This window comes from Genypterus blacodes, unplaced genomic scaffold (assembly GCF_046128005.1).
Source record: "Genypterus blacodes isolate CSIRO-AG114 ecotype Tasmania unplaced genomic scaffold, CSIRO-AGI_Gbla_v1 ptg000215l_1, whole genome shotgun sequence".
In the NCBI taxonomy this organism is placed as follows: Eukaryota; Metazoa; Chordata; class Actinopteri; order Ophidiiformes; family Ophidiidae; genus Genypterus; species Genypterus blacodes.
The window spans coordinates 1,380,001-1,511,666 of record NW_027467014.1 but is presented as its reverse complement, the minus strand read 5'-3'; the positions used below and the strand labels follow the sequence as shown (position 1 = coordinate 1,511,666).

Genomic DNA, 131,666 nt, shown 5'->3' with positions numbered 1-131,666 from the left:
GATGTGGATTCAGAAAGAGCGGCGTCATTTTCTAATATAGAGTCCAACCAGTGGCTTTATTAACAGCTAACAAATCCTTTATTAGTGCGTCATAGATCAGTGAGAGACGTTAATAAGACCTCCTCGGTTGCCAGGTTGTGAAAAACCCCTCTTAAAAGGCTCGCCAGTCTCTAAATTTATTACAAGCCACAAGGTTTGCGGTTCTAAATGTTAGTAACTCGGTCGTAAATGTCAGCGGGAGGTCGAAGTGTCGGGCGGAGGGATTTCCTGATGAATTCAGGAGCTGAAAGGACGAAGCAAGTTACAGTGGAGGAGGATTTACGCACAGCCGCAGGGGTTTTTCACAACCTGGCAACCCAGACGTCGTTCTTATGAATGGATTGATACTCATTTGTGATCGTTAATGAAATATTCATTAACATTGGTAAAGCCATTAGTTACAGCTTGTGAAGCCCACATAATGTACGCTTCAAAATCCGTACGCTTACATTAAGAGGGCTAATTATCGTCACCAAGGAGACGCAGGTCATTTGATTTATGGAATTAATTTCACTGAATGTGACAACTGATTGATGGAATTTGACAGATTGGTGCAACTTGGATGAAGAAACTGTTTAAGATTTTGACGCAGATTCAACTTAAACATCAACAAATAAGACACAAAATATTCAACAACTAAGTATATTTTCAACAAACATGGGCAATGAATTTGTCTGGATAATCTTTGCTGTGTAAGTTGTCGTCTTGTCACTGTTAAATATGGACAGAGACAGGATAAAGACTGACACAATGTCTCCTCAGTCCCAGTCGTCGGTGCTGAACAGCTCTGTGGTCCAGACCGAAGCGCCCAGCGTGGTCCTGGAGGGGCTCAGACCCGGGACAGGGTACGTGGTCCAGGTCAGGGCCCGCACGGTGGCTGGGTACGGAGCCTACAGCAAGGACATGCTCTTCCAGACGCTCACCGATGGTAAGAGTGCGGGCGGGAGGAGGTTTTGTTTGTGTTTGCAGTGGAGAGAGAGAGAGAGAATGAGAGAGCGAGAGTGAGAATCTGGCAGAGAGGTAATTAAAATCTGCCCTACTTTGAGTGTGTGTGTGTGTTTGTGTGTGTGTTGGAGAGAGAGAGGCTCAATTGTGTGTGTGTGTATGGAAGGAATCTATGAAAAACTGATCTGATTTCATGTTGTAACGCTGTATATTGGAATGTGTGTGTGTGTTTCTCCAGATGAGTACAAGTCCGAGCTTGGACAGCAGCTCTCCCTGATTGCAGGCTCCTTAGTGGCTGGAGTGTGTATTGTTTCACTGGTAGCTATCGCCATCATCTGTTCCAGGTAACACACACACAGACCGTCACACAACCACACAATCATATACAGTACATACAAACCCATACGGTCGACGTGCTCATCATCCTACCAAAGTGTCTAGGGGCAAGGCATCTCTGCTCATTTGTTGCGACTGAGCAGATATTTGGTCGTCATGTTGCAGTGTGTGATGCGTTTGTGTAAAGTTCAGCTGAGGCAGTAAAACAGTGTTGAGCTCATTTCATTGGTTTCATCTTCAAAGCGTGAAACATGAATTGACAGCCTCGACTCGCCAAATGCTCATGAACCCTGAAAAGAGATTTTCACTTTCAGGAAACACGTTTACGCCCCTGAATCCAGATGAAGGACAGAGAAACAATTAACGTTTTTATCTTTGCGGCATATTGACATTTGGTGTGAAATGTGTCTGCCTGCCTCTGGATGTGTGTGTGTGTGTAGGAGAAGACAGCTGAAGGAGAGTGTGTACGGAGACAAGCTGCAGCAGTACAACACAGGCGGAGGTACGACTGCTGACACATGATGTCATCTTTACTTTCATCCAATTTATCCTTCATTTGCATTTTAAAATACGAAGCTGTGAACAAACAAACAAGGTCTTATTTGCTTTTTACTGAGTGAGCGTGAAGGATTCAATCACATTCAAGTTTGTAGATTTTTATAATTTTTTATACTCAAAGAGAATCACAAACTCTCTCTCTCTCTCTCTCTCTCTCTCTCTCTCTGTCAGAGGTCACCCTGAGGCCCGACATGTTCAGCGGTCCCACCCCCACCGTGACGTTTCCAAGCCTGTCCGACGGTCACAGTTCACCCGGGGTCAAGATCTACATCGACCCCTTCACCTACGAGGACCCCAACGAGGCCGTCAGGGAGTTCGCCAAGGAAATCGACCCCTCGTGTGTCAAAATAGAGGAGGTCATTGGATCAGGTATGAATCCCGGGCTGATATCTCATCCTACTGCTTCTGTCTCTTTGAAATGTTTGTGTACATTAATTATATTGAAGAGTTTGGATGGAGAGCACAGATTTAAGTTACTTTTCATTGCTGTCATGTCTGGAAATCCTTTAAACATTATATCCAAGTGGAATATTGGAAAAGCGGAGCCTCAGTTGCTTTAATGAGTTCCACCAATACTCTACAATACAAGTAAAGGAAACCAGAGGAAACATATATTTTTATTTCGTTATTGTTGCTTTACTTTTCCTTTTGAAGTCATGATAGTGTTTTTATTTACTTATCCACTTTCCCTGGAGTACATTGAGGCTGACGTCTTCCTGCTCCTCTTGGCTGTGGGGTGTTTAGCACATGGAGGAAGTTGGAATTTTGAAATGGAGTCAGCAGAGGATCCACTGAAAGTCTGTGTGGTCAGATGTTTGCATTGCAGTTCAGTTAGAAGAATTGATTGATAAGTTTTGAGCCAATCTATGTGATTGTGGTAGTGTGTGTGTGTGTGTGTGGTTTCCACCCTGATGTGTGGCTTTGGTCTAAAGCACCAACCTGACTCATGAATTCCCCCCCTCCCTCTACCCACAGATGTTCACCTCTTCCCATCAAGAGGCTTTGAGCTAGAACCAGTTTGGCCTCAGATGATGATGATGTCACATCACACATTAATGAACACATGGGATGGAATTAAAATATTTTCAGCATCATTCATCTGCACTCATACAGCGAGGCGTCTGTGTAGTGGAGCCGATATGGCAAAAGGTCTCAGCTACAGTGTGTGTGTGTGTGTGTGTGTGTGTGTGTGTGTGTGTGTGTGTGTGTGTGTGTGTGTGTGTGTGTGTGTGTGTGTGTGTCTGTGTGTGTGTGTGAGGCATGTGGATTCCTATGACAGAATGAGGGAATGGATTCACAGATCACTGGCTTCAGATTTTTAAGGGTTACGTCTTGCAAATACGGGCGTACAGATCATTAAACAGAGTGGGCAGTTTAAGAATCTGTATGTACAGTTTATAATATAAACCTAGCTTCAGACTGGGACTGAAACTATATGCAATTTTTAAAATACGCATTAGGATACTTGAACTACCTCATAAAGCCACAACTGCGTCTCAAAAGTCCTTATGTATTAGTTACAATGCTGCTGCAGCTCTTTCTTCAATCTCACACACACATAGTTTTTCACACAGTTGGGTTTTAAATCATTATATTAAAGTTTCATATATATGATCAAATAATTTCCACTGTGGATTTTACTTCCTTTTCCATAGTGGAATTAATAATAGAGTGCCTTGGTGTGTTTTATGTGATGAAGCCACCATGTTGTCTTGGTGAAACATGTTGCACATCGTAATGATTCCCAGGTTTTAATGCCTTCTACCCACAAACCCACAGGAGTGTTTAATGCTATTTCACATTTAATGCAACTCAACCTGATAACCGGGAGATTTTCAAGGTGCATATATTTTTTGCCCACAGCCAATCAAAACCAAGCAGATAAGGAGCTGTGGGTGATAAAGGGTCACGAGCCAGATTCACACCCTCACTACCGCTGAACGTGCGTGTGTGTGTGTGTGCTTTGGGCTTCGGTCTGTTGAGCCACTCTGAGCGGCTTTCCGTAATCCCTCCCGTTTCTGCCTTTATTTCTCAGAGGAGTAGGTTTCTCACCTCGATGAGAGGTGACAGAGGGATGAAACGGATGGATAGGGGGAGGAAAATAGGAACGGAGGGAGATATGGCCAGATCCTGAGCTCTTGGAATAATGGGATCGAACAAGCTGAGCGACAGATTCCAGAAAGGAGATAAATGACCGAAAACACCTCGAGGAGCCATTAAAAAATATGGTGATGGTCAACCCTCTTCTCCTTCTCTCTCTGTCCAGATCTCCACAACTCTGTTCTTCCATTTTTGCCGCTTTAACAGGAAAAGAGAGAGAGACATATAACCCAATGTCACCTCTCTCCCTGGAGTCTCTCACCTCTCTTTCTTCTCCCCTCCCCTTCATCTCTCCATCCTCTCAGCTTTATCTCGTTTTCAAATCTCAAGCTAACCAAAGTCCCCCTCTCCTCCTGCTCCACTCCTCCTTTCCATCCTCCCTTATCCGCGTCTCCTCCTGGTTTTCTGAGCGGTGACAGAAGATAGTTTTTAATGAACAAGGCGATGTGGAGCAGAGATCACAGCGAGACAGGACGACGCAGCCTGTCACCCAACTCCCTTCACTCATCCATTATTCAGCCCAGAGTTTTTCATCTTTTGGGGCGAGAGGACTTTTATTTGGAAGATTCAATTCTCTTGTTCGCCCCCAGCAACAAGTGAGAAGATGCCCAGGTTCTGTTGGCTGAATAGATTCAAGACATCGAAGTCAAAACCATTTTTTGACCTTTTAACAGCAGAATCTCAACCCACCAGAATTCATTTCTCCAGAACAGTTTTTAGTCAGTGTGAGGGATACAGGATCATTATTTACCCAACATAATGGCAAATTATATGGAAACGAGACCCATAAAGAATTGTTTTAGAACTAGAAATGGATTTTTTTGAAGAAAATCAGCTGTGACTGCAATTGCTGAAAGATTTTGACGAATGCTGAAGAAAGGAAACCCTGAGGCCAGAAAATGAATGGTTTTTGAACCTGAATATATGAAGAAGTTACAAGCAGTTTGAGTGACAGTTAAAGCTCAAATCATCTGAAGCTGCTGGTTGTTTATAAACAACAGGAGCAGCCATTTAAGCAGAGACACAAAGCTGAGTTAGTCTGAAGGCAGAAGATTCCTGAAAACCACATATGGAGCAACTGGCTCTCACGCAAAATCTGTAACTGCTATCTGGAAACAGGTTGGACCATTAGAACCAGGAGAACGTCCTGAATGTAGGGGTGTATTCATGGTCCAAAAAGTCCAGAAAATGAAGGTGACATTCACACACTCCAGGCTGTGTGTTACTAGAAATGCTCAGAGCTTCACTTTGCTTTGGAGCAGAATTCCCCTCTAAATTGATTTTACTGTGCGCATATCTGCAGATAGAAAAGAGCTTCAGCCCGCAAAGAAAAATGAGAACTCCAGCAGAGATTGAACCTATGAACTCTCTGAGTTAGTCTCTTTATCCATAAGGGCGCCGACTGCCGTTCTGTAAACCGCGAGCTGACAGTTGAGCTGTAGCAGGAAAATAACAGAGCAGTAATGACTTTGTCCTTTTTATCTTGTTTGCTGGCGCTGCTACACAACCTTTCCTCTTCCCCAGGAGACGCTACTGAGGCAATTGCAAAAAAACGTAGTTGCAAGCATACCTTTGAGCAAGGCCCAAGAGCAGCCTGTGGGGGGGTGGGCAGATCCCAGGGGTGAAGGCGTGTTAAAGTGTTTATTTAACACTCCCTGCCCTTCGTTCAACTGCCTGGCATATCTGCTTTAAATAACAATCTGTGTTTGTAGTTTACTCAATGAGGAACCTTATGATACCGGCTCACACACACACACTAGTCTGCCTGAGGGGCTTTCGTCTCCTGCTGCAAGTGACGGCCTCCAACGTTGGCACCTCGGTGTCCTGAAACAATCCAGCGCAGCTCTTCGTCCAATCAACCAATCAGGCAGCGGTCCGTCCAAATTATCAAGAAACTAGGTGTGTGAGCGGTGTTTTTGTTGTCCTCAGGTGAGTTCGGGGAGGTGTACAGGGGCCGTCTGAAGCCCATTGGGAAGAAGGAGCTACACGTGGCCATCAAGACCCTGAAGGTGGGCTACTCTGAGAGGCAGAGGAGGGACTTCCTGTCCGAGGCGTCCATCATGGGCCAGTTTGACCAGCCTAACATCATCCGGCTGGAGGGTGTGGTCACCAAGAGCCGGCCGACCATGATCATCACGGAGTTCATGGAGAACGGAGCGCTGGATTCATTCCTCAGGGTAAATGAAGATCAACTTTTTACAGAGTTCACACCTCTATACAGTACATCAACTCTCCAATAGAAGAAGATGGAGCAGGTGATGATTGAGTTTTTAAGAGAAATGGCAGAAAGTCAAACCCCTCCTCTCCTTTTCCCATCTTTCCCAGCTTTCTGTCTGTCTTTCTGACTGTCTGTCTGTCTGCCCGTCTGTCTCTGTCTCTCTGTGTGTCTCTTTGATCCTGCCCTCCTTTCCAGCAGCTCTAAAAACAGAAGGAGAAACTCTTTGATGTTCAGTTCTCACAGCATGACCCCTTTTGACTCAGAAATCATCCGCTGACTCACACACACACACACACACACACTCTCTCACACACACAGAGCGATCGATCTTGCCGGTGTTGTTGTCCTAGCGTGACCATCTTGCAGGCACAGGACCCCGAGGATCAATGTGTGTGTGTGCGAGTGTGTTTGTGTGTACCCAGAAGAAGGTTTGCCTGCAGAGGATTAAGCTAGAGGAGCATCAAAGGCGCGGTTAGATGCACAAAGCGAATTACAAGACACACACACGCGCACACACACACACATGCACGCACACACACGCGCACGCACATGCACGCACACACACGCACGCACACACACACACACCTGAGACAATTTAAAAGCATTGACAATACAGGAGAAAGCTGAAGGTTTGGGGTTTTATTAACAGGTGTGGTATCATACTGAGCTGAAGATGTGATGTCGCTGCTCATTTCAGATTAGCAGTTGAATAGATAGATACTTCTGCTCGTGCTCAATGATGACACACACAACTAAAGTCTATGTGACACGTCCGCTAAAACGCTTAACTGCCGCAGGTCGTAGGGACCACCGGAGAGAGCCGTGCTTCATCTCTGTCGGTGTCTGGGTCTTCCTCTGGGTCTTCCACTGTTCACCGTTGTCATGGTGAAGGCTCATTTGAGCTGTTCCAGTTTCTAAAGTCTCGGTTCAGTGGCAGAAAATACCTGACTTTTTGTCACTCGGTGGGCATGAAAGAGATTTATTTTGCCCTTTGAACGTTGTCTCTTTTGTTGTAGCGAGTTATCATGTTTCTATAGCATAAGGCACCGACACACTGCTGTGGGTCGAAACACAGCCGGTAGTTTTGTGTTTGTTGTCTGCGTGTCCCAGCGGAGGACGTGTCTCATTTACGTCCCTCTGCCTCCGTACAGATATAGATCCATGCATTCAGGGGCGGCTGTGGATGACCTAGGAGGGAATCTGATGTCATGCTGGGCACTGGGCTAGATTTCACTTTCAAGTTTGAAACTTATCCGATTTACGGCTTTAAAAGATAAGTTATGTTCTGGGATTTCCTGTCATTCTTCTTTATTATTTTTTTAGATTTAAGTGACAAAAATGGCAACTTTGCACCTGTTTTAAAAATAACAGAACCTTGTAGAAGACTGATGTTGCATCACAACGGGAAACATATTGTTGATAATCCCACATCGTCATACATCAAAGGGAGACCGTCTGCCGTCCCGTCCCGTCCCTGGCAGTGCAGCGTGTCCTCGGCTTAAACACGTTTTACTTTAAGCCATGGTGATGAGGAATCTTTCCGCTCACTAAACGCGGGTCGGTGAAGTGAAGCAGCCTGGTGAAGGAAAATCAAACTAACTCTGTCATGCCTCACTGTTTATTGCAGCAGAATGACGGCCAGTTCCCTGTAATCCAGCTGGTTGGCATGCTGAGGGGCATCGCTTCCGGAATGAGGTACACACACACACACACACACACACACACACACACACACACACACACACACACACACACACGTAATGCTTTTTTAATCTTTCAAGCAATGGTATGTTAAAATTGATTTACGTGCATCAGTACCGATCCCCTCTTTCAAAAAATGGAACATGATCCTCTATCAGCAGGTTGAGATACGCTGCATCCACATACACACTGAACATGCAAACACACACAAACACACACACACAGACTAACACAATACTGCAAGGCATTTATCTGAGTTATTTGCACCTAAGGTTGTGAGTTTGACAGCTTGAAAAACACATACATACATTCATACAGTATAGTACACACACTTAGACGCATACACATACACACACACTAGATCCCATCTGTTTCATTACAGCAAGCTGGCAAAGATACCACACATACACTGACACACACACACACACACACACACACACACACACACTAAATCCCATTTCCTTTTTATAGCAAGTAGACAGCCCATAGATAACACACACACTCACACAGACTCGCACAATAAACGCTGTTGATGTTAGGTACCTGGCAGAGATGAGTTATGTCCACCGCGACCTGGCAGCTCGGAACATTCTGGTCAACAGCAACTTGGTGTGCAAGGTGTCTGACTTCGGCTTATCACGTTATCTGGAGGATGATACCTCTGACCCCACCTACACCAGCTCACTGGTGAGGACACACACACACACACACACACACACACTCTCTCACACCTCTGTGTCACGTCGGGACGAAGGGACACGATGTATAAAATGAAGTGCCGTTTTTTGTGTGTGTCCGCAGAGGACTGTAATGACCGCCGCATTACTATTCAGCCCTCACCTTTATGTTTATGAAGTCTTATGGCAGATATATGGACGCTTATAGCCCCTGGTGCTGTGAGAGTAGGAAAGGATATCAGGTACAAAGCAATAAATCTCTCTCTCTCTCTCTCTCTCTCTCTCTCTCTCTCTCTCTCTCTCTCTCTCGCCCTTTCGCTCGCTCGCCCTCTCGCTCAGGGGGGCAAGATCCCGGTCCGGTGGACGGCTCCGGAGGCCATCGCCTACAGGAAGTTTACGTCCGCCTCCGACGTGTGGAGCTACGGCATCGTCACATGGGAGGTGATGGCATACGGAGAGAGGCCTTACTGGGACATGAGCAACCAGGACGTACGTCAACCTTGGGATTACTTACAAATGTGTGTGTGTGTCTGAGAGAGCGAGAGAGTGTCTGTGTGTCTTGCAGGTGCCTGTGTGTGTGTGTGTGTGTGCTTGTTTGTTTCCTCTCACAGCAGGTTTCTGCATGTGGAGGAAAAGATGGAAATTGTAAACACAAATCAAAGCGTTGTGGAAATGTTTGCACGTCTTTGTTTACAAAAAAAACGGTTTTCCACTTGACTTTCTCCCACAGATCTTTAAGAATAGTGTATCGTCTTGACAACATTAGTCCGATTACCATTACAGTATTATTGATCAGCTGATTGATTTCCACTTTGTCTCTCTTTGTTCTGTTATAGCTTTAGAGAGCTGTGAGATCACATTTAACCCTGCTTGGCCAAACACTGGCGTTCTATTCTTGCTAGAAGTAACTTAAATTCCACGTCTCAGCCTGTTTGGGCTCAGTGTTCAATATCTGTGTTTCAACCCAATGGGGACTCGCACACACACACACAAAAAGAAGAACCAAACAGATTGGATTGCATTTTTATTTTTAGTTTTCTATTCCGAGAAGAAATGTAATACACAGATTATGGTTAGTTTTGGCACTAAAACCTGCTTCAAAGCTCTCGCGCTCTAAATCCCCAATTCTGCCTTTCAGAAAGTGTGTGTATATATAAGAACTTTGACACCAAGCAGCCGAGGAATTTTCCCAAAGCGTGTGTGAGATCAGAAATACATTTATTTACCGAGTTAGTGCTGATGCTCCACTCTGGTCCAACACGCTGCTCACTGGCCTCAGACGTGTTTATACGTTTAGAAATTAGCTCAGTCAATGTTTGAGGGGATGAGACGCTGCCTGAGACTTCACCAACACGGAGGATTTATCATGTGGGGGGTTCTGATCTCACACACACACACACACATACACGCACACACATACACACAGTCACTAATAAAAACATCACGTTCCTCCAGTGCAGCCAGAGAATAGTTGGATAAGTAGAAACTATATCTGCTCCATCCCCCCTCCCCTCCCCTTTATTTCACACATTCTTCCTCCCCCCTTCCCTCCCCCCTCCGTCTCTCTCCCCTGCTTTTCCTGTCTCTCACCCCCTCCCTCCCCTCCCCTCCCTCCCCCATGGCAGCCGAGCCAGCCTATGCAGCAGGTAACGACAGAGAGAGCAAGTATAATGATCGAGACAGTTTTATAATGGCACACACAGCGTATAATGATGAAGAAAGTGTGTGTGTATGTGCGTGTGCGTGTGTGTGTTACTATTACTACTATAGCTAACGAGGGTCTGCTGGGGCATTAACTATGCATGAACCTCACACCCCCAACTCACACATTCTGTACAGCACAGACACAGCAAAACCACACACATACATACACACACAGGCAGACATGCTTAAAGGCGCACACGTCAAGTTCACACACACTTACACACACACATTTTCAAAGGACGTGGCATAGTGAAATTGTCAGCAGAGCCACTACAGGTGGTGTGTTCGACATGAATTAATCATGAAAGAGACCTGTGATGTTTCACTACACTGGCTGCTGTTTTGATTGGCAGAGGCGCTAAAAGAGAATTTATGCAGCACAAAGCCTAAGAAGTGTGTCGGGGTCACACAGAGTTCAGGCCAGCAGACGGATCCTGCCGCCGCGTTTACCGCTCACTGAGATAGGGCAGGAAAACTTTACATTCAAGAGAAGTGTGGATGATAATGTGGAGGGCATCGGGTTCATACCTCCGCCAAGGCCCAGAGGTCCAACAGGGACGACTGGAGCTTTGCAGGTCACATCAGGCTGATCTGTGTGATTGTTGCTCTGTAAACTGTTTATTTAATGTAGGCTTTGTCTTCATACTTCATTCTACCATGTCCAGGTCCAGATTATAACTGTTGCTGTTGTTATAGTGCCACCATCAGGTCAACTGTTAAAAAATGGATTCTTCCCTGGATTATGTCCAACCTGCCCACCCAGTTTCATGAAAATCAGTTTGTAACATTCTTTGTAATCCTGATGACTAATAGACAAACACAGGTAAAAACTTGACCTCCTTGATGGAGGTAAAGGTAACAGGGTGATGTGTGCATTAAACACTATAGTGATGAAATGAATGGATCCTTGTTTGTGGCTTAGCAGGCAGAGAGACAGGGATATTATCCAATGCTTTCTTTGATTATTTGGTGAGGCTGCTGGTTCTTCTTTCAGTCACAGGGGTATTAAATTCTACGATGTACGAGATAATTACATTCTCTAGTCAAAATGTGCTGACATATTTAGCTCAGCCGTCTCTGCTACACCTCGTCAGAAAGTTTTCAAAGACACCTTGAACTATCTTTATCATCCTCCATGCCTGCGCCCGTAATGGAATCAAAGGAGCCCGAGACGAGTCAAACTGCAGGAAGTACCTGCCTCGACATCAAGAGACGGCGGCGCTGAAGACTATAATTGCGCATTGTCTGGGGATGAAAAGCTCAAATTAAAGTCAAATCCTCAAACCCAATCAGACTTTTTTTGTAGTGTGAAAAATAGACGAATTTATGGAGATTTTAATGTGAAATATGCCCAAATTATCAACTCAAATTTCAAAGTGACCTGAAGACTCAACAACACGAGTGCCAAAATCTAATTCTGGTCTTCTGAACACAACAAAAGGCATGGAGCCAGAGCCCCACGTTCCCTCTCTTCTTCTCTGCATCTCACAGAAAGTTTGCTCGCTCAGCACTTTTTACTCCTCGGGGATACTGAAGCATCCTAAATGAAAGATACATCACAGATTTTTTCACTGTTTGTTCCACTCTCCATTTGTCTTCGGCGCTCTCATTCTCCTTCTCCTCTCTCTCCCTCCCTCCCCCCCTCAGGTGATAAATGCCATCGAGCAGGACTTCCGACTGCCGTCTCCCATGGACTGTCCAGTAGTGCTGCACCAGCTCATGCTGGACTGTTGGCAGAAAGACAGGAATGCCCGGCCAAAGTTCCCAGATATTGTCAGCATGTTGGACAAAATGATCCGCAATCCCGCCTCGCTCAAAGCCGGCACAAACAACGTGGCTGCTGGGTGAGGGGAGACGCATGAATCCAACTCATTTGCCCTTTCTGCAGTGACACACTCCTGTTCTCTAACTCCTCCTCTCCTCCCTCAGTCCTTCCCATCATCCCTTGCTGGACCGTGGAGCTCCAGACCTGAGCCGGATGAGCTCGGTGGAGGACTGGCTGGCTGCGCTGAACATGACCCAGTACCGAGACGCCTTCATCGGCTCAGGCTTCACCTCGCTGCCGCTCGTCACACAAATCACTGCAGAGTAGGTTCTGATCGTTTAACCATCTGCCTGCTGCTCCTTGCCCACCTGCACTTCACGCAGCTCGCTGCAGAGAAAGGCGTGGTAGCTGGTTGGCTCAGGGCTCGCCCATATGTTCACCTGTCTGTCTTTCTGAACCGTCTCCATGTCTCACCGAGTCCCCTGCCTCCAGTCCTCATGATTAAAGGTTGTGTGTTCCTGTCACATACGTCGGGGGGTCATCGATGAAACACAGCTGATCCTTATGTAACCAGAGGAAACTGTCAAGGAATTCAAACGACATTATTTGTTCACCACAAAAAAGTCGATAGAATGGAATTTGACGAAAAAAATTATATCTTAGCCCTTGCAGTTGATTAATCAGTGTATTTAAAGGGCACATTTTTGCGAATTGATCTAATTCATGTCCTTTCAGTTCTTCTGTCACCATTCTGTGATTGTTCCTGCAACATCTCACTATCGCCACCGTCTGATAACATGGAAATTGTGCCTCAGAGAAGATTTTCACGACCCAAATCCCAAATATCTCTTTCCCATGTACTGAAAAGTGATTTTACAATATTGTCAATGTTCAAAATTGCATCTTGTACCCAGCTGCAGCATTTTGTCCTGATTCCTGTTTTCTCCTGTCATTTTTCTCAGAGACCTCCAGAGGATCGGAGTTTCTCTCGCCGGACACCAGAAAAAAATCCTGACCAGTGTCAAGTCAATGCGGCACCACATGGACGACCAGTCTCCTACCGAATCCGTGTAATCGCAGTGAGGAAGAGGAGGGGTAACATGAAACACCCTGGCTGTCCACTTTCATCTTCTCTGTTCCATTTTTTTTTCCAACCCTGATTCACAATTTTCGTTGCTGTGAGAAATCTCAACGACCGTGCATATTGTAAAAAAAAAAAAAAGAAAAAGAAAAAAAGAGTAACTCACCCAGGGCAGCGGCCATGTTCCTCACCGTGTTTCCTCCTGGATCAACTTCCTTCCTTCCTTCCTTCATTTCGCAAAATGAAATTTGCTGACGACTCCTTGGAAGGATTCTGGATTCTAATTTTATTTGGGACGTAAATAAGAGATGCTGTAGGAAAAGAAAGACGTAGCTGTAGTGTGTGTTCTGTGAGAGACAGCTTTGTGGGGGGGGGCAGGAAGGGGGGCACGCTGTCTGTCACTCTGCAATCAGAAAGCCCCACGCCCACTCAAAACCTGCCTGCAACTCCTCAGCTTTGCCCCGGAGTTGAACTTCCACAGACTGATTTTCTTACCCGCTTTGGATCCGTCTGACAGGAAAAATCGGAAGTCTTAATTTATGCGAAAAAAAGGAGGGCGCAGACTGGATCAAACGCTTGAGAACGTCTTCAAAGCAGCGTTCGGGAGTCGAGACCCCCAAAGTCGGCCTGGTTTTTGGCAGGATGTTATTGGTCAGAAAAATCGCTTCCCTTTGAATCCAGACGAAATGTTCTCAGCCAACAGACGAACGGGACTTTTTGAATCTTCATATTGAAGAGCTTGTACATAGTTGGGATATAGGATGTTTGTTTCCTATTTGCTCATTTGCTTTCACTGTTGCGAACAGCATTCTGCAGTTAATTGTCACTGGAGTATTTGTGAGCGCTGCGTGTTCTCTGTGATTATCTTCCTCATTACTGGAACAAACTTTCAAGTGCCGTGGACTGCGAATAGAAAAAAAAAACACATTTTAATATTTCTTCTTCTTTATTTATTTATTTTTTACTTCTCACGCAGCCATGAAAAGATAAACTCTTCCACACAGAGAGCTTGGCCTACTTACATACTCAGAGGGAAGTCATGATGTGTTCCAAGCTGCACAATTCCCCTTAAAGTCAATTAAACGCGAGGCGACAAAGTCTGTCTAACAAATAATACAAATGAAGAATACTACGCAATAGCAATATGATAGGATTAGACTACCTGGTTGAACATATATGGACTCACCTAATACTGATTATACGTAGGTCTTAAGATGTTAAAGATACAACATACATTGGTAAGTGTATTTAGAGGATAATGTGCTTTCAGAGTAGTTAGAGCAGTTTGGAGGCTCTTCCATGTTTAATCTCCACAACATGAGGTCCTGAAGGTAGCGGTTTGCTATAAATGAAGACGGACCACAGAGCACAGGTTCTTAACCTCAACCGGTGCTCTTTGGGCAAGGCATCGAAAAACATGAAACTGAAATCCACATGCCACCTTTTACTACTGTAATGTCCGTGTGTGAGTGAATGGAAGCAAATCACAAACTTGTTATGTAGTGTCGGCGTGGTAACTGCATAGCTGATATACGCCAAAGTATGGAAGAAAAGAAAACTTAAAAAAAAAAAAAAACAATCTTTTAAAGCAGTTGTTGGTATTGAGTCTTAACTGACACCTTTTCTGTCTCTACAAGAAAGCAGAATTCCCGTCCAAAGCTGCGCTCATGCTCCGGCACACAAGCAAACCCCAAATCAAGTGTGTGGCGAGTGTGTGGCTGTGGCTCAAGTGAAACAAATTAAATTTCTGTGACGCCATCGTCAAAATGACACGGCTGCCGTCCAGGTGATAATCATCACGCCGCGCCTCGCCCGGCTTTGTATCTCTCCTGTTTCATTAGCAGCAGCCACATGGACCTGTCAGGGGTTTCATTTCCTGATTGACATCACTGATTAACACAGTGAACATATGAAACCAGGGCTGCTTATCAGCGCTCTCATCTGTGGCGCCGCAACCTTTTCAGCGTACGTTTACCACAATGACGCGCAGATTGATTACCTCCAGCTGTTGTGGACAAGACGGTAAAACGCAAAATGCTGGGGGTCAAGAGATTAAACGGCTGCATTGTTGGCCTTGTTCTGAGTTGGCGTCCCCGCGTCAGAGTGAGACGTCGGCCAGGCCTGTCTGCGCTCACCGCCTGAGGAAGGATCTCATCTCAGCGCTGAGTAGAGTAAAGCACAGGCCAAACACAGCCTGGGATCTCTCGTCCTCATACGAGTACAAGTATTACATTGATTGTCGTGCTTCTAATCCACGCTCGCAATAACAAAAGTGACAGTGTTTGGTTGTTTTACGGCGTTTTTACTGCTGCATGACTCTACAGAATTCCGTGTTTGTGTTCGTCTGGCGCCGCCGCTCTCCAAAGGTCTGCGACTATTTCAAACCTCCTATACGTTTTATACATTTTTCACTTTTTTGCCAAAAGTCTGCTCTGCCGGCGTGAACCGAATGGCTTTAGTTGCCTGGCAACGATAGCTTATTGAACATTTTATCAGGAAGTATTGCGATCAACTGGGAGCGTGTCACTGGTTCAGAGGCATAATTTGTTGTAGATAGTTGCCTCTGGAGAAAGTGTTTCCACGTTCGCTCGGGGGTTTAATAAGCACGGAGACAACTGGTGCGCCTCATATTGCATGCTACCTACAAAACGACACACAAGGAGGAAATAAGCGGAGCTATCAGCACAGGCAGGCGTCTGAATACATAATGTAACATCTGTAACTAACTGTGATGTGTTTCACCTCCGCCCGTCTCTCCTGAGGTATTAGCGAAGCTTTCAGAGGCGTCCAGCACCTCATGTGTCACTGTGTGTGTGTGTGTGTGTGTGTGTGTGTGTGTGTGTGTGTGTGTGTGTGTGTGTGTGTGTGTGTGTGTGTGTGTGTGTGTGTGTGTGTGTGTGTGTGTGTGTGTGAAAGGTCAACGAAGGCACAGATGTATATGAAAACAATCTACACAACGTCTTGTGTTTATATGACGATGTGACATCTTGGTTCGAGCACAAATGTACACCGTAGAGTGGATATCTCAGGAACACGGCAGATGCCAGCGTGGGCGCATGTTGTCCACGTTAAAGCATCCAAACGGGATCTTATATCAGTAAATCCTGCACTATGTAAAGAGATCAACCCCCGAGATGAAGTGCTTTAAGTGTTTGAGGAGGAAACTGTTTCTGATTTCCCCAAACAAAAAGGAATCCAACCCTGCAAAAGAAACCTCATGTTATATTAATGAAATTATAAGGTTGTTTGGCAGTTTTATGAGTCTTAAATAAGAGAAAAAACATTAAGTTTAGACAATGACCAATAGCTGCACAGGCAGTCGGGATGCAGCTTATAGTTGAAGTAGAATCCAGTTACTCACGGTGCAGTTTGGATATCAAAACGTCACTTTTCCTGTTTTTGTGTAAATTTGTTTTACACATCAAATCTACCTTAAGATTAAACCGCAGCGGTTGAAGTTGAAGTTGCTTGTCATTATATAAAATACTTACTAAACGTAAACAATGTTTAAAGACAAATAGGACCTCCCGTGTTTGATATCCTGTTAGGTTTCTGCGTTAGATGGGCTCCATGTACACTCTGCATTAAAATTGTGTTATGAAGCCAGAAACGGAAAACATGTACAGTCAGTCTGAATGAAAACTGTGTAAATGCAACCTGTGCCGGGACACAATCCATCACCCTACCTCATCTCTCATCAACGTTGGATTTAGAATTGGGAAGAATCTGGAATCTCGGCTCAGACGTCGGCGTCCAAGTAAGACCGACATCCAGTGCAGAGATGGGATTCCAGAGTGAAGTGTAAATGGGGCCATGATGTGTTGTTATGATGAAGATCTGAGTTTTGTTTTTATTGAACCCTGTTTACCCTTTTTGCAACATTACCCAGAGTGCTTTACAGCCCGCAGGAGGATATGTTATCAGTCACACATTAGCACATAGGAACATAAAGTGTGTAAGGAGCTGAGTAGTTTCTCAGTGTTCGGGGAATTTTTTTGATTTACGATCTGGGCCGCATCCTTTTGTGAAAAGCGCACATTGTGTGCTGCTGCAATGCATTGTGGTCTGCTGGGATTCACACCAAAAAGGAGCCACTGGCATCTTTTTGCCTCTGCGATGAACAATGTTGGTGCACAGGCGCCACTGCAGTGTGTTTGAGATCGCTGAAAAAAAACTCAATTATGCTCCGTTGTATCTATTGAGTCACAATATTCTGGCCAATTATCCACAGGAGGAATGAAAAATATGTCTTTCATTTGTATTTTGTCAGAAGGCTGTTATTGTCCTGACACTCCTGTTGCTGTGGAGTCATGGAGACAGAATGTGAGACCTGAGGAGAAGAGAGAAGTGAAAGGGAGGATAGCAGGGACAGAAAGAGGAGGCTCAGTCTCTCTCTCTCTCTTTATCTCGCTTTCTCGCTCTCTCTTCCTCTGTCTCTGTCTCTCTCTCTAATTTGACTCACACACAGGAGGTCAGACAGTCCAGACAAACTATTCTCTCAAACGTTTTCACTCCCATCACTGTTTTCCTGTGTGACCTTTAGAGAGTTCTCAGTGCTCAGTGTCCAGTTATTACCACAGTTTAATTAAATTGACATGAAATCCAACAAACAGGCTGAACTCCACATGAACTACAGGTTGTTCCCTCTAATTTTAATTTATTTCCTTTAGTATTGCTTGTCGGGTCTCATGGTTTGTGTGATTTAAGGTTTTCCTTGGAAAAAAAGAACAAACTCATCTTCCTGTGTTCACCCACAGAGCTGTCGTAGGTGTTACCGCTCATGTATCCAGAGCATCACACTGTATTATAAGACTGTAACATAGTGTGTGTGTGTGTATGTGCACTACTGTGCATCTCGTGTGTGTGTGTAATATTATGTGCGTGTGCTGTTCAGTGTACAGTAAACTGTTTGTACATCGTGTGTATGTGTGTGTGTGTGTGTGTGCGTGAGTTTGTAGCTGTTACTTTCTGACTCTTACATTTCCAATGCACTGTTTGTCAATAAAGAGGACAAATCAATCAACCTGACAACTTTGGGGATCAATGATCTTATACAAATATCCAGCACCTGTTTTTCTTCATCTTTCAGTATCACATCATCTCAGCGTTTGTGTGTGTGTGTGTGTGTGTGTGTGTGTGTGTGTGTGTGTGTGTGTGTGTGTGTGTGTGTGTGTGTGTGTGTGTGTGTGTGTGTGTGTGTGTGTGTGTGTGTGTGTGTGTGTGTGTGTGTGTGGGGGTGTATTACTGTGGGCAACACTGAGCCAATCTTTCACCCGTTACACACTCTTAGTAATTCCCTTCGTTAATTTTGGGAGACAAGTGTATTCTCCAAAGAAATAAGAAAGATCCTAATGCTCCATAATTACTTTGACTGTTATGCCAGCAGACAGAAATGAGTCTGTTTCAGTTTAACTCCTCGTTGATAAATGACAAAAGTTTCTGATGAGGAGAATCATCACCACCATGAATCTGAATCATTCAAAAACCTCCATAGTGTCCAAAACATTTAACGGAGCTGATTTGAGAGAGGAAAAACAAGCAAAAATCCAGACGGCAGAGTGAATAGAATCAAATGTAAGGATGATTTCACCAAGAAGAAGAAGCTAAGTTACCTTGGAGTGCAGAGTTATTTAGGATACAGAGAACTGAGGAGGCCCATCGATCTACAGGAGCAGATTAACAGCGAAGGAAAGACTGGAAATTGCTAATGGGAGCCATGAATACACGTTAGGAGCCTAATTGACATAAAGCCGTTAACTGCAGCTAAGTGACAAAGAATGAAAAGTGATTAGGGTGACGTACGACTGCTGCTGGAGTCATTATAACACGTTCTCTCTTTGTTGTTATGCAACTCTGAATTCTAGAAAAATAAAATAAAATAAAGCACTTCACTATACCAGTTCCTGCATAGGGTGCTGATTGATAAATTCTGAGCCTAGCATAGAAAGATCTCACTATAGAGAGCTCTTTCTTTAAATTGTCCATCACAGCTCCTATGACATCATCTTCTGTGACAAATCAGGGTCTAGTTAAAGCCTTTTTTTGTGTTTGGAAAGATACAACACAGCGTCAGGTACATATACAGTCTATTCAGTGGCTCTGAGTCATAATCCTTCACGGGGGCATGATTTCTAGCCACGGCCCGGCTTTGGACGCTGAACACAGCCTTCTGATGAGGTCGTCGGAGCGGTGCAGCCATTGGAAGATGAGATTACAAAGCAAATGTTGGGTACAATACGTCAGTATGTCGTCTATTACTCAGCCGAGAGCATCTTGCCACGTCCTCGTCCCACAATGCACTGCCGGATCTTGCCGGACTTCGGAGAGAGTAATTGTTGTCCTTGTATGAAACCAAACAGAGAGGAATGCGGTGTGGGCAGGGGTCCCAGAGGAGAGAACAGAGAGGAACCAATCGTGGCAGATGGAGCAGTGGGCACCAGTGTTTCAATTCAGCTCTGAGACTGTGCAGAGATATGAGATTCAGGCTGCAATATAGATTGAACTTCAGGGGAACGTGGGCGTACAGACCTCCAACCAATCTACAAACTTCAACCCCTAGCAAACACGAAGTCCAAACTTCAACATTTGTGTGTCTGCTGTGGCCAAATTCTGTCTCCTCCCATCTCTCTGCTGTTCCAGTTCAGAGGAACAGGCCAGAAGACCAAAGATGAGCTCATATCTTATAAATGACAGCGAGCACGCAGCCTGAGAAATCCTCCCTGACTTCAAGGGTTAATGGCTTTACAGACCCAAATCCCGGTCAGGCGCGTTGGCCCGGTGCCGGAAAATTGGAGCGTAAAAGGCATGACTTCATCATGAAAAGGGAGGGAGAGAGAGAGAGAGAGAGAGCGGAGGAAGGATGAAAACCTAAGCCGAGACCAACGGGGGATTCCATATGTGTTTGTTTGTGTGTGTGTGTGTGTGTGTGTGTGCGTGTTTGTGTGTGTGTGTGTGTGAGGCACAGAATGAGTCATCTTCACACCACCTCACCACTATAATCCTGCTTTTCCTCGCCCTCTGCCACCTCTCCTGGATAAATAATTGACTCCCTCTTTTCCTCCTGGTCTGAGGCATTTTGCTCTGTGGACTTTCTTGGAAAACCTGATGAAACTCTCCCTCCCTCCCTCCCCCTCCCTCCTTCCTTCCCTCTCTCTCTCTTTCTCTCTCTCCTCTCCGTCCGCAGGAAGTGATGAATAGCGAGTGCTTTTTTAAAGGAATGAACGGTTATCTATTATTGAGCAGAAGTCAGCAGCGGCGTTCTCTATCTACTAAGCTGCTGAAATATATATGATGCAGTGGTGCCGGGGGGGGGGGGGGGGGGGGGGGGGGGGAGTTGGAGAGTTGCACCGACGTGAGCTCGCTCTCCTCTTGCACCCATCTGAGCATCAGATCAGCGGCTAAAAGTGTGTTTGTTTGGCTGCTGAGCTTGCACCTTTTTTTCTCTCTCTCTCTCGTTCTCTCGTTCTGCTACCTTCAGAGCGATAACATCAGGAATGAATGAAGAACATCAACACTTTGCCTGTCCTGACTTTGTCCCCGGTCTGTTTCATAGGTATAAGCTTTCACGTACAGTATCTGACTACGTTTACATTTACACGCGATCAATACCTATTACTTTGTCTTATTCAGATGGTGGCTGTGTCTCTCAGGGGGACACTTCTGTGAGCTTCTGTGTCCAATCTTCGACCAGAAGTTAAATGAATAAAGGATACATTTTTGTGAGAGACTTTTATTGAAAGAACTTGCTAAGGCTCTTGATTCTTGTGCCTTGAAGCTGCAACACCTCACCTGTCCACTAGATGTCTACCCTTGAGTCTGACACTTGACCGACACACCTGCTTCTCATTCCTGCCTGTGATTTTGTCTCTGGCCCCTTTAACCCTTCTGGGATTATATTCCCTGTGCCCTGCCTGCTATCGTGTTTCACATCATAATCTTCCCTTTCACTGCTTGTTTGCCTGGATTATTTTGTGTGTGAGTCTGCGTTCAGGTTTCTCATAATGACATTCAGGCTTCCTTAATCTCCTGCTTGGCGTGTGGAAGCAAGATTCTGGAGTTTCCCAAAGAGAGAGAGGAGCATTTTATGGCAGGAAACTCCAATCTAACCTTGATCCCCAGCTTGACCTCCCTGATGTCTGCAGCCTGTGATCCTCTACCTCACTGCATGAAACACCATCAGACTTCTCTACCAACAGGTCTGTATCTCTCTATCTATGTGTGTATGTAGGAAGGCTTCATTTAAAGATTTAATCATCAAGCCCCATTTACTGCAAATCACAACCTGGGTGACATTTCTGAGCTGGTGTCCAGATTTGATGATGTCCTGCTTTGAGGACAGGCCTCAGATCTGCATGTGAGCCTGATCCTGTCCAGGCGGATCGGATGGCAGCGTTCCAATGACAATGACGACGCGTTCTGTGCTCATTTCCCAACTGGACCCAGCTTTGTTATCTGACTAATGGACAGGACATCGGTTAATGGAAAGTGTAAAAGAGGCTCAACGATTCCTTTCTATACTGTCAATGTAAAGCCACACATTCCTGACTGTGTGAAGCTCCAGCGTACACACACACACACACACACACACACACACACACACACACTTGCTGAGGTCAAGGAAATTCCACGGATGGCAAACAAACAGCGCTGTAAATTGTTTGAGTGGCACTCGGCAGCTCTGACCCCAGCAGGGAGCAGAGACCTTGTGTCAAGATTGCAGCATTCCTGCCTTTTTTTGTCCCATGAGCAGCGAACACAACACCCTTAAATCAATCCTGACCTCTGTCACATGAAACAGGCTTAATCAGTGCAGCGATTTGACTCGGACAGCAGACCCACAACTTAAGGGTTTCGAAAGGCAGAGATTCCAGCGTTTTTATATTTAAAGAGGAATTTCAGGGATATTGTGTTGTGTTTTCACCAGATGATTTAATTTCTAAAACATCTTGGCCAAACTTTACTCAAATACCCAGCTCTCTCAACTGAAGCTCAGCTGAATTAAGTTGTCCCTTAAATAGATCCAGAGGCCAGGTAATCAACTTGGTCATCATCTTCAGAGCAACTGTGTGATACTAAAGTGTAAAAACACTGTAAATTAGGTCTGGTAGCGTTAGGGGGGGGGGGCTCTGGAACACCTGGCTATGGAGATGCACGTTCATGGGTATGTATTTGTAATTGGCTCATTAAAATCCAAGTTGCGAGTCGGTGGTCAGAGGTCACAATTTCACCTTCTCATCACCCTGTCCTTCCCTCTCGCACTGCATTTTCATGCCTCTCTCTTCCTCTCTCCTCCTCTCTCCTCCTCTCTCTTCCTCTCCCTTTTACCTTCCTTCCTCCCCTCCTCTGTTTCCTGCCATCCCATTGTTCTTCTCTCTCTTCCCCCCCCCCCGAAGCCTCTGAAGTCTATATTTAGCCGACGCTCCTTCTCCAGGCGTCGGAGGCTCCTCGGTCTCTCACGGTGTTTGCAGGAAGCCTCTCAGTCTAATCGTCTTTTTTTACGCAGACTGTTTTTCATAGTACCAAGGACAAAGTCTGTTTGATACTGAGACTGAGGCTGAGACTGAGCTTGCCTTTACGCCGTCCGTCTGTCTTGACTTGCCTTGATTTGTAATGAATTCATGGTGTTATTTAAGTGTTCCTGTGTGAGTGATGTGTTCCTGGGGGGATACTGGCTTTTTCGGTGCGATCACACCAGTTTGAATCATTTGGGTGTCATCACATATAAGCAACAACAACAGAAGGGGGAGGGGGCGGGGGGGAGCGAAGATGACAGAAGGCACACACACACACACACACACACACATACCCACATGCTGCAGTTCAGAACAGCACCTACATGTTGATTTGACCAAACGAAAGAAATGATAGAGGGGGGACGAACAGAGAAAGAGACTTGATTTTGTATCACCATGGCAACGCGGGGGGGGGGGGGGGGGGCGGCTTTCAATCTCTTTTTAAATCATCTTTGAATAGTTGGCAACAATCTGCCAGCCAGGAGGGCAAAACGAAGACACGGACAAGAACCAGGACTTCTACAGTAATTGTGGCCTCCTCTCTTCTTCCTCTTCCTCTTCCTCCTGCTCCTCCCTCGTGTCTTCTTCCTCTTTTGTCAGCGTATAGATTTTCCTCTCCCGCTATCCCTTGTCTCCTCTGCACAACAATGTTGTTTCAGAATAGCAATCAGCTCCCCTCGTTTGGCCTCCGTCTGCTCTCACGGTGCAGAATCCTTCTGTTCTCTGAGTCAGTCTGCCCCCCTCCACACACACACATACACACACCGCAGGCCAAACGTCAGAGTTAAGTTGAGATACGATCACTGGAAAGTACACGGAAGTCACAAAAAGAGTTTTCAAAAATAACGTATATATACAGTGTAGACCAATAGATGAAATAGGTTAAATTTCTTGGTTGCATTCCATTTCATCTTCTCCTCCACTGCCTCATTTTAATCTCTCTCTCTCCCTCTCTCTCTCCCTCTCTCTCTTTCACTCTCTCTGACTCTCTCTTCCTTTCTCTATTTCTCTCTCTCTCTCTCTCCCTCTGCCTCTCTCTCTCTCTCCCTCTGCCTCTCTCTCTCTCTCTCTCTCCCTCTGCCTCTCTCTCTCTCTCTCTCTCTTCCGCTCACGCTTCGCTCTTCAGTAAACAAATGTCACCAAAGTGATCTTGTTGCGCGACATGATTTGTGCTTGTGGCCATGGAAGTGAAGTAGCCTCGGCTTTTCACTGATATGAGCAATATTGTGAGCTCCCACAGGGGAGATGGGGGGGCAACGTTTTGTGAAACATCAGGAACGCCTCACATATACTAAAGCCCCAATATAAACACTAATACGATCAGCGTACGATTAGGGAGGAAATATTAAAGCGAGACGAGGCATTCTGTATATTTCCCTCCGTTTCGGGGTTATTGCACCATATTGGAGGTCACCTGAGGTCACCTGAGGGCTGAGCTCAGTGTGACTCACGAGCTCAGCTGGTCGCTCTACGTTATCGTCTTCTGCTCTTAATTGCTAATTGATTACCTCGTTGACAGCTCGGGCTCACGTGTGGTTAGTGAGTCACCCGGTGGTCTGAAAATGAGTCATTATCTCTTCCTCGCCCCTCCACCTCCACCTCTCTCTCCTCTTCATCCTCTTCTTCACCGCCGAGCAAACTTTCTCCGCTCCAGCTGTGTCCTGGCAGCACACACAGCCGCTTCACCGTCCCTGGGCCTCGTTAATATTTCACATGTTGGAGCCCAGAGCAGACGCCTGGTGGCTTTCTCTCTCTCTCTCTCTCTCTCTCTCTCTCTCTCCATCCCTCCCAGAAGGAAAGTCTTCTCCTCGTTTAACCTCCTAAGCACCCAATCTCCATACTAACCAGCCCAGGCCAAGTGTTCGACTGGGAACTCTTGATTGTGGCGGCGTGGCCCTCCTGTTCTTCCTCAGTCTCGCGCAGTCGTAGGTCTCTGAGGCGACAGGGACGATGGAGCTGTCATGGTGAAGACAGATGGCTCTGCTATGACTCTGACCCCAATTAGACGGGGTCAAACATGCACAGGGTTCCCAAAAAAAAGCTCCTGTCTGAATGAGGAATTCTGCTCCGAAACTAATAAAGGGTGGAACACATTAAAGTCCACACATGAGGACATATTGGAGAGAGAGCGCCGCCTCAGATTCATTCGATGTCCATCTGCTCTGTGATTCTGCCTTCATCTCTGTTCAGAAAGGTGATGATGTCGCATATTGATTACAGTGTGAATTATATACGCATTTGTTTGCATGTAGGCTTGGTGTGTGTGTGGGTGAGGATGAGGCAGGAGAGCGGGAGAACATGTATCTCCAAATATGGTCCTCATGTTGTCCTCATGATGGTCAAACCTGGACATGTTTGTTGTCTCTGGATTAAGCTCCAGATTCTTGGTATCATATTAATTCAAACTGTTTGTGATTTCTCATATTCAGACACTGTCATGGAATTTGGTGTGTTATAAAAGTACTTGTTTGGTGAAGTGTTGTTGCATCCTGTAGGAGCTGTGATTAAGGTTTTGATTGTCCTCCAGCTGCAGCAGCGACACAACCAGTGCAGCTAAGTGAACATTTGGTGTCTCACAGCTGAACACAATGATGCTGAATCATCATGTTATCTGTCAGGTGGACCAGAACCACTCAGCCACTCACTTCTTCCTCTTCTCTCTTCTCCTGGCTCGTCTTGTCTTCTTTATAACACACCATCACCAGCTTCTCCTCAGCCCAAACCAAACCCTGAACCTTTCCTTATCTTCTCAGGTTGTCACTTCTTTGATGGTCTGATGTTCTTGTTTGCTGGTCTGCTGTATCAAGTTGTTTCTTCTTCACTTCTATCTATCCTCTCCTGTGACATAGTATTTTGGTTGATTCTCGCCTAATACATAATACATCTGTGGCTTTTGCTTAAACACAGTAAATGTAATCTGGGCTGCAGTATATATCAGCATATACTTCTTTAATTAAGCATTCTAAGGTCTCCAATGGATGAAACAGCAGTAAAGTTCCATAATTAGATCATATTATACCTCAATGAGTTTAATATTTGTTCCTTGCTGTGCTCCAGCGGAGTCTAATGAACCCTGCAGGGACTCAGCAGCCTCCAGGGTGAGCTGAGGGTCAAAGGTCAATCTATAAGCAACGGCCCAGCTGATTATGATAATCATCTCGCTCCTCTTTTGGCTGAAGGAAGCTCGTGAACGTTTGGCAGCGTCGTTTCCTTTGGAGGCTCTGCAGTGAGGTTTTAAATATATCGCATGACGTGACGCGCTTGTTTAATTAACTTTGCCAAAAGGTATAAAAAGCAACGCAGCACTACCGAGCAAAATCTATTAATATTTGATGGTGTCCATTCATTAATGATTAGCTGCTTTCACAGACTGAAATATTGATACAGATTTATGTTATTTTCTAAATGACCTTTTTATTGTATCAACTGAATCACACACACACACACACACACACACACACACACACACACACACGCACTGAAAAAAGCAGAGCCTATTTTTAACCAAACTCTTTCTTAAATTAATCTACCCAGGCTGCAAACGAACACACACACACACACTCGCATTTACGACAGTAGGAAAATAATCAGCCATCGCCAGAAATACGGGCAAACATTTACATACACACACACGCACACACACACGTGCATGGATTTGCGTAGGATTTATGGCAGTCATTTAGTGTGAGGTTTACAGTGGCAGCCGGAGAGCCGAGGAGGGAACGTGCGGCTGCTGAGGAATCGTCTGTCAGTCTGTCTGCCCAGGGTGGAATCTCTCAGCCCAGAGTGTGACGGGAAGAATGAAATATAGGTGGAGTGTGAAATATTCGAGCGCAGAAATATGCAGCTCTGTCTCTCCTCATTATCACTCTCTCTCTCTCTCTCTCTCTCTCTCTCTCTCTCTCTCTCTCTCTCTCTCTTTCTACTCTCTATCTCTCTCTCTGTCGTCTCTCTCTCTCTCTCTCTGTCGTCTCTCTCTCTCTCTCTCTCTCTCTCTCTCTCTGTCGTCTCTCTCTCTCTCTCTCTGTCGTCTCTCTCTCTCTCTCTCTCTCTCTCTCCCCCTCTATTTATCCCCGCCTCTTCTCCTCTCTTTTGTCTCACTTTGTGCCACCTTCTCTGCTCTCTTCATCTCTCTGCCAACCCCACCTACCTACCTATCTCCCTCTATCTCTCTCTGTCGCTCTCTCTCTCTCTCTCTCTCTCTCTCTCTCTCTCTCTCTCTCTCTCTCTCTCTCTCTTCCTGCAGAGACTTACTTAATATTGCATTGGTCACAGCTTTGACAAAGTAGGAGGAGAAGGTTAAGGACTGAGAGGAGAGAGAGAGAGAGAGAGAGATACAGAGATTCACTGCTGTGCCACATAAAGTAAAGCGCTAAAGAAAAGCTCCACCTGGGATAAATAAACACGTTGTTTCTTAACCGGTAAAGCCTCTCCATCATCACAGCTCAGCTCATGATGTCGTTATTATTACAAACTGACAACCACCTCAATGCTCCAAGAGGTTCTCAATCTCTGCTCCTCCACTACCACACTCCAATCACATCCCACAGCTCATTCAAGGAGAATTTGTGTCTCCCAGGTATTGATTTATCTTATCAAGTGTGTGTGTGTGTGTGTGTGTGTGTGTGTGTGTGTGTGTGTGTGTGTGTGTGTGTGTGTGTGTGTGTGTGTGTGTGTGTGTGTGTGTGTTGAACCAGGCTTGTATTGGGGCCATTGATGCTCTGTTGGGTCAAATTCGTCTATAAAGTAAGTAATATGAGTAAATCTGGCATTTACAAAGTACTGGCCAAAACATGTGGAATCTGATCAGGCCTTTGGTCCAGTGCAACGTTCTGGCCACTCATCTTGATGTTGCTGACAGTCGGAGCCGCTCGGTTGCTTGCATTTGTCCGCACTTTCTTTGCTTTTCTCAGCTCACTGTAACGTTTGCTGCTGTAATTGATCACGTCAGCTCGCTCCTCTCGGCCTGAATCTCATCCCAGTCACATCTGCAGCCCTGCCGCTCTGACACACAGCCGCTTCATTCAAACCGCTTCTCCTCAACCAGATGAAAGATTGAATTTGTGCCTATTGACTCGACCCGTATCGCTCGATGAGATCCTCAATTGGAGGAATTTTTTTAAAGAGAAATAAGTTTTTCCTCCACAAAACACAAGAAGTGTGGAAGAACTGTGGAAACTTTTTTTTTTTGGTGCACACACCCACACACACACACAAATAATGCATGCCACCTTCGCACCCACAACCCATCGACACGTGCACACGCGCACACACACACTGAATACTCCCACTTACGCACCAAAACAGACAGAATAATAAAAATATCTCTGCAGTCATGCTGAGATAAGAGCTCACAAGTGGAAAATAATGACATCTATTGGGAGTCGGGCATCCCTCTGTGCAATACACACAGATGTACACACGTGGATGCACATCGGCACATAAAACTTGATAAATACACTAATTTCCCTGTGCGGAGTTATGCATATTTGATTGAACCAGTTCTATCAATCATTGCCATTCGTTTTCATCTCCAGCTCTCATTTTCCAGGTTTAGATGATCGCTGCTGTGTAACCGTTGCCACCATGTGCGGTGTGTGTGTGTGTGTGTGTGTGTGTGTGTGTGTGTGTGTGTGTGTGTGTGTGTGTGTGTGTGTGTGTGTGTGTGTGTGTGTGTGTGTGTGTGGTGTGTGCGTGCGGAGCCTGGCAGCCCTGATGGCAGAATGGATACAGAGCTGAGGAGGCCGTTTGTTGTGCTGTGCTGCCAGGCCTCTTGATCTTTGTGCTCTGGAGCCAATCACAGACTTCATTCATCTGCCTGGACCCTGCAGTCCTCCAATTATGACATTGACCACATCTATTATAAATGTATTTCCTTAAATTTATCATCAGATTTGTGTTAAATGTATTATTTATTATATCTAGTTGGGTGAAATGGGTGTGGCCTATATGCCTGAATGGAGACCGACCTATGAAATCCATGAAAAATGATGTAATTCCATGAGTTACGGTTCAAACGTTGTCGGCAGAGGCTGTAGGTTAAGGTTATAGTTATAAAAGAGGGTCATCACAGCGCCACCATCAGGCAGATTGCTGACAAAACTTCCGGGTTCTTCCCTCACCTCCAACTTGCCCACCAAGATTCATCCAAGCCTACATTACTTTTTGCAATACCCTGCTAACACACAAACATGGATGTCAACATAACCTAAGTAAAATGTAAAACCTCCATTACTGAAATCTTACTGCAGCTTCCATATACAGCCAAAGATTACGATATTAATAAATTCTAGAATTTCTAAATTGTTGGGCCCTGCTGTCGTTATGTGACCAAGACTTCTCTCCCTCTGCTGCTGCCTCCAAGACACCCGGTGAAATAATCCCAACTGCAACCTGAAGATAAGGATACGGCGTGCTGGGGGGGGGATAATCTGCTGATACAGCCCGGTGCAGCGGTGGGGTGTAACCGTACAGCCGGCGTGTTGGTGGTCTTTTAACAGCCCCATTACTTTACATTTTGACTGTGGGACGTTCTGGATGATTGCACCTGAGGGTGTCGCAGGCGAAGCTCAGCCCAGCCAGAATGAATCCAAGATTACCAAGCATAAACAGATTAAAACAGTGGTTTTGTGTTCAGCTCTTTATTCCAGCTGATCAGAGAGCAAAAAAAAAGAAAAAGCTTCTGGGGTGTTTGGTTTGAATTAAAGCCTGGATAAACACAGAGGCTCACAATGGCACATGAATGGCAGAATGTTGGCTTCTGTGTTCTATGTGTCTGTAGTCATCCTACTAAAGCTGAGATCAAACCCACACCCAGGCAAGAGGCAAAGAGATCAACCTACAGTCAATCAACTCAATAGACTAGTCTTATATGTCTTCTTCTTCTTATAGTTATATATATTTTCTTATTTTTCCTTTGATGGCGGTCGTGCCTCCTTTAGCTCCCACGATGATGCAGCCTCACATGCATCATTTCACAGACTCTCTTCTCTTGTCTTCTGATCACGGCAGAGTGTGAAAGCTGTGAATGGTTGTAATCATCTCCTTTTCTATTTCGCCCAATGTGAAATAAAATCATCAAATCACAGAGCAGCATGAGGATCTGATTGGCTGTTGATGGTCCATTGATATTCCTTCTCTTGGCTCCATTTGTCATCCACGTGCCGACCGAAGTTTTACTCGGCAGAACACAAAATAAGTAGGGGGATGCTGAGGGACTTGTTGATCAAGCTGCTCGCTCTGCGTGTGTGTGTGTTTGTGTGTGTGTGTGTGTGTGTCCCTCAGGGTGGGCAAATGATGAATAACACAACGTGGTTTAAAATAATTAAATTGAACACCATCTGTTGAAAGACACACTGGGAAAAAGGGGGGGAGGTGCAGCAATACACACACACAGACACACACACGCACACACACACACACATACACAAATGTGAGTGTGCATGTTTATATACATACATGTTTGTTTCATTGTGATCATCCTATAGCATCCGATCTGTCTGACGTCATGTACATGCAGTCAGAATGAACACGGTACAAACATGCATACAATCCACTTTGTGTTCATGTGTGGAAACAAATCAGATCTTTGTGGAACAGCTGCAAAATGCCAAAGATATAAACACTAATCACGATTTCACACAGTACAGTATGTCACTTAAACAAGATGTAAAGAGGTAATCGAACAATCAGATATGGGCAGAAGAATTTAAATGAAATAAAAATGAATAAAGCAAGCAGAAATCTCTCTCTCTCTCTCTCTCTCTCTCTCTCTCTCTCTCTCTCTCTGTCTCTCTCTCTCTCTCTCTCTCTCTCTCTCTCTCTCTCTCTCTCTCTCTCTCTCTCTTACTGTATCTGAATACCTCTTTGTCGTTCTCTTTATCGTCGCTAATGAGACCATCAGTCATCTTTTACAGCACCAGCGAGTGTTTTTAAGCCCTGCTATCGAGCCATTATGACGGCTGTTTTGGGTGTGTTTGTGTGTGTCGGGGCTCAGCCTGAGCTCTGAGTCAGCACAGAGTGGAACTGAATGTTAAAATGACTAAACGCTAAATGCCAGAGCGGTAATGAGAAACTGTCTGAGGTTGTCAGACGCTGTCTGGCCGAAACGTTCTACTTAGATTAGGACACCTGTCGTCTGTAAAAAGGCCAAGTTAGTAAGAAGTGACACGCGGCTGTTTGTCTGTTTACTCTCTGACAGGTACATGCAGCTCACTAAGTATTTTAATATGTTCAGGAAGAAGTTTGCAGAAATTACAGAGGGTAGTTAGATTTGAAATCTTCCACCTCTTCTTCTTTTTCCGTGCTGATAGTATTGTTTAATCTAAGCTGCAGATTGTTTTGTTGTCATATTTCTTCCGTTCCTCTGTGAGTATTTTAGTTTATTACTCTAAGAGGCATTTCGATATTTTCAATCACTGCTTTTAAATTGCATAATAAATTACACTGGCAGCTGTAACCCCACACACACACACACACACACACACACACACACACACACACACACACACACACACACACACACACTGTTGGTGATTGAGTCCAATCTGTGTAGTGGAACGCACAGTGTCTGTTATTATCTGCAAACCAAAAATGAACTCCAACTCTCCGTTATTATTCTCTCTTTATTCGCTCTGTGAATCAGTCAGTTATCTCAGAACAAAAGGCCCGGCGACGCCCATAAAGACCTAATGATGACTCCCAACACACACACAGACTCATGTCCCTTGATCAAATCCCAGCGTGTGAACCGTTTCATCAAACTACCTCACACATGTTCCTTCACCTTCCTTCAACATCTGATGCTGGTAGTCTTTTGATCACGCCGCTCACTTCCTGACCTCCTCCCTCGCCGGCACCACACTCAGGCCGGCCTTGGAGCTGGCGTTCTGTGTTTTGCTGCTTCTCCGTACCTAAAACTCCCAGAAATAATTAGCAGGCAGGGGAACATTCTCCCTGCTTACAGCTCTGCCTCTGTCTCACAAACAGCCCAGCAAAATTTAAAACCTGCCACACGTCCTGTGTGTCTGTGCTGTAATTGGAGCACAAACTCCTGCAGCGTCGGCGTCCTTATCAGTCCAGCCTCTGCCTCCTAACTTGGCTTCATTAATAGAGGACGCTGACTGGTTCTGTGTCTGTGTCTGTGTCTGTGTCTGTGTGTGTGTGTGTGTGTGTGTGTGTGTGTGTGTGTGTGTGTGTGTGTGTGTTACTGTCCATTTGAATCTTGCACCATAGTCGTCAGAAAGTAGAAAGTGAGTAATTACATTCAGGAAGGTAGAGCGGTCATTTGTCAGATATTCTAAATGCTGTTATCCTGAATTTGCGTCATTTTGATTAAACAGGAAATTGGGCTGCACATAGGCAACTCTTTATTATGCTTAATTCAAAAGTGCCGTCACCAGAAACTGGATTTTGCGGGCACTCTCTTTCGCCCCCCAGAGGACATGAGAGGTATGTATAATGCACAATCTCCAGTCGTGTGCTTTGTTTTGACCCCCTCCTGTTTTACCGCACACTCCCGCAAACCTTTTTGTTCCATAATTGATCATTGATTAGATCAGATGGAGATAGACTCCCTCGCTTTCTTCGCACTGTAAAATCCTCTGAGATCCATTTGCGATAAAAGGTTACCGTACATGAATATATTATGTTGAACTTGAACTCGTTACGTTCCGGCTCGTCCCACTGTATGGCCTTTTATAGTATTCGGTTTGATGGAATTCTGTACTCCTATGTTATTCCGTTTGATATCAACTCTTTTGCTAATCACGGCGCTTCAAGAGGAAGTTGGAGCGCAGCGACGCTTCATCGTACTCTTCTCGTCTTGCTCTCATCTCAAATTTGGGACTTCCTCAGCAGATGATGACACAAAGCTCTACATGAGGGTTTAACTCAGTCGCCAGTTGACTTCCCACGCCCACAGGCGGCTCGGAAACCCATAGAAGTGACTGAGTTCATCATCAAGACTCCTGGCTCTCCCTCGCCCCCCCCCCGTGGCGGCGCCGGGCTCTTCATCAAAGTCGGGGGAAATACTTTGATTTAGCGTCGAACACACAGTCTGTAATTACGGTCTCGGCGGCAGAGGAGGAGGCCGTCTGATTGCAGCCGCTGTTTGTTTCTGTTGTTCAGCTCTCACCACCAAGTGGAGTGGACTCCAGCTGACTCTGCTCAGCATTCAAATTATCTGCCGGTCAATTAGTCAATGGATACGTGTTTCTCCCCCCGGATGGCCTGAATCCGGAATTGCATTCTGCTACAGCGGCACCAGAGTCCAAAAGTCACGGAGAGAGGAAACTTTTCTGCATTTTTTGCATACAATTTGGTTTTAGTTTTCATCAGAGAGGGGTTATTTTTGGAGGATGTATTCATTACAAGTATGAGCATTGTACACACACACACACACACACCCACACACACACACACCCTCACTCCCCAACCACTGTAGAAAAGACTCATTTAGATCAAAGACTTTCTTCTTTTAATTACTCTGTCACTGCGGCCCAAACCCACTCTCAATTGCTTTCACACACACGCACGCACACAGGCACACGCAGGGACACGCACGCACACACACGAACGCGCACACACACACACACACGCGTGCACACATGCACGCACACACACACACACACACACACACACACACACACACAGACCCCGCTCGCATGCACACACTCACTCGTAACCAAAGCAGAAAACTAATTACACCGTGGTTCTATTTAAAGTGGGACTGCTGTGCTCTGAGTGTGTTTTCTCTAAACCCTCTTTACGTATTAGCCTGAAGTGGCTTTAAAATGGCCCCAGATTATTGTAAGAAAACTAGTTTTTAGATAATCTGAGAGTAAAGATTAATATTTGTTTTCTAGATCACATTTTTTTATAAGTGGGGGCGACATGGATGGTTTGCATGGTCCTGGGTTCAAATACTTTCCCTGTGGGGTTTGTAAGATTCATCAAACAGTTTAGGTTTATGTTTAGGTGAATGGTAAACTCTACATTGCCTGTGTGTGTGTGTGTGTGTGCGTGTGTGTGTGTGTGTGTGTGTGTGTGTGTGTGTGTGTGTGTGTGTGTGTGTGTGTGTGTGTGTGTGTTCGTAATTCTTTGACAGACTGTGTCTCCCCTCCTGCGTCTCACACAAGCTCAAATCCCTCCGTCCGTCCTCGACACCGGTGCAGGATAAGCAGGTACAGAGGCTGGATGGATGGATTTATGCTTCCTGCTGTGACAGAGGAAATCACTCTGTTTAGCTGTGAAGTCGTCAAAGTTTTCAGAGATGCTGCAAAAAAAAAAACCTCAGGAAAACACACACACCTGCTGTGAAACGTGCGCCCGCATGGAACAGACCGGATTACTGGTTCATCTCTGTGCATTCCGCTGTGGCTTTTCCTCTCTGGTGATTTTCTTTCCAGCGTGCTTACGGGCGTGCGTGTGCCAATCCAAACTTTTCATATGAAATACTATTCTGCTGTACCGCCAGGAGAGGAAATGGCACCCGAGCGGAGTCAAGACGTTCCTCCTGACAAACAGGTGGGCTTCACTCTTTATCCTCATCAAAGCCTCTGCAACCTGAAAATGTGTGAATCTGATTACAGCAAAACAAAAACACCAAAACAACAACGTGTGCTCGTCTCATTACATCGGCCGTGTGTGTGTGCAGGCGTGTGTGTGTGTGGCATGTAGATGGCACACCTGCTACTTCAAAGCTAGAGCCTCATGTGAGAGCGTTGGGACTGGCTAGGCGCCGACCTCACATTTGGAGGTCCCTGCACGGTTCACACACACGTAAACACATAATAGCCGGAGCTCATTGCGATGCTGTTAAATCAGGCATCAATCAGAACGCTGCGTTGCCTCACCTGGACACCACTTTGATGGTTCAACCTCAACATTGTGCTTCACACAAATAAGCATTTCTATTCAAAAGTTCATTATTTATTTATATTCCTCTTTATTTATTTAAGTACCAACATTATGTCCCCAGGATCATTTGAGTGAAATGTGTGAAATGTCACGGGAGTAGAGACGCAACGTGACGCTTATCTATTATTGATTATTATTATTTATTTAAAGAGAAGAAATGACTTCAGTGGCAAAAATAACAAAGATCCGTATTGAAATGATTTTTATATAACAACTACAGAAGCATTTCCTGTTGAAAATGCGCTGTGATTGCCAATGCTGAAAGGTTTAGCTGAAGAAGTGCTTGAAAGATTGAGAACGGTTGCTGAACCGGAAAGTATGAAGAAATTTCAAGGAGCTTGAGTGACAGCTTGAGCTCAAACCATTTGAAGCTGCTGTTTGTTTATACGAACAGGTGCTGCCAATTAAGCAGAGCTGAGTCAGTCTGAAGGAGGGAGAAGCCTGAAAACCACGTTGAACAACTGGCTCTCCAGTTAAAAAGGTGAATTCTACCTGAAAATGGGTTAGACAATGAGAAGAACATACGGATATATTATGGTCCAAAATGGCCATGGAAATGTTTGAATGGTGTCTGTATGCTGAAGTGTGCAGAACTAGTCTAGTGACAAAAAAAACTGAAGAAGAGGATGGAAGAAGAGGTATTTGTGTATGAATGATGAAGAAACCTTAGTCGTTTTGTTTTTGCACTGATTCTTCCTCTGCTTTGCTTTTATTTACTTCCTGTAACAGAGCAGGTCCAGCGGCGTCAGCAGATTCCGGCTCAGTCCACCCACTGGGAAGTGATGCGTATGTGCGTGTGTGTGTGTGTGTGGCGGGAGGTTAATTAGGATAACAGGGGTCTTGTTTGCCTGATGGACCGTCCGTGCCTCTGCGTGCCTCCTGTCCAGACACAGCTCTGCCACAGTCACGTATTTCCATTCTTTAATACCACAAACCACTTCCTATTTCAGGGATGATAAAGCTGCAGAGCTCGTTTCTTTCAGACGCGGCTGAAATGTGTGTGTGTGAGTGTGTGGCATGCTTTTTTTACTTATCCATTAATGCTTAATATCATTGGCAGAGGGCACAGCTCTCCATTTCCTCTCTCACAGCATTTAAGTGTTGAAACATATACGATTAAAGTGTTGGAACGAGTACATCATCACGCCGCCCGCGCTACACACACACTTCCTGCCACACACAACCACTTCAGACATATTATATCAGATGTGCGCACGCATCTTAAAATGGATTTTGTGTGTCGCTCTGAAACGCAAAGTGCAACCATTACACTTAGATGTAAATGCATTCTATATTTGGGACAGGTGTGTGTGTGTGTGTGTGTGTGTGTGTGTGTGTGTGTGTATGTGTGTGTGTGTGTGAGCTGAATATTTACAGCAGCTTCATTTTGGCTAAGACAACAGGGTTGTCTTGTCTGTAGTTCCCGTCGTGCATTATAACACCGTCAAGCTGAGGGTCCTCAAGTGACAAGAATCAGACAGGAAGAAAGCTGCAGAGAGAGGGATGACATGTAACACACACACACACAGCCACAAACAACATGGATGTATACACACTTTCCTGGTTTTAGTCATTCTTTGGCTGGCATTTCCTGGGGTTTCTCTCCCTGCATGAGCTTTTCACGCCTCCACTCCCTCCGGCTGTGAGCAACACAGATCTGATAGAGAGAGAGAGAGAGAGAGAGAGAGAGAGAGAGAGAGAGAGGGAGACGCAATCAGGCAGATAGTTGGTCAGGGGCAGTCATGCACAGAGCAGCAGTCAGACACAGAGACAGACCCTGATGGGAGCAGCCAGGATCTGAATTGTTATTTTGTTTTCGACTCAAATGTTCCAAAAATATGTAACCTGAGAGCGTCAGTCGTTACGGTCGGAGCGCAAAAGTTTGTTGTGTTTGTTTGCTGTCACTTCCCCTCATTTGAGATGACTTTATGTATATTTATTTTACGCAGAGACCTGAACCGCAAATCGGAGCGTAACGTCGGCCACCTGCCTCCAAAAACACAGACAGGGAACCACGAGCCATCTGAAGTTCTGCTTTGAAACAACAGACTAGAATGTGTTCTTCAAAACTGATGCTAAAACTGTCAAAGTGTAGCACAATAATGAGCTCATAGTGTCAAATCACCTGAAAGTTTGTCTTGATGACACAAAGGCAGCGTTCATTAGCGCCAATGTTGAAGTTCCAGAGCTGAGAACTAAAAGGCAGATGGCTAAATTAGGTCTTAAAGATAAAACATCAGTTCTGCAGAGGGAGGAGCTTCATACGGTCACATCTGTCGCCGAATGTCGCCGCACTGTGTAGCATTAGCGCCGGCATTCTAGTTATCTGCCATGACTCACCATCTTCCCCTCTGGCTACACCAAACTCTTTAAGCATAGCAACAAGCAGACCGAAACTGTGCCCAGGCTAAGTTTACACAGCATGTGTGTGTGTGTGTGTGTGTGTGTGTGTGTGTGTGTGTGTGTGTGTGTGTGTAATGTGCCGGGGCATCAACACACCTGGCCGCATTACCATATTCACCAGGGTCGTTGGAGCGTTCTGCCCACATTAGCTGCCCCGTGATACAGCCTGGCAGCTACCTTACAACTTGCTAACTAGCTGCCAGGCTGCCGGCAGACAGAGCCAAACGACATGAGCGATGGGTTAGCACAACTTTTGACCAATACTTCGTGTTATTTTAATTAATGTTTGTTCATACTTGATGATGTGGTACTTAGACGTTTTGGTTTGCTCAGAGCCAAAGAGAATTACATGTAAAAGCCTTTTGGACCGAGTGTAGTTGAAGAAAACGAGGGAACTCCACACACACAGGTTATATAAGCTCCAAAAAAGGGATTTTGGGTGAAGGCTCTTTAGCAAAACAACAACCTGCCAAAGAGAGGTGAAAGTATTTCAGGGAGCTCTTTTCCTGTACTGCAGTACACCCACACACTTTTACTACTTTTACATGCTGCTGCCCAATTCTTTTGGTTTATGCTGCAATTAATGCAGAAAACTGCAAGTAAGATGTATACTTGAATGGAGTTAAGAGGATTCTGAGGTTCAGAAGGAGCTGGAGGAGAGTGTTCCGGGCAGCTTACTCTATACTGCAGTTTGGTTTTTAAATCAGTGTTTGGTGTATCGACTAGTTTAGAAGGATTGAGAATGTGGCAGAATATTAACCGGCAATGGCACGGTGCTGATCTACAGGGCAGCAGAACACGATGGAAACAACTACACGCGGGTTCCTGATGGACATTAAAGAAAGTGAAATGCTAAGTGATTCTCCGAGTCTGTACCGGGGCTGAAGTGGAGAGGAGGAAAGATTGAAAGATCGCTCTCCAGAGAGGGAAAGTGTGGGATAATTGAAATGGCGCTCTGCCAAGGACATCCCGAGACCACAGTGTGTGTAGACGATGATGTGTGTGGACAGCGATGCGAGGGGGACGAGCACAGGGACCTGTTGATGGGACAGACTTTGTAAGGTGCTTAACAAACCCGAAAAACACAGAGCGGAGGATTGAGTCAAAGTGGATACAAAATGTGAGGAGAAGAGAAATAAAAGCAGTAAAAAAAAGTTAAATCCAATCATAAATATTGCCAAGTGAATTTAAATAGATTAATAAAACATCTCATTCAAAAAAAAATTTGAAAACGGTTAGTCATCACAAACCTAAATAGGGATGTGAGCCCACGTGCACACACCTACACGCACACACACGCACTCCGAGACACCCACAACCTCCCTGAGCGCGCCGGGTTCTCCCTCCAGGGTGAGTTAGTGGTGCTTTTAAGTGCCGACATCAAAGGGGCCCGTGCGGGCGTGTAAATAGGCTTCAGGCTGAGAAAGTTTCAGTCATCACGAGTTTGATACCCAGCTGAGTCACACGAGGTCACACATCGACTCTGTGACTTCTCCCTCAACCTCCCTACACACACACACATAAACACACACAGACACATTCAGGAAATACTACATGGATAGACACACAGACTGGCAACCACACAAATTCCACACACACACTTCAAATATAAATACCAAGCAGGGGTAATGTCATTTTCTAAACAGCCTCAATATTATTGCAGATTAAATTTGGATATTTTTAGCCTGGCCGTTATTGAAGTCCAGCTGGGTTCAGGGTAGCAGGTGACCGGTTGTGATAAATGTTGGACTCGAGCAAAGAGGTAAAATGAGCAGCGAGAGACATGTGGTGAGAGCGCAGGAGTCTGAAACGCCCCACACACCCACACACACCCACAGACACACACACACACACACACACACACACACACACACACACACACACACACACACACACACACACACACACACACTCACACCCTCACACACACGCTACTTCAATCACGTTCAGTGATTGAGCCGCTCTCTCACACTGTGCGTCATCATCCAGCTCTGCGGCTCCTCTGTAATGTGCTGTGACAGGCCGCGTTCCCCCCCCCCGAAAACGTTCCTGTCTGGGACTCTAGAGACGCGTGACTCACGGCACCAGCGGCCTCATTTAACGGCTTTGCGCCTTATCTGTGTCCAGCACGGTGTTATTGAGTGATGAGCCCGTGTTTTGGATTTTGCAAAGTTGTGATATCGGAAAACGAAAGTTGGGATTTTGAGCAAAGCACAGACAAGGAGCAGGTGTCTGAGTTAATTCTCTGTTTGGCAAATTTCCTTACCAAAACTCTCCACCAGCTGCAAACTTAATCAGTTATCACATTAAAAACCAGTTTAAGGGGATTAGCTTAACTACTTTTTTGAGTAGCTTTACACTTGGTATTGTTGCACAAGTAGTTTAGTTATAAACAGTGTAATCCAAGTCAACAGTCGTTCAATCAAACAATTGTTAGCCTACGTGGAACATGACGAAAGCGTAAATATGTGTGTTTTTCTTAATTCAGAGGAAGAGCGTGCTGCAGTTCAGATTGCGTCGATGTATTTTAACAATCAAGGTCTCGTTGTTCCCACTTATACAAAGAAACGAGTCAGCTTGGTGAAGTGAGTCAGCGAGGGAGCACAGAAATCAAGCTTCGACTGATACGCAGCGAGTTTATGCTTTAAATGTTGAGCGACTGTTTGAAGGGCTTCACTTACTGGCGGAACATGCTGCCAATAAAACATACACACACACACACATGCTGATGTTTTTGTTCTGGTATCCAGCGCAGCAGGAGATAATAATGAAATTCACCCATCATCGATTTTGAATTTCACTTGAAAGATTTGATTCCTTGCTGCAGCCAATCTTCATGGTTGAGTCTGATTGGTGTTTTGCCTATAATTCATGTTTATATTGTCATATTTTCCCTCATTTTCACGTGATATATAGAGGTAGAAACGTTTTTCGAGCTTCAGCAGCCCTGAAAGCGTCCTTAGTCATGATTGGTCCTTTTCCTTGACACATCTTAGATGATTGCATATACCTGGTTATAAGAGACGGAAACTGAACTGAAGCATGTTCTCACTCATTGTGCAGGTTTCAAAACCTTTTAGGTGAACATAGAAAGGTGGAATTTTGCATAGTGTGAAGAAAAAGCAGTGATTCATAACCTGGACCCTACAGTAGGGTTAGAAGAACAACAAAGGCGAAGCAGTTCGAGATAAGAATCTGTGTGTGTGGGTGTGTGTGTGTGTGTGTGTGTGTGTGTGTGTGTGTGTGTGTGTGTGGTTATGTGCGAACAGATAAAACAGATAAATATGCCCTTCTTTCTCTGGACAGAAGTTCGATTTGCGGGTAATAAAACACACGGCACAGCTCGTCTTACAGCTAATGCTCCAGTGTGTGTGTGTGTGTGTGTGTGTGTGTCGCTTCCCTTTGTTTTCTGAGCAAAAGCTGAGCGGCGTGACAGGCAAACTCACAATCCAAACGCTGGGCTATTTTCTGCAAGTCAAATGACAGGGATTTGTGATCACTGCAGCACCGAATGCCAATCAGCTGTGAAAGCTTTGCTGAGACCAGCTCAGGGTGGAGCTTTGTCCTCGGGCCTGACCAATTACACACACATTTAATGGGTTTAGAATCAATGTCCATATTTTTGGGCCGAGGAGAGTGAAGGAAACAGGGCAGGAAAAGTTTGAAACCAATTAAATGAGGGAATTATTATCCTTCCTCCTCCTCCTCTCCCTCTCTTTCTCTCCCTCCTCCTCCCTTTCTCTCTCTCTCTCTCTCTCTCTCTCTCTCTCTCTCTCTCTCTCTCTCTCTCTCTCTCTCTCTCTCCCTCCCTTCCCCTGCCCTCCTCCTTGCAGACTGACTTATACCCCAGGAGGAGGGAATCTTAGCAGCAACTCTAGTGGAACAGAAATGCAGGAAATATAAACACCCTAAATGCAAACATAGTGTGAGTAAGACAGAGAAATACACATGGAAATAATCTAGACTATATGACGAACAAACTGCAAGAAGGAGGTGAGGAGGAGGAGGAGGAGGAGGAGGGAGAGAGGGAAATTGGCCTTGCTCCTCTTGAAAGTGCAGAGCTGTGAGGAAACTGATTCTTTTCCTCCCCACTGGGAAGCAATATCTGCCAGTATTTCCCTCAGAAATATGTTCCTGGCAAAGTGGAGCGCTGGCTGTGTGTGTGTGTGTGTGTGTGTGTGTGTGTGTGTGTGTGTGTGTGTGTGTGTGTGTGTGTGTGTGTGTGTGTGTGTGAAGCAGTGTTTAGAAGCGCTCCACAGTTTCTTGAAGGAAGAACAACAGAAATGAACTTATCTGGAATAGAATATAGATCATGTCTAAGTAAAACCTCACGCGGTGCAAATCAGTGTGTGGACCTCGTTCTCTACTCAACTGAATCCTCTCCTCTCCTCTCCTCTCCTCTCCTCTCCTCTCCTCTCCTCTCCTCTCCTCCTCTCTTCTCTTCTCTTCTCCTCCTCCCTTCTCCTCTCCTCTACAAAGTGAACAGCAGGATCCCCGCTCCTCCATGTGGCCCGGGCATGGCTGCAGCGTGGCGTCTCTCAGTAACAAGCAGACGGGCAGATTAACAGTGCTCACATCAGAGGAGGTTTGTCTCACTTGGGTCTGGCGTGGTGCGTGTAGCTCCAGTCCTCCTAGCAGCCTCGCTGTTCTTATCTCTCCCCCACAGACTCTTTCTGCTTTCTGCCGCAACACAACTGGCTGCCGGTAACACTGGTGCACACACGCACGGCTCTGCACGGTCAAATGCACACGCAGGCAAGTACATACACACACACACACACACGCACATCACACCAAGGGAGCTCTTTTTTTCTGATATTAGCTGAATTTGTTCTGCTGAATGCTTCGCTCCTCCACTTTCTGTTGGCATTCCTGGGAGCAAATCCTGGTTCAATAACTATTTGCAATGGATTAAATGATTATTTTGGGAACAGATCAGCACAAAAAAAGATCCCACTACACCTGAATGCAGCATTAAATGTTTGAATAGGCCAGGTGTACTCAGGTGCTTTCAACCAAAACACTACTAAATTGAGCAAAAAGCACTTAGAGGAAACATTTATACACACTCGACTCAGCTCAGAGTCTCAGCATGACTGAGTGATCAAATGATCAAAACATCCAAAAGTGTGTTTATTTGGAAAAGTAGCAGTTTAATGTTAAATTCTTGGCTCCCTAGGTGTCAAGACACATCACAGCATGTATGTCAATCCATATTGTACAATCTATGACATACTGTATATAAAGTGTGTATTTCTATTATTTTGTCAATGTTTTACCAGATAAACAGCTGGATGTTGTGGAGTGAAAGTGAAGCACATACTGATATGGAGTTATATAATTAAAGTCTCATTATCATTCTAATTTTAATTTACAATTTATGTAATTATTATCTTTATTGGTTGCTTAATTATTGTACAGAATGTAACAAATAATGAAATTAAAAGCCTAAAGTGATTCATTAAAACCTAAATGTGATTGATAAGAAATAAATGGAATCATACTGAGAAGCTGTAAACAGGAAATGTTTGGCAATTTTACTCGATAAACAACGTGAATATTATTAATCGTTAATTGATCAATGCATCATTCCAGCAGGGAAATGTAATAACCGATCATAGCATGAAGAAACGCATTCAGCCTGTGGGGCTTCTGGGTAAATTAAGGACAGTAAACACAGATATCAGTATTACAATGTTCCATCCCAACAACATGGAAATGTAATTCAGAAAGTAATTAACTGGATTCTAGTGAATAATTAACCCAGCTCTGCATGAAGGAGCATCAGACAGATGCCACATCTTCACCAGGTCCCCGGGTCCTCCTCCTCCTCCCCCCAAGGCAGTTCACCCACTCACTGGACAAGACGCACAGTGACACCTAGTGGTGAGACTGTCTCACTACAGGCTGAGGAGTGACCTAAAATGTTCTCCCGTGGCTTTGTTTCTAATCTAAAGTGGGTCCTGCTGCATTCTTCATGTGCGCCCACCAGATAACAGATAAGCCATAATGACTCTGTGAGATCCCCCTGTGGTAAGAAGAAGCTACTGCAGCCAAGTTGCAACCGCTTCACTCACATGTACAGTGTGGGATTACACAAGCTCTGTCCCCCTCTCTCTCTCTGCTGCACTGATACCAATAGGTCTATCTCATTACACACACACACACACACACACACACACACACACACACACGCACACACTGTTTCGATTTCCCTCACTCACCCTCTCTCTCTCACACACACACACACACACATGCACACACACTCCTTACCTTTGATCAGAATTAAAACTGCCTCATCTCATTGGTGCATGCATCTAGTAATATGTGTCAATGTCTTTCACTGGTGCAATGTTCCCCACAGGAACGTCATTCACAAAAGTCACTACGCCCCGCCCTCGGCACCAAATAAACTTTGTCCTTGGCTTCATTTCAACAGCTCTGTCTTGTTTTGATTCCAAAAGTCACTGCATGGGCTAAATGCAAACAGAAGGGAACAAACTTCACCTTTTTTAAGCCAGCGACATCTCGGCTTGTGTCTAAACGTCTGCCACCATGGGCGAATCCACGTGGACGCTGCTGCAGCTCTTATCCCTGTTGTCCATTAAGACGCTGTGTGTGAACGCTGAGGGATTGACTCTGGGGCCCATCGAGCTCGCCCCCATCCCCTGCAATGACAAGGCGGTGGAGAAGCTCTCTCGCCTGGCTGTCACCTACATCAACGAGGACAGAACTGATGGCTACAAGTTTGCCCTGAACCGCATTGCCAATGTCCACCTGCACGCTCAGGTCAGTGGAGAAACAAATGCTTGCAAAGGCAAAGCTGCCTGAGGTTGTAATGCTGTGTATCAGCGGGTGATTTGTTCTTGTTTAACAAGAGAGGTGGGGTGGAAAGGGTATTTTCCCCTTCTGTGCTCAGTGAAATCCCAAATCACCAGGGTGAGAGAGTGAGGCATCGGTTGATGGATCTAACCAGCCGTGACCAATCTTCATGTCAGCAGGGTGAAGGATAAAGGATAAGATCTCAGTTTTTGTTGGTAGATGTGACGCACAACCTGTGCTCTGAAGTCATCCTCTTAGGCCGTCGCTGACTCTCACTCTGAGGGAACAACAGCAGAATTAACCTCAGAATTAGACCCCCAGTTTGACTGAAACAAAAAGGCATGATGACCGAAACATAACAGGGATTCTATCAGCACGCAACAATAAATATTTGCCTTTGTTGTGAGCTAGTGTCCCTCTTATAAATATCTCTTAAAATTGGCATAATCTCTGCGGTGCGTGAGGTAGAAGCCACCCACTTTCACGCCTCATGAAAACAGCCTTTTTTACGAGTGACGTTGAGTGTTAATAAAGTCGGGGTCATCACAGGTCAGCGCCACAGGGATAAACGTTGCGTAACAGGCTTTATCAACTCGGTGCTGTCAGCCGCTGAAGGCTATCGGAGCCCAGCTGTGCGTCCGGGAGAGAGCAGGATTCCTCTAAAACGTCTCGGATGAACTTCACGACCCCGAAAAACGCCGCGGAAAGTGCTGACATTTGTTTTCTGGCTACTACAGAAATCAATACTGTAGAGAGTTTGATATAGTTTATAATATACAGAGTGCATCCTAAGTGGTTCCTCACTTATGTAACTGAACAGAGGGAAAGTAGTTTTTCCCTCATATATTTCGATAAATTTGATATGCACCAACATTTATATAATGTCATCATTTGCATCGGTGCAAAAAAAAAATCATCAGCAAAGTTTGTTCCCGTCATTTCCTACTGCATAGTCCTCTCTTTTGCTTGCCATGTGACTGTACAGTATGTGGAGACTGTATGTGTGTGTGTGTGTGTCAGGGCCCAGCGGGGAATGTGTACTACCTGGACCTGGAGGTGCTGGAGACCAAGTGTCACGTGGGCAGCCCCAAGTCATGGAAACGCTGTGAAGTCAGACCATTCATGGAAACAGTACGACACACACACACACACAAGCAAATACACACACATTACACATTCTTGTTAGATGTTGGATAATGAGGTAAATAATCCATGTCCACATTCTGTAAGTGCAGGATTCACATAGATTCTGTGTCCATGGTAACACTCACTGCAACCCTATAATTACAGTGTGTGGTGAGTCATTTGCATTTGGTCCTCTAATGGCTCCACAGCCACATAGGCATCATTCAAGTAAAAACATTATTCAGTTTTTACTGAACGTCTGCCAATAGAAGTCACAGCTGTTTTGTTCCATTTGTTTTTTTCTAGCAAATCTCTGGTAACTGTAACACCACTATTCTCCACACCACTGAGGGCTTCTCCTACCTGTACAGCTACGACTGTACTCTGGTCCCAGGTAAACAACAGTTTGGGGTCAGATTTGTCGTCTTGCACCTGTGATATGTGAAACGTTAGATCTGTACAGTCGCACAAAATGGAGGTTCATGTAAAGCAAAGTGGCCCAAAAATAGCCAATCTGTTGGACAATAACTTGTATCTCCACAATCTGTGCTTTTGCTGCATCAATGTGACGCCCAAGCTGTTTGTGATGGTCGTTATGTTGCTATGATATTTTTATCATAGTAATCAGTGTGTAAATGTTTATTTAACGCCTTCATCATCACCATGTGGTCCCCTCCCCGCAGACCCCCCAGAGAAGCTCCAGCAGACGTGTCCCACCTGTCCCCTCCTGCTGCCCATGGACAGCCGGGAGGCTGTGGACGCTGCTCGCGTCACGCTGGCCTCCTATCGGCGGCAGTCCACGCTGGGTGCAGCCCTCGGGGTGCAGAAGATCACTCGAGCTGCAGCACAGGTACCATCAGACCCGCCGGTGTGAGCGCTGATGGGGAGACAATACTGCACAATTATTTAATCATGTTACAGCGTGTGGAGTGTGATGGAGATGATGCTTCAGAGTGATCTCAGGGAGGACACGAGCGTGCAGTAAAACACACCTTTGTACCAGATGAGTATCATCATTACCCATTAGTGCTCCACTATAACCATAACACAGCCTGGTAAAGTATCACCGCAAGCACCGCTGAGTTTGCTGAGGAGCTCTGCTGGCTATGTTTTAGCTGCTGTTTGCAGGTAACGCAGCTTTGGTTCTTCTCAAACTAAGTTCATGACCTTCACATTACTGCACATGTGCGTGTGCGTCTGTTGATGATGTCACGCAGGGCAAGTCTTTGCTGAGGTGGAAAAGAGTTCAAATGAGAGAAATCAGGCCTTTGAATTGATCGGGATGAAGTGATGCCAGAGCTCAAACCTCACATACTTTGTAGATGTTCCAAATATGCTGCACATAAACTGCAGGTCAGTCTTTCAGTTTCACCTCTAATTGGTGGAATATGGATCATATTGGGTGTTTTCTTTTTCCTTTGAAGGTGTTACAGGACTGTGGTAGGGTCTTTATATTAGATGGAAACTTATTTAGTAAAGTGTTGTATTTGAATGAATGCAAATGATGCTCAGTCAACTAGCATCCTAATCACCAGTGTTGTCTTCCAGGTGGTGCCCCTGAAGGCCAGCTTTGTGGAGTACACAGTGCAGGAGTGTCCTGAGGGGCTGACAGACTCAGGCACCTGCCAGCGGAGGACGATCAGCTCTGACACAGAGGTCATCAATATTACATATACTGGAAATAATACACTAAAATATTTAATACATTTAAATGCCTTCAGGATTTCCATCATTGCAACCATTTGACTTCATTTCACTCGCTCAAAGAAATTTAGGGTCAGATTGTGGAGTTGTGCAGTGCTCCATTCTGTGTCCCCCTCTAACGCACAGTGAGCTATTAGCTTGTCTGATGTCCTGAGGTCTGGAAATGTAGCAATTATGGCCCATGTGCGAGTAAAAACTCTCCAGTATAACAATGAAAATCCTGCTGCTGCTAAAGTGTCTCAATTGTTCGTGAAAAAATTCGCGTCTGAACCCAGCGATTGGACAAAAGGGAAAAGTCTGAGATCAGTCACATCATGAAGCATCATCAAGCCGCACTGCATGATGGGAAATCGATTACTCTGTCCAATATGACACTGCTGTTAAACTGCTGTGGAGGGAATTAGTGTGGCTGCGAGGCTGTAAGTGAACGTCATCTCCTCTCCTCTCCTCTCCTCTCCTCTCCCATCTTCTCCATTCAGACTGCGGGATTCTGTGTAGGATCTGTGCATGGAGAGATCTATCCTGAGGCCCAGGTGTCCTGTGAGATCTTCAAAGTTAAGGTATGGGAAGAAATAAACAACACAAATAACAACAAATATATAGGGACTCAAAAATGGATCCACTAATACCTCAGTGACTGATTTAGTTTTGGTATGATGGAATATAAATGGTGATATCTAAGTAAACCCTCTGTAGTAGTACATTTAACAGATATACTGTGTATAGACTGTTGTAAACCTAAAAATGAAAGAGGTGTACTTTCGGTAAGTAAACATTTCTTGCCGCCTTTGTTCTTTCTTGACAAATGCAGGAAATAAATTAGATTTCTGTAATGCAGCTTAGCAGCTTGGTACAAAACAAATGTGTTTGTTTTGTTCTCTGTCATCGTCTGTGAACCTTCATCCTACAGTGAATTAGTGACAGGAGAGAAAACCAAAATATTAAACCAAGACAAAGAACATCAGAGTGAATTAAACTCAGTGAATTGTTAAATGAATGAGGTGTGTGTTGAGTGTGTATGAGCAGCCAATCATAGCTCACATGTAAACGCTCGTCTGATCCAGGTTTGATCAAGATGCAATTTCTGTTGTGGTTCTGTTTTATGGAAGCAACCTTTAGTTCATCATTCAACTTGAGCGGATGCTGCTGGCCGTGTAATTATTCTGTCGATTCTTATCATATGCTGTGATGTGCCTCAAGTCTGTGTTGCGCCTGTGTGTGCGTGTGAATGTGTGTGTATGTGTGTGTGTGTGTATGTGTGTGTGTGAGATGTAAAAGGGCATGGTTGTGTTCCTCTGTAATTATGTTGTCTGTGTCTCCTTTGTGGAGCGTGCAGTGTGATTGAGTGTTTGCAGCATGCAAGGTAAGTTTGTCATAATCTTGTCTGTCCCTCTTCAGAATGTCGACATCTTCAGACCAGTTCAACCGCAAGGTCACGACCTATTCCTTGACCCTGTCATCCCGACCTATCCGGCACTGATTGTTGAACCCAGATATCCTCAGCCTGTTCCTTCTGACCCCACACTGCTCCCTGCTGTTCAACCGGAGGTCCCGGCACCTGCTGACCCCAGACTTGTTTACCCTGAGCCCTTTGCCCCGGCGGTGGCAGTGAACCCATCAGCCCCTCTCTTCTCCTCGTCCAGTGAGTCTGTTGAAAGCACAGGTCCACGATACCCACAACAGCAGCCCTCAGTGTCTGACTCTTTGGAGTCGTCCTCTGAGGAGGTCGGAGGCCCCATAGCAAGACGTCCGCCGGTAAACTTCCGTTACCAGAGGCATGACCGCAAGAAACGTCAGGTCTTACAGGAGACAGTCAGCACTCACAAGCCTGTCTTCCTGTCTGATTTCCCCACTGGGGTCTCCCCTTTCCGCTCCTGTCCCGGCCCCGCCCGGTTCACCACAGTGTAGCTGCTGCGGCTCAGGGGCCCATTTGTTCATGTTTGAAAATTGGTGTCAGATATTTGAACAATTTGACAGAAACTATATCTCTTCTCAGCTATAATATATATATATACTCAAACATTACAGACCTACTGCTCTTTTGATGGAGACCAAATTCCAGTTCAATCACTTGTTATGTTTGAAGGTGATATTTTCCTTAGTGTCTGATTGGTGTAAAGCAATAATAAATACATTTAAAAAAATTAAAAATAACAAACAAAAACAAAAGCAGTGGTTTCTTATTTCCTGGTTAGTCATGATGACCTTGCATATTATTATTATCATCATCATCATCATCATAACTACCGCTGACTGAGATTTAAAAAATACATTTGTTTTATTTCATAAAGCCAATCAAATGTTATGGAGTCATTTATGTTAGTATATACTATTCAAATCCAAATACTCTCTCAAATATAGCAGTTGAATTTAGCATGTTGTTTATTTTGGGATGAGGTGAGAATTGATTTTTGGGGTGCTGTGCCTAAACAGACCTCTAGAGGGCAGAGTAACTAGAGATTTTCAACTAAATGTTTTGGAATAACTTTTAGTTTTCTTCTGGCGGCTACTTGTTTTGTGTTTGCTATACAAATTACAGTCCACGTTTTATCAGAAGATTTACTTGATATATAGTGTGATACCTTTTACATATTATATATCACCTCTTCTTTGATATTGTTCCATGTCTGGTTGTTGAGGAGGAGGGACACCAATCCCCAAAATCCCGGTAGCTCTTGAATGCAGCAGCGGTGGAATCCTAATTGGAGGCAGATTTCCAGCAGGAGGGGCTTCGTCTTCTTCGTCTTCTTCTTCTTCAACTTCTGCTTCCCCCCGCACCGAGTCATCTTCCTACCAGACTTGTGGGCAGAGCCGTATACAACAAGTCGAGTGGAAGAGCTGCACGTTTTGAGCTCTATACAGTTTCATAGCTTAGTTGAAGCTGGAGACATGCTCTTGGTGTGTTCGCGGACTGCACATTAAGGTAGGATTTGTAACTTTTCCTGACGACCCCTGTGTTTGTACAACTTTTCCGGCGTTTTCTGTCACTCCGCTTCTTCTAAACACTTTCTCTAACCGCGTAATTCCTGCTACTTGTGGATATGTTTACATCTGCAGTAACAAACTAAAGCAAACAGTGGCTCTGTATCCTCGTCATTATGTCATTTCCAGTTCGACAGCTAACATGTGTTGGCATGTTCAAACCGCCGTGACTCGACGAGTGTAATTTCCCGAGCAGACACCGTCGCGTTTGTCATGGACTGTAAACCTGTGAACATGTCAACACAGCAAAACGGAACAGTTACGAGGGAGAATCACTGAATATCTGCGAAAACATCCCAACAAAGTATCCAGATCACTCGCAAGGATGCCAAGTATTTGCAAAAACTAGGCCTGCTTTGATTGCATTAAATTACTCGATTTCCATCTACTTTTTTAGACTAATACTTTCTAAAAAAAGACTAATACTCTTCCGAATAACTTTCTAAAAAGTACTTTGGCTACTTAAAGAATTGCTACTCTGCTTTTAAATTCAGTGCACAGTTTTTGCACCAGTATAATTTACTTCACACACTCTACTTTAATACCACGTTATTTGCAGTGATGTCATTATCTATCTATCCCTCCATCCCTCTAAGGCTTGTGGTTCCTCTCCCATAAAGACCATGAGAGCATCCATCCCTGGTCCCTGGTCTGCAGAGGGCCTGTTTGGGTGTAGCTGCATTTATATTGGTTATGGTTAGTCGCCCGCACAGCCCTTTGACTTTTACTACCAGAGGACTTGAAAGGAGCCATTTTTATAGTATAATAGTGTAGTACTTGGACTGTGTTTTCTGTAGAAGTAACCCTGCTTTAATTGGAGTAATATGTCCAAGCGAGCTCTTCTGTGTGCGGCAGAGTCATGATGGAGTCACAGCTCCATAAACGAGCCTGTTTGAGGCAGAGAACGTGTCTTTCTGGATCACATGAAGCTGTTGTGTCTTTAAAAATAGACCCCTGACCTCTTTTTCATGTAACAGCACTTAAATGTATCAGTTGTTGCGAGTCAGAATCCTTTGCAGGGCTGTGATGATGGTGAATGACTGAGCATTGACCTCGTATCTCAGGATATTCCACTGGACATTTCTTGTTTACACCATTAAAGCTGCTGTAAACATTGGCGAATGGCATTTAAATTGATTCAGAGATGAAGATGGAGCTTGTTTGCAGTTGTACAGTCGTGCCCCTGCTTTGAGGCGACTCAGATGCTCAGTGAGACTGTAGGAGTTGGAGCCATTTGTCCCTGTGACCTTGCTTGTTTCTGCAGCTATGTGGATGTTTTCAGGTCCACAGCTGTTCCCTCTGTGGCAGTGACGCATTACAGTCAAACCCACAGCACAAATGCTTTTTAAATGACGTATTTATGGTTTGGTGGCTTTACTGTGTTTTCCTGTGAGTGATGGCTTCACCGCTCCTACAGTAAGAATGTCCGAGGGATCATTAAAGAGCTTTCAAATCAGGTCAAGGAGGTGCAGGAACGATTCCAGTGGATGTTGGAACAGAGGAAACGTGTGATCTAACCGCTCTGCACGTGTTATGATCGCTCGGCGTGGGTCCATCATCGAGGAGACGGCTGCCAACCCTGGATTCCTGTTCAATACGTTGTACTGTAGTGTTATCTGGCTGAATGACGGTGTGAGAATAGTAGGTTTTCCGAATTTCGTGCAAACATGATGAATTTCTGGGTCCATCAGGCTGCTGGTGGTGTGTGAAGTGTTTTCCCTGGCTAATCTAAACAAAATTAGCCTAATTTGAATGCTGCGCCTCAATAAAGCAGCACATCACACGTCATTGCGATCATTATGTCCCTAATAAAGAGGCTGTGATTGTGTATCTTGATGAAGCAGCATGACCCTGAGTAGTAACAATGGGATGTGACGGCTCACGAGAACCTACTGCGACTTTAAACTGCAAAAAAGTTTAAAATTGCAGCTGATGTCGTCTTTATCATCTGCTGGTGTAACAGAGGCGAACGTTTGACGGTGTGTTTACTCTTGCTCACCAGCTGTCATGTGGAGATAAGAGGTAGGATAGCAGGGGGCACACAGGACGGCTGAGCTCTCCCATTGTTCAGTGCAGCCGAGGCTTAACGGTATTCAGATGTGTGTGTGCGTGTAGGTACTTTGATTTATTGACTATATAGATTACTGAGGGAATATTTAGCCTTTTGTGTAATACGTTCACATAAGTAAGCATCATTGTAGTTCCTTAAATGTCACTGAAGCATTTCTATATTTCCATATCATGTGCACAGGTTTCATCCCTGTTGGTTTGAAGCTTAACAGCGTCCTGTATTGAAGCTTTTTGGTGCCAGTAAGGCGACGCCTCATTGGCCGGCTGATCTGAAGTGGCTCTAATGTAAATATTTCATGCTGACAGGAACGAACGGGAGACACTCAGATTCAGCCTCCAAGTGAAACATCAGACATCCTACAGACGTGTGGTCACGGTTTGACACATTACACAGACAGTTTAACTTCATTTCAAAGTGAAATGACAGGATTTCAGTCTGGCTCTGCTCTCTGACCTTTTGTGAGTGTGACTATGATTACGGGTTTAATAGTGTTGCCTCGCCTACCGTCGGGGATCTGTGACGGGCGTGAAGAAAGCTGATTATACTAGAACACAACTCCAGATGAAGTTTGACCATGAGAGACGTGTACTCCTCACGTTTAAGGTGGCAGCTCTGATGTGGCGACGCGTGACGTCAACACACTGCCTGAGTTGTTTCCCTTGGAGGTCGCGTCGGGTCACGCTGCTTCATTCCTCTTCATCAGCCGCAGCTCAGCGACTCCGAGCTTTGGCAGGAGGCGATTGTGATTTATTGTCAATTTATTTCTATTACCGCACGGGTAAATAATTTTGGGCGAGGAGTCGTTAACGGCTCCCTGTTCCCCCCCCGCCCCTCGTCAGGCCTGCATGCTGCACGGCCAGAGATTATTTCCCGGCGTGTTGTGTTGTCGCAAACGGCCTCCGGGTTCACTGGAGCCACTTGTAATTACTGTTGAGGTCCGGCCTAATTGGAAGTGACATGAACATCAGGTGGCTTAGAGGCAGGCGGCTCACTGATGCACGTTACCGAGGGCTGAGGAAAAGGGAAACGCGTCCATTAGATAGATAAACAAGTTTGACCTCCTCCATTCAACTCATTACCGTTCGGGAATAATTGATTTTTATCTGGACTTTCCGTTAAATTAAAAATCTCTGCCTGTGAGGTTCCGTCCTTTGTTCTGCCGTCAAAGCAGGTTGCCGGTCCGGGGGGAAGAAGGGGGGGGGGGGGGGGTCGTCTTGTTTTATTTATTTATTTGATAGGGCTTTTTGGATGCCGTCCCGTGTTCGTTATGCGTTCGCACCCCAAAGCAGGCAAGCTTAAGTGTTTGCTCCGGAGCCGTATCGGAAAGCCTGGACTGTCAAACTACCCCAAGAGCATCAGGATGTGGAGAAGCAGCAGGTATATCTGTGTGTATGTGTGTGGAGGGAGGGAGTACTGGTTGGATGTTGGGGGGAGTTTTAACCTTAAGTATCAAAGTGTATATCAAGAAGAAGGACAGTTAGCAAACACTTTACCTGTATAAGCCAAAAGTGTGTAGTAGCTTTGGTGCATAACTCTCAGAAACTTCAATAAAAATCTGTAGTCTTTAAAGCCGCAAACTGAGGTGCGGCGGACAACAGAAGACTTTACTTTCCTTTATTCTTGTGATCTGACCTATATTTAGCCAGCTGGTCTTTTCTCGGTAGCTGCCGGTGATTAACGGTTACATGAATCGTTCCAGAGGGATTAACTCACTGAAGGTCACGTGTCTTCAGAGGCCACGTGTCCCAATGGAGCCGGGGCAGAGTGATGTTGTCACGTCTCTTTAGCCACCGACTACTGAACGTCTCATCTGGAGCGGACACACACTTCTGTGGGATCACATCCTGGTGTGGTCTTCCTTTTTTTCCCCCCCAAGATTGCACACACACACAATACAGCTCCAAACTGCCAGGGCAGAACTCCCCTCCATGAGAAACGTCTCTGGACTTCGAAGATGTCAAGCAAATCCATTTCTAAGATAATTACATCTGTGCTCAACTGTTTCTGCAGATAGGAAGTTCCATTTCGGTATGATGGACTTGGTTCACCCTCAGTATCGCCAATTCCAAAACGATTACCTCGCCATTTCCTTAACGACGCTCCCAAACTGCAGACATGAAACATCTGCCACACCTCTAATGGGGTCGGAAAGTGTGAGTTTGGTTTAAGGGGTAATTCAACACGGAGCCGGGTCAGAAAACTGCACGCTCTTTTGCTGATTGGTTGAGCGAATGTGCAAAACGCTGGAAGGGTTCAGTCCACCGAGAACAGAGCGGCAGACGCCATCAGCTCAGGGTGATTCAGTATTCATGTGACCTTTTACTCCGACCCCTAAAATCCCCCTAGAGCGTTCCTGCTTTTCGGTCTGTGCACAGCCGAGCGAGCGAGCGGGTAAATGCATCACGGAAATTGTTGCAACCTTCGTGGTGAAAGACGCGGAAAACTCCCAATTTAGGCTTCATACTGAGGCTTTTCCAGTCCACGCTGTGGTTTTACATTAAAGGTGCTCTCAGAGTGACTTGTAATGGTCCCAGATGGGGTTAATTAACGTCGCTCGGCTCTTTACCCGTCCTGAATTTAACCACACACACGGTCGGGTTTGTTCCACTATCTTTCGACGGTGTACTCCCGCCAGATTCCCTCGTTCAGCAGATAAAAGCCTGCTGTCGGATTTGTTTTGACTTGTGTGTTTGTGAGTGAGGCAGCGGGCCAGAGAGGTTTTCATGACTGTGTGTGAGAGAGAGAGAGAGAGAGAGAGAGAGAGACTCTCCCCTAAGTTGCTCAGTCAGGGCGTGGAGGTTGTACGCCGCGATGCCTCGCCACACACACGTCTGCGTTCACGGTTAAATGTAGGATGCACTTCTTCTTCGTTATTTTGGCGTCGTCAGGCCTCGCCGCTCGTGGCCGACAGGAAATGGTTCGTGTAATTTTGGATTGGCTGCCCTAGTCTTTGTTTGCTCCCAGTCTGGAGCCGACTCTGCACGCTTACTGCTGCGTCTGTGTAGGATGTGACGGCACATCCTTTTACGTGTTTGTGTTTTCTCCAACATAATGTCGACCTGTCAGGTGAGTCGGCTTGACGGACTCGCTCGCCGCTTTGTCGCTACTTTCACCGATTCTGTCACAGACGCTTTTTAGTGGTGATGAATAACGACGCCTGTGTAGTAATTTCAGGCGAGAGATTGATGTTGATGTGCAGAAAAAAACCTCCCCATGGAATTATGGGAAATATGTTTTAATGTGCCATTTTATTTTTTCAAAGCTGCATTCATGCTTGATGTTGTTTTCACTTACATGTTTGCGAGTTGGCCTCCAAGCGGATCCTGCATTCCTCTGGAGCGACTCTGAGCTTGTCGCGGCATCGCAGACGACGTTTAACGGAGGTCGCTCAGCAAACCGGTTCCAAGTTCCGTTGGCGTATAATCCGAGTTCACCCACGTTTGTGTGTAAACATCGCCTGCAGCTCCACATGTACTCATAGGTGGAGTGAGTCAATGAGTCAGCGAGCTACGTGACGAATGTTCCCAAGACGCTTTATAGTGCGCGTGCGTGTGTCACTGGCTTTCCAGGGTATTTCATACGTACCTGAAGCCTTTGGGCCTCATATTTCATTCATGTCTCCGTCCTACGTTGATGATTCAGGCTTAGGGCTTCACCTTCACTCTCATGCACATGGCTCTTTCCCACAGGATGGAGTCATCATGTCTGGACATGGCTCTGAGAGGCGAGCGGCTGTGCAAGCTCGGCGACTACCGGGGCGGCGTGTCCTTCTTCGAGTCGGCCATCCAGGTCGGAACGGACGACCTGCAGATCCTCAGCGCCATCTACAGCCAGCTTGGCAACGCCTACTTTCACTTGCAGGAGTACAACAAGGCCCTGGAGTTCCACCGGCATGACCTCACACTGACGAGGTAAAAGCTTCCGTCCTGCTCCTAAACTGGGTTTTCTGTAGAACCTTGTTGGGCCACTGGGTCAGAAACCCAGTGAACACATCTCTGCCCACAGCTACAATTTGCTACCCGTCATGTTTTTGCACCGATACGCCCTTTAGAACCTGCTTCCGTTTCTTTCAGAACCATTGGAGATGAAATCGGTGAGGCCAAAGCCAGCGGTAACCTCGGCAACACATTGAAACTTCTAGGACGTTATAATGAAGCAGTGGCTTGTTGCCAAAGACATTTGGAGATCACCAGCACCATTTATGATAAGGTGGGTCAGAGGTCAGACCCACACACAGATCATCATGTTATCATCACAACAGCTCAGTCAATAGTTATTATGTCTACATGCTTTGATTCCAATAACTGGATCCATGTATCAGATGTTCTTCTGCCACCAGTGCACCAACATCTAGAATAGTCCGCCAGCCCACATGCACACAGGACTGTCTGGTGTCAGTGTATTTTAAGTGTATAATGACAGCGATGGTCGCCGTGGTTTCCGTTCCTTGGTAGGTCTCCCATGCGTGTGTGTGTGTGTGTGTAGGTTGGGCAGGCTCGGGCGCTGTATAATTTCGGGAACGTTTACCACGCCAAGGGCAAGAGCATCTGCTGGAGCGGCACCGAGCCTGGCGAGGTCCCTGAGGACGCCCGGATGGCCCTGAAGAAGGCGGCGCAGTACTACGAGTGAGTGGGGAATTACAGTTTCATTCATTCTGAACTCTGGCACATTCTGATGAAAGGAGCGCCTTTATTTAATAACAGCAACACAAGTAGCTGGGATTTGAATTTGCACATTCATCAAAGCTTTAAAGGGTGATTCATTCTGACTAATTCTCATAACGAACTAAGGAACTGATGTGATCTGACGTGATCTGACGTAATCTGACACACAAATACGCACGCACAGCAGAGAGACCTGTTTCAGTTTCTCTGTTCTGATGCCATTTCCCAGCTTTGTTATTCATAATGAAACTACAGTGCAGGATTGCCTCTGTTCTGCTGCGTTTGTGCTTGGTTCCCCCTGATGAAGCACATTTCCTCCATAATGTGACTAAAGTGATAGTTTGGCCCGTCTGACAGCTCATCCTAGGAAGATATCAAGATGTTTGATGGCAGCGACAGTGAATGATACAGTTTTAGACATTTGTTTCTCATGCTTGTATGGATGTCAACTGTCTAAGTGTGTGTGTGTGTTTTCCTTCTGTGTTATGAAGAGCAAACCTGTCTCTAGTGAAGGAGTTGGGTGATCCGGCAGCCCAGGGTCGGACTTATGGTAACCTTGGCAACACCTACTATCTGCTGGGTGACTTTGACACGGCAATAGCTGCACACGATAAGGTAAAGTACCACCTCACCTGTTCATAACGGCTCTCTGTGCTTTGCTTTTGATGGTTGGTAAACAGTTTCAATAAGGATTCATATAGTTTGTCATCATTGTCTCCACATATATGTCGGCTCCATGTTGTAGCCGAATCAATAATTAGAATGTAAGGTTGAGCCCTTTTGTTTTGCAGCGGCTTCTCATCGCCAAAGAGTTTGGGGATAAAGCGGCGGAAAGGAGAGCTCACTGTAACCTCGGCAACGCTCACATCTTCCTCGGCCACTTTGAAACAGCGGCTGGTCATTATAAGTTAGTAAACCACACTGGCAGGAAAAGACAGTATTTGTGCTGATGTGAAGCTTTTGTCATTTTATCACAGTTTTGTTTTTTTATCACAGTATTAAAGTGAATTTGTTTTGAGATATGCAGACTTAAATGTTGAAAAACAGTCTATACACCTATATTTACATTATATTTATGGTCATATTCCCTGTAGCTCAGCAGTGCTTTAAACACTTCCTCCAGCATCACTCACACACACACACACACACACACACACTCCCTGGACACCCATTGACAGTCTCCCTCCCTTTGTGCTCGGCCCTCAGGAGGACCCTGCAGCTGGCCCGGCTGCTGAAGGACCGGGCGGTGGAGGCCCAGGCCTGCTACAGTCTGGGCAACACCTACACACTGCTGCACGACTATGAGAGAGCCATCGACTACCACATCAAACATCTGGTGATCGCTCAGGACCTCAACGACCGGTAGCCGCTGCATACGCTGTTTGTAGTTGTTACAATGAAATCACATACTAAATGTAGGCGTTTCAACTGAGCTGCTGTGGAATCTGTGGAGTGAGAATGGAAACCACCAAGAGTCTGGCTGCTGTTATTCAACACGGTGAACCCAAATGAGTACAAGATGCCTCCCAGGTGTCTTTGTAAAAGGATACAAGAGCACAGATACTCGCTGGCGTCTACAAAACCCTGTGTGTGTGTGTGTGTATGTGTGTGTGTGTGTGTGTGTGTGTCAGGTTTTAGATGCGAAGACTTTCGGCACACCTCGAGGTTCCCACAACTTGAGACAAAAGCTCTGATGTGAGGCATAAATGGATCTTTATCTCCTGGTGTGTGGGAGCCTTTGTTTGTGTGGAAGAACAGTTTTGGGAAGTTAAGTTTTTATATGAAGTCATATGAGACACTTTACAGTTGGATGATGGGATTACCAGTTGGAAAATGGCTTGTGTTCACCGTGTTGGATTCTATGTCGCAATACATCCATAGGACCCAAGACGGTGAACACAATCATCTCGTGCCTATGAGAAAGAAGTTGGAAGATCTTTTCTTTTAGAAAAAAACAGATGAATCCCAGCGGTTGTTGTGAAATGAGCATTTGTCACAGCCCTTCCTGTTTCTTGCATCATCCAAGCTTCACTTGCTTAGCCAGTTTGTGTCTCTTGTGCGTTTGGCTGCAGAGTCGGCGAGGGGCGGGCCTACTGGAGTCTGGGACACGCCCACACCGCCCTGGGGAACCACGAGCAGGCCATGCACTTTGCTGAGAAACATCTGGAAATTGCCAAAGAGGTGACTGTTTAAAATTTACCACAGGAATTTGCCACCAGGCTTACACCCCCATCTACTGGTTGTTTGTGGAACTTGCAATATTTGACAATCACTAACACGCCTTCACACAGAATGAACGCCATCCTGCTCTTATAATTGCCACTACCTCCTTTTCTATAAATCTACTGTACTGCCGGCTTTATTGAGAGTTGAAATAAAAAATGACTATCTGAGACATCCACTGTCTTCCAGCCAGAATAGTTGAACTTTGAAACCTCACACTTTACCCCTTGTTCACCGACTGTGACGCTGTTTCTGATGCAGACTGGAGACAAAAGCGCCGAGGTGACGGCCAGGATGAACCTGTCAGATCTGCGTCTGGTTGTCGGCCTCAATTCCAGCCGTAACACCAACAGCTCCCCTCTGTCGTCGAGCTTCCAGAGTTTCTTTGCACAGCCAGGTAAACTCTAAAGCGTTTGTGGCTCATCTTCCTTGTAGGAACTTGATTTGTTTTGCAATAAGTGTTGAGCGTGCCAAGAAACTAAATCATTCAGTATTTATTGCTCAACTAAAATGCCGAGTTGGGTTTTTCCTCAAGGAATTTTCAAGCGACATGAGTAAAACATTTTGCTGGGAAACAAAGATGTATAATCTGGATGCACACACACATTGAGGGATTTAGAGATTTGCTGCCTTCGCGGCTCTCACAGAGCTGAGAAAAGTGCCTGCAAGATTTAACAACACGTGTCAAGATTTTGTACTTTTGTATCTTTCAGTGAACAAGTCACCGTCGGAGGGGAAAGGCAGTGCGGAGAGCCTGACTCTGCTTAGTCAGAGCTCCGAGCAAACGGCAACAGATAGTTTACCCGTACCTCCTGTACGTACGCAAGCATTTAACACATCAGAAACAATTACAATCATCACTGTTAACATGCATGAAACATTAGATCTCCTAACATGGTGAATCTGCATGTGCGCTGAATACACAGGACTGGGACGAGGACGTATTTAACCGGTCACCCAAGAATAATTCCCTCAAGTCGTCGGCTAAGCACTTCCTCTTCCACCGCCTGATGAGCAAGAAGCCGAAGAACGGCAAGTCGTCTTCCAAAGGCCAGCAGGACAGCAGCACAGAGAGTCAGGCCTCAGAGCCAGACTCTCCCGTCCACATCCAGGTACCTCAAACACTAAACTCCACCTGTCTGGGGTCGAACACATATACTTTTCACAAGACTCGAGTTTATTTCTACGTTTCCTTTTGATTTCCTTTTAAACCGCGCCCCCTTTGCCGTTGTTGATTCTACTGTTGTTAAGCGTTTCTTTTGTTTCATACTATAGCCAGTGTCCAACGACACCATCGGAGAGGACGGCTTCTTCGACCTCCTCTCCCGTTTCCAAGGCAGCAGAATGGACGACCAAAGGTGCTACCTGTTGGACGGCCAGAGCCCCCTCCCCGCCTCTACCTCCCCTTCCTCCACCCCACCTGTAGCTGAGAGGAAATGTGAGTTTGCCCCCTGGTGGTGGTGGTGTTGTGTTAAGCTGTGTTCACACCATATGCAAGTAATTATACAATAATCCTGAGTTTTGCGGGTAATAGCTGCTATAACCGTTAACAGAGTGTCCCACTAAAGAGCAGAATGATGTTAAGCCAACAACACACCCCGCTGCACAAGCTGTCATTACCCGTATATGATGTGAATTCAGCCTGTCCCCACATGTGTACTTTTCTTTGTAGCTTCTGTAGTAAACATCCCGTCCCTTCCCGTCGCTCGTCCCTCTCACCGTCTCGCCTGTGCCTCTTTATGCACCGTTTGTGTTTTATGTAGCAGAAAATCAGATTAAAACGCCGGCTGAAGGACTAAAGGGCAAACGCTCGCTCTGTCTCATGTCGTTACCGGCGAAATTGTTGCATTCCCAAACACCCAGTGAGGGTAAATCTCTCTGCCTGTAGCTATTTCAGAGTGTAACACGCCATTCCAGGATCCTGGTCAATTCATGGAGCTGCTGGCCAGCTCGCAGGCCCGCCGACTCAACGACCAGCGGGTCAGCCTGAGCCACTTCCCCGGCTTAAGACTCGGCACCTCCAACCCGCCTCACGTGCCCTCCGCCTCCAACAACATGGATCAAGCAGACGCACAAGGTGAGAAGACGCGGCCCATCTCCTACACTCGTCTGCATCGCTCTTAGTCTCTTCACCCATGTCTCGTTTTTTCAGCCCCCAGCACAGATCCGCCTCAAAGGCCCTCCCTGTACAGCCGTCTGGAGACCGCCGAAGAGCAGGCTGGCGGGGACGATGTCTTCTTCGACATGCTTGTCAAGTGCCAGGTACAATTATTTTACCAAACTGCTCGAGCAAGCAAAGAAAACCTAACCTTACATCACCAGATTTAATTATGGTCGATATTTTAAAGAGACCTTTGGATGAAATTCAGCTCAAACAAGCCAAATGTCAAACACAACCAAATCTCTCTTAAATGCACTCAAACACTTTCTGGAGACGGGTTTATTGTTTTAGGGTCAGATACTTTGTCATTTTTGTATGGGGGTCTATGGGAGCCCCCCTGTGGAAGTGAGATACAGACTCCGAACCTACTTAGATGTGTTCCTAAAAGGCCACTGGACCAAGTTTCAGCTTAAACCCTTACACACAGCTGCCTCACTCCAACACAATAACTGTTTAGTTTGTTGTACCTTCCCTGTGATTCAGGGCTCCAGGCTGGATGACCAGAGGTGTGCCGCTCCACCGCCCCAGACCAAGGGGCCCACCGTCCCCGATGAGGACTTCTTCAGCCTCATAATGCGATCCCAGGCCAACCGGATGGAAGAGCAGCGCGTCCCGTTGCCTCCTGGCGGCTCTCAAGCCAAACCGGACTGATTCCAGGGAAGGAAGGATCCGTCGCGTCGTCTTAGGATACCAGCTTCTGTTTTGTTTTGATTTTAACCCATATCCCTGCTCATCCCCGGGATTATCCTGACAACATTCCCAGCTGATGCAGCACGGCTCACTGACTGATGTAAATCGTGGGTAAGTCTTTGAGGCTTGTTTTAGCTAATGGACAGCCAACACTCTTCTTCCTGTGCTGCCCCCTGCTGGTAATACGTAAGCTTGCATCAAGCTTCTCCTGAACTGTTGGGTGGACTCATACTCGCATCTGAGGTCAAAAGCCAAACCAAAGACATTTCAACTATGTGACGATGTTGAAGAGAATCTTGTGCTGAACTGCCATGACACGCATACGTCAACATGTCTGCGTGGGCGAACAGTGCGCCGTCTGTTGCGTCCATTTGACCTGAGACGTCCAAAAGGGCAGATTCTATACAGTTCAGAGTTTTAACATTTTGTTGGAGCCAAAGTATCGTTTTGATTATCTGTATCTTTTTAATACTGTTAGTTTGCTGAGCGTAAACGCGTACAGGCCATGAATTTGTGACTGGGATTTTCTTTTTTTTTCATCTTAAAAACATTTTACAGAGGGTGAGTGGCGTGGAAACAAGAGAAAGAAATGTTCTGTTTTTATAGTGATACATTCTCCTGGTGTTGGAGAAATAAATTCCCACACTATTTAAACTGCAGCTGCTTATTTATTGTCATCCTGATTCAACACACCAATCCATATATTTACAAAGCATTCTGGGAAACTGTGCAACATATGTCTAAATTGTCACACACACACACACACACACACACACACACACACACACACACACACACACACACACACACACACACACACACACACACACACACACACACACACACACACACACACACACACACACACACACACACACACACACACACACACACACACACACACACACACACACACACCTCTAAATCTAACAGCATTAAAGTGCACAGTGTTATGTTGCATGTTTTCATAATGGAGCCCTGCTATGCCTCTGAGGTCAGCCTCTCTCCTCCATCCGCCCTGTGTGTGTGTGAAACGGAACAAAACATCCTAAAATTAGATTCTAGTGCAAAAAACCCTCGTAATTACACATCATGCCGTGACACACTCCCCCTCTGTGTCCACCGCTTTCTAATTGCCGGGTATAAAGCACACGATCATGTCTGACATTAACGGAACAATGCTGCGAAATGGCAGAAAAGGATTAGAATTAATACTCCCCACGGGACCCAACAATGAGCAGAGCAAGCAGCCTTTAATCTCACCTGTTCACGCAGCAGCTGAAGCAGCTTCCGCTCTCCTCCAGCCTGTACACCCCAGAGTTTGGCAGATCTTTACACACCGACATGAACTTATGCAGCTCAGAGACGGGGGCACCGCTCTGCTGCAGGTGCTGAACAGGACGAGGAGGAAGACGTTAAGTTCGTGCGCTCGCAACCAAGTCCCGAGTCTGAGGAACATGGAGGCGTAACCTTTACCTTGATGGTGTCGTAGGTGTCGGTGATGATCGTGATGAAAAGGCTGAGGACCATGTAGATGAAGAGGGAGACGAAGGTGTAAAGGTAAACTCTGCTGAAGACCCAAACCAGGCTGCTCTTCTGCTTCATGTTCTTGAAGGTCGGGTACATGTCGTCACCGTTGATCAGGGAGAAGAGACACTCCGACACCGTGTTCAAAGTCCGGAACTGACGGGGAGAAAGAGGCGAGATCATTAGGTGTTATGATCCTGCTGGTGACCGTGTGAAGATGATGCAACTCCTGCTTGCCTTTTCGTGGTACGGGCCCAGGACGATCCAGCCGCAGAAGCAGTAACTCAGGTAGATGATCCCGGCGCAGCAGATGAAACGGATAACGTTTGGGAATGCCGCCCTGAGCGTCAGGATGAGAATCTGGAAACAGGCAGGGAACACATGGGAACAGAACAGAGACTGGGAGCATCAGCCAGGCCTGCGTTGCTCCATGCGCTGGTTTCATAACACCACAGACGAGAGAAGTGTTTGAACTCACAAGTGCCTCCTCCATCATTTCACCCCAGAGGTGCAGCTCAATGTTATTCTCTGGTGTTGCTCTTTGGTGGAGGAGTTGGTCTCAAGCCAAAGCAATAACAGGTAGAGCGGAATTTCATGTTCAGATTTTCGTTTATAGAATTTGTGTTGGCGCCAAAGGCAAAGAAAAGTCAAGTTTTTCTATTTTTCTTCTTTTGTGTTACAGAAACTCTAGACTGAATCCTGGCAGGATGGCAAAGCTCGGTGCCAATTCTCTGCTGGACACATCAAGCACCTCGCCTCCCTTGAGGGATTGGAAACAGTCGCCACGCCGCTTACACAAGCATCAGAGAAAGAAAATAAAGTACTCTTACGTTGTACTTTCTGAAGTAGCCCATGTAGCGGATGACCCCGATCCAGACGAACATGGTGCCTGTGCCGAGGAAGATGCTGCACACGTCGTAGCTGGTGAGGATCTGTGAGGAAAAAGGTGGAAGCAAATGTATAGAATAGAACTTGTGATTCATGATTCTTGGGGGTGAACAGGAACGCGGCTGGAATCTCTGACCTTGGTCTGGATCTCTATCTTCAGAATGGAGCCGATGATGGTCAACGTGTCGCTGACTATGATCAGGATGTACCAGCCGTTCAGAAACTCCAGCCTGTCCGACCAGGGGACGTCTTTGCCGCAGTGCTTCCTGCAGTGACTCGTATACGCCTGTTTTGAATAGATGAGGGGAAAAAAATGGAAGTAGTTGCGCTATAAACCAGGGAGAGGCCAGCAGTCTTATTTTAGGGGGAATAAAGTTTTAATACATAAGGAACCCGCCTGTATTTCACCATTATATCCCCTCTGTCTTAAAAGAACCAATGGCCGTATTCTTAGAGGTTCAGTTGATCTCACTTACAAACTGCAGCTGTACCCCGTTGAGCACCGAGCGCATGCAGAGGCTGAAAGAGACCACGCATGTTATGATGATGAGGCAGTCGAACAGCACAGTCAGGTAGATGCTCCTCGCCGCTGAGGGAACACAGACGTTAAACTACGGAAAGCACATTTTACCGACACAGACGCTTCCTCTGATCAAAGCTTACCGGCTCCCGTTACTTTCCAGTCTTTGCACTCGTTGATCTCCACGCCGTTCTCCATGTCGACCTTTATTCTGCCGCTGTGCACTTGGTTGTTGAAAGTGATCTGTTAACCAAAGCAGACACTGAAATCCATCATCTGCACCCTAAAGCTAAACATTGACTTGGCAGGCCCCCACGGCTAAACATTCAACTATGGAAATACTGTTTCACAAGAGCATCTAAAAGCCACTCTAAGGTTATTTATGTGTAAACTGTGTCACTGACCATTCAAAGGCCAACGGTCCTGGTAAGTGAAGGCCAAATATCTGCCTGTTATCTGAATCCACTCCAGAGCACCACTTTAAGGCTGAGATGATCTTTGTTCTTTTGCAAGTATTTTAGCCTAAAGATATTTGGTAAAGGAGGTTCAGTTTTGTGTCCTCAAATGACTTCTAATTAATCAGATTAACCAGCCAAATCACTGCTTTAAACTTCTGTATGTGCAGGTGTAACACCAAAGGAAATCCTCGTCATGGCAGCAGTGAGATGATCAAACGTCACATCGCAGCTTCCAGAGGAGAAGATCTGACAAGATGGATTGTGTCCTGTGAGCAGTTAAGACGAGTCGGGCGACGTACCACCACGTTGAAGTCGTAGCAGTCTGGCAGCTCTCTGTGTCTGACCGTCTGGAGGTTTATGGCCTTTAGGACGAACACGATTTTGATGGACAGCAGCCTGGGAGACGCAACAGACACGTGAGCCGACACGACAACAACATGGGCGAGATAATGATCCACTACGTGACATACAAACCTTTTGAAATGCAACTCAAAGTCGGGCAGAGCGTCCCGCAGTGGCTGTGGATACATGGGGTAGATTTCGACGCACTCTGTCAGACACCAGTGACAACAATTAACACATTATGTCATAAAACCTGGTGTATAATCTGTTTCTCTCGTCAAGGTTTAAGGCAGACAAACACACTGTTGCAATTCAAACCGACATGGGTGGATCGCACCAACCGGGATTAACTTTAAACCTGGATTAACTGTCTCGCTGACAACGCTGTTGGGTCAAACCTTATATTAGGTTCGACTGTTAACCGCTTCAATTTCACATCAGGTAAAAACTCTAACCCAATCCAGTTTAATGACGTTTGGAGGTTGTTAAAGGGTCATAAAATGAAATGAAAAACTTTAAATAGGAAGAAGGAGAAATGGTAAACTGTAAATTCCCTTAAATTACAATTGTTAATCCTGTTTGGTGCAACCCACCAAATATCTCCACTATGGTAGATTATCTTTATCTGGCTCATACCAGTTTCAACGTTGGCGTCGATTTCAAAGGTCTCATTTCCAGGGAAGATGGTGCCGTTGCTGTAGAAATCCTGACACAATGACAGCGGAGTGAAGTAATCACCCTGTTTCTCATACTCGTGATTGCCCACCGTGATGTTGCGTAGATGTCCGTACTAGAAACAAGCAATGGACACACAGTCAGGTTTGTTGGAATCACATGACATGTCTGTATAATAGCTTTTTTCGGCCATAAAAGTATATTGAGTGATAAGTTTCCGACAATGATTATAAGGAAACACGATTTTGTCACAACACATCCTGCATATCAGTGTTTCTTGCAATGAGACATTCTGAAACTGAAAGACATTCTAGCGGTCTGTTACCTGTTCAATAACATAATTGATGTGATCGTAAACATCTGCTTGTCTGTAAAGCGCGTACGAATCCATGCCTCCGTCAACATAACCTTTGAGAAAGAGATGCTTGAACGTCATCAGATTTTCCTCCTTGAACGTGACGACCATCTGGTTGCTCAGCCCGAAAGACACCAACTAGGAAGAAAAAACAGACACTCTGCCTCAGAAAACAACACAAATCCAAACTGGTCGCCTGAGAGTTGATTCATCACTACCTGGATGGTAATGATGGCGATTTTGACAATCTGTAGGATGAGTTTCCATGGTTTCCGGCCTCGAGCGTGGTACTTCTCACAGGGGTTCATGAAGAAATACTTGATCTTCCGTCTGAGCGTTTCCTCATGGTTCAGGTCTTCGGGACACAGTTGCTGTTGGATTCCACAAGCAGGGGATCCATTTGTCTCACAGCTGTCGGAGTACATATCGCTGGACTCCTCCATATCTGAGGGCAACAGTGGACAATTATATTAAGTTTATTTTGTAGGAGCCATGTTTTAGTTTATTGAAATTATTTTGCAAAATAAGAGCTTATTATTGGCCACCCATTTTGTAAATCCTCATTGCAGAAAAGAAACCATGTTTGGGTTACGACTTTTATTTTGAAAGGGCTTTTAGGCATTGGGCCTTCTTCTTAATGAAGGCTGAGGAACACAGCTGAGCAGGTAAAGACAAATGAACATGCCAGAGGAACAGTTTAGGAAGAGGCCATTAGAAACAGATTCTTAACCACTGTAGGCTTTATTTTGTCTCTTGAGTAAGATATTAGTTTAAGCTCTTGTCTAGGCCTCATTATGTTTTATCCTCTATTCTGCACACTAACAGCTACATTACAGGCTTTCAATGCTACGCATCTGTCAGCATCCACCGATCAGCTGCTTCATCCTGTCAAACTCAAAAGGTACACTAACCCTTACTGTTTTACTGTGGCGTGAACTTTAACCCAACAATACTCAAAAAGAATATCCAGGAAGGCATCTAGCAGTGAAACTTGTTGTAAATTGATATTTAGTCAGTCATACAATTGTTTTTAGTTCATTTGACGAATAAAGCAATAAACAAGTAATGGACTTATTTCCATTTTAAAGTGTACTAGTGTACTAGTGCATAATCAATGTAAACCGATATAGAATTGAAGAATTTTAAAAGATGTATTCATTATACATGTTTCCATGTTCAAGTCAAGTAAAATATAACGACACGATTAAGCGGCGTTAAGCTTCACTTTCACTTGAATCGTACTTGACGATCGCGAGATTTATCCGGTCACTTACAGGTGAGATAAGAAGGGGAAACAATAGCCCGGAGTACCTGAGCCCTGCGGAATAATGAACAGCATCTCCTTTTCTGACGTCTCCGGTTCCGCCATCGCGTCAAACCGGCGCGATTAATCACTTATACTTCGTTTGTTGGGTAACCGTTAAAGTCTTGAGTGTTGATTGGCAGCAGAATGTCAGTCAAATGTCAAACAAGGACGACAGGTGACTTACCAACTATCAGCTGCAGCTTAATCAACAAATTGAATCCACCTGCGGCTCGCACCTTGACCAAAATATTCTTAATTAAAAGGTTATAACTACTTTCTTACAACTAACTCGCTGTTATAAGTTGACAGTAAAGATAATGTGTAATATCGCACTTCCTAGGTAGTTTCTTGTCTTGTGACCTAACTCCTCGGACTGTGACTGTGGAGCAGGTATTCTGCCCTGAAGTGACGTCAGTTTGTTGCTGTAACACAATTGGCTAAGAAATCTGTCAATCGGGAATTGCAACCGCTTCCTGTAACCATTAGCAACCAAACTGTCTCGCGGAAGAAACAAGAAAGGAGATTAAGTTAAAAATGGTTTAACGGCTAGTAAACCGGTAAAACAACCTTTTTGTCTATAGATAGAATGTCGACTTATTGAATCACAGCAAACTTTTACTACCGCATCTGTATTTTGATTTACTCTGTAGTTCTGGACAAAAGCGTCGCCTTTTCCGATGTACACGGACTCGTAATGACCAGAAATTAGCCGCAGCCATATAGCCACTGTCTCTCTTTCATAGCCACAAGCTAATTCTGTCAATGTATTAACATTGCGAGCTTCTCTGGCTGTGGTTGGTTGTAATTAACTTAGGGACAGCAAACTATTTAAAGCAATTGAGTAAGACAAACTATGAATTCGAAATGTTTTTTTTCCAACATAACACCAGCAAACAAATAATTGTAGAGTTATAAATAATGATAAATTGTAATATTACGTGCACATTCTAGCTTCAACCACAAGATGTCGCTACACGCATTAGTGATGTTCTGATGTAGACTTGCAGTGAGTTCTGCTCTCAGTTCTGTTCTCAGGTTGCACTCGGTCAGACAACGATATTCTGTTTGTGTAGTGATGGAAATGTGTACTTTGGTGTAATTTGGCACATATACTGTATATTTTTTATCAGTCCCACATTAGTGAAGCAGTCTGAAGAGCCAGGATGCTTGACAAAAGCTCCAAAAGTGTTGCGAGCAGTCCAGGCAGTAAGGGCCGAGCTAAAGGTGAGCTCCTCATCATTAATGTATATAATTTATTTGTTGACATGTTTACCTTAAGATTCCAAATAAAAAGTGTAGGTTAAAAAATGAATTAACCTTTCCCTCCCTTTTTAGGGAAAAGGCTTCAGTCATCGTCGTGTGAAGAAACTCCTGGTAAGAGAATACCGTGCATTTTTATTTATTTATTTCACCATCCACAATGATAATATACTGTAGGATGAAAATGAAGGCAGGACATGCCTCTGATCACATTTTGATTGTGCTCAATAAAACTTAAATCCATTTCTACTCCTGTAATGCAAGGCACTTAAAACACATACACTCTAATACTCCAAAGTGATGATGTAATAAGAGTGGCATAACCTCATAATCGGAGACGTCATTGAGAAGTCAGAGAAGATGCTCTATGCATTCTTCTGATGTGATGTTGGGTGTATGGTTGCATAGCCTCAAGACATGCTCATGACTCCAGGTTCACTGGATCACTGCTCAGCTGTGCTTCTCTATTGTCTGTGCTTTGTGTATATTCAGCCTGCCAGCACAGGAAACAAGCTTTTGGTTAAAAAGAAAAAAAGAAATCACATCAGTCAAGTGTATCTGTTTACCATAGACTAGTTGATGGCTCTTATGACAATCCATGACATTGATGTTGAACTCACGTAGGACACAAAGAAGGTTGAGCTGAACACCTACACAATGTGATGGAATCAAAGTTCTACACAATCCCTGCAGTAAAAATGTCAATGTAACAAGACAAGCTTGTAATGTCCAATATGTAATTCATATAATGTAAATAAGCATCACATTGTACATTATCAGGGGGGGGGGGGTTATCAATAGTAATATTCACGGATTAGATGACAATATATTGGCACAAGACCAAACTCTTGGTCGCTGCAGGACGTCTTATCAGCTGATGATACCAGCGACAAATTTTAAAAACAAGTCTCAATAGAGCCTTGAGCCAGAATTGTGATATGGTCAAGCTCTGTTAGCCTCCGTGTTCATCTCGTCTCTGCGCTCTACAAATTCAGAGTAATTGCATTCTTGAGGGTTATGGAGCACAGCACCTCACGCTCCTCTTTGTCTCTCAAGCAAATATTTCCCATGAATACAAATGCCATAGTTGACACATTACTCTGTGACATGAAGGGTGTGAGTTTCCACTACAATGATTTGGCGTGAGGCCTCGGCAGTAGTGCGAGTGGAAAAGGTTGACACACCCAGCTAGGAAGTGGTTACTTAGGCTGTACTTGAGCATTCCCAGCGTCCCCTCAGCAACCTTGTGGAAAGACTTTGAAGAGAGAAACCGCAAAGCAGGACGAAAACTGTCATTATGCAAAGCCTTGTTTACGATATTGTGCCCTGGTCTGAGTCTGGGCTCATGTAGGTACAGGGGGGATTCTGTGTTGATTGTTTATTAAAAATTCTTTAGTGCGGTGGGGCTGTAATGTGGTTTTACATGGTAACAATACCCGTGAGATTCCCTAACTGAGCCATTTGTATCATAATTAATCTGCTTCACATGCCAGTGTAATACAGAAAAAAGGTAGCAGTGCTACCTTATACTGCAGAGGAAGAAGATGTTTGATATGGAAGCATGGGCCAGTTTACAGGGAGGAGCAGATGGAGGATTGTAGGAGTGTGTTTAATCATAAAATGCAGCTAACGATCTGTGTCACAGTCTGTGTCAGTAGTTTGGGCAACTCTTAAACTTATGCAATGTGTGATATGGCTTGTCTTCTGAACATCACTTTGTCCCTTAATCTGTCTATGAGAGGATTTTTTTAGAAAAAAAATTTGCTATAGATTTTGCTGAAAAATATCTTCTGCTTTTTCGGTAACATTTTACCTATTTTTTTTTTAATCTTTCAAAACATTTTTAGATTTGTTACATCATCATGAATTAATTTTAAAAGAAACAAATACAAATATTTCAGAAAGAAATCTGGGGAAAAGCTTTATATAAAATTTTGAAAAGTAATGAAAATATTACCCAAAATATGTTTATTCAACAAGTGTATAATAATATATAAAATAATATTTGTAAAAAATCAGTCATTTTCTGTGATCCTCGTGTCACATGTAATTTTTTTGTGTATGTGCCTTGGGACGTACAGCAGACGGGGACAGAAAGCAGCGTCAATGGAACAATGCAACATATCAATCAGACATAAGCAGTATTTAGTTTGTTGCAGCATTAACCACTGCCTTCATGTGATTATCTGAGCACTTGATTTTCAAGAACCACATTAGGAGAGCAGACGATGACAGCGGTTTGCTTTGTACAGTCTGGTGCAGACAGACAGAACACGCAGACATGCAAATTAAACCGACATACCTCATTATTACCTCAGTAAAAATATGCAGCATCTCACAACAGCACCTTGACTCATGGGTTATTGACTTGAGGGCTTACATGCCAGTAAAGGAGAAAGTGAGGCTCAGGTTTCACTGTTTGATGACAGTAGTGACTTGAACATGATTGAAGTAACATTTTGTACTTCAATCAAAGGTGAGGGTTCAAAACGCAGCTCACCTTCTATGCACCAAGCAGTCTCTCTCTCTCTCTCCCTTTCTCTCCACCCTCAAGATCACCCTGATGACATCTTCCCCTTGGTCCTGACATCAGCCACCCAGGAGCTTTTCAGTTGCCGCACTGACGAGGACGTCACGGCGGAGAACCCTCACAAGCTGTTGAGAAAAGACGACATCATACAGGACATGAAGACGAGGGCTGCAGTGTCAGATTTCAGCCCGGTGAAGCAGATTGTGCTGGTGAGGCTGATCCATTGTCATACTGATCACTCACAATACTCCCAAGCTTAAGTCATGATGTATAGACTCCAAGTTAAGGGCTGTGGGAACCGACAGAAAACCCACTGAACCTAATTGTCCTTACTCTCTAGATTGAATATAGGTGCTGACCACACACATTCATTAATTGCATTCACTGTAGGCAGAAACACGGTGTTAATCAAACACTATTTCTCTCTTGTTGACAGGACTATCCAGAGGATGAGCTGCTGCTAGTTTTTGACAGAGACTTCACCTATGGCAATAGTTTCTACTTAGTCCTGACACCAGAAGCCAAGGGCAGAATCCTGAAAGTAAGCCAGCGTTGCAGCCTAGGATCGCAATATGTGGAAAGGCTTCACATTTGAAAACGGTCAAAAATCATTTTCTGAGTCGTTGTACCGTATGTTTGTCTCTGTGTGCTGCAGCCTCCAGAGCCTGAGACGCCTGAAGTGTTAGAGAGTGAACTCAGTAAAACACCAGAACCAAAGCAATGGTTCTCTCTTGGGAGTGAGCGGGAGATAGAAGCAGAATCTGTCAAAGAGTCGAGAGAAAAGGTACGGGAACAAAACACACACACAGGCTGAATATAAATGGCATATTTTGCACATAAAGGCAGCTTGCTATGCTTACTATTTTATTATTCATCACCGTCCTCCTTTCTGACCTCTCTGTGCCGCCTCCTTTTCCACATCAAGCTGTGTTACAAGTTCTCCAGGGTGAGGAGGAAGTTTGGGGTACCCATCTGTTTTGCTGACCGTAACGTGGCAGATGCTAAGGATGGCTTCATACAGTGCCCATCATACCAAGACCCCCGATTGTTCATCAAGCAGATGGAGCGGGACTGTGGGACGCAGCATGTTCCCCAACTGCTGAGCTCCACTACTCAGACACAGTGGTAGGCTTGGAAATACATGAAGCAATTTGTATTAGGATCTACAAGGAAAACAAGCACCAACAGTTTGATTGAGCCTTACGGCCTTTTTTATTTTGACACAGAAAACAAAATCACACTTTTTGCAATTTAATATCAATGTGACTCATATCTGCAGTGTGTTGAGTACTTTTCATTTGATTTTACAGGAAATTTCAAAAGAGTATGTCGACACAGTGTGAGCCCCGAGAATTAAGCGAGGAAGAGAAGGAAAACATCCTCCAGTCTGAGAGTCTGAAGAATTTCTGCAACTTGGTGACCCCCAGGTAGTCAATACAGTATAGGACGACAGAGAGCCAATCCTCCATTGACCTCACGCAATCATCCAAGTTTACTGAACTACACTGTATAAACTTGAAGTACGATTTTAATCTTTGCAGGGTCTTGCTCGCCCTCCAGCAGAACGAGATTATGGGCGAGCTTTCTGACGAGCGTGGGGGTGTCGGGACTGGAGCCGAACACAGTGACTGGACTGAGAAGGTGTCAGACGGTCTCATGCTGTGCCAAGCCTTTGCACACCTGAAGTACACCAAAGGGAAGAAAGTCAGCTGTATTCACTGGCACCCAAACATCCAAGGTAAAATTACATTTCCTCATACTAAACAATAACTTAGTCTTTCTATTCCTAAATAGCTCCACCCACCAAAACAAATGGTGTATGATGTCAGTATTGATACGTGAGACCAAACATAATGGTGCTTAGCTGCTCATTAAAATGAGGTGGGTCTAGTGTTAGGTACTAAAGAGTTCAACAACAGCAGGTTATGGTTTTAAGTGTCCTTGTATTTTGTTTTGACATATTGACAAGGTAGCGTTGATGGACGATGCAGGCAGTGAATGTAAATATAAATCCCAGTTCATTGCAAAGGCATTATTCTTAATCTCCGCTGCTTCAAAATGTTTCCCACCTGTCATCACTTCTCCTCGTAGGATCGTCGTATGACCCAGAATGTTAATACCAGCATCATAATATGTCATCAGAGCTGTTTTCAAACTCTGGATCAAGAGTTGATCCAGCAATTTCTCAATCAGCAGAGTCAGAAAAGCTTTGCAAACACAGCAGGGACATGTTTTGCTGATTCCGTGCAGTGGTGACGTCTGGGTTCTTTTGTATTGCTTCAGGTGTGATCGCTGCGTCCCTAACGGAGAAAATACAACCGGAGGAGCCAAACAACGAGTCCAGCACCACCACGGCTCCCAGTCCACCTTTCATTCTCTTCTTTAAATTCTCCCATCCCTCAGACCCCCAGGTATGGAATAAGTTGATTGCTGCCTAAGAACATAGCAGGTTCATCTAGGGAGCTGTGGAGAATCAGAGACATGATGCAATTCAAATATTTGTGTAGCTATTGAACTTCTGGAGGCCAGTTTTAATGTAAATCTTAATGGCTTCAGCAGATTTAAATTTGAATATTTATGTGATCCATCACACTCCCAGGTTTTCCCCTCTTTTTTTTTCGCTTGGTGAAATGGAATCATACTGTATGCACTCGGTTTTGTGGATTAAAAGCTGAGCTCTTGTGTGCAGAGGCTAGGATAAATAAATACTGGGGGATGGCGAGCGGCCCGATACATGAAAGTTTCCACTTTGAAATGTAATATCTCTGCCTTGGGTATTTGGGTTCTCTGTGTTGTTTGCAGTTGCTGCTGGAGTGCCCAGACGACATTTTTGCCTTTGAGTTCTGCCCCTCTGATCCAAATGTTATTGTTGGCGGCTGCAGGAACGGCCAGGTGCTGACTTTTGATTCTGCATCTCTGCCTTTAGTGTTCAGCTCTATTGTACCGCACCATTTCATCACTCATCTGTTTTCTCTCTCATGCCTAAACTCCAAGAGATTATAATAAAAAGAGACAATTAACAATGTTTCTATTTGTATCTACTGTATCATTCTGATTCCTGTTTTGGATTGTTTTGCAGCAGACTCAGATGTTGTAACTGAATTTGTTGCTTCTTTTGTCCCAGGTTGTGTTATGGGACATTTCCACTTATGTCACTCATTTGCAAGGATCTGGTGGTAGACAGATGAATTCTGGCAACGCCGGCACGTTTGTAAGTACCCATATCATCTTCCTGGTCCTCTTTAAATGTCTCTGATGTCAATATGAGCGTGCACGCCATGTCTGTTCCTGGTATATTGTATGAGGTATCGGTTACAGTTCGTCTTTGGTTGGTAATGTCACAATTCAAATAGGGGTGCTGAGATTATTAAAGAGTTCTGGATGCAGGCAATTCTGCTGTAAAGACAGGCTGTGCTCTGCAGTGGTGCTGTGCAGCAGAGGGAGAGAGAGAGAGAGAGAGAGAGAGATGATGATATGTTGGGTCCCTGGCTCACTAGCCTCTCTCCTGATCCCCAGTCTTTCATTAGATGGGAATGCAGTGGCCTAATGGTTCTTTTCAAGCCAGCCGCAGCTGTCAAAACTACTTCCCCAGCCCGGGTAAAGCCAGGGGTAAATCTCAAAGCGAGCTAACGAAAGAAGCCTAATCAGCATCACATCACGCAAGACACCTCGAAATATCCGACCAGACTTCAAAGAGATTTTCACTTCACATCTTTCACGTCCCAGTGGACAAATGTTATCATGGAATATCTGCTCTGGTTGATGCTGTTATGCATGAGACAGGAGAGGTTGAGTTAATGACGTGGGACAAAGACGGAGTCCAGATTTAATCCCACAACACAACAAGTACAATGAAATGCACCTTAGCCTATGGAAGACGTCCACACACCAAATAATAAACCAATTCTGTCCCACAAAACCTGACCTCTGCTGACATCTTCCAGTCGGCTGCTATATTTAAATAGACACATATGCCCCCACCATCCACTCCGTTTGCTTTTTGTGTGTTTTTATTACCTCTACAGCAGAACAGCTGTCTCCATCCCTCCCCTCCTTTTCTCTCATGCTTTCCCCTCTCCCGCCCTCCCTGCCTCCCTCCATTCTCCGTCCCTCTGTTTACTCTCCATTCTCCAGAATCAACAGCATCGGCTCACACAGTCCAGCTGTTACACAAGGTTGCAATCTACCTCTGTAGTTTGTCCCCATACAGCAGATAACCCACAGGCAAATCAGATTGCTTCTCTCCTGTGTGTGTTTGCAGTGTAAACAGTGGTAGCTGTATCTTCTAAAAGGCTTTATTACTGAGCTGAGTGCTGTGAAAGGTGTGCTGCACATGCATCTGTCGCTTAGCTTGTTGGGTTAATGGAGAATTTAAATCTCCAAGTGTGCGTTTGTGTTTTGTTCCCACCATTTTGCTGAATAAATGAAGCTCACAGTTAGCATGCAGCTAACATGGCAGGCCAGTGGTGCAGGCTTTAATGAAAAGCAGAAACAGGTTTCAATGGGAGTCAAAGTGGAAACTACTAGCTTTCAGCTAAAGAACACAACATGGAAAATCCTGAGCTGCTATATTCTCTTTTAATCAGTGATAGCATCTAGTATTGTACTAACTGTGTCATGAATGATAAAGTTACTGCCACTAATGTTCTCTTTAATCTGTCATAGCCGCACAAATGCCATACAGCGTTCCAGAGAAAACCATTTTGTTCATCTGTCTTGATTAAAGGCATATGGGTTTTCTGGCACAATGTAAATATTTAGTTTTGTTTACAGCATTGAAATGCACCGCAGTAACAGTTTAGGTTTGATGGTCACCGTTGTTTAAATCCTTTCTGCGCGGAGTGAATAGCCAGAGCTGAGCTCACTGTACACGCTGTGCCCTTTGTGTCTAACCTCTCATCAGGACTTGGAGGAGAAGGGGGAGAGCGAGACCCCTATCGTGCACCACTGTGCTGTGTCCGCCTTACAAAGCAGCCACAAAGCGCCAATTACTGATGTCCAATGGCTGCCACAAACATTTGAGGTACAGGAGGGCTGAGGGGCTGAAGGGGACAATCAGAAGCATGAAACTAAACAAGCAGAATACTCGTTTCTAAGTGAGCTGTTCCTTGGATGTCAGCAGTGCTCGCAGCCTCCACACATTTCATGTAGCAGTGCACTTTCACAGCGTTATCTCCAGGAACAAAGAGTGTTTTTGTACGAATGTTGAGCAAAGCTTTGAGTGGCACATTCTTTAATGGTTTCCTGGATCTCAAGCTTCTTTTATCATATCTAATGTAAACACTTTCTAACATACCGGGGACAACTAAAGCACATAAATGCATTTAGGCCTGTGCACATAAATCACACACTGATAGCAAAAACACTAACACTAAAAGGGTCAGGTTCATTTAATGATTTCTCCATCTAATTTTGAATATTGACTCAAGGGTTTTTAATCTGATTAAGGCTAAAAGCCTCTGGAGAGTAAAGGTCTCTAAGATCTAACAGGATTTAAGGAAACGGTGGAGTCTTCAGTCGGAGAGGAGCAGAGGTTATGAAGGTGACAGTGCACAGGCCTAATATCATCGAACATGACTGTACACGACACTCACTGATAACTGAGGAACTGCTGCCAATGTGCTCTTTGATTTACTGACGCTACGCTGTTTGGTCTTCTGCCAAACACCAACTGTGTAATGCCTGTAACTATAACAACATCTTTGTTATTGGACTAAGACTTCAGAGGGACTAATCACTTATTAGGATTTATAGCCCACAATCAGATTAAAGTGTGTTTTTAAGATATTACAGCTATGAAACAAATAAATCTGGGGAACACCAAGCTCCTCATGTATACTGACGCGATGCTCAACCTAATAGACATTTGTTGGTTTTTGGTAACTGTGTGTGTGTGTGTAGGTGACCAGGATGGGTGTACCAGTGGAAAATAAGGCTAACACATCTGTTCAAGTCGTCACCTGCTCCCCTGACTGGTAGGGCTCATACAAAGAAAAATGTATTCTGTTCTGTCAGGTGAGAGCTGAAATGTAATTAATGAAATGCTGTCAGCCCATCCCTTATATAACTCTGTAAGGCTTGGAGACTTGATTTAAGAGGAATGCAGGCTTGTTTGTATAGCTTCCTATCATCGGACAAAATGCCTATCTTCTCTCTCTCTCTGGAACATCCTTGTACCTGTCTCTCTCGTTAGCTCCATAATGTTCTGGGACATTCGGATTCCTAAAATATTGAACCAGCCTGTCTCAGTCTTAAAGCAGAATGTGGAGGAAATGCCCCAAGTGAAGACCGTCCCCAACCCTTTCAAGCACCTGGACCGGACCTGGAAACCACTGTTCAAGGTGACCCATATGAACTGACATATCATTTCTCCCAACTACTTTAAAAGAACCTTTACATGACTCATATATATGTAGGTTCAGTCAATGCTTCTTAGTGTATCATTTACGTGTGGACAGTTTGTGCTATTTTCTTTTTTTTTCTAAAAGTAATAACGTGTCACGGTTGTCACTTCTTCAGATGTCCAAAGCATTCTTCTCCTCTCTTTATGTGTCAGGTTTCTCTGCCCAAAATCGATACCAGTGGGGAATACGCTCCTTTGAAGTTCAACCTGGAACCCTACACCGGTGACGGTCATTCAGGTAGGAACGCAGGTGAGGGATCTTCCCCCCGAGGCGGCTTTAGTTTATCTGCTGCTTCTGCACCTGCCCTCCTTTCCACCAAGCAGAGTTCACAATAATTACATGTTGGATATAGTATAATAAATGTATGTATCCTTTGAGTTACCTTTGCTATAGGTGTTGAATAGAGTTTTGTCCACTACATTCCTGAAATTTTCGCTTTTTGTGACAAAGTAAACAAACATGGCAACATATATCTGGAATCCTCCCATTAGAATCCTCAGGTGAAATAGAACAGATGTGAGTGTATAATGACCATAACAAACATTACTATCTCCTGCCTTGGAGTTCTCAGAAATTATGTATGCGTGTGCGAGTGCGTGTGTGTGTCTGAATGTTTGGCTGGTTTATCCGCACGCCTTTTGGTTCCAGATCCTTTTTTTTTTTCCTCTGCTCTGGATGGTTGAGCACAGCGATCAGTGGGGCACGGCCTGCTCGCCCTCAGGTCCTCTCGGCCTCCCTGTCTGCTCTCGTCCCTCCTCCGGTTTCATATCACTTTTATTAAGTGATACTTGCAAGACAAGGGCCCCTCATAGTCACGGCGTATTAGCCACGCTGTCAGCTCTTTGCAATATGCTGCTCCAAGTCCTCGAGGAGCAGGAGATGTTCCTGTGAGCTCTGGCTGGTCAAGAAGAGGCTCGTCTTTGTGCGGTCCGAAGGTCTGCCTCTGTAAACACGGCTTTGGCGGCTTGCAGTTATGGAATTAATACACTTGCTAACTCAGGCAATAAACCTGCTATGTTTTTCAGCAACCTTCAGGTAGTCTGTAATTAGATTTTAATGAATCCCTTTGTGATTCATACTTTGCTGTTACTTAAGATGTTTGACTCATTGATTGAGTGCCCCCGCCCCCTCCTTGGCATCTGAATCTTTGCTCTCTGTTCAGGATTTTGCTCTACCTTGAGCTTTCTCCAACTGACAGGCACACACACACACGACTGGATTCACTTCCTGTTAAAGTAGTAGTGACTGCAGAGGGCTCGCACCTGTGTAGGTTCCACATCAATATTTTAGACGAGACTAAGAAATCATCATTTCTGCCCTCACTGCCCAAAAATCGGGAGGCATTTTGAAGTACAAAACTCAACCAGTTGACCAATGGAGAAGCTGCTGTTGCTGTCGCCTATATAGCTTATGGAACCACTTCATTACAACTCCAAAGTAATCATCGGAACTTTATTAATTGTTTCATGCTCAGAGTAAGTTCAACCACTTTTTGAAGTGAAGGATTTGTTTGTTATTGGTTATGGTGTTTCACTGCCACATACAGGTCCAATTGTTGAAAGGAATGAGCAAATGTATGTTCGCGGGAGGAACAGAAAATGCTTTGCCAATTGATACCAATTTTGTCAAACTCAAAATGAGGTGCATGTCAACTGTGTATCATTCATTGGCATTGCTTCGGTCATTTATACTTATTTGATTTTTTAGGGACAGCAGTGTTGAGTTATTTATTTTCTCTACTGATTTGAGAGGCTGTTCTTGGTTTGTTCCTGGATGTTTGATCAGAATAAAGCAGGCTGTAGCTGCGCTGCAAAGTATCGTCTGTCTCATATCTTTGCACACATCTTAACCAGGCGAAAGTGGCTGATTGGGGAATCTGATCGGCTCTTCTAGGGCCAATCTAACACAGTGAGGGTGGGACGTGATTGGGAGCAACCCGCCGATAAGGGGGTGTGAACGGATAGTCCTGCACTCTCCCCGACACACAGTTAGGCTTTTGTGATGTCACCACCAACCCTACCTGTCTCAACCCTCCCACCCTTCTCCCTTACTGTCCCCCCTTCCTGTCCACAACCCTCACACCCGCCTCCGTGTCTTCTCCCCTTTGTTTCCCAGTCTTCTTGTATCCCCTCCCCTCCCTCTTCTATACCCCCTTTTCTCCTGCCGTAGTGATGCTCATGGTCAGATTACAGCACTAACACAGAAACAACACTGCTCATTTTGTTCTCATTTCCTTACCTTGCCTTATCTAATGCGAGGTGAAGTTCAGTCTTTCCTCCCTAATCGTTGTCGACCAAAGTTTTTCCTCTACCCAAGAAATTTGCTCAATGCTTGCAACATTAGATGCACTACACTCACCCCAATCAGTTAGGTCCATGTTGCCTTTCTTGACTGTTCACTTTCTCTTACCTTTCACTCCTCTTGTACCGTGACAGGCGGAGGGTCAGAGGTCATCCCAGACTACAGCCAGCTCAGAGTGCCCTCAGCCAAAACAGCCAAACCTCTGGAAGATGTTAATACCAAGATATTTATTGGGACAGAGGTAGATATTTCCTTCAGATTCTCTTCCTGCTGTAATATGACTTTAGTTGGTCAAAAATACACGAAAAAATATAATGCTGCATTAGAATTCAGTACAGCACAACCTTTCATTATATTTCCATGTACAATGAATAATAAATGTCTTCTATTAAAACTAAAAGACAAACAATATATCACAAAAATGACTTTCAGACTACAGCAGATACAAATTTGTTCACTGCAGTAAAGTGATCCTGAAGCCTGCACCTGTAAATGCTGCATTAAAATTACAAATAACCTTTAAAGTTAGATCATTTGTACTTTTGTATAAACAAGCTGAACATCTTGGAACGCCTGCTTCAAGCCAGTACAGACATATTACCCCTCTACCACCACATCTATAAATAACCCTGCGAGGGAGAATACAATGTGTGCAGGTTTATTACACGTCTCGGAGTAACATGTTCCACAATGTGTACTTTAACTGCCAACAGGACGGGGAGATTGTTTACACAGACTGGAAGTTGGAGAAAGACGACTCTGGACGACTGCACAGTGAGTCTCCTGGAGAGCTATTATCAACTTTAACAGGGACATAAACAGTGTTTGGCTACGGCTCATGTACATCTCACATCTGACCAATTTCCAAAGCAGGCCGGTGTTGGATATTTATAAAATACCTCCATAAGATTCAAACAGTATGTGTAGTTTTTGTTTAGGCAGATTGTTCACTACAGTGTTGAGACAGAACAAACCACTAAGTACTTTTTCTAGCGTTATTAATTTTTTATAACCGTCTTTACTTTGCGTGGACTCCATCCTCGTCTGGCCGGGCGTATTATTTGATGATCCTTATAAATAAGTAAATCACTTACAGGGACACCGAGGCTTAATTGGCCCTCATGATGCTTTGTCCTGTTGCCAAATTGCAGCCAAACACGGCTCTGTACCCTCTCGTCTTTTTGTTCTGCTCGTGTCTCTCCCCTCTCCCCTCTCCCAGGTGCCAAGCCTTTGCATTGCTTCAGCATCCATCACCGGCTGGTGAATACGGTACAGCGGTCGCCCTTCTTCAAAGACATTTTTTTGACGACGGGGGGCTGGAACTTCGCCATCTGGAAGGAGGGCGTCATGGTAACAACACCCGCTGCTTTAACCACAGTATCTGTCAGCGAAAAAACGTCAACTGCAACCTGTGCAGCTCTGCTTTCTCATATACAAACGAATAAAACCAGCTACTTCAGTTACGTTCTGGATTTCTGGATTTTGTGTCAAAAGCATAAAATACAGAGACAGCATCCAAGCACACAAGTATTATTTCAGTGTGTCACAGTGCAAATGATGATATTGATACTTCATCAGATTGATTGCCTATTAAAGGCAGTGACTCAGTTTGACCTCTTATCCAGGATGGCCCCATAATGCAGCCACACGGTTCAGACCAGCAGTGCACTGTGGGATGCTGGTCCTTGTCCCGGCCAGCTGTCTTCTTCATCGGGAAAGAGGACGGCAACATCGAAGTGTGGAACCTGCTGGAGAAGACCAGTGGACCCTCACAGGTCCTCACCCATGTCACCACCGCCAAGATCACCTGTCTCAAACCCTGTATTGTATCCCGTGAGTTACTGCCTGTAAATCAGCTGAGTTTGGATTAATTATTATGCACACTCGGTTTCAAAGTGCAAAATCATGTAGCCACAGCTTTGTTTATGCCAAGTCTACCCAGTATCCCATCAGAATACTTGTTTTTAATTGTACAAGCCAAGAGGTCTGCCACTCAATTGATTAGATTCCATTAAATAAATCCACGTGTTGCCCTGGGTCAACAACAACAACATCGTCGCCTCATTTCTGTGATGAGAAATGTCATCTGAGGTGCAGCAGAGTTTTCTTTAAGTGCTTAAAGTTTGATTTTGTTCCCACAGCAAAGCCGCACTTCCTGGCGGTGTCGGACAATCTTGGAATGGTTCGGATTTTTGAAATCCCCAAGACGCTCTACAATCCCAAAAAACATGAGGTGCGACGGGCAAACATTGTCCTGTAGAAGCAACTTAAAGGCGATTTAACTCTTTCTGTTTATACTTTGGTCAAAATGGAGGAAATGAGATGTAGAAACATTTTGAAGATGCAGCATACTGCACCTCCAGACTGCTAACCAATGCATTTCTTCTCTCTCTGTGTGCAGCTTGTCAATGTGAAGAAATACTTTGAGGGCGAGGTGGACAGGTTGAGGGATTTTGTGAGAACGGAGGAAGCGTGGGTGAAACAGAAGAAGGAGGAGGACGAGGAGCTCAAGAAGAAACCGGTGAGAGGTGGATGGTGGTGTGAGTCAGAGTTGATAGCAGTATTGTTACAGCCAAAGACAGAGGAGGAAGTGCATGTCAGTTGCTCTCTCAGCGATCAGTAATTGGCTACATTAAGGCCTTGAGCAAGACCCTGCAGTGAGTCCTGACCTCACCCTGCTGGTTTTGCTGCAGGGTCCTCTGAATGGTACAGAGTTACGCACAAAATGGCTTTTATTGACCCAGTTAAAATTGCTTACACACAGTTCAGTTGAGACAGAACTGAAAAAGTCTATCCTCCTTTTGAACCGACTCTCTCGCTCTCTCTGCTTCCCTTCATATTTAATTCATTCTGGTGGTTATTTGATCCCCGGCGTCAGGGAGGGTGTGGTTATTGACAGCCGCTGCCTAGTAGTCTGTCACACGTTTGGCTTTGAGCCGACTACAGAAGCAGAATGTTTGCGTGTTTGAGGCTTGGAGAACTGATGGTGGTTATGAACACAGAGCACATTTTGTTTTGCTGTTTATTTCCTTCTGTTTGTGGTTATTTTTCCCCAAGCAGGCCTGATTTCTCACAAATATTGTATTGTTCTGATCGCTGCCTGAGTTGGCGACTCGATGACGTGAATTAAAGTCGAGTTCTAATACTTGATGAAGACAAGATTCCCAAGAATTTAATACAAATACGGAATGATTGCTGTTTTCATTTGCGTGTTTGTGAGCATGTGTCTGTAGGTTTTTGTCTCATCTCTGTGTGATTAGACTAAAAATGTAATGAAAACAATCATTAAACAAACCCTCATCTACCCTCTCCATATTGAAGTTGATTATCCTTGCAAGATGCTGCAAGTGGAGAGCTATACTCAATGGGGTGATTGCAGCATAATTTGTTTTCACTGTGTCATATTTGCAATAGGTTAATGTGGAAGTGTGCTCAAACTGATAATTAAACTGATTCAATTCAAGTTGTAACATGTGAACAAGATCTGATCAAAGTATCGGCTTTGGGGTGATGAGGAATGTTAAAGTTGGTATTCTCCAGCTTTGTGTGACTCCATTTCTGCTCTGTTGCGTCCACAGGAGATCTCCAAGCCATCGGACACCCAGGAGAATGAAAAGGAGGACGCCAAGGAGTACGAAGATTACTTGATGTTGGAGGAAGCCGTCCTTAAGGCTGCGGGTCTGCACAGGAAGTCTGATCCCTCCTAACGTGATGTATTTTTAAGAGATTGTGTTAACTATTTTTATTAAAAACCTGCAATCTGTCTTTCAATCTTAAGTACAAACTGTTGCTGTTCATTATTTTTAGTCTTTTCTTGATTAGGAATGAAACCAAAGCCGCCCTGAAGGACCACGATTCTACCCGTGATGTTCAAACAGTCCTCGGCTGAGAGCTTCAGGGTCACCAGTGGATTGTTTTCACCCACCCCCCTGAGATCTAGTTACTGGGTAATGTCATCCATTAGCCCATTAGGATCCAGTTTAGAATACCCGACCTTGACAGAAAATCATTTCATGGCTCTTTTGTTTCGTGACTTTTATATGCTTTCGTTGTTGAAAGGTCAACATTAAAGAAACACTAGCAGTTTAGGGAATACACTTATTTGATGTTTTACTGAAATAATGTGAAATTGAGCTATGTGCTCTCAGATCAGGTCTGGAACGTGTTTATTAACATATTAATAAGACGGATAGTTTACCTCTATTTCTAGTATTTGGCCTGAGCTGGGTTGTGTTATACATATGACATTTAAAGGGCACATTTCTGAAATTGTTCCTTTAACAAAATTGCTACTACACCTCAGGTCTATGTAAGGTCTGCATACACTTGGATGGAGGGATGTCTCATCAGACTGACCCAGACAAAAAGTCATAATGGAGCTTTGTCACCACCCTGCTGTGAGAGTCATCTAGCTCCTGTCTAATTGTTTAATCGCTTCCATCTGGAATGTCCCAATTATGAAACATATTTCTTTGAGGAGCTACACAGGGGAAACAAAGGTTCCAGAGAGTAAGGATGCAAACCTCCCAGTGCAGTCCAGCATGTCGAAACAATCTGATTGTCGTTAAACACACGGGAAAACAAAGACACGATGAGATGGAGCAGATAGGAGAGCGCCTCGCAAATGGAAACACTGATGTAATCCTGATGACCGCCACTACAAAAGCAGCCAGGTTGCGTGACAAATGCCTCCCACCCGGTGGACACGTAACTGTCCGCATGAGTATGAAAGAGAACATCCACAGGAACGTCTCTTGACACCCAGACGCTTGATGTGCAGACAGAGAAGCATAACATCATCTTAAGGGGGTGTGATGGAATCTCCTAACCAAGTTAATGTCTGTATATTTTCAACAGCTATCCACGCCTACTATCACAACACGAGACTCAAAAAGATGACGGATCCATTTCCTTTGTACTCCCATGATAGGATCATTATAATTCAGCGATAGTCATCTTGGATCTTCCAGTGAAAAATAGGACAACTAAGCAGGAAGTATCGTTCCAGCTCTTTGGTCTCTCCATTAGCTTCGCTCCCACATGGTGATGAATAAGGAGTGCAGGGTCCACCTCAGGTCAAGAGCAACTCAACAGACCCATAGTCACCACTGACAGCCGGTGTCATGCCAAAAGAGAGGTTGGAGAGACGGCAGGAGGTCACTGCATAATATGGGGCAGCTGTCTTACACTGTGGCTGAGAAGGATAGGAGACGAAATGAATAGCTTCATGCGAATGAGTGGAGAAAGCAAGAGTAAAGAGAAGACGGTTAAAGATGACTGTAGGAGCGATTGAGCAGCGGTGACAGGTCGGTGTGTTCACATCCAGCCTCCTCAACGGAAGTGAGATGAGGCTCCGTCCCGCAGATTAAACACCACGCCACATTACAAACTTCACTCTCGCCATGACTCATTCACGTGGACGGTGCTGTCACAGAGCGGACGAAGGGGGTGGAACAGTGTAAAGAATGGGCTGATGTGAGGGTCCACCGAGGCAGGCGTCCATATGGCCCCTGAGGCACAAGCGAGGCCAGGGTGACAAAAGGGGCCTCTGCTCTCCAGTCGTCCCCCCCTCCTCAAACCTCTCTGGGAATTCAGTTTTGCAGGCCCCCCGCTCCTCTCCGGAGCCTCTCACTTTCTCCCAGGCCAGCTCAGGAATGTGCTGCTGCCTTCTGCGAGTCAACACACACACATACACACAGATGGAGTATCTTCACCCTCGCTGCCCGGTATTATTGTAATAGCCGATGCAAAGAATGTTTTGCAGTCGAGTAAGCTAGCGTGCAACGTAAACACGAGTGGCTTATCTGTAACGCTCCAAAGTTTTAGACAATGCAGCACAGCCATAAACCCAATGACCCCCACTGTTAAGAAGGGTATTCATGGTGTCAGATTCCCCTCACTTGATTTCTTCATCTGAGCCCGAGAGATTTCCCGAACATTAAAAGAGAAGATCTTGAACTAAGGGGGGGTGTCAAACAGCATGGGTGCCTGCCGTCCACTTTTTATCACCAGATCTTCAAAGTTTCTAAGCCAAATCCTGGGAAACAATGCGAGCAGGTGCTGGGCAGGAGGAGCTGTAAATCTGGCCTGCTGAATTAAGCCATTGCCTTGGCATTGTTCTGACTGGCCTCCTAGCCGCTCCTGCTGGGGTGGGTGTTAGGTGGTGTTGGGCGGGTGGTGGGGGGGTGTTGAGAGCAGGAGGAGGAGGCTGCACAGGAAAATCTCTACAAATGATGTGGGGGCACCATCACAAGCCGTGAAGGAATGTGTATACGACAAAGATGAGAGCAGAGTCAAGTAGCTACCACTTTGAAAAGGACAGCAAGGGGTTAATACAAATCCATACGTGACCCTTTCCTTTCCAGCAGAACAACACACTGACATCTACTAAAAGAAGACGAGTGTAAATGAGCTGCCTCCATTTGCTGAAGACACCAAGAGGACAATCAAAACTTAAATATTTGTTCACCAATGCTTCACCATGAAGTTGTGTCTCTTTAAAAAACCTGTGAGACGCTGGTGGTAGGTTTCATTAGTTGACCTTTGACCTCATAAGAGATCAGGTGACCAGGGCACTGCTGTGGAATGTTCCCTTTTGACTCCTTTTCATTTTCTAATTTCAAAGCTCTCGACAGTTTGGATTCTTGACATTTTACCAGCCACTCTTGAGGTCTTCAGGGCAGAGCGTAACACAGCGTAGGGGTTCAGACTGTTAGCATGCTGCGCTAAAGTACGGGATAATGTACTTTCAGTGATGGACAATATGTTAACTCATTTATTATAGGGCTAGCTAAAGAATAATTTCCCACAGTATATCAAATTCCACAGAACAAAAGAGACCTATTTGTCACTCCGTGCTAGTTTAGCAACCGTGCTGCTACGTAAACAATGGCAGCAGTTGAACCTACTATCTAGCATGCATACTGTACATACATGTATGCAGCCTATTTAAAGTTGAACTGTGCTTCTGTTAACTTTGAAGTGGATCGTCTTTTGGGATTTTGTTGTTGACATGTTTTCCAAACTACTAAAGGTTTAGTCGCGGCAATTCAAAGAGAAAGTTCAAGCTCTCTTTTAACATGTGTGAGGTTAAAACTCTAAATTGTACCCAAGAAAAAACTGTGAGGATGAAAGCAAGAGCAATTCTTTCATCGGTGAAGTCCACCGCAGACAGTGATACAAATACTGTTTGTGGAAAGTTTACGCCACCATGAAAGTTAATTTGTGCGCAAACCGCAAAACATGAATCCACATGATTTTCATTTTTGCCCTAAGGAAAAGAGGTCATTGTAGCTTGTTCCTCATCAGCATCAAGCTAAGTTTTGGTGGTGACAGCTGGAGAGTGTCATGCTGACAGCCGGCAGACGATAACATACCCTAAGATACCAACCATATCCCTTCGCTTCCTCTCAGGTGAACAAAGTTATCACCGCGGCTCGTATCAGCATGATGCTAAAAGCAGGCAGGAGGAGGAATCATGGGTAAAGGTGTGCCACCTGCAAACTTATCAAACCAGGGAGGCCCTAATCTTGTCCCTGGGCCCGACCACAGCTGCCATCAAGGCCTCTTTTCAGTCTCACCTTTCACATTTTTCTCTCCTATCAAGCGGAGCAAACCCTAACCCTCATCCTGTCCTCACGCTGAAAGGAGATTGCTCTTTTCTGGAGGAGCGGGAGGGAGAGAGGTGATGAGCAGCTTACCTCTAGGAGGGATTAGCCTTATTAAAATGAAATATTCTAGTCCTGAGTGACAGAGCAATGGAGGGTGGAGGAGGGAAGAGTCTGGGCGGACAGAGAGAGGGCCTACGTTGTGTGAGGCCCAGCCTGAGGATCTGAAGCGCCGCTCCTCTGTGTTCTCCTTCCCGCCATTCTTCACTTTCACCTCTCGCTCTCTCCTCATCTTCTCCCCCCTTTGCTCTGCTCTCTCATCATCACCGCGGTCCAGAACAGGGCTTCTAGCAGGCGGATCTGTCAGCAGTGCATGGAGAGATCTGCCCCAAGGCTCTCAGAAGCGCTGCCAAGTACAGAGGCTGGACCATGGGGAACAAAAGACCCCCAAAAACACATCAAAAAGGCTAAGACTTTGGTAAAATGTGTTTAATAGCCTTCCTATTGAAGGGCCCTGCATGTATGGAATGTCTGCCTGGGGTCACCCGGTAAAAGTTCTCAGCAATTACCAAGGCTTAGCTATGGCGTGTTTATTATAAGCGCTGAATGGCGCATATGTACTGCGTGCAGGAAAGATAGAGGCTTTCCCGATTTTTCTTTGTAATTTGTACCGAACGAAATGTACACTATGTTAATCCTTGTGTGGAACATAGAGGCACGATGAAATGAGACAAAGTGAGAAGTGCTGAGTGAATCTGAAGATTAGTATGTACATCCTGTGCTTCCTTCCAGTCTAGCTCCTGGGATATAAATGCCATCTCACACTATGCAAAGGTATAACAGGTGTGATATAATTGTAGTTATAATCTGTTTTACGACAGTGACTTTGAGACACGTCTGATCAGCGGTGAATGCCTGCTGTATTGTTGTGCTACATCAAGCAGGATAAAGAAAAAAATTTACAGGCAGAAACGTGTTATCTTGTTGTTCTACAGATGTGGGTCGTGGAAGCGGGGAAATCCTGACATTCCGTCGTAAGACTAAGGACTTGGTCAGTGGACATGTCTCTTGTTGTGACTCATAGGACATGGCTAGGGAGAGGGACACCTGGGCTACTTTGCTTAGCCAGTCTTCGTTAGTCGGACACAGATAAGCAGTGTGAATCTTATGGATGGATATGGTCTTGGAAGTAATCTTAATATAAATAGTTTGGTTTCTAATTAGGCATTGCTAAATCTGGTCAAAGTCTTGTGTTATATTTGTCATTACTTAAAAGGTAAACTCATCACTCAACAACAGAAATCAATCACGATCGAGTGGTCAGGTGATTAAGTTCGGCCATGGTTGTGAATCAAAGGTCAACAGAGGGAGATTAAGGGAACAGAGAGGAGAAAGAAGAGGAGAAAAGGTCTGGTTTCACACAGGTGGCTGTCAAGGATGTTTACTTAAAGACCCGTATCTTGCTCCCAAATTAGACCTGTACAAAAGTTCAGTTCAGTTCTCTCAGACAGACAGCTCAATATCAAGTGCCGACCCTGACTAACCAAACAGACTCTGTGTTATTATGTCTAGCTTGTCTTCATCTGGGATTTCACTCTGTGGTTTCACCATCAAGCAAAACACAAATGCAGAAATATTCAATTTATAATAGACCCATGTTAAACTTAGAGGCAGAATCCAGATGTGGAAAGTAACTAGATGTACGTATGCAAACTGTCCAAAGTGAAGGTTGTTGAGGAAACATTCTCGACTCACTACTTTGCTTTGGCTACTACTAGTAAATGTTTCTGTGTACTGATTTGTACTTTCCAAGTACCTTTGCCTTTATTTTCACAAGTTTCACCCAAGATAGATTTGAAATGCAGTATTATTTTTTACTTGTAATGGAAAATTTTATTGTACTTTTACTTGAAGAACATTTTGGATTTGAGTGCTGTCCCCACCACTGCCTTCCTCTATAAAAACTTTTTTCTAGATACCTTGCGAGTAATGGAGCCTGACGGACAGCATCATTACTCTGTATGTGTAAAATTATATACATTTTCACTGTGAAATCCTTGGCTCCATCCTCTCGTACATTCCAGTCGGAATGTTCCCTGAGTGCAGGATGATTTTTTTCCCTAACTAAAGTGGGGATATTAAACATGAGTGTGTGGATGATGGGTACATTCTGTACCCTGGAGCTTTTTCATACCTGTCCAACACAGCCATAAAAGATTATATGAACCCATGGTGCTGACATCAAAAAGCCTGAAAACCATTTAGTGCTGAAAGGCCTGCGGCCTGTGACTTCTCATGCTAACTTCCAGAGATGTTTATCACCTCAGCTATAGCCTCTTCGCCATGATTTCCAGCCTGTTTGCATCTTATTTTGGGTCTCAATTTGGCAAATTACTTCAAATGAGTCTACCTGTGGTACAAGTTACTTCCAAAAATAGATTTATTGTAGATATCTCCCACATTTTGTTGGTAATGTTGGTTTTGGAGCCACAGTGAAAGTGCAGGCGTGGATTTTACTGAACAGCTAAATGCAGCTGCATCCTGGGAATGTCCCTGAAGCTCCACACCGTTCTGGGAGATTCCCACAAGCCAACAAGGGCAATTCCCTGACTTATTTATCTGCACTCTGCTGGGGCAGGGTTACAATGATCCCACTAAAAGAGAAACACGTTTCCTGAAAGTACAGCTCATCTTTTTTCATTGGGATTCACTAAAACAAAGTCAGACTTTAAAATGCTTTGGGAAAAAGAGCCCAGAGTATCAAGTCTTTCAACACTGCGTGGGCACTTAAAGAATGTCAGATGTGTGTCAAAACATAGCTTTTTATGAATGGACTGGAATACTGTGCTCCTGCTTGCAGTGGAAACAGGTTTTCTGCATGTCTGTTACTATTTGTTATTATTGAAGCAAACATTTTACATGACATTGCACGTACAATTATAGGATATTTTGGAGATAATTTGTTATACAGAAAGAGGGGGAAAAGGAGAGAGAGAGAGAGAGGGAAGGTTGTCACGAACTGTGGCAATTTTCACAGCAGAAATGTACTTGTAAAACTTACCTAATACAAAGATGAACATGTCCTATTATAAGTTTATGGGCAAACTAATGATACTTTTAGGCGCCAGGGCCCAGATCTTTTAGACTTTGAATGTTCTAAAACTGTGAAAGTTCGCCTACAAATTTGTTGATTAAAAAAATTAAATTCCTTTTTAGATTTTGTAGTATCATAGATTACAAAATAAAGTAGATTCAGATAATGACACATTAAGATTAAAATAAGATTCTCAAAATATTTCAAATAATTGTTTTTTAGGGAAATTCTACCTCAGTAAATTTCAAAAAAACAAATAAAACTAACTAACATCTAGAAATAAAATGGAATCATCCAAGATTCAAAATGTGATGAAGTTGTAACTAGATAGTAAGTAAATGAAGCCATGCATTCTATGAAAAACAAAACGTCCTGGATGACTTTAGACTCCAGAGGTTTATTGAGTATAATTTGTGTAAATGGAATGACAAAAAGTCATCACTATTTCGAAAAGGTTACAAGACTGAAAATCTGCAACTGTCCTGTGCCAGTATCTAGCAATGGACTTCCTCAGTGGAGTTATGAAGCAAAGGGACACAGAGGCCACATCTAAACATAAAATAATATACTTTATTATGACCATACATTACTCAGGATCAATACAAAGCACTTTTCTTTTGAGTGATGCTCTCCATTTGGCATTTTCTCTCCAGAGGGCAAGACAGAAAGATGAAAACACATACTGTATTGAATGTGCTGATACAGTGTGTGACAAACAACAGGGGGGAGCTGGGCGATAATAAAACGAGAATGAATCGAGAATGAATCACATGCTCACTCATGTACGCAGCCAGGTTATAATGTATGTCCGGCTGTGGCTCTGTTCCAACAGCTTTGTGTCCTCGATTTAATACAGAGTTGTTACAACAGGCTTCGTGAGCAACATCAGGAGTGTGAAAGGATGGATTTACACCTCCTGTGTTATTCATGTACGGACAAGACTGATGAGATATAATGTGCTGTTTACTTGAAATGAAAGCTGACTGAGTGTAATGCCAGCCATAGTCATGTCAGACAAAAAAACATTTCAAAATGTCAGCTCGGATCTTAGAAATCCACTTAAATAAATAAATCTCACTTGAAGGAGCTTAAGAAAGATCTAGAGTAATGATCATCCTTTTAAAAAGAAAAAAAGATCTTAAAGAGATGTAATTGAGGAGTAAATTTCAGATTTGTTCATATAAATCAGGCTTCCTTTTGTTTTCAAACTGAATTTCCTTGAAATATGTGAATTACACTGGGTTGCTTCACTTTTTAAAGCCTATCTTGCTACATCATGTTTGTAGTACAAAAATGAAAGGCAATGTATGAAACAAATACAGCCTGATTTCAAGGCAATGCAGATATTATCAGGCATCATCTGCATATTGTAAGACCTTAGAGTAAAAAACACTGCCAATGATATATCTGCATATTTTCATGCATCTGTTTAGCATTGATCGACCAAAAGCTGTGAATAGAAGAACTGTGGCATATTCAGTATTGAGGCAGGGTTTTAACAATTATCAAAGATGTCTGTAAAGTAAATTTGTAAGATTAAAACAAATCACCAAATACACAGAACTTTAAATAACTACACAAATAAACAGTATAGGGTTAAATACACATATCTGCCAAAACCGACATATGTGATAAATGATATTGGCTCGCCAGAATTTGACAGCATCGGAAAAACAAGACAAGGCTCCATAATTGAGAGAATTAGGACTTGTGATTGAATTATTTTGCGATTTGACGTTGTGAAGTATTTTCATCGCATTCCTTTGACTCTGCCTAATTATGATGTTAGCTTAGAGCCACAACACAGCAAATTTGTCCCAAAGTTATCGCCAAATTGTCCGATAAGGGGAATGCACCAAACTGAATCATCGTCTGCCTTGAAGTCTTCTGGAGAAAATGCCTGTACAATGCAGTCATCTGTTTATTGGAGAAACAGGGTGACAAACAAATTAGCATACATTACAAAATAAGTCTCTTTACACATAAATATCAAATACAAAGGCAGGTGAGAAATAGCCTTTATGTCAGTAAAGCTTTTGACCATGCAATGCTCAGTACCTTAAAAAAAACACCAAAATCATGAACACAGCTTAGTCCACCAGAGACAAAAAACAAATATATACACAATATAACAAAAATAACAATAAAACACGATTTTGTCATATATTTTACAGCTAAAGATGTACCATTAGTCCAGCACATTAAGATGTGTACAGGTAGCTCGAAGGGAGGAAAGCGACTATTACTACAGGTCAAAACTACGAGGTCATCGGAGGTATTTAAATACGCAATTGAAATATAAGCTGTAAAAAACAATATACTCCGAATACATTTATATATATTTATATACATATACGTTAAATACTGATCATTCTGAATCCCTGGATTGCTGAAACGTTCTTTGTAGATTTAGGCAGCTAACTAAGTCATTCTAAGCAAAACTCTCCTCGAAAAGATTTCGACTGCTGCTCTGCAAATTGTGCTTCACATTTGGCTCAATTATTTCACGTTTTGCCAAAACAAATGGGAGAAGCTGAAAGGCAATTGGTACTTTTTAAAGGGGACGTATTACACAGATCTACATTTTTTTATTCACATTAAATGACAAATTACTATTGTGCACACTGAGTGAAAACCGGCTCATTTAGGTGCCATGTGTTTGATTGTGTGTTGAATCAGATGTGGAGGTGGGTAAATTCAACTGTGTTACATGTTGATGTAAAGAACCTATCAAATATGGAGCATTTAGGACCTTTGTGTTTGTATGACTGCCTTTTCATAGGTGTGAACTTCAGGTTCACACTTACTACGACAATATTACATTATATAGATCAGGGAAAGATAACAAAAAGCACAATATGTCCCCTTTAAACAGAATATGAGATGATATGAAACATGTTTTCTCTTTTTAGTTACCTGTTAAGTATCCAACACATATATGTGTTGGAGATAAGAATGTTACTGCCCTTATCTCTTATCCAATTATGGCAGGTGTGTATGTGTACAAACCTGTGTTCATTAAACATGCCTGTTTCTTGTGTGCTTGAGTGTGTGTGTGTGTGTGTGTACTTGGTTGTTGCAGTGGCTGTTCCTCCCTATTTCAGTCCACAGCCTACATATTACTGCATGTTCTATAATGTCAATCTATACTACTGCCTGCCTCATAAGTGCATTATTGTTGTACAACATTTAGTGTTTCATACCTCAATAGAAAAGCTCTCTGCTGCCTTAGAGGAAATCCACAACAAAACATAATTTACATGTTCCTCCTCTAACGCTCACAAACAAGAAATGTGAAGCCATAAACTACTGACGGACTGAATTTGAGAGTTATTAGTAATTTGAGAGTTTCCTTAGGATCTGACAAAAACAGGTTTAGATGCTAAATATTATACAAACATTTCATCTGACCCTGAACTGTAAAACCTACAGTACAATTTAGTTTTGTTTGCAATTGCAAATAATGATTATTTTCATTGACAACAATTCAGAAATGCCAACAGGTTCCTGGAGAAACTTAGAGCTACTTGTTTTGTTTGAACACTGGAGGCCTGTTGCATTTGAACATTTTTAAGTTTTCTTTCATAAATTAGATTTCTTAAATATCTTTCATCGTAACAGATGTGGGAACGTGAGCAAGCCAAAATGAGACTAAGAGGCCTCTTACTAATCCCCACAGGACCCTGATTTGTACCTGCTAAACGTAAAATACAGCTTATTTTGATGTAAAACCAGCAGCAGTCTGAAGAGCTACAACATTACTAATCACTTCACATTGCAGAGGTTTGATCTCAGGACTGCGCTCAGGTCACAGGAGGAACAGGTATGCTGTCTGTTTCAGGGTGGATTTTCCTCCTTAAGTACCACCTTCACACAATTAAGGCACCTTTCACACCCCTGAGGGGTCAATGGGTTCTTCTAATAAGAAGATAAGCAACAATAACAACATGGAACACAGAACCGGACCGAAAGCAACATCAACAACAATATACAGTAAGACAGTCCATAAAATAAAAGGAGCAAATATTACGGAATGTCTATGGATGACGCCAGAAGTGCCGCGTTACTTTTTCTCTCATCCCATCCATTAGGTTAGACACGGCACCATGCAACATGCTGCCACGTTGGCGTCATGACAGGATCTCCATGGCAACACTGCGACTGGATCCTCAAGCACCTTGAATGGTAAATAGTCTTTCTCCCAACTTACTGAGCTTTGTGTATGTAGGTGTTTGTGTGTGTGTGTGTGTGTGTAACAGGAGTCAGTATCCGACGTTGAGCTTGTTCTTGTTGAGCTCCCTCTCCAAGTTTCCTATCAGAGTGTCGATGCTCTCTTGCAGGTCTCTCAGGTTCACCCTGTTGCTCAGCACCGGACTGATGTCCTGGATCTTCATGTAGGCCTGGTATGTGTGCTCTTTAGGCAGGCGTGGGGGCAGGATGTGTTCATAAACTCCATCCTCCTCCTCCAACACCTGACTGTTGCCAGAACTATCACTGTCTCCGTGCTCCTCCTCCTCCTCCTCATTTCTGTCTTCCCCCCCCTCCTTTTCCTCCACCGCCACCACCTCCTCACTTTGAGGTTGCTCCTGCTCTACAGGGTCAGGTATAGGGGTCGTGACCTTGGACCCTATCTTCAGCTCTTGCAGATTTTCCGGCTCCTCCGGATTCTCCTGTCCCTCCTCTGTATCCTCAGAGGGCACGTCGTCATAATCTGCCTCCTCCTTACTGGGTGGAAGCAGCTTTTCAGGGAAATAGTTCTCACCGCACCTGCTCCAGTCGCCAGCATAGCGGTTGCTGGGACTGTCCAAGCGACCCGGTTTGGGCCGCAGAACGCCCGCCATCTCTGCATCAGTGAGGTTCAGCACCTGGGGGCGCTCTTTTCTCCGGCGTATAGGTGGTACTGATAGCAGATCAGATGCAGTCGGTGCCAAAAAGCCTGCAGAGATCTGGGAGGAGGTCTGACCATGTGGGTCCACAACTGGAGACAGAAAGAGACACGAAAGACATGCAGAGTGGATCAGAAACAAATATGCAACTGTTACAAGTTCCTGTTTGAGGCCCAAAACCACAGAAAGATTGATCAGTCCTGCTAAGCTTAAGGTGCTTCGGGTGCTTAAACACGATCAGCTGTGAAATTCCACTGTGGCGAGTGATTTTCTCTTCACTCATCATGTTGACTCAGAGCCGAGTGCTTATGCAACCAAGACCAACATGTGTCATCAAGACATGCCTTTACCTTCAGCTAACACTCAAATATGAACACACACTACATGTTTACAGGCCCTGGTAGCTCTGCCTGACTGCTGATATTCTGTGCAATCACCTTCAAACCCAGATTATGGCACAATTATAAATTTTTGTTGTGCATTCGGGGAAACGGTTCTATTCCGCATACCCTTTGGCTCTTTTGTTGACATGATTGTGAGGTTTGAGTGTCTGTTTGGGGAGCAGATAGCTGGGCAGAGTGGCTGACGAGGTGCTGCAGTCTGGCAACAATTGGATCCAGCTGCATCTAATTATCATGATTACACCTTTTGGTCAATGATGCATTGACATATTCATGGTTCTTGCAGTGAGGCTCGATAATCAAAGTAATTTACGTTGTTGGTAGTAAAAGTAGAAAAGTTTTTTAGATAAATGTCTTTCCCTGCTTGTGTCTGTTTGCATCCCTGTGGTTCCTGATATACTGGGATGACTCAGCGGGGGACTTTAATAAGTTAGTACAGCCTGCTTTCTGTCAAAATCTTTCAAAGACACACACGTCTCCATGCCATGCTTGAGTCAAACCCATGCTGAACTCACACAAGCTCACACAGTGACTTTCATGTCATGTCCAGTGTTTGTTATCCTCTGCTGACAGCTTGGACGTGGTGAAGTGATAGTGAGTCTGTCTGCTATGATTGGTAATGGTGAGCACTCCAACACAACCAGCACAGTCCAGTTACCTGTCTTACTCTCCCTCTGTGTACCTACACCGCTAGCTCTCCCTCACTGGATTAGAAGGAAATAAGAAAAAGTGTTACAGTTTGAACTCTAAGACATGAAAGTTTAATGGTAAAGCTACAACATAAAAAGATATTCATTGCTGTTTTTGTCTCCGTGATAAGTGGAAGACGATGTTGTCTCATTTACTCCAATTCATCTTCCTTAACACAGAAAGCTAACACGCTATGACGTTGCATGTTCCCATGCTAACATGATTAATGATACATGCTAGTGATAGAACGGGATTAGCATTCTAAAATAAGCATTCTATTAAATATCCATTTAACACAATGAATATTTTTACTTGAGAACCCTCATCCATTTTACTGCTAATACTCGTGTACTTTTATTTAAGTAATTGTTTGAATGCAGGACATTTATATTTTAAGAGTATTGCTACTCTTGGGGATCTTCCACCACTGCTTGTCCTTGCACTTGGCCAAAGACCTGCAAACTCAAAGCCTGAGCAACAATAACCATGGAGGCTGGGTGTACGAGTGTGTGTGCTAGTGGGTAGGGTGTGAAGAGGTGTCTGAAAATATCCCATAATGGTTGTGAAATGTTAGGGTGAAGTTTCGGGGGCTAAGGTAAGGCCTGGAATGTCTTTAATTATAGTCCGGCCATCCTACACACTGAGCTATGGAAGTGAAGTGGCCAGAACGAAGATGTAAACACAGGATGGAGCTCAGGCTCAGGCCGGGTCACTGTAGCCACAGGCCGGGTGACACTAGGTGACTCCAGGTGACATCAGCTGCAGGGTCATTCCTCAGATTTATCTTAGATCTCCTCAGACGCTTCTCTTCCAGCTTCACCTTACACCAAACCTGCTGTGTGCTCACTCTAACCTCTGATTTCCACATGTACTCTTTCTTCACAAGTCAACCTGTAATTATGAGATTTACAAACGCTGACCTGTTTGATTGTTTCCCTTAATGTAAGCTTCTCTGTGCCCCTCGCCGCCGTACAGCAGGGTGGAGGGAGCTGCACTTTGGTGGTTTACACAGAACCGTTTCAATGTGGGAGTGAGTGGATGATGGAGTTAAATTTAGAGGCCAGACCAGACACGGAGTCAGCAGGTCTGCTTAAAAAGCTGCATTCAGGGGAAAGCTAAGATCATTTAAAGAGATAATAATGATGAAATAACTAAGTGTGAAATGATTCTACAGACACGGTAATCGTGGTAACTAAAAGAATGCTTTTAGTCATTTATCAAGGAAAGGTTTGCTCCGTTTGTTATCAGTGTAACATTAACAGCTTTTGTCTTTTAAGAATAATAATAAAAACTGGAAATGCGTGCGTTGTGATTGCAATTGCTGAAATGTTTTGCAGAATACTAGAGAAGTGTGTTTTTACTACAGTAAGAGCAGTTAAATATTTTCATTTTTGGTTGATCACTTTCATACGGTGCTACTGTAGCTTCTCTAATAACTGAAATCCTAGCCCAGCACACAAATCAGTTTGCTTTGATGTAAAGCACAACATCAAATCAAAAATGTCAGATCAGCTGCTGACAACCCCACAAACGACGCTTGTCTGCAGCTCCTTCGTCATCCTCTGATCCAGACAGCTGCAGCTGACAGAACAGCTGGGCAGGGAGACAGATGAGCTGTTGCTGGCTGTGGTTGGTATCTGTCCTCTGTTGACGATTTGTCTTAAACAGGGTGGTGGGGGCACAGTTCAAAAACCTGGATAGATTTGGAGAAAAAGGACTACGGAGAGACCTTCATCTCAGAGGAGCCAACAGATGGTGACCTATCATCAATCAGCTGTGTTGATTAGTATCATTAGCCTGATTGGAGATGTGACCGTGTTTCCTGTATTTAGTCCATAAGAGGAACAAGCACATTTTCTGTTCTTTCAGCTTTACTTTACATTTAAGTTTGGGACGGTTAATGAGGTTTCAGGAGGTTGAGGTTGAGTTTTGTAGTTCAGAGCAAAACCTACTGACAATCAAAACCTATGTTGCATTTTGTTCTCCACATCGTCTGTAAAATGATGTCATCATTAAAATGCTTTACATAAACTGCTGAATAGAAAGAATGAGTCACCTGGCCACAGCTGCAGCAGGTAGTGCAGGACCTCAATGTGCTTTTTGAAGTGCAGGGCGCTTGCCAGCTCCTCCGAGTCGATGAAGACCCGGTTGGTGTGGCAGGACGCCTCCTGCCTCTGGCTGAGGAGCACCGGGCCGAAGCACACAGCCAGGTTCTGACACGTCATCTTGTTCACTTCCTGGTATGACGCCACCAGCTTTAAGTGGTCAAGAAGCCTCCGCAGCGTCATCTGATGTAGGCAAACACACACGCACATGCAGAAAATTCAGACATGTAATTATTATGATTAGTAGTTGTAGCAGTTCCACTGGCAGCACAACTACACTGCAGAAACAGGAGTAAAAAGCTCAGATTTCCTATAGTAAATTGAAAGCACGCTGACATAACATATGGAAAGGTTGAAGTAATATTAGCAGTGATTCCTCAAATGATACAAAGATGGAAATTCCAACTGTCTACTGGGGAAAATGCTGCGGAGGAGACATCAAATTATAATTTCCAAGTGGGTAACTTGAGCAAGATTCCTTCAAACCCAAAGTTTCCCCAGATGTCAAATAAGCATGGAGGCATTTACTATTAATGTTACACACCATTACTTTTGACTTACTTTACTCGTGATTTGTAGTATTGTATGACTTTGAATCCAGCCAAATATGTGTACACACAGTAAAAAGTATTATATAAGCATCTGTCTCACCCTCTCCACCTCTGGCAGGGGTTCGAGCAGGCCGACCGTGTGCTCCGAGTCGCCCTGGTCGTTCTCACACCCCCCAGCTCCCATCCTGAGGGGCCGCGCAGCCATGGACTCCAGCACGGCCTCGTACAGCTGCTTGGTGATCAGAGGGTAGGGAAGCTCTCTCAGGTAGTCCTTCAGCACGCCTAAAGAGTGTGAGGAAGACGCAGACAGCTTAGATTCACAGCAGATGACAACCAGTGGACGGTGATTTGGTGGCGATTTGACAGAAGCACCATTGGATTGCTGGATCATGGAACTGCTTTGTGATTACTGAGGTGAAGTACTTTATTTTCATCTTCATAAAAAATACTTTATCTTTAAGGAGTTTCTTTTGTTTGCTGTGTTGTTACTTTAGAATGAAGGGCCTGAATTGGGCTGATTATTGAGTGAAACTGCTTTGAGGAACGATGCCCAGAAAAGTCAATCAAAAGGTCATAAAGACAGAGCAGCCAGAGCCGCACAGACCTCAAAGACAAAGAGGAAGAATGAGTCCACAAACACTCATTCAAGATTTATATAAGAACATGTAAAAAAAAAAAGTGAGTTTGATTAGTTACAAGGAAAACAACGTTGGATTTCCTCAGTTTTTTGTGGAAATGTTGCTGGGAAAATTTTCAAGCTCTTGCAAATATTGCAGCAAATTGGTTGCATATGTTTTATTTACTGAAATAAATGAAGTCATGATTAAATCCCGCCGCCAGACAATAAATGATTAACTGCTGTTTGTTCTGGGATTGACTGGATGCTCCCACATTCACACAGGAGGCTTCACTACCTGACAAATCGCTAACAATACATCTCCACCGAGCCTTTTCTTCTCTCCGCCCTTTGAACGATTGAACTCTTTGGCGGCGGGTTGAGGTCCCATTGTTTTCGCGGGCGTTTTCGTGGCGTCTGGTGTGCTGCCTGATTGGAGTCGGGGCGTGACACGGCAGCCGGGGGGGAGAGCGTTGTGGGAGGGGTTGGGGTTTGGGGATGGGGGGGGTTGTTCTGTGTCTACTCGTTCACACCTGTGACTTCAGCCTCCCGTGGCTCAGACAAAAGCAGCGTGCAAACATGAAACCCACACTGTCTGTCTCAGCTAAGCCCATGAAAATATCACTGGCATGTCTTTTCATCAAAGGCAAAGGAGAAGAAGAGTAAATAAGGGAATCAAAAAGGGCTTTTGGCAGCGTGACAACTCTGCGGTGAGCGTCTGATCTCTCCTCCCTCGGCGTGAACGCTGGATCGCTTGTCAGAGGAGGCTGGGGGCTGCGTTATCAGCCATGTTGGTTAGGCTGAAAGGTTACACTGACAAAAGCTGCGCGGCTCCTCTGTAGTTTGTGTGTCTTCACAACACAAAATTAGCACCAACAGAGGTTTTTGTCGCGAGTTCTATTTCATATAAACGCTGTTTCATTATTGTCTGTATACAGCCAATTCTAACCTCACCTATGCTTGCGTACACAGTTGCCAAACAAGCAATGACGCAGGCGGCAGGGTGAAGGCTGAAGCATAAATCATCTCTGGACTTGGATTTCAAATTACGCTGCAGTCACTGAGTTAGACTCACATTAAACTCGAATCTTTCTGACTGTACTGCATTTGAGGAAAAAATTGGCGGGGTAAACAAAGAATATTGGATTCTACAGTTTGCTAAATATACGTCAAGCTTTGTGTGATTGCAGAGGTGATTTATGGTGGTTGCATCGGATGGGACGTCTCCGGTTTTATCTCCCAGTTTGGCCTGAGAGATGTTTTGTGTGGAATAAATCTTTCTCTCATTGTAGCCCACTTTTCCAAAAATGTGCTTGTTTTATACAAAACTGGCAACAGAAAGATGGCAATATAATCCTTTTGAGGTTTTGAAACAGCTGGTGATAAGGTTGATAGGAGCTCCTGCTTTACTGCTCATACGCGCCCACCACAGGGCGTTTGTTTACTTAGCCTCTCGTCTTCTATTTACAGCAAACTACGATACCATTCACTGTAAATCCAGTGTCATCCTCTCGGGCCATGTAAGAAAAACCGAAAAGACGACTTAACGCATTCAGTTTATAATCCGGCTAAATCCTCTCTCTGCTCTTTAAGGGTGGCTGAGGATTAACACTTTTCAGTCTATATGTAACTGGCACTATGAGTCGCCTCCTCTTCAATCTTGGGAGAATAAACTGGACGAACAAAAGCATCTCGAGTGCTTTTAGCAGTTGACACACAGACTTGTTGTCTCTCAGCAGCCAGGCTGGTGTGGGCCTTTAGATGCAGGATTAGCGTTGTGAAAGAAGCTCACTCTTACTATTGAACTGTCAGATTTTCATTAAAACACTATCCTCACATTCAGCTCAGCACTTGTCATGAGACTGATGTACTGTAAACCTCACACTGAACAGTCAATCAATCATGTAAACCAAAAGGTAACACTGTGATGTCATCAGTATAAACTCTGTAAGTTCCTGTTCTTTCTTTACTGGCGCCAAAAGGTATTTGCCACATCTACTCCCTGTATTTCCTTTTGACCTACATACTGTGCGTCATAAAAGTCTTGGGTCGAGACAGAAAGCACCTTCACAGAGGAGACGGCAACTGGTTTACACCCCCCGACCCCCCGCTCTCCCCCCGCCCTTTTCACAACCCTTCGGCTGTACTTGTGATTCGGCGTGCGCTGACCGAGAAAACAGAGAGAGAGAGAGAGAGAGAGTTGGAGAGAGAGACAGCATTCCTCAGGCAGTCGGCGGCGTCTCTGAGGGAAAACAACACAAACAAGAACTTCCGTCTTCTATGTCAGCCTTTCCATTTCAGGTAGACCCACACAATAACTCTCTAGGTGTTGTCAGCAGGGTCAGAATTTAGGTAACGTGGCGCCAGGTAAATACACACTTGGAACTTGAGTAAACGTCCCAGCAGGTAAAAGGGGATGTGAAACCATCTGATGATGAAGAGTGGCACATTTCCCTGCTTCAAGCGCCGATTCTTATCCGCATCTGTTACGCATTTATCTCCAGTCGATTTGGAATGGAAATCTGGTATGAGCAGAATGCGACAAAGGGAGATGAACACGAGACGCGTTTCTTTTTTCTTCTCTCGATGCTTCCAGAGATACCCAGATTTCCAAAACAGATGAAACGGACCGCAGTGGGAGAATCCCCACGCTTCCCGTTGTCAATCCCTGCCGAGATTTCGCTCAAGATAATTATTATCAGCTTGTCTCGTCGCGGGGAGAACAGACTGCCCGGGAGCAAAAACGACCCGTCCTGTTTTCCTTCCTTATCTTGGCCGAGAGTAGCTTTTTTTCGTAAGAAGCAGAGCAAATAAAACGCAAACGGGAACGCGGGAGGCTTCAGCGTGGCCGACCCTGTGACCTTCCCCGAGCTGTGAGGCAGATCAGCCAGACACAACAGCAGCTTTGTTTTTCCGTTATGAAACAAAAACAAGCTAGCAATGCTTTACATTACACAGGCGCCACACGCAAACGTATATGAGAAGGTGGCACACACGTACACACAAACACTCTCTACGTCAGCGCCTTCATTAACACTCCGGGCCGGGCCGAGTCTGTTTGTGTTTGCATGAAGAGAGGAGAATGCAGCCATTGAGGTAAATCATTAGCAGGCAATGAGTCAGTGCTCGTGTTTACTTTTGTGTCCCTGTTGGTGCCTGACACACACACAGACAGAAACACACACACACACACACACACAGACACAAGGTCATGGGCTCAGGGGTGAGTGAACAGGTGTGTCTCTCTGCAGGTGCTCCGTTTATTTTCACAGCCAAGTTGTCAACAAGCGCACGCCGACTGTCTGCTCCCTCAGACTGTCAGCATTTGGCTTCACAGCAGCAGAGACATTGCACCTTATTTCCATCAACAACATTCGCAAATGATCTCATCTATGCACACATGAATTTGCAGTCCGTCCAATTCACCCAACGCTGTCTGACGGTCCAATATGTAACAAATCGAGTTCACCAATTCCGAGCCACTGATTCTACCTTCAGGCGGACGGGGGACGGTCACACTGAGTTGAATCAATCAATCTAAACATCTCTGCAGACACACTCAGTAAAGGGTATTATGGGAAAACAAATCTACTGCCATGCATGCCTCCAAAATCTTATTCATCAAAACAATTTGATTGGTCCAATTTACCCTACTTCCTGTCTGGCGGTAGGTTTGTACCGGAAAACAAGTAAGAGGAACACAAATGAAAAACAAAGAAAGGACCAGATGGAGCAGATAGAAAAGTGTCTTACTGAAGTGTGTTTATGTTCCCGCTGAGGCTGAACACAGATTTCCGTTTACTGATTTCGCCTGCTGTTTACCATAATGACAGTCTCCCCCAATGTCAGCATGAGCGTAACCACTTAAATGTCTTTGAACGATGCGCACACTTAAGTTCTATCGATTCAGATCAACCAAGCAAATGACCGCAATGGATCCCCAGTAGGTTAGCCTAGCCATGTCTCTGGTTACAATTTCAACTGGCATCTCAAGTTAATGCCAAGTCCAGATGCTGGTTGTTTTATTACCTATTTCGGTGAAACTTGGCGTACAATAACTAATTAGGCCGTTGCAGTTGCCGAGTAGACTGTTGAATAGTAGGAAACACACCCTGCAAGCTTAGAAGTAAACAAAAACAAACCCCCTCTTGATCTCAGCTGAAGCTACATTGATGTCACTACTTTTTCTCTCCGATTTTCAGACTATTTTCATGCTCCAAATGTGCCACCAAACACTACAAGGCACACAATGCAATGGGGCACGGCTCTACCTTTGACCTCTTGTTCAAACAAAGCGGAAGGTCAGTCCTCTTGTCAGCGGCGCAGTCAATGCCCCGCCTGGAGAACAAACGGGGGTTTGTTCTCCGGTCCTGCCCCCCTCCCTTCTGCCCTTGCGCGCCCCCCCACAGCACTGGGAGGGGGCCGGAGGAGATGTGTGTCGCTGCCTTGTCCGGTGGCACGGTACACCCTCGCCTGATGGTTTCTGCAGCCTGAAATACTCCACCAGCAAATCCCAGGCTCACCTCAGGCCACAGCGGCGCTCTCTTGCTGCATGTGTGTACATCAGAAATAACCTTGTTACACCAATTTTGGACTCCAAACCCACAGTTTTAGAAATGTTGTTCGGACACCCACACAGGCCTGGTGCTCTTTGTGAAGCGGTCCCCTGCTTCCCCGGCCTGCCCGGGTTCAGCTAATCCCCCCCCCCACCACCACCACCTCCCACCCCCATGCGTGAGCCAAATACCATCTGTGTTTGTTCGGCAACAAAGGGGGCACTTGTTAATGACTTTCCATGTCTTCACCGGAGCAAGGCTGGCGGGAGAGGGGGGTGCGGAGGGAGGAAGATCGGCCTTGGAAAAGGCGAGTCGCCGAGGTTTAAGTAGAGACGCCAAACCAAGATCAATAAGCTCTCAAACTTCCATCAGCCAGGCAGGTTTGGGACGCACTCCTTTCCTTTCCTTTCCCCCTTCAGGGAAACACAGACACACACATCCAAACTGGTTTCCCATCACGCCTGGCCAGTTCGAGTTAGATCATATTAGAATTCCTTTTTCCACTTAAAGGCCAAACAGGTGGAGCTCGGGCTTAATCATTACTTAACACCACTGAACTGACCCCAAAAGTCCTTCAGAAGAACTAAACTGTGATTTATTTAGAATTAGTTTTCAACACCTGGATAATCTGGACAGAGATGCAAGTTTAAAACAAAAAGTGTTCTAAACATTGTAGCTGATCCTTGTTTGGGCCGTACGGTTGCTTGTTACCGTGCTGCTAATCTGCCAAACGGCTTTGAGGAACCACACTGATCGACCTTCATGACTGAGTAAAAGCACTTAGTGAAGCCTTCCTCACATCTGCATTAAACCAATAAAACCACACAAAGAACCGTATGACCTCCACCGCCATTAAGCCACCTGCACATCAATCTTCTAAAATTTCATGCACATGCCATTGCATGTTTAATAATACAAAAAAATATTAGATACATAAAATAAGAAAATGTCTTGATTTTTCCTCATTGGCACCTTTTTTGGTTCCTTTTTAGCAAATTGTGACATGAGACTTCAGTTGGCGATTTGAAACAATGGATGGCAGCGCTCCGAGCATGTTTTGCAAGCTTTGGATTGAACTCTGACCTCCGGCTAATCGCTTTCACTACCCCCGCTTTTAAATTAGCCGTGTGACACGTCAGACCCCTTAGCTCATCCGTTTGCTTTCTCATTAGCCTCTTTGCCGTGTCATCTGACTCTGCAACAGTTTCCACGCTACTCGGGCGCCAACTTAATCCAATCTTCACCTTTGCACATGAACAAAAGGAGGAGGTGTCACTTTAAGTAGGAATTCTTGTTAAACTATCCAACAAATAGAGTCAAGAAAGTTGTTGACATTAATAAAATCTTATCAACCAAGATCATTGGCGTTATTATGCCCCAGAAGGACTTTTTCTGCACACCATAAACTCCTGATCTGCTGGTGTGGCAGAGCCTGGGCTGCCCTTCCCCCCCGTCCCTCTCTGTCCATCTGCAGCAGCGACTCACTTGGCAGAGCAAATTTAGGGAGCAAGCAAAAACCAACAATCCACACCACTGCTGGCCCTTTTTTCCAAACCCGCTCAACTGTTAACTGTGTTCTTTGCCCTGCCATGCAAAATGCGCGCGGATCAAAGCGGGCGTGATGGGACGACGCCTATACGGGGCCTCTTCCCAAAACCAACAGAGAGCTCCTACAATGCACAGGGGTTTCCGTGGTCTTCCTCTTTTTGTGGGAGAAAAAAAAAATCATGACCAAGTAATTTTTGACAATTTTGACCCCCCGACCTCCTGCCCCATCCTATAGATTTGAATTGTCACTCGGTCCACTGAAATTCTGTCTGTGAATTTTATCATTTGTCCTCAATCAGAATCAGAAGATCTCAAATATTTGCTGATTCTTGCTTTAGAAATGAGGGGATTTGCTGCTTTTTTGGACACATCGAGCAGAAACTTAAAGCTATAGAATGAAAACAATTAATATTTTGTAGGATTTCATCCATAAATTGAGCTCTCTTTGAAAAAATATCAACTCTGTAGTGCTTCCTACTGATGGAATCTGAAAAACTTGTTTTGACATTCCAGAGACATTCCATTTTTTTTGGAAAAATAACCTAATGTAAAAATAGAGCTGGCAAATCCTAATGTGTCCTCCTCCAGCCAGGACTACGTGTTTAAAAGGTGCTGAGGAGAAGCTACGCATGAAGCCTTCAATGAGACCGAGACGGGACAGTAGAAAGTGTGTCTCAACTACAAACTCAGAGAAGAAAGAATGGCCTGAATGTACAGCCAGCGCCTGATACGTGTGTGTGTGTGTGTGCGTGTGTTTGTGTGTGTGTGGGCCGTTCCCTAAGGCATTGGCCTATACTGGTATGTTGACTGCTGGAATGCTTTTACTACAAACAGCAGACACACACACTTAGGAGACACGCATGTGCTGACCGATCTGCAGCGGACACATAAAGTGAGTCTCCACAACGTGTACACACACACACACACACACACACACACACAAACATGTTCACACAAGTTTACTAGAGCGAGAGAACATTTCATTCATTGTTTGGGATCAATACTAAATTCCATTTCAGTGATGCCCTATTTAGATAGACACATCAATACACAGAACACTGTTTTTAGGATTTGTTGATGTCCTCACTGGTCCAAAATGTGAGACCCAAAACTTTGTTCATTGGGGGTCCGCTCACTTCCACTTCCACTCGATCCGACCTGAGATTTGGACCAGGCCTGACTCTGAGCTTTGCCTGCGTCTCTGTCTCAAACACGTTTAGTGCCTTTCACACTGCCGGAACATGTTTAAGTACACAAGAACGAGGACTCATTTAGGCAACGGGACCCACTACTACTCCAGTGTTCCAGGATATGCTGGGCGGAAGCTCCCAAGACCAAACATGACTAAGTGGTCGAATGCAAATTCTGTTTTAGTTGTCTTTCTGGAGTTTGCAATGTTCTCCTTGAGAGCTCTTTGTCTCTTCTACCTGGATACTCGTGAAATCGCAAAAAAGCATAAACAAAACCATCTGCTTGATTCTTTCAATTGATTTGCTGTTGTTGCCCTTGTTGGTGATGTTATTTTGGCACATGTGGGTCTTCAATGTCCTAATCATCACCGTACTTTATTCACGGTTAATGAAAGCAGAAAACTTGCAGAAGGCACCATATAGTACCTACTGCAGGTAGTTCCAGGCAAAGTAGCTCTCATGGTTTGTCTGACCCGCATATCAGCAATGTAACGATATTTGTTTTGTATACTCTGTGTCCTGTAGTACCACCATGCAGGTAGTTCACAGAGAGTTTGCTAACATCATAAGGTCACCAGCTTGTGTTTCCATATCGAGTTTGTGTTGAGTATTGATTTGTGAGTGTATTGAGTGTGAGTGTGTGCTGATGCTTTCTTTGCACTCTCGTATTCCGTGTGATGAGTTTACCTGTGATGACGTTGATGTCAGGATAGGTGTTTTCACACAGCGCCACCGCGTAACTGTCTCTCTCAAACGCCTCGCGAAGCTCTTTCTTCACAGCTGCCGACCCACACAGACGGTAGAGACCCACCACCTGCAAACATACGCACAAGTAGGTCAAATAAACAGGCTTGTCCAAAGAGTCAAACAGTATAAAGAGTGGCAGACATTTTTATAGCCCTATGGATCACTACGTCTGTACTACAAACACTGTTTTCCTGGAAGAAAGCCAAATTTACTCCCACAGTCAAACCAAACGTCTGAAAACTTACACGTGTTCTTGCTTTACAACGTATCAATGGAGCTCAAATACACAACATTATCATCTGTACAGGGAGGAAGTACAAGTTAACAATGACTGTAATCATAAAGCAGCTGTTTTAACATCAGCATTTTCCCACTCGAGAAGTTAGCAGCTATCACAGCTGCACACATACTTAAATTCTTCTTCTCTGTCTTAAAATATAATGCAGTTAATGTGGGCTGGAAGAAATCAGTAGTTTGCATAATTATTTTTTATCTTGTTTGTGTCTTTGTGTTTTTTTCACCTCTGTGTCGAATCAAACCCCTTTATTTAGGCTTATAAGGTTACAGGCAAAATTGGAATTGCACATTGAGGTCTTTAGAGCAAATGTGACCTTATGTGGAACTCCTGGAACACTTATTTGGATCACCTTCACTCTAACCCTGATGGGTGCCGGCTGTCTCTTTTCACCACAGAGTCACGTTTGGTTCACGCATTTAAGCTCTTTTTCTGAAAAAGCGACAACCCAAAATGTTCCCATGTATGTGTGAGGATCATTCAATCTCTGTCTGCGTCCATCATTGGATTGTTGCGCTGTGCTTTTAACGGGGAACAAAGGGAGCACGAGGAACACAAATTACCCTCCAAAGTGTGATAAAAGTGTCACATCCTCATGACTGCATGCATAAATACTGCACTGTTTAAAAAACTCAACTGACAGCAGTGAAAGCACGAAGCAATAAACCTTTTATGTTTCTTTACTTAAACGCCAATGTGACCTAAAGGAACACGTAAAACGTAACACTTTCCTCCAGCGATGCTTTCACACCGAGACATTTGATACACCAAATCCTGCACCAGCGCTCTGCTTGTTATGCCAGGATTAGGCCCGGCTACAGACATCCCATAATTTCTCCTACATGTGTCTGTCTGGTATGTGGAATAGCAGACCAACTGGCGTGGTTACCCCGGCAACCTGTTAAGTCAGTGGGCTGTGAATGGCGGGTTGGGTCCGGTTCCACACAAACACGCGTACACAGAGCTTCCCCTTTACTGCCTGGCCGGGCTGCAGCGCCATGCCGCTATGATGTCGCCACATCCCACCGCACAAACTATTTGTGAGCTCTCAGCGTCGAGTCGAGCGGCGTTTCCTGAAGCTCACACGAGAGGCAGAGAGGGAGGACAGATTAGGCAGGGATTTGGCTTTGTGTGAAAGTAAACACAAGTCACTGGGCACAATGAACAACAAGTCCATTCAGGAAAAAAAAGAAAAAGAATCTCTGTTTGGGGAGGCGGGTAGGGAACAGCTGTTAAAGAGGGCTGGTACTTATGTGGCGGGCGAGGCCTATAGGCAGAATGTGGCACACGCAAGGATCGAAAAGCAAATCAACTTCCCCCAATGATGAGGAGGAGGAAGTTTGGTGACAGCAGGAACAGAAGCTCTGCCTGGGATCACATCAAAAGCAGCATAAAGGGAAAGGAAGGAAATGAAAGTGCACTTGATCACGTTAATGCTCACAAGCAGCAGCCTGAAGGTGTTTACTTCCTGTGAGGATGACTCACTTTTCTAATGGACGGTCTGGAGGCAGAGCTGAGGAGTAATGATCTGTTCTCACCCCTCGTGACAAAATTACATGAATATTCTCCTGGTATGACTTAAAGCTTTTGTGTAGCACATAAGAACACCAATGAAGTAGAAAGTACTGCAAAGCAAGTGACTGGACATTGTTACTGTGATTGAAATTAGGTTTGCATATATATGGGCTTTTGCACAGGGATTGATTGTGAGTTATGGAGATTTAAATCATCTAGGTCAGTGTCCCTCACATTCTGAGGGGTCGTTCTGAGTCCATGTGCACATTTGTCATCTAAATGTGGTTGTAATTGCACTATGCATGCAGGATGTATGAAGGATTAAAGCAGCCATGTCTAAGAAGCAGTCAGTTACCGGAAAAAAAAACGGTATGACATCACAGCGTTCCCTTGAAGAAAGCATACCTCCGCCAAGTCAGTCAAGTCCAATAAATGGATAAGAGCTAAACTGCTCTCATTGATAGTCCATCATTGGATACAGAGGGATGAAGAATAGTTTGATACTTGGATTTAGAGAAATCATCAAAACAATCAAATGTCAATATCAGGAAATCCATGTATCCCAGAATGTCTCTCTTATTTGACTCATCAGTAAATTGTATAGACATTGGACCATTAGTTTTTGGGTCAATGTACGGCACATCCTCGTAAAATCTGCTTCTGCAGTTCAAAGTTCAAAGGGGGGGACTTGTTTTCTTAAGAGTTCCTTCTAACTCTTAATTCCAATAAAATGAGCAAAATAAATCGACATCTAACGAGCCGTATATGAAAACATTCCCAAAGTTCAACAGTCAGGACGTACGTCTGCTTTGAAACATCTGTGTACAATGTTACAAGCTTTTCATAACATTTCTCAACATACGTACAGCAGCATATAGGTTATTAGGACGGTTCCCTTTAAAATCCTGTCTCTGTTTAATGGGCACAAAGGGCTCACATACATAACTCCAGTCTCTTGACACAGACATTATCTGGAGTCTTTTCAAAAACACCCACAATCATCCAGCATCTTAAAAGCCCCGAGAAGCCCCTAGGACACGCAATTCTGAGAGACTCTGAGAAAAGCGTCTCCATCAAAGATCCACATAATCATTTGTCGAGGCAAACTGCAGCACGTCTGGCCATGCACGCTCTGTGACACAACCTGCAAACGCCTCTGGTATCTGGAAAAGCTGCTACACTTGATCTCATAGCGATAGCTCGTCTAAAGTCTACCCCTGCACTGCGCCGCATCCCCGTAATGAAAGAAGGCAGCGATTGAGACAAACAGCAAGGGGGGGCGAGGGACAAAGACGGAGACAGATAAAGAGAGATGAGGCAGACGAGAAGAGAGCCGGAGCCGGAAAAAGAGCGATAGAGATCACGATCTGGTGAGACAGGGCAGAATGAGTTACATGTACGCAACAACGACGAGCTGACACATCCTGAAAATGAGAGGTATCGCTGCCAGTTAAAGGAGGGTAATCGGGTAAAGGTTCCACTGAGTCAGCATACGTGGCCCCTGCAGAGCGACAATGATAGATTGTTCTAAGAAGTGCTTATGTCCCACAAAACGCTTTGTATAGCTGGGAGCGGCGTCTGTCCTAAGACGTATTAGACAGTGGGAACATTGGGTGAATTTGTAGCGCATACATACGAAAACCCTCGCTCGTACATTGTTGGACCGACAACCCTGTAATTACGCGACTCCCTCTCTCCCAAATACGCTCGGCAGGCTTCTCGAATTAATAAAATGTTACGATCGCCATTGCTCCCACTGCCAGAGAGCCCAAGTGGCTCAGAGTGGCGTCCCACTTGATGGATGAGCCGCTTGGAGAGGCCGAATGTTTGCACGATGGCCCCAGACACCCGTCGCCCCTGGCTTGGCCCCCCAGAGTGATTGCTCAGGAGCCAGGGGGCCGGACACTTTTACTGCTGTTGTCGCAGCTCTAATTAGGGGGAAACAAGAGCTACTGCCTCTCCCCTCTCTCTAGACTGGTGGAGGGGGTTGGGGGACCAAATACGAGATGATTACATGATCCTGAGGAACGTTCCATTCCCCCGTCTAACTCATCGCTTCTTGTTATTGTTTGTCTTTCTACTTGATGTTCACAGAATAATAATGCCCAGTTCCCTCCCAGCACCGCGAGAACTCGACGACACCAAGAGCGGTGTTGTGTCCCCTTTCCCTCCATTCCGAAGATGCCAGTCATCCGGAATTATCACTGGCCGCGGGGTGAGCGCCCTTCTCACAGAATTGAAAAGAGTGTAAAGATGGCTCTGTAAGTAGGATTATTTCTCTCTTTGTCTCTCGTACTCATATAGGAAAACATGACATAATTCAGCCCCATGCCATTTTAACTTGCAGAATAAGGTCAGATTACCTTTTTCTTCAAATATGCTAAATATAGTACATTGTCCTTTCTCCAAAAACTTTTCATCTATACAGTACATGTAAAAATAAGGATGTGGTCCTTGAACATATCAGAGAACATAAGAGAACATCAGGATGAAAAAGCAAAAGATGCCTCACCTGGCAGCCTCGCTTCTCGATCTCATTGATGCACTGGTTTATGAGCAGCGGTATCATCAGTCCTGTGTTCTCCCTCTCCACCAACCGCCAGGCCTCAATGCCAAACACCTGTGGCTCGCGGTCTCCTTCTGGGCCCCCGTCCAAGGAGTTCTGCCACTGGTCCATCAGGCTCAGCTTGACGTAAATAAGCCCCCGCGGCTCCAGCTTTACCGCCAGCTGGTGGGAGCGCGTCACCCGGAAAAGTGCGGGCAGGACCACCGTGCCGTGACAGCAAACGCGGTTCCGTTTTGGCGTGGGCTCCCAGCTGAACACCACCAGCTTCAGGTGCTGTGCGTTCTCCAGCTCGATGTTGAAGGTGTGGTCCATGTCTAGGAAGGTAGTTCTACAGGTAAGGAGAGCAGTTCGTGCCTTGTTAACGGAGTCCACCTGGATGGCGCAGTAGACGTCGCGAGAGTCCACGCGCGGCGGTTTGAGGTCCTCGGCACCGTAGAAGTGCAGGCTCATGAGTCCAGAGATGTACTGGCTGCACTTGGGCTGCTCTGTGAAGCTGTAATGGCGGAAAGCATCAATATCCAGCTCTGTGCCATTGAGCTTGGAGCTTCCTCCTCCTCCTCCTCCTCCTCCTCCTCCTCCTGTTCTCTCACCACAACCTCCTGGAGCTGCCTCCTTGCCTTTCCCTTCCTTCCCCTCTGCAGAGCCGTGCTTCCCGGATTTAGCTACTAGTTCTGGTGAGTCTCCGTCGCTAAGATAGCCACCTTTGCTGGCCGACTTTGAGCTGCCATTGCTCTTCTTCTTGCTGAAGCTGTGCTGCGTGGACACGCTGCTGTCCAGGTGGTAGCGAGAGATCACATTTCGTCTCGCCTGTCCACCCCCAGACACAGACAACCGCGGCGGGCCTGAGCCGTGCGGGGCAGCTTCTGAGCCGCCGTTGGTTCGGGGAGAATGGGCTCGAGGCTCAGCCTGGCCACTCCCGTTGCAGTTATTGTTGCTGCTACTTGGGTTCCCCTTGATGCTGAGCTTCCGGCTAAGCTCCGGGAGTTTCTTCATCTTCATGGAGATTTTCCTGACAGTGCGTGGGGACTTGATCTTGTCTGGGAAGGACCAGTTGAGAGAGCTGCCCTTCTTGGCAGGGTTTGGGCTGGATGGGGGCGAGAAGCCAACGGCATTGGGCAGGTCGGGACCATCTGCAGTGGAAATAACAGGGAAGAGAGAAGAGCTGATTAAAAGGAAAGCCTGAAGAGTTGGCAATTTTCATCTTGCTTTGCTTGTCACTTGTAACATTGTGGAAAGTAAGTTCAAGCATTTCATCTTTGGCAGGGGAAATATTTAGGAAACAGTGTTTGCTTTACACATGGATACCACAAACCACAAGTTAATAAGATAACCATAATCACTGCTTTCAATAAGACGATCACAACCTCACTCCCCTGATTATAATTCACTGCTGTGATGACTGGAAAGTGAAGATTGAAACCACTCAGAGAGAAGTATGCAGGAACCATAATTTACAGACATCCAGCAAACTAAAAAGTGATTATATTCATGTGCAACCAAGTCATCCACTGAGAAGAGCACATGACTCTGTTCCAGGAGCTACACTTAGAAGCTAGCCTAAAAAGATTGATGTTCTTGGCAACATACAGTGTGTGATTACAGCTGCAGTGAATATGTTCAATTGTTGAGGAACACTCTGATACTCCTCATCTTTTCGTGAGGCCCATTTACTGAGGATCAAATCAGCCTCGGCTCAATCAAATATCAGTGAAATTGGAACTGGAATGTCATTAGTTTGGGCTCTTGGAAAAAATTGTGGTCTACAAGCAGGGAAATTTCCATCTGGGGACGCCACCGCTGGAGGGCTGAGCTAGAATTACTGAGTCCTTATTCATGTTGAAAAATATCTGTTTGGAGTGGACCATGTAGGCAGTTCTCGCCTAAAGAGACGGCTGCAACACGAAATTTCAGGGTCTACGTTTCTGCGTCGGAGTGACAGCCATTGTTTAGTCTACCAGGCTGAGGGGCGGCTCTCATTTTCAGAGGGATTTATCCACGCCGCTTTTTTGTCGACCGACGCCAGCGATTCAAAGACTTTCTGATATCTACCACTTTGATCGCATTTAAGGGCGGAGCTTAGAGGATTATTCTAATGTCCTCCGATGGCGTATGACGCACTTACAGTCAGTGCTAACAGAAAACAGGACGCCCAATTATTGAAAACATGAAGGTGGATTCAATGAACTGTGGATACGTCAGTCTTAGAGATAAGGACACTGAAGAACCAATAATAATGGTTTGCAGTTTCCGTCTCTGTTCATTCTGTATGGCCACATTGTCACCGTGACAATGAATGACCCCTGTGGCTTATACTCACATGACATTTTAAGAAAGCATGCAGATAATCCTAATCTGTGTGTCCTGTACATGGTATCTACATTTTGATTTGTGATATGATTGTATTTAACGTGTGCCTACAAGGAGTGTGTGCGTGTGTCCTCTCTAAAACAGAGACACAGTTTAATTTCCTTCTCTGTCTTGGTATGTAAGGGAACACCTTGGCACAGAGGACCATGGGAGATAATAGGTGGCCTGTCATCACCTGATACAATTTGGGACCTGGCAAGTAGAGGATTAACTGGGCATCTGGGACATTAACTTGGTATCCAAGTGTCCGTGAAATGAACCGCTGTTCATTTTAAATTCATCACCTCAAATATAATAGCTTTTTTTATTATTAGTTTTATTGGCTTTCAATACTGTGAGATAGAGAGATGGAGAGAAAGAAGGAGCGAGGGAGGGAGCTCGACCCTGACAACATCACCAGCTCTATTTTCAGAAGAGACCTGCTGTGTTATTCTGGGGGCGAGGGTCTGCAAGTGAAAGGGGGACACAGAGGAGGTGTAACAGGATGGAGAGAGGAGGGTAAGATGGGGGCAGGAGCAGGAGCAGGGCAGGGCGTAGCAGGCAGATGGGGGGGCAGGGGAGGACACAAAGGCGTCCCTTGTCCGCAGACTCGGAGGCCTGGATGGCTGGACTGGAAGGTTTGGTAGCAGGCTAGAGGGCTGGCCGGTGGTGAGCGTACAGAAATGAACGGCGCTGTTCTGTTCTCTCGCATTCCTCACTGAACCATGTTTAGCTCTCTTTTCCTCTGGCTGAGTCGACTTCCCTGTCACAGCTTCCTGCCAATAACACGCGCTCACACAGAGGCTCTCTGAGAAGACGGGAGAAAAATGGGTGGAGGGGCCTGGAGGTGCAAATCCACCAAACAACATCTGGGGGTGGGGTCACCAACACAGAGTCAACATTGTAAATGTTGTAAAGGTCCTCAGAGGCAGATTCCTTGTAAATGTGGTTGAAATCGAAATGGAAGCCAACGTTGTATAATATCTAGTAGAGTAAACTGCAGCAGTAACAACTTTAAACTAAGCTTCCAAACCTAAAGTTCCATGTAGCGTTTTAAAATGTTCCTATAGTTTGATTTGAGATACTTAACATTTGTATTAAATGTAGATCATAAGGATGTTTACCATCAAATTTTACTTAAAAATAGCATTTGCCTGACATTTTCCTTCCACTATTGGCCTGATGGTGCGATAGAGCTCCGTGTTCTTCCTGCACTCTGGCCACCAGATGTACCAATCCCACACTTGGGTTTGGCTCAGCCTGGGCCACCATCTTGACTTTTATCCAATCATAAATCGTTTACTGTTTATTCGAAAACTCTTTTGTGTTAATTAGTTCCTCTACAACTTTTACAGATTTGGAAACTGATTCTAAATTGAAAGAGTATTTCCAAGACTGAATGAACCCTGGAAACTTAAATGATACTGAAGTTGCTGAAGCTACATTTTTGGTTAGACATTTAGTAAAACCCTTTGCTCTACTCAGTGTTTAATAGGGCGATGGAGAAACACATAAGAACCAACACTGTCCGATCTGCAACACTAAACTGCTCTGGTAAAACAGCAGAGAAAGAGCGGAGGTGTCACGTTGCTCTGTGACGTCTGACCGCGTACTCCAAAACGCACGGTTCATGTTTGATTCCGGCCAGGCTCTAAAGTTACGCTTCATTCCCGTTTCGCTCGCCGTGTTTCCTGTTTCTCTCCACTATCTTCTATGTAATGAAGACACAAAATACCAGAGATGTAAAAATAATCTGAATTCTAAACCAGAGGCCAGACAACATGAATGTTGTTAATGACTGTGGCGTCACACAAACACACACTTATATCAGACACACACATGGGCAAACACACACACACACACACATACAGCTGTGTCCTCTGCAGCCTTTGGCCTTGTGGCAGCAGTCAGGAGAGTAACGCGACACCTCACTAGCTGAGGTTCAGGGGCGATGGTTTGACACCCTACCCTCCAGGGCCATGTTCCAGGGTCAAAGGGCAAAAGGTCTGCATTCCACTAAGTGACACCTGAGCTGAGTGTCCACCCCCCCCTTTAAAACACACACATGCACTCAACATATTACCGTAACGCACAGAGACCACACGTAAATATGCATGCATAAAGACAAACATACACACATGTGCACACACACATACACACATGCACACACTGTGCCCTCTGTGACCCTGAGGCTCTCTGACCTCAGGCACCCTGCCTCTGACACCTCATGACAAAACACAGGAATTTACGAGTGTTTTTCACTGTGCTTGTACCAGACAGGTGCAGAAGAAGGGCAAGCTGGAGTGCACGCGTGTGGTTGTGTGTGTGTGTGTGTGTGTGTGTGTGTGTCTGTCTTCGTGTGTGGCTTTTGTGTGTGTGTGTGTGTGTGTGTGTGTGTGTGTGTGTGTGTGCTGGAAGAGGCAAACATCCAATAGTCTTGATATTTTTTTTGGATGATCTTCTAGTTGGCGCAAGACAGAAAATAGATGGGTAATATGAGATCTCTTCCAAAGAAGTGATGTCTAGGGAATGTGTGTGTGTGTGCGTGCGTGTTTGACAAAGAGAGACAGAGTATGCTCTGATAAGACATGGAAGGAGACACTAATCTGCTGTCCCTGATTGCACCTATAAAACCTCTTGCATTCACTCAAGAGTTTGTGTGAGTGTGTGTGCGTGTGCCTGCAAGTGTGTGTTTGTGTGTGCGTGCATGCAAGTGTGTGTGTGTGTGTGTATGTGTGTGTGTGTGTGTGTGTGTGTGTGTGCTTGTGCATGCAAGTGTGTGTGTGTGTGTGTAAGCAGCAAGCATGTGTTCTAAATGAGTGTGTGTTAAACATAAAGAAAGAAAGTGCCAGAGTGTGCTGACTAACAGGAGCAGTGTACATAGATGCGTGAATAGCATGCTTCTCCTGTAGTTTCTAAGGCCCAAAACACACACACACACACACACACACACACACACACACACACACACACACACACACACACACACACACACACACACACTCACACACACATACACTCTGGTGCTTCCTCTCCTTTGGCTCTGAATCAGTGGGGCCTGGAGGGTCTTTCAGGGGCCACGAGGGCCCGGCTGCTTTGTGACAATAGTTCCAAAACACCTGCGAATATACCCGAGCATGCAGGCCGTCCTCGCTGGCTCAACATGGCCCTCTGCCAGAGCAGCCTGAGCCTCGCTCGCCTACTGCTGCAAAAATCCCTGCTCGCAGAAATTCCACCAACACCAACAGCCTGATCTAAACAAACAGCAACAAGGCACTGACAAATGAGTCGAGCAAACAAACATAACACAGAATTTTGGATTGAAACATTCAGAATAGTAGACACCAAATGATGATTTAGGTAATATATGTATATTCAACCTATGTGTTTTTAACTGTGAGTATTTATTACTGCCATTTTGTAAATGTAGTGTAATCTTTACTATCCATGTTACCTTTGATAATATACATTAATGCAACCAAATTTGAGGCAAAATATCTGTGTTTCATTACCAGAAATCTTTTTTATTGTCTTATAAAGAGCTTTATTAGACTCGTATTGCTCTCAAATATCTGTATAAAGCAAACATATAATTTTTTTTTTTTAAACATGCTGATCCATTCTGGGCAGCTTGTTGAGTGAGGACGTTTCCTGTAAATATAAAGTCAATATGCTTTATATAAGGTTCAATTGCATTACTCTTGAAAAACGCCTCATCCAAAAACAACACAAGGCCAGAAACAAATTGTGTACAAACATCACTATAGATTACACAATATAGTGACCTCCAATACGAAAAACCAGTAAAATCAACAACTAATTAAGGAAACATTCTGCTTTGACACAAATCATCGTCCCTCACAGTCAGAACAGGGACAGCTTCTTTAAAGCACTTCTGGGAATGAAACACAGAGCAAAGAGCCACCATTAAATCATGTGAACCAAACTTGACATACAGTGCCAAGCTGCATGAAGGTCACTTTGGTTTCGTGTGCTTTGCTGCTCGTATGATCTTGGCCCACAGAGTTGTTGACTTCCTCCCAACCCCAACCTTGCAATCGTCAGCCCCCGGGCTCAGATTCCAGGTTTGAACTCGAATGCTTGAACTCTCATGTAACCGTAGGGGCCCTGGCCAATTCCTCCAACACCGCAGCTAGTGTGACCAAAACAAAACCCAGAAATAGCTCCGATCCCATTCTGAGCGCCGGCCAAGTCAGATTCCCTAAACCGGGCGCTAAAAGGGAACAAGAGATTGGGAACAGACCGTGATCGCCACCCCCCCCAAGTCCATCAATCATTATTCTCCATACAAATAGAGCATTCAGACGGACAAAAAGGCAGTCAATAGGCAGCACACGAGGAGTCTGGAGTGTATCCGGCCGGGGAAAAGGAACCAGCCAGCCGGACAGAGGCAAACTATAGTTATACCGAGTCATCTACATCTGCGCGGCTTCATTAATTCAGCAGACACTCTCGATTGTGCTAAATGAAAGGCCTGTCAAACATCGAGCCCCCGCAAATAGAGCGATGTCTCAGACGGGCGCTCGCTCATAAAGACGGGAGCTTCAAAATCTAGTATTTGACCTCATGCGAATCAATACGACGCCGCCGTGCTCCGAGTATACACAACGTGCTGTGTCATTGCAGTATGAGACTCCAATAGAGACATTTACAGCCAACAAACCTCACGTACGGCCCAGATTGAGAGTTCATCCATTCAGATCAACAAGTGCACAACTCACCCCGCTCTAATATTTCACTCTTTACCAAAAGCAACAAAGTAATCGATGCAAGACAAAAAAAGAGGCGGAAATATTGTTTGGGCAGCTGTCAGTTATCAATAAGTTTGACCCCGCTGACCCCTCAGAGGACGGCGTGACAAAGTGAATGCAGGGTGGAGTAAAGACCCACAGCAGGCCCATGTCCTTTTGACTCCAGCCCACCATCCCCCATCCCTCTCAACAGCTAGTTAGAATGGAGGAGGAGGAGGAGGAGGGAGCGCCCTGTCATTCCCCACCCCTACACACTGCCACAGTATGGCACACACACACACACACACACACACACACACACACACACACACACAGGACAGTGATGATCCTAACTACAGACGAACAGAGAGGGTGAAGCCATGTTTAACCTTCCTAGCGTTCTCTTTGATTTAAAGTCGAGCAGCCCACTCCACACACACACACACACACACACACACACACACACACACACACACACACACACACACACACACACACAGCTATTAACAAGCGTTTCCCCTTTCATGAAGCACAGGAGGACTTTGTTGTTATTTTTTTTGCAGCAGCAAAGTGCACGATGGCGTCTGCAAACCCACAGGAATCAATTGCAAAGTCAACAGGCAGCACCGAGGGGAGGAGAGGGGGAGGAGAGGGGGAGGGAGGGCTAGTTCCGGAGAAGGGGTGGGTGGGGGTGGGCAAAAAAACAACACGGCCCTCTTCTCAACACGACAGGGCCGCTACTGTGAGCGCCTGCAGCACACACAGCTATTAAACAGGAGCAATTTAGAAATCTGATTACGAGCTGAGGAGGAGATGCAGGTTTATGAAAGGTGGCAATTTGCTGAGAAATGAATCAATTCTGGACGAGGACGTGACAGCTACGCCTGACCCCGACAGAACAGAACAGAGAGGCTTTCTCCTCGCAGAACAAGATCCCTCCACGGCTCAAACTGCTGAACAAGAAGTGCACTCTCCAATTATGTGCCCGCTCTCTCACATCTGTTTAGCGAGCATGAAAGGCCCCCGATGACAGCAGCAAAGTTCAGGCAGGCTGCAGAATGAGTCTGAAGCCCATCAAACTGTAAGAGACTCATTTTAATGAGCCGTGTGCAGCATGACCGCTGCTTTCCCTGTCCTATTACACTGAGACTCCTTTGGGACTGATTTAATCCTAATCCTACAAGGGAAGTCTTGCTGAGCCACATGTGATGTCAGAGATACAGAGAGAGTCTGGAGTTTGAATCCAGGCAGTCTGGATGTTTACATGCACTTTCAAATCTTGATTATGCTCTGATTAAGGCAGTAAATAGATTTTATCTTCCCCCCAAATGTCCTCTGTGCACCTTAATTGAAGTATGCTTACTCACGAGAACTAGATTAGAATTTACTTGAGAGCTATATTACGCAACTGTAACTGGATTTGTTCAGGCGTGTAAACCTCTTAGAGTAAGCCACCGCAGCCTGCATTTCCTCAATGGGATGGATACCGTATATACTGTATGTATATACAGAGAGAGAGAGGGAGAGCAGCGCAGAAAGAGAGGGAGGAGGGAAAACGACAGACTAGCCCTTATCCAGGAAGATGAGGCTGTGATTACAGTAAGAGTTGGAGGGGAAACTCACAGATACTAACTCAGAGTGAGCAGAGCAACAGAGTGAGAGGAGAAATCCAGGCATTAATCCAGTTTACTGACATTTATATTCTAAAGGATAATAGAAGAAAAGTACCTAAGTTAAAACAAAACACAGTTCCAGAGTTTCCAGAATCATAAACTATATTCCAACAGTGACGGAATTATGAGTGAGTCACTCTCCTGTCTGGCACCCAGGAATTAAATTTCATTTTAATTTGTATTTACCGCTAATACGATAATGGACTCCTGTTAATTCTGTTATTGTACACGGTTTGATCCCATTTGTATGAGTATGGAGGATGTAAACACTGTGGCGGTTGTGGAGGCTGTCCTGTCTTGCTGTGGGAGATAAAGCAACTCTATGGCTAATGCAGGAGAAAATACTTAATAATAATCATAATAATCATAATACTAATAAGTCTCTAAATGATGTCCATGTACATGAACTAATCTCAGCCACTTGTGGTTTCATTCCAATAAGAGAAGGCGTCAACTTTTACGGATTAAGCTCATTTTGTTGGGACGATCTATTTACGCACTGTTGGGCTCATATTAAGGCTCGACTGCTGCAGTGAAACCACCGCCTGACCGCGGAAGCCGAGGTATCAGATTTCGCCCGGCGCACCAAACTATTCAGCCCTGACTTTATGTTCATTACAAGTAGAAATGGCTGTTGCGTGCCACAGAGACGCGTTGTCAAAAGTTGTAATTATGGGCTCAGCTCGAAATGTGCCAATTGGTTCAAACTACCATGTTGCCACATCAGAGAGAACAAAAAGTCGGAAGTAAGGAAAAACAAACGTAGTTTATTAGGAGAGGGGGAGCCGCGCGCTGGCTGTCATCTCGCTCATCTAGACCGTCATGCTCGTCAATACTGCAGCTCAAGTAAATCAAAAACACACACAGAGAAACTGACAACAAGCTGGTCCGTTTACAGTAAAGCTGTGTGAACTCTGCAGTGCTCGGCCATGTTTCTTTTGTCTCTTCACACACAAAACAATTGCAGCTTTAAGAACCCAGCTCTCATGGTGTGATTAAATGTATTCAATTTGGGGGTGAAAAATGTTCCCAAACCACCAATTTACACAGTTTCCAGCCCTCCGTGTGAGCTCCGGTCACAGGTAAGTGGATGTTCTTTCCCCTGTGGAATGTCAGCGCTGAATTCCTCCTGGCTAATGTCCATCTGAGTTTAACTAATGAGGGCCACAGATATGGACTGATATGATTAGACAGCTACAACGCCTGTCTTCTCTTATCTACGGCAACAGAACATGATAAAAATGGCCTGACTTTAGTCCTATTTCACCTCAGCCTAACATGTAAGCCTGACTTGCAGCTTAACCAGGCCTTTTGATCCTTTTCATTAGTGAGACTTTCAACACCAGCAGCCATTAGTGCTGGAGGTGTGCACAGAAATCTGCTAAGGCGGTGGTTGACAGACAGAACGACAGGCAATAATTGTCCGTGGAGTATTGGTCCAAAGACATGTGAGGGAACCACTGGATGGAAAGGAGATGAAAGTCAGAATGAGGAGGTGTCAGTGTGGGCGTGCATTCTTCTCCTGCCTTACCTGTGGCTCTGCCGGTTGAAGGCCCCCCTTCCTCCTGAGGTTTGCACGCGAGCATCTGTCTGTGCAGATGTAGCGTCTCTGTGGAATGTGCGGCATTCCCCTGACTGCCCTCGCCTCCGCTGCCTCCGCTGCCGCCGAGGTTTTCCCCGAGCCCCTCAGGCACGGCACCGCCAGAGCCCTCCGCGGCCCTCGCATCCCCTCCCCGACTGGGCCTCCTCTGGAGAGCCTGGGCCTCCATCCGAAGGGGGACGAGCAGTCGAGCAGCAGCAGCTCGCTGGCTTGTCACCAGTTCATCATCTTCAGGGATTGGGTTGTACCAGATTTCTCCTTCATCATCAGCATCGTTCTCCTCAGTGGGGTCCACAGATCGAGGCTGTGGAGAGACTCTGGCCTGACCTACGCTGACCTACAACAAACACAACATGGGCCAGAACTTTAAAAACAAAGAGAGAACAAGAAACAATAGAACTACACTGTGCTCAAACACTTTAGTCCCTAAAGGTGATACCTCATCTTAGGTTGAGTGAATGGACAAAACTTTGCTAACAGCCAAGCTCTTCCATTGGCTTTTGCAAAACTAGTCAATGATCAGGTATCAGATGCCCCATGGAGCTGCAGGTGAGCCAATCAGCCACATATTCAGTCTAAGGCCAATAAATGTGTCTACCAGCTCCATCCTGAATCATCTTCTTGGTATCAAACAGACTTCCATAGGAGTCATCACTTGCTTGACTTCCTAAACACCTTGGTGCACATTGGTACGAACCTGAGGCAGGTGCAGTCTGAGCGGCCGTGGTGGGGCTCCTCCGGGGGCTCTCAGCTGGTCTGGGGAGGGACTGGGAGGAGGAGGCTGGTGTGAGCCTTGACCGCTCTCCTCCTCAGCTCCTTGGGGCTCTTCTTTGCTGCAGTGAGTCTTCCCGAGGGAGCTCTGCTGTAGCCAGTTGCGTTTTTTGGAGACAGTGATGGTGTTGAGCGGTGGGCGCCACAGCGACGGCTCGTTGGGTCGGACCACCTCGCGGACACTGGCACAGGGGGCTTGGACATTATCGGTGAAAGCTGGAGGGAGTGAGGGAAAGAGAGAGCGTCAGGGATGGAAACATATCATCATACATTCAGATCCTTTCACGCTGCATTAAACATCTGTATCAAGAGACCTCATGTACTGTGATGTTTGGTCATAGTTTTGTCTTTCACAGACACAAACTAATTTACAGACACACACACACACACCACATCTATGTCAGAGTTTGGTAGGTGCCTTAACTACCACCCTGCCTCACCGTTTATGACACCACCACAGGCCAGAGAGCCTCCCTTTCCTCACTCCTCTGGCACATAAATCCTCAGCCACTTCCTATTTAGGGAATGTCGAGGTCATTTGGGAAGTACGTGGGCTCACAATTTAAAGGAGATCGCAGGAGGAGAGGGAGAAATCCAGAGCACAATTGCTCCAACAAAGCAAAGCAGAGTCTTGGAGGAAAAAAAAGGAGAAACCGCTGGCGGTGCAGCTGTGAAAATAGAACGGAGCGAGGGAGGGAGGGAGAGAAAGAGGGGAGGAGATACGTGGGTGACGATAAGTACAGCCGGTGGCGATATGTGTGGATTAAAAATAAATAATAGACATGGTGACATGGTTCCTTTATGTACCACGAAACGCAACAAAGAGTGCTTGCGTGTTTTTTTATGTGTTTGCATTTGTGGAACATCAGCACCTCTGCAGATCTGACACACTGTTTTTCACAAGCTGTGTGTTGATGAGCAGATGCAGGGAGAGAAAAACAAGCTGTGAGCGTGTGTGTGACATAGAGAGAAAGAGAGAGAGAGAGAGAGAGAGAGAGAGGGGGGGTGCTGAGGGCAGGGTCTTGCTCTGACATGTATGGCAGGCCCGCGTAAAAGACTGTTTTGATCCTGTTTTGCTTCCAGGCGAGACCCCCCCCCTCCCCACACACACGCTCCACACGCTGCCATAATGACAACTTCTCCTTTCCTCAAGGAAACGCGTTTCCACGCACGCTGAGTCCGCGTCCGCCAAATTACAGACTCGGGGAACAGTTTCACTTGACAAATCAGAATTCATCATTCAATGAACCGCGGCTGCTCGTGCTGTGAATGAGTGTGAATGAGTCAGAATAAATGAAAGAAATCACAAAATTGCTGGACTTTTTCACTCTTTTTTTCTCCTCTATTAACAACCCAAAGGAGAGAGCCGAAGATTCTGGGATTACTTTACCCTCAAAGTCGAACCAAACCCCTCTGAGCTGCGAGCTACTGCTTTCTACACGGCGACTTCATTAATGCTTCACAGGAGCGATTGTTGACTTGTAATAATTGCTGCCATCTCCAGTGGCCCCAAATCCCATAAAACCCTTGACTCTGGAGTTCCTCTTACCACAACAGAAGGAGACTTCAACTTTTAAGATCCGTTTCTCTGCTTCATTGAAAACCCTTGCTGCTTCATTTCTTCTCTACTTTCCTCATTCTTCAAGAAATATGATAAAGTGGGATCATCTTGACTTTGCCGGGATGTTCCGGTCGATTATATAAGAAGCGTATGAGCATACGAAACATAAGAACTCGGCTCTTCTAATCTCAATCTCAACCTGTCATCTCATCTAACTTTAATCTAAACAGACCGCCACACCGCTGGGACATAAAACACATCTTTAAACGTTTCTGCTCTGTTTCATTCGCTAACGGTTCCAGCCAGAAACGTGTTTGCACGACCCGAGCCAGCGGCATGTTTGCATTAGGCCCGGATTAGTGCTGATGTTGTGTTTGAGGGCCTGGAGCCCAGTAGCTGTTAGCATGTACTGACTGCTGAGTGGGGGGGTGGGGGGTATGGTATGTTGATTTTGCTACACATGGTCCCACAAGTTAATGTGTAGGCACTCGCTGGTAAGTTATTGTTCTGTCATCAGCTTCTGCCATGATTGGTGTTGAGCTGTTTAGGACTGTTGGCTACTTTTTACCCTGAAACGTTGTATATAAGAAAAGTTAAATCAACTTTTGTATTTATAAAGAGGAATTTCTGTAGAATCTACGTTAAAATAGTTACACATCTTTTGATAAACAAGTAGCGCAGAGCGAGATTAGCAGACTCATCTGCCAGCACTGGATCTGGTAACGCGTGGAGTTGTTGTCAGCGTGCCATCTTATTTAAGGGGTCTTTCATAACTGGAAGAGGAAGCGTGCTCTGACACGAACAGCATTCCAGACCACAGCTCCAGATTTACAACCTGCCTGTCGTCTCTCTCTCTCTCTCTCTCTCTCTCTCTCTCTCTCTCTCTCTCTCTCTCTCTCTCGCTCCAGCTTCCCAAACTCCCAGCAAACTCCCTTTAAACTGCTGTCAGTTTGACCATCAACTGACCATCACAACAATCTACAGTTCCTCTCTGAGTGTGTTAGGAACTATTGCATACTTGACCAGCAACAAATATTCAGTTTGGACATGAAAATTGGGAATGAAATGCCCGATCATCTCAGAGAGACGGAATCTGTTATCACAAGTTGTTATCTGACACACTAGATTAAAAACACACAAAACGTACACTACTACTACACACACACAGACGTTCAGCCCACATTGGCCACTTCAATCTAAGACAACTAAAGAGATACTCCATTTTTTAGCGATATTTGGCACAAGTTCAGACAACATTACCCAGAAAATGTTGTACTGTAAAATCAGAAAAGTTGCTAAACATACCAGAGGGCAAAAACAAAGGAGAGGGAGCTTGAAACTAACTTCCAATTTACCTGAAAAGTATGATGGTGAAGATGATGAAGAGCCACATTTCACTGTTAGATCATGATGGTGACGGACACAACAACGTCACCGTGCCGCCTTTGGACTTTGAACAACAAGCACAGACAATTGATGGTTCAAATGTATGTCTCCATTTTTGCGTCTGTAACGATAACATCGAGTGTGAACCTGGTTATTAAACGGGAGCTGAGTTACACGGAATACAAATGAATCCTGAAACTGCAGCGGGACATTAAATACAGTCATGACACAGAGAGACGAGGTGTTTGTTTCACGTTACAAAGAAACACAGAGCATCTCTCTGTGTTAATGCAGAGCCTTTCCTGTCGAAACAGGATATCAGAGAATTCAAAACGTGTAAAATGGCAGATAATTGTTTGGTGAAAAAACAGAAGAGTGTGTTTTGATTTATTTGGGTTCAAAATTGTGCTGATTGCTGTTTCCATCCATGTCACAGATTTTCCACATGTGGCATGACAGGCCGATTACCTTGACCAGTACCAGTAAACTATTCAATTCAATATTTCCATAAAGGCGCTGGCACAACGCCTGGTCTCGTCGCGCTGCTGTGCCATGGAGATGATGGGAACGGAAAACTCACACCCCTGACCTGATGGCAACAGATGGCCAGAGCGCATCATTCAAGGGCCCACGTCTGTGTGAGAAAACAGAAGAAGAGCGAGGGAGAGTTGGCGTGAGGATGGGGAGGAGCGCTACGGCTCCAACGCAAAGCTGCAAAGAAGAAGTCTCGTTTCAGGTATGAGACAACTGCATGTGATAGCAAAGCCTCGCTCTGATTATTTTATTTATTAAATGAACGTCCAAGTCCTTGAAAACACCCAAACAAAAAAACCTGAATCCGCGTTCCCATAGGCGTTTTTCTTTGTATTTCCTGAACTGCACACCAGCTAGTTTGCTCCCAACAGACAAAACTTTGTTGTGTATACACAGATTCCACCCCCACCCTGCCCTCCCCATCCTTTGCTGTGTGCCATACATTCCTGTTGATGCTCATTCATATGCTAATAAGGATTCTGGCTGTTGATTTTTCCTTTTTACACTGAGATCGTCCGGGGTTGCATCACATGTCAACACTTGCATCCCTGTTGAGGCATCCTGGCAGCGAAGCACGCTAATGCTAATGCCTCTTCCTGCTCGCCGAGAGCACAGGCTGAAACGCAAATACTATTCTATTGACATTCCTCCTGCTTCATTCTACCTGTTCAAAAAAGAACTCCAAATTGCTGCAGGGGTTAGGACGACGGCGTCTAAAGAAGGTCTGACCCACTTAGGTCCGAACTGCTGCTAAACCTTAGAGCCGAGTCATTCAAGACCACCAGAGAGTTCATATGTTTTATTTATCATTGATTTCCGATGGTAAAAGAAGATGCTAATGACCGCCTCCCTCTGTGTCATGTGAGTCATACCACTTGTAAACCGTTGTGGTATGCTACCCTGATGCCTCGAGTTTCTCCTTCATCACCTGATCTCCCTCCTCAGAGCTACCATCCTCCATAAATCTGTCCGAGCACTGACGCAGCAGACAAGACAAATTATCATAGCTCCACCAAGAGTTACGCTTTTGTGTTTTGTTTTTTTTTAAACCAACAACTTTGCAGCTCAGTAACAAGATTTTGGCACAATGAAGACACCGAACACCACATCGCTCTGACATGACTTGACAGCAGTCAAAGGAGATAATATTACACCTGCCCTCTCATCTCAGAGTTACTTCAAAAACCCACTCATGATCTATCCTCATCTAAATGTTGAGCAATACTGCACTAAACCTAATCCTCTAACTTTAATTGGACTATTTCAAACCTCACGTGTACAACTTTACGAGTTTCAATGGGACAAGTCGCCTCATGCTGTGAGTACAGCTGTACCTCTACGGCCATGAGGTGATTTAATTGGATCATGATTATCTAAGGAACTATTTTCTTTTAAAACTTCAGTGGATTGACAAATAGGACTATGGGAACTTCATTAGACACTATTAGTGGGGTACAAACAGTATAGGATCTCAATCTACGAGTATCTTTTCCAGAACAAACATGCTTTGAACCTCTTTACACCCCCGACGCAACAGAATCCTTTAAATTCTGTCCTTAATCACATTTTTGCCTTAATTAAATGCATGAAAACGCACTGAATAAGAACAAACTTGAGTGCACATATTCTGCTTTTGTTAGATAGTAGTTCCTCCCCTTAAAGTTTATGTTGTTTGGCAAGTTTGCCTTAGCTTGACTTTATGCAGTTCAGCTGTTTCACCTCTTATTTTGCCCACTGCTGCTCTATTCCAGAACGTTCAGTATTTCCAGGCACGAAAACTGAGGGCGATTGTTCTCTAATGAGTGGAAAAGGACAGAGGACCTAAGAAAATAAATTCTACTGTGAGGGTCCTTTGGGTGTTGGATGGTGAATCTCCTCTCTCTCTGTCTCAACATCAGCTTCGACTTAAACTCCATTCCTGAGTTCAGATTTGGCCAAAACCTTTCACGCCTGGATACCACAGATGCTGCCCCTGTGCCACAGGAACAACACACCTATAAATCACCGCTGCAAACATGAACACACAGGAGATGCAACCAGGCTCTCATGTTCACAAATACACACACACACACATTTATACAAGGTGCGATACCGTCAGATCTGATTGATATGCATGTATTTTTACTCTGTAATTAAAGGACAAGTCAGAGCAGAAATAAATTAACTCCAACCTAATAAAACAAACGCTTCTAGCATGAAACACATCTGACTTCATAGTTGGGTTTAATTTTGGAGTAACACCCAAAGGGAAGAAGGTTTTTTTTGTGGAAACTCAGCAATACATAAATATTTGCATAATTTAAGAGCAAACAAATAAACCCTCTGAAAGTTTGTAGACTAGAGTGACAGTCCACTGGTGCTTCTGAGAGCTTTGGCATTTCTTTTTTTAAATGGCTCTTTGTGAGGCGCTGAGAGGCCCACAGGGGCAAGATAAGCCCAGGGCTGACCTTAATAAATACTTAATCACCCCTCATTTTGTTCATTCACGGTGAGGAATTAAGTGACACAACGCAAACAAGTTAAACAACAGGAATGGCATCCTAAATATTCAATCCAATGTCTTAGAATGCAAGTTACCATGGCGCTGGCCAGAGCAAACGACTGAGGAGGAAGGGAACATGACAGCCCAACAAACCCCCCCTCCTCCTCCTCCTCTCCTAAACACATACGCACGCACACACACCACCACCACCATCATCATCTCCACCACAGTGAAACTACAGCCATCATTCTCCTGCTTTGGATTCCTCTGGCTACAGCTGTGGAAAAGTTCAGCAGGGACAGAGGGGAGAGAGGGGAAAGCTGAGCAAATTGGGGGAAAAACTTACGGAGGAAAGGGGGGAGAGAGAGAGTGAAGAATCTAATATTGAGAGGAGCTCGGTCAGCTTACGTTTCAACCGAGTGGAGAGAAAGAGAGAAGTGGAAGAGAAAGGTGGAGGAAAAGCTGAGCGAGGCCTGCGGAGAGGCCGTCCGCCCCTCAAGAGCTCACACTGTGTTTCTAGAAGAGCAACACACTGACAGTCAACAAGAGCCTGAGCACATGGCCACATACCTGTTTACTCTGGACAACAGAGAGACAACCAGCACACACTCTCAATCACACACACTAGATGTTTCCAATCCACCACAGCTCATTTATTCTTAGATCCTGTTTAACAAGGATGCTTTATTTTGAAATGTATGGGTTTCATTTATGGGTGGTGAAATGGTTTGTGGATGGTCAACAAGTCAACTGGTCACCAATCGATTCTTGTTATATCAGATATAAGTTGAATTTAAAACAGAAACAAATTCATCTTGGCATGCATGACAGATTCACAGATAGGTTTCATGATACAGATGTTTTCACGTGTTCATCACTCATCTCAAACAGAACATACAACAGCACAATCAAATGCAACACCAAACCCACCAACACTGACACCATCACGGGAAACACCACAAGAACTAGGAGAGGAGAGTTAGTTAGTTGTTACGGTAACGGCGCAACGCTGTGAGTGATCACTGTAGTTGATGTGCGATTAAGTTTTTAGTGTTAAAATGGAACCTAGATTAGTTTGAAGGAGAGAACCCGCCACCAGTTAGGAGATCGTAAAAGGAAAGCAAAGGGGTCTAGGGTGACTTGTCCCTTTGCTTTGCACCCAGAGGAGGATCAGTGCAGGGTGGACCGCCACCTGACAGAGTTTACTATGAGTGGAGGAGGATGACAACAATCAGACGGGAGGAAGGAGGGTGAGAGTCCCCTTGATTTAGTGGATCCGCGGGGGTTGAGGCCGCTCTGCACGGCCTCCCTACCTGGTTGCTGCTGCATTGATGAAGACGACTGCTGAGGTTTCCCCCCATGACCTGGACTCAGTGTCTTGGCCTTGGCAGTTTTAACCCCTCGGACCCCCCGGCTGGAGGTCTGGGCCCCTGTTTTACACCCCTCTGGGTTCACCTGAGCGCAGGACCTGTCCTGGCTTTGGCCTCCGCGGGACTGCGAGGACGAAGAGCCCTCGATGCGCTGCTTCATCTCAGAGGAGAGCAGACGGCCCCTGTGCATCCACTCTTGCATCTTGTTGACCGTGACCCCGTGGCCCTTGTTCGCAGAGTTGGGTCCCAGCGTTGGGACTCCGCTCGGCTCCTGCTTGTTGTCGTGAATCTGACAGGTTGAGGCGTCGGCGTTGCTGTCTGAGGAACCCGTGAGGCTGTTGATTGAGCCGCTGCTCTCGTTGAGCCGGCCGCCACAGTCTTCCGCCCCGCCTGCGTCCTGAAGCTGCTCATCACTGCTGGCGGCGTCATAGGCAGCCCGAGCGTCTGACAGCTGACACACTCCTGTGACTTTAACCCCTCCACCCTCCTGTTCCCCCTCTGGTTCCATACCCCTGTTATTATCATTGATTTCTGAGCTCTGAACACACTGCGAGGGTCCACTAGGATATCTGATAGCACCATCACTGGCAGAGCGAAGTAGAGTGGGTCTGGTTTTGGTCAGGGACAGGTTTACCGCGCTCTTACTAATCACTTTACCCTTGAGGTTTGACTCAAGGTTCCCGCTGAGGCAAACCAGCAGTGAGTCAGTGTCAGACACCTGCTGAGGGCTGTGGTCGCCTCCCGAGGACCAGGAGTCGCTGTCCATGTTTTTGACGGACAACCTTGAACACAGACTGTCCCTGGAGTGGCTACTGCAAGACGAGGTGCCCTGTTGATCTGTTAGACCGCCGCCAACCTG

At 45.0% G+C, this 131,666-nt stretch overlaps 6 protein-coding genes across 7 annotated transcripts in view; 4 read left to right on the top strand and 2 right to left on the bottom strand.

The window, feature by feature from the left end:
* Positions 1-789: 789 nt before the first annotated feature.
* On the top strand, positions 790-13,117 carry LOC143015991 (ephrin type-B receptor 1-like). Its single transcript, XM_076170167.1, has 11 exons — positions 790-967; positions 1,223-1,328; positions 1,761-1,822; positions 2,050-2,247; positions 5,908-6,155; positions 7,824-7,891; positions 8,437-8,584; positions 8,914-9,063; positions 11,926-12,122; positions 12,208-12,366; positions 13,006-13,117. The coding sequence occupies exons 1-11, from the start codon at positions 790-792 to the stop codon at positions 13,115-13,117; spliced, it is 1,626 nt and encodes a 541-aa protein (XP_076026282.1).
* A 30,315-nt stretch (positions 13,118-43,432) lies between these two features.
* On the top strand, positions 43,433-48,546 carry LOC143015977 (fetuin-B). The gene is made up of 7 exons (XM_076170148.1): positions 43,433-43,747; positions 44,801-44,911; positions 45,212-45,299; positions 45,589-45,755; positions 46,454-46,561; positions 47,089-47,169; positions 48,008-48,546. Exons 1-7 carry the CDS (start codon positions 43,514-43,516, stop codon positions 48,515-48,517), a joined length of 1,299 nt encoding a protein of 432 aa, XP_076026263.1. The 5' UTR covers positions 43,433-43,513; the 3' UTR covers positions 48,518-48,546.
* An 849-nt stretch (positions 48,547-49,395) lies between these two features.
* Positions 49,396-61,775, top strand: LOC143015976 (G-protein-signaling modulator 2-like). Of its 2 annotated transcripts, none has more exons than XM_076170146.1 (15): positions 49,396-49,532; positions 55,352-55,573; positions 55,736-55,871; positions 56,148-56,287; positions 56,818-56,941; positions 57,118-57,233; positions 57,533-57,688; positions 58,399-58,507; positions 58,811-58,946; positions 59,263-59,363; positions 59,476-59,661; positions 59,825-59,987; positions 60,438-60,626; positions 60,702-60,811; positions 61,194-61,775. In XM_076170146.1, exons 2-15 carry the CDS (start codon positions 55,353-55,355, stop codon positions 61,359-61,361), a joined length of 2,055 nt encoding a protein of 684 aa, XP_076026261.1. In that variant the 5' UTR covers positions 49,396-49,532; position 55,352; the 3' UTR covers positions 61,362-61,775. The 2 variants fall into 2 exon arrangements, with proteins under 2 accessions (XP_076026261.1, XP_076026260.1); XM_076170145.1 differs by lacking the exon at positions 49,396-49,532 and adding an exon at positions 52,511-53,039.
* A 351-nt stretch (positions 61,776-62,126) lies between these two features.
* mcoln3b (mucolipin TRP cation channel 3b) lies at positions 62,127-67,859 on the bottom strand. The gene is made up of 14 exons (XM_076170216.1): positions 67,656-67,859; positions 66,384-66,610; positions 66,136-66,303; positions 65,772-65,925; positions 65,268-65,343; positions 65,093-65,189; positions 64,479-64,578; positions 64,292-64,404; positions 63,952-64,101; positions 63,758-63,859; positions 63,165-63,287; positions 62,877-63,083; positions 62,664-62,791; positions 62,127-62,418 (listed from the first exon to the last, which is right to left on the bottom strand). Exons 2-14 carry the CDS (start codon positions 66,606-66,608, stop codon positions 62,382-62,384), a joined length of 1,680 nt encoding a protein of 559 aa, XP_076026331.1. The 5' UTR covers positions 66,609-66,610; positions 67,656-67,859; the 3' UTR covers positions 62,127-62,381.
* A 749-nt stretch (positions 67,860-68,608) lies between these two features.
* Positions 68,609-83,715, top strand: dnai3 (dynein axonemal intermediate chain 3). Its single transcript, XM_076170215.1, has 22 exons — positions 68,609-68,695; positions 68,807-68,845; positions 71,286-71,470; positions 71,698-71,802; positions 71,917-72,045; positions 72,187-72,386; positions 72,572-72,688; positions 72,803-72,999; positions 73,545-73,672; positions 74,064-74,153; positions 74,386-74,472; positions 76,165-76,284; positions 77,163-77,236; positions 77,455-77,602; positions 77,818-77,914; positions 80,101-80,207; positions 80,680-80,740; positions 81,186-81,316; positions 81,592-81,799; positions 82,108-82,199; positions 82,368-82,487; positions 83,545-83,715. Exons 1-22 carry the CDS (start codon positions 68,635-68,637, stop codon positions 83,671-83,673), a joined length of 2,625 nt encoding a protein of 874 aa, XP_076026330.1. The 5' UTR covers positions 68,609-68,634; the 3' UTR covers positions 83,674-83,715.
* Positions 83,716-91,217: 7,502 nt separating this feature from the next.
* syde2 (synapse defective 1, Rho GTPase, homolog 2 (C. elegans)) overlaps positions 91,218-131,666 on the bottom strand; it is a 41,878-nt gene continuing 1,429 nt past the window's right edge. The window contains exons 1-8 of the mRNA XM_076170204.1: positions 130,751-131,666; positions 123,401-123,690; positions 122,635-123,040; positions 112,280-113,463; positions 107,898-108,024; positions 99,401-99,582; positions 98,701-98,932; positions 91,218-95,645 (exon numbers count right to left, since the gene is read on the bottom strand). The exon at positions 130,751-131,666 is cut by the window's right edge and continues 1,429 nt beyond it. Of these exons, the coding sequence (XP_076026319.1) occupies positions 94,930-95,645; positions 98,701-98,932; positions 99,401-99,582; positions 107,898-108,024; positions 112,280-113,463; positions 122,635-123,040; positions 123,401-123,690; positions 130,751-131,666 (4,053 nt within the window). The 3' untranslated portion in view covers positions 91,218-94,929. The remainder of the gene's footprint in view (positions 95,646-98,700; positions 98,933-99,400; positions 99,583-107,897; positions 108,025-112,279; positions 113,464-122,634; positions 123,041-123,400; positions 123,691-130,750) is intronic.

What these genes read in the sequence shown, in the direction of transcription:
- LOC143015991 (XM_076170167.1), top strand. Translation starts at nt 790, where the DNA reads ATGTCTCCTCAGTCCCAGTCGTCGGTGCTGAACAGCTCTGTGGTCCAG. An exon ending in CGCTGGATTCATTCCTCAGG is followed by an intron (nt 6,156 to 7,823) that starts GTAAATGAAGAT and finishes TGTTTATTGCAG; the next exon opens with CAGAATGACGGCCAGTTCCC. An exon ending in GGCATCGCTTCCGGAATGAG is followed by an intron (nt 7,892 to 8,436) that starts GTACACACACAC and finishes TGTTGATGTTAG; the next exon opens with GTACCTGGCAGAGATGAGTT.
- LOC143015977 (XM_076170148.1), top strand. Translation starts at nt 43,514, where the DNA reads ATGGGCGAATCCACGTGGACGCTGCTGCAGCTCTTATCCCTGTTGTCC. An exon ending in CGACTGTACTCTGGTCCCAG is followed by an intron (nt 45,300 to 45,588) that starts GTAAACAACAGT and finishes CCCTCCCCGCAG; the next exon opens with ACCCCCCAGAGAAGCTCCAG. An exon ending in TCACTCGAGCTGCAGCACAG is followed by an intron (nt 45,756 to 46,453) that starts GTACCATCAGAC and finishes GTTGTCTTCCAG; the next exon opens with GTGGTGCCCCTGAAGGCCAG.
- LOC143015976 (XM_076170145.1), top strand. Translation starts at nt 52,930, where the DNA reads ATGCGTTCGCACCCCAAAGCAGGCAAGCTTAAGTGTTTGCTCCGGAGC. An exon ending in GCTCAGGACCTCAACGACCG is followed by an intron (nt 57,689 to 58,398) that starts GTAGCCGCTGCA and finishes GTTTGGCTGCAG; the next exon opens with AGTCGGCGAGGGGCGGGCCT. An exon ending in GAGTTTCTTTGCACAGCCAG is followed by an intron (nt 58,947 to 59,262) that starts GTAAACTCTAAA and finishes TGTATCTTTCAG; the next exon opens with TGAACAAGTCACCGTCGGAG.
- mcoln3b (XM_076170216.1), bottom strand. Translation starts at nt 66,608, where the DNA reads ATGGAGGAGTCCAGCGATATGTACTCCGACAGCTGTGAGACAAATGGA. An exon ending in GCTACGACTTCAACGTGGTG is followed by an intron (nt 64,579 to 65,092) that starts GTACGTCGCCCG and finishes TTTGGTTAACAG; the next exon opens with ATCACTTTCAACAACCAAGT. An exon ending in ACACCTACGACACCATCAAG is followed by an intron (nt 62,792 to 62,876) that starts GTAAAGGTTACG and finishes CGTCCTGTTCAG; the next exon opens with CACCTGCAGCAGAGCGGTGC.
- dnai3 (XM_076170215.1), top strand. Translation starts at nt 68,635, where the DNA reads ATGCTTGACAAAAGCTCCAAAAGTGTTGCGAGCAGTCCAGGCAGTAAG. An exon ending in TCAAAGAGTCGAGAGAAAAG is followed by an intron (nt 72,046 to 72,186) that starts GTACGGGAACAA and finishes TTCCACATCAAG; the next exon opens with CTGTGTTACAAGTTCTCCAG. An exon ending in CTGGCACCCAAACATCCAAG is followed by an intron (nt 73,000 to 73,544) that starts GTAAAATTACAT and finishes GTATTGCTTCAG; the next exon opens with GTGTGATCGCTGCGTCCCTA.